Source organism: Euleptes europaea, chromosome 3 (genome assembly GCF_029931775.1).
Source record: "Euleptes europaea isolate rEulEur1 chromosome 3, rEulEur1.hap1, whole genome shotgun sequence".
Classification (NCBI taxonomy): domain Eukaryota; kingdom Metazoa; phylum Chordata; class Lepidosauria; order Squamata; family Sphaerodactylidae; genus Euleptes; species Euleptes europaea.
The window spans coordinates 4,375,195-4,518,444 of record NC_079314.1 but is presented as its reverse complement, the minus strand read 5'-3'; the positions used below and the strand labels follow the sequence as shown (position 1 = coordinate 4,518,444).

The 143,250-nt window shown below is 46.7% G+C and overlaps 5 protein-coding genes across 5 annotated transcripts in view; 4 read left to right on the top strand and 1 right to left on the bottom strand.

The window, feature by feature from the left end:
* The window catches only part of LOC130474483 (homeobox protein otx5), an 11,487-nt gene extending 2,154 nt beyond the window's left edge, over window positions 1-9,333 (top strand). The window contains exons 2-3 of the mRNA XM_056846114.1: window positions 3,896-4,047; window positions 8,642-9,333. Of these exons, the coding sequence (XP_056702092.1) occupies window positions 3,896-4,047; window positions 8,642-9,265 (776 nt within the window). The 3' untranslated portion in view covers window positions 9,266-9,333. The remainder of the gene's footprint in view (window positions 1-3,895; window positions 4,048-8,641) is intronic.
* A 14,623-nt stretch (window positions 9,334-23,956) lies between these two features.
* On the top strand, window positions 23,957-55,433 carry PRSS16 (serine protease 16). The gene is made up of 12 exons (XM_056845749.1): window positions 23,957-24,020; window positions 30,340-30,530; window positions 31,093-31,192; window positions 33,046-33,175; window positions 34,932-35,055; window positions 37,458-37,535; window positions 38,495-38,542; window positions 41,928-42,197; window positions 45,048-45,189; window positions 52,197-52,376; window positions 53,575-53,720; window positions 55,365-55,433. Exons 1-12 carry the CDS (start codon window positions 23,957-23,959, stop codon window positions 55,425-55,427), a joined length of 1,536 nt encoding a protein of 511 aa, XP_056701727.1. The 3' UTR covers window positions 55,428-55,433.
* A 5,646-nt stretch (window positions 55,434-61,079) lies between these two features.
* Window positions 61,080-89,821, top strand: DMAC2 (distal membrane arm assembly component 2). Its single transcript, XM_056845748.1, has 7 exons — window positions 61,080-61,103; window positions 70,863-71,053; window positions 71,945-72,025; window positions 85,516-85,655; window positions 86,950-87,112; window positions 88,465-88,672; window positions 89,693-89,821. The coding sequence occupies exons 1-7, from the start codon at window positions 61,086-61,088 to the stop codon at window positions 89,819-89,821; spliced, it is 930 nt and encodes a 309-aa protein (XP_056701726.1). The 5' UTR covers window positions 61,080-61,085.
* Window positions 89,822-127,172: 37,351 nt separating this feature from the next.
* B3GNT8 (UDP-GlcNAc:betaGal beta-1,3-N-acetylglucosaminyltransferase 8) lies at window positions 127,173-128,422 on the top strand. Its single transcript, XM_056847356.1, has one exon. It carries the CDS (start codon window positions 127,173-127,175, stop codon window positions 128,397-128,399), a length of 1,227 nt encoding a protein of 408 aa, XP_056703334.1. The 3' UTR covers window positions 128,400-128,422.
* A 3,724-nt stretch (window positions 128,423-132,146) lies between these two features.
* The window catches only part of BCKDHA (branched chain keto acid dehydrogenase E1 subunit alpha), a 15,569-nt gene continuing 4,465 nt past the window's right edge, over window positions 132,147-143,250 (bottom strand). The window contains exons 2-9 of the mRNA XM_056845739.1: window positions 143,161-143,250; window positions 142,927-143,013; window positions 139,905-140,013; window positions 138,172-138,333; window positions 135,433-135,639; window positions 134,610-134,751; window positions 134,285-134,456; window positions 132,147-132,334 (exon numbers count right to left, since the gene is read on the bottom strand). The exon at window positions 143,161-143,250 is cut by the window's right edge and continues 126 nt beyond it. Coding sequence (XP_056701717.1) covers window positions 132,164-132,334; window positions 134,285-134,456; window positions 134,610-134,751; window positions 135,433-135,639; window positions 138,172-138,333; window positions 139,905-140,013; window positions 142,927-143,013; window positions 143,161-143,250 — 1,140 coding nt within the window. The 3' untranslated portion in view covers window positions 132,147-132,163. The remainder of the gene's footprint in view (window positions 132,335-134,284; window positions 134,457-134,609; window positions 134,752-135,432; window positions 135,640-138,171; window positions 138,334-139,904; window positions 140,014-142,926; window positions 143,014-143,160) is intronic.

Below are 143,250 nucleotides of genomic sequence, written 5' to 3'. Positions count from 1 at the left end.
TTGGAAGTCCTGCAGCCATTAAGATGACCTCCGTAAATAACTCTTGATGCTTGGAGCGTGAGAATGAAAAGCGCCCAGAAAAGCAATGACCAAACTTTATTTTACCAATGAGGAAAATCAGTTATAATCATATTAGCTAATAATTACTATGCTTAAGGGTACAAAGGCTTTCACTGTATAGGTCTCAGACTCCTGCATGACTGGGGGGTGGGGGGAGTGAAGCTAGGAATGTTAACAGCCTATATGTGATGAGAAAGAAAAATATTTGGCTTCCAAATTGCCTTCTACAAAAGCCTTTAAAAATGCTGTTTTTCCCCAACAAGAAACACAAAGGCCTTTTATGCAGGGATGTCTCCCCATGGTCACCCTGGCCGACTGCTTCAGGGCTTCCTTTTGATTATGCATGCCTTATCCACCCGTCAGAGGTCGCCCCGCTTTCCCCACGAGTTTTGCACAAATTTTCCAGATTCTGGCTAAAACAGCATCTTAGCTTCTATAAAGAATCATCATCACGAAACTGGAATTTAGAAAAGAGTGATTGGTGGGGGGGGGGCGGATCTGGGAAATATCTTATTTCAACAGAATTAGGGGAAAGATAGAGGCTATCATCTCCACACACACCACCCCAAATAGGCTTGCCTGTCTTCCCATCAACCCTCTAAGGTAGGCTGTTACTAATGTGTGGTTTTATCCATATTTGCTTAAGACTGCCCAGTGAATTTATTGGCAGGTAGACATTGGAAACCATGGTTATGAGGGCCTACACCCAACCCCCCCAGTTGAAATGGGATTGCCGTTTGTCCCTTTCAAAAGGATATCCCTTCTTGTGGAATGTGTATGTGTAAATTGCCATCAAGTCGCAGCTGACCTATGGCGACCCTTTTTGGGGGGGTTTTCATGGCAAGAGACTAAGAGAGGTGGTTTGCCAGTGCCTTCCTCTGCACAGCAACCCTGGCATTCCTTGGTGGTCTCCCATCCAAATACTAACCGGGGCTGACCCTGCTTAGCTTCTGAGACCAGACGAGATCAGGCTAGCCTGGGCCATCCAGGTCAGGGCTCTTGTGGAATAGACTCCCTAAAAAAGTGGTCCCAGGGGACCGCCTTCCTTCCGAGCACAGAGGCAGAAAAGGGGGCTGTCTGTGGCAATAACTCCAGAGCAGTAGCCATATCTATGGTAGCAAATATATATTTATTTACAATATTTTTAAATGGCCTTTCTCCAAAAAGGAGAAACAGTCTTTCACCCTTTTCCACACAGGTATTCAGAGGGTAGCTGTGTTGGTCTGCAGTAGAAAAGCTAGGTTTGAGTTCAGTAGCGCCTTAAGAGGCCCACAAGATTTTGGCGGAAGAAGCTTTTGAGAGACAAAGTTCCCTTCATCAGATACTAGCAGGAATGGAGATCTCTCATATCTAGGGTTGCCAGCTCTGGGTTGGGACCTGGAGATTTGGGGGGTGGAGGCTGAGGAGGGTGGGGTTTGGGGAGGGGAGGGACTTAAATGGGGTACAATGCCATAGAGTCCATCTTCCAAAGCTTCCATTTTCTCCAGGTGAACTGGTCTCTGTCTCTTGGAGATCAGTTGTAATAGTGGGGAATCTCCAGCTACCACCTGGAGGTTGGCAACCCTACTCATATCCCAGTCCACTTGCTTAAAGCAGGGGAGGAATACATTTGTCCCCCCTAAGCATTTCTTCCTTCTCTAATCAAGCTGATTACATCCTGCATCCCAAATCCTTTCTTTGCAACACCCCCCCCCATGAACTGGGATATGAGAGATTTCCATTCCTACTTGTATCTGATAAAGGAAACTTCGACTCTCAAGAGTTTACACCCCAAAAATCTTGTTGGTCTCTAAGGTGCTCCTGGACTCAAATTGAACATATTCTAACTCAGAGCTTCACTGTAAAGAGCAGGCTCAAATAAACAATTTTTACCTTGATAACCTCATGTATATGCCTACTTACTCTTCTTCGCCAAACCTAACGCTGGAATAAAAACTTGCTGATACTTAACGCTCCACAAGGATGCTGTTTATTTTGGGCAGGAAACAGAGAGTCTCTCTTGTGTTTTGAAAAATGTCTGCTAATCCTAACCTTTGAAATGCCGAGTAGGTGAACAGAAAGACAGTTATCTTATCCACTGGAGTTGGGTGTTGGGTGGGATGAATAGTTATCTGGTCAAGAGATAAAACCAGTTGGTAACGACACCAGGAAATAAGTGTCCGAGGTGACAACAGATTGCAAGGTCTGTTTGCCAGTCTCCACACAAATCTCTTGCCAGAAATGGGTTTAGCAGGAGAGGTTGTTCATGTAAACTCATAAAACGCAAAGGGGAGAGATGTGTCTCTAAGCACATATTGGCCATGCGCCGGGAAGTGGTGACCCAGTGAGACACCTCCAGGATTGTTCCTGTGTACCTGCCTTTCACGCTTCTTCCCATGTTTCTCTCTCAGCACTGCTGGTGGAGCATATGTGAAATTAACTAAACAAATGTAAAATTAGCTAACAAATTAAAACATACATACTTTTTATTTATTTTTATTTACTTTATTTGTATCCTGCCTTTCTCCCCAAGTGGGGACCCAAAAGCGGCTTACAGCATTCTCCTCTCCTCCATTTTATCCTCACAACAACCCTGTGAGGTAGATCACAATGGGTACCCATGTTCATCTGTCTGTAGCAGTAGAAAAGAGCAAGAGTCCAGTAGCACCTTAAAGACTAACGAAATTTTTGGCAGGGTAGGAGCTTTTGTGCGTCACAGCTCACTTCTTCAGATTGTGACCTGTGAGGTAGGTTAGGCTGAGAGTGCGCCTGGCTCAAAGTCACCCAGTGAGATTCTATGGCAGAGTGAGGATTTGAATCTGGATCTCCCAGATCCTAGTCCAACACTTTAACCACTACGTTGTGCTGGCTCTCATTAATAATAATAAGTAATAAAATACATAATAAATATCACATTTTAAAACCAAAATCCCCCGACACATAATTAAAACAATTAAAACTAGAGCATAAAATACAGACAAAAACATAAAATCAACCATTGGACAGGAAGGAGGGATCACTGAGGGAACACCAAATGAAACAAACAAGAAAAGTCTTTACTCGCTGGTAGAAGATAGCAACAGAAGAGGGCCTGATTTCAAACTGCTTGGGGTCTTCAGAACCTTGCAGATTAATCTCAATAATGGCAGAGAAAGACCCTGAAAGATCTGACAAAGGGAGCTTTGACTCTCAAAAGCTCATACCCTGAAACTCTTGTTGGTCTCTGAGGTGCTCCTGGACTCAAATCTAGCTCTTCTAGAGAAGAAGAGTTGGCTTTTATATGCCGACTTTTTCTACCACTTAAGGAAGAATCAAACAGGCTTACAATCACCTTCCCTTCCCCTCCCCACAACAGACTCCCTGTGAGGTAGGTGGGGCTGAGAGAGCTCTAAGAGAGCTGTGACTATCCCAAGGTCACCCAGCTGGCTTCATGTGTAGGAGTGGGGAAACAAATCCAGTTCACCAGATTAGCCTCTGCCACTCATGTGGAGGAGTGGGGAATCAAACTTGTTCCTCTAGATCAGAGTCCACTGCTCCAAACCACTGCTCTTAACCACCACACCATGCTGGCTCTACTGCAGACCAACATGGCTGCCCTCTGAAAACCCTCAGAGATGGCTGGCTAATCCACTTCCAATCTTTCCAGCCTCAAGGGAATGCAGGGCTCATTTTAGGGGGCTCTGTCACATAGGGTGACAATGTGGCCTTCCCCAGAAACAGGGTTGGCAAATACCTGTTTTTCGGAGCCCACATTGCACCCAATTTGAGGTCTGGATATTTGGCTGCGGTTGCATGATGGGACGCATGCTTTCTTGTCTTCTTCCTGATTAATTCCTCTCCCCCCCCTTTTATGCAGCTACTCCCCGGAAACAAAGGCGTGAACGGACTACCTTCACCCGGGCCCAACTGGACATTTTGGAGGCTCTCTTTGCCAAGACCCGCTACCCTGATATCTTTATGCGCGAAGAGGTGGCACTGAAAATCAATCTGCCTGAATCCAGAGTGCAGGTATCTATGTGGGGAAAGAACAACCATGTGCTCGCACGCTGATCTGTGATTAATACTGTAGACTGTTCAAGTGAAACTGAGAGATATAAATGTTTTAAATTAATGACAGCAGACAGACACTCATGGCCCATTATAAAGTATTTTTAAGACCATTTATTTGTTGAATAAAGAAACTGTTGTACAATTACATATAAAGGACAGTCACTAAACTATTGTGTTCAATTTCCAATGTCTCACAATGATAACTGTAATAAATTCATGTAAAAAAGTAAAAAGCTGAGGTTTTTGTCAGGCAACCTACAAAATTGTTCCTCAAGTTTTATAATGGGCAGCATTTTATTGGCATACATTAGATTCGTTTTAAAAATTGTTTTTGTAAGTGCTGCAGCAACATTTTTACATTTCTTTGGAGCATTTTTTTCCAGGAAAAAAGGTGTCTAACTACAAAATAATGTCCAAAATTAATAGGAATTAGTTAAAGCCAAGGAGTATATAGTAAAATATAAATTTGTAAACTAGAAAGTAGTTGTCAGCTTTACTGGTTCTAAAGCAAAAATGCATAAACTCAGAACACAATCTGCACAATACCTTTTATTGGGGATGGAAAGTGCCATTAAGTTACAACCTAGGAGGTTTGCAAGGCAAGAGACAGACAGGGGTGGTTTATTTATACATGTACTGAAAATATTCATTAGCTACCTTTCTACCTTGCAGCTTTCAAGACAGCTTATGTTATAATGGCAGTGTGCCTCTGTGTAGAAACCCTGGATTTCCTCGCTGGTCTCCAATCCAAATATTAGCCAGGACTAGCTCTGCTTAGCTTCCGAGGTCAGGCTAGCCTGGGCCGTCCAAGTCGGGGCAATAGTTTTTATTGGAAGTGGAAAGTGCTGTCAATTCACAGCCGATTTATGGTGACTCCATAGGGTTTTCAAGGCAAGAGACCTTCAGAGGTGATTTGCCATTGCTTGCCTCTGCATAGCAACCTTGGACTTCCTTGGTGGTCTCCCATCCAAGTACTAATGAGAGCCAACCCTGCTTAGCTTCTCAGATCTGATGAGATTAGGCCCAATCTCAGGTCTGGGTAATACCTTTGATTAGACCTACCAAATGCCACAAAACAGTGTGGAAGCTTTCGAGTTGATAAAACATCATAGCCTGAAGTTTTTTCTTCCTTTTCCCTACTTTTTATAACATCTAGCCCGAAGAAGAGTTCTGGAGAACTTAAAAGCTCACACACTGTTATGTGTCATTTGGTTAGTCTTCCCTGATTTATCTGCTTCAGCTCCTTCTTGCCTCCAGGTTCCAGGTAACCCTGATATCTGTTCAAAGGTGAATGGAGCCTGCCTGTATCTTTTCAAAAGAAGAGAAGAGTTGGCTTTTATATGCCGACTTTCTCTACCACTTAAGGGAGACTCAAACTGACTTACAATCACCTTCCCCACAAGAGACACCCTGTGAGGTAGGTAGGGCTGAGAGAGTGTGACTTGCCCAAGGTCACCCAGCTGGCTTCATGTGTAGGAGTGGGGAAACCAACCCGGTTCACCAGATTAGCCTCCGCTGCTCATGTGGAGGAGTGGGGAATCAAACCCGGTTCTCCAGATCAGAGTCCACAGCTCCAAACCACTGCTCTTAACCACTACACCATGCTGGCTCTCAAAAATACATTGTAGGAAAAGCTTGGAACATTCCATTTGACTTTAAAAAAAGAGAGAGACGTCTAATTCTACTTCCACCAGCCTGTCACTTTGAATGGAACAAATGCATTTCATACTTAAGAATACTTTCCATAGTATTTTCTGGTAACTGGAAATGCCTGGCACCAGGCAAGCAGGCAATAACAAGCCATCTTTGAAAGTCTCTTGCTTTAAAAACCCTATGGGGTTGCCATAAGTCAGCTGTGACCTCATGGCAAACCCTCCCCCCCCCAAAAAAAATTGGGTTGCCAGGTCCCCACTGCCAGGTCCTCCCCAGCTGGGGATGGGGTGGGGGGCAGAATTGCCAGTTCCAAGCTGGGAAACTCCTGGAGATTTGGGGATGGAGCCTGGGGAGGGCATGGTTTAGGGAAGGGAGGGATCTCAGCAGGGTATAACGCCGTAGAATCCACCCTCCAAAGTATCCATCTTCTCCAGGGGAACTGATCTCTGTTGTCTAGAGATGAGCTGTAATGCTGGGGGATTCCCAGGTCCCAGTGGGCATCTCTAGCACCAGGCCAAGGGAGGTTTTCTAGGCAGCTGTTTGAACTAGGAATGCTTCAGTGTTACTACTCTGAAGATGCCTGCCACAGTTGCTGGTGAAATGTCAGGAAAGAAAATTCCAAGACCACGGTTACACAGCCCGGATAACCTACAAGAACCAATGAACTCTGACCGTGAAAGCCTTTGACAATATTAGGAATGCTTTGTTGGGGGTCAGAACTAACAAAGCACCAGGGGCCATTTCTCAGATTCTTCATTTCTAAAATGTGTTATCATTATAAGGACAGTTAGTGTCTGTCCCCCCCCCCCCGGTTTTTATACATGCATCCATTAGCTTTTGTAAAAAGAAGCCCAAAAATGTGCTTTTCCAGTTCTTTAAAGGCTGAGATCCCTTGTCAGTGAGTCACACTGAAAGATCTCGTAAACCCACTCCTCGTTCTGATGGTTTTATGTTTGTGCCCCTTCCACAGGGGTTGCCAGCCTCTGGCCGAGGGTGGGGAGGGGGCGGGGAGCCTGGAGATCTCCTGGAATTACAACTGATTTCCAGACTACAGAGATCAATTATCCTGGAGAAAATGGCCGCTTTGGAGGGTGAGCTCAATGGCATTATACCCCACTGAGGTCCCTCCCTTTCCCAAACCCCTCACCTACCCAGGCTACACCCCCAAAATCTCCAGGAATTTCCCAACAAAGAGTTGGCAACCCTACCCAGCGTTGCTGCCTAGAGAGTTAAAATTACTGGTATTGCTGGGTCCCTGGTAGGTCTCTGTTCCTCTATACACAGGTTAAGGACTGTGCTTTCACTGCACTTTGCACAGTCCACTTTCAATGCACTTTGGATTTAACTGCATGAAATGACTTAGGCCAAAAACGCATGGTCCCTTAACCCACTTTACTCCCGTTTTAGCCAGGATCGGGTGAAACTGTACGCTGTTGCAGAGAGTTGCCCCTTACACTACCTTGAAAAGCAGGGACGAAACTGTGCCAATTGATCCATGTAAACAGAAAGTGCGGGAGACATGAAGTTCCTGTTTAGTTTGGCACCCCCCCCACACACCCCCGGTGATTGGTCATTTCAAATTGACAAATGAGGGCCTTCCCTGCCCTGGGAAACGACCAATCACCGGGGGTGGGGGTGTTGCAAGCTCAATAGGAACTGTGCACGTCTCCTGCATTTTCTGTTTACATGGATGGATTTGCACACAGTTTCATCCCTGCTTTTCAAGGTAATGCGTACAGTTTCCCCCCAGCCCGGGTCAATTTGATCCTGGCTGAAACGAGGAATAAAGTCAGTTAAGGGACCATGCGTTTTTGGCCAAAGTCCACTAGCAAACGAATCACTAAAGTACATTGAAAGTGGACTGAAACTTACCGTATTCAGCATGTATGAAAGCAACGGGCCCACAGAAGGCTGATTCGCGGCCTCTACTGATTTTAGAGGTACCAACCTCCTGGTGGTGGCTGGAGATCTCCTGCTATTACAGCTGATCTCCAGGCGATAGAAATCAGTTCCCCTGGAGAAAATGACTGCTTTGGCAATTGGACTCTATGGCATTGAAGTCCCTCCCCTCTCCAAACCCTGCCCGCCTCAGGCTCCCCCCCCCCGAAAAAAAATCTCCAGGTTTTTCCCAACCCGGAACTGGCAACCCTAACTGACCTTCCCATCCATCTTGGTGCCACCTTTCCTTGTAGTGCTGCACCAGCATGTTGTAAACAAAAAGGATGACAAAAATAAACATGGTGGCTCTTGTCAGCGAGTGCCTGAAAAGCCTCCCATCCAGGCTGATTGATATCCTCTTAGCTCCATCCAGGCCGCTGTGTATTGTCTGCCTTCCACTCCGTTCCAAACTTCTTGAACACCTCAGGCAGGCCCATCCCCATTGTTCTGGTCCGTGTTTCTTCTAGTGTCGCTAGGGTTGCCAGATGCCTGATAATGGCAGGCAATTGTCTGCCAATTAACAGGCCTGCCCGCTGCCCCTTAGCTGGCAGGTGGGGGAAGCAGCCAGCTAAATCCCCATACACACACAGGAGCGCACGGCACAATAATGTCCCGGGGTAAACCTAGAAGCGATGGGGACGCTTTAGCACATCCCTCAAAAAACTATGGGGATGCTCTAGCACATTCTTCCAAAAATTCTATGGTTTCCATAGTTTTTTGAGGGATGTGCTAGAGCATCCACGTCACTACCAGGTTTACCCCGGAAGGGACATTATTGCTCGTACTAGCTGTGTGCTTGCAAATCACCCCCCCACCCGCCCCCAATGGCAAAGGAGGACCTGGCAACTCTTAAGTGTCGCATTACAATGGGTCCCCATAGAAACCCAGCCCTTCTTTTTGGTTCCGTTCCCCCCCCCCCCGAATTTTCACCTACAGCTTATTCGCTCTACCCTTCTTGCAGGTGTGGTTCAAGAACCGCCGGGCCAAATGCCGCCAGCAGCAACAGCAGAGCACAGGCCAGGCCAAAGCTCGCCCGGCAAAGAAAAAGACCTCTCCGGCCCGAGAGACCAGCTCGGAAACCAGTACCAATGGGCAATACAGCCCTCCACCAACTGGCACATCCATTACGCCCAGCTCTAGTGCCAGTGCCACTGTCTCCATCTGGAGCCCAGCCTCCATCTCCCCAATCCCAGACCCCCTGTCTGCCTCCACTACCCCCTGCATGCAAAGATCCACCGCCTACCCCATGACCTACACCCAGGCCCCCGGTTATACCCAGACCTACGCCGGATCCACCTCCTACTTCAGCGGCCTCGACTGCAGCTCCTACCTGTCTCCCATGCACCCACAGCTGTCTGCCCCTGGAGCTGCGCTGAGCCCCATCACTACCCCAACCATGGGTAGCCACCTGAGCCAGTCACCAGCCTCCCTGTCCAGCCAGGGCTATGGCACAGCCGGGCTGGGTTTCGGATCCGTGGATTGCCTAGAGTACAAAGACCAGGCAACCTCCTGGAAGCTCAACTTCAACACCACCGACTGCTTGGATTACAAAGATCAGAGCTCGTGGAAATTCCAGGTCTTGTGAAATTCCAGGTCTGCTCCACTCACTTTCCTTTGAAGAAGTTCCTCCTTCCGTTCTGTAGCACCTTGGGACAACTTCCTCCATTCACCCCTTAGGGTGAGACCCACCCAGCTTACTTCTCCTCTCCTCCCCTCTTGATTTCCCAGACTCTTCCATCTTTGTGCCCTCCACAGCAGCACCAAGGGTGTTTACTTGACCATCCAACGCAGATTTTGGCACCACTTGGTCTTTCTCTGCTGTTTTTGGAAACCCTCATATGACAATGGGTTGGGAACGGTGGATCCGTGCAGACGTCAGGAACTCACGAGCAGTATTGGCTTCAGATGTTTGGACATGTGACTCCTTCAGATCCTTGACTTGAACTCGGTGACCGGTAGCTGATCATCTCTTTTCACCAAGTGGGCTGAAGTTCAAAATCTTGGTCTGGGGGAGATTACAAAAGCAATATCAAAGCCTACCAGGTTGGAATTTTCACTTGGCACATTCTCAGGAACGGCAAATTCCACAGCAGAAGAAGCTGTTGAGACACAATTGTCTCTGAAGTCCTCTTTTCCTCTTTTGCGCTGTCTCTCCTGGGTCTGCAGCCATAGCAGTGTCCATTTGGACTTTTTCATCACATGTGTTCTTTCCGGATGTTGTCTTGCAATCACTTTGAGAGGCAACGCCGAGGAGTGAATGAGCAGAAGGAGGAGGGCCCATTTTGATTTTCCACTTTGGCCCTACAGTGTCTTGATTTGACACTGTATTATTTTCAAACCCATAGTGGTTCTCTGTGGACTAAATACTCAGATGGTCTTTTTAAAGAATACAACTACAGGCAGATGGAAAGGGGTACACAACCCTATCTTGGATAGCAGTTTGGGCTAATGAAAAAAATCAGTGCATCAGTTATTCCTCAGAACAAGTGACCCCTATTTAACAATGTGAAAATAGCAGACAGTAATCTTTTTCTCTGTGTTGTGAGAAAGCTTCACCTCTGATGTCTAAAATTCAAGTCCAGTAGCACCTGAGAAGACCAACAAGGTTTCCAGGTCATACGTTTTCAGGCTAGCCCAATCTTGTCAGATCTCGGAAGCGAAGTAGGGTCAGCCCTGGTTAGTCCTGGGATGGGAGACGACCAAGGATGACTCTGTCGATGCAGGCAATGGCAAACCACCTCTGAATGTCTCTTGCCCTGACTTGGCTGACCCAGGCTAGCCTGATCTCAGAAGCAAAGTAGGGTCAGCCCTGGTTAGTCCTTGGATGGGAGGCCACCAAGGAAGTTCAGGGTCACTTACACAGAGGCAGGCAATGGCAAACTACCTCAGTTTGTCTCTGCCCTGCCCAGGCTAGCTTAATCTCATCAGCTCCTGGAAGCTAAACAGTGTTGGCCCTGGTCAGTACTTGGATGAGAGACCACCAAGGAAGTCCAGGGGTGGCCCTGGTTAGTACTTGGATGGGAGACTTCTGAGGAAGTTCAGGGTCTCTACACAAAGGCAGGCAATGGCAAACCACCTCTGTTGGTCGCTTGCCTTGAAAGCCCCACAGGGTTGCCATAAGTCAGCTGTGAATTGACAGCAGAAAAGAAAAGAATGCTTTTGAGAGTCAGAGCCCCCTTCGTCAGATACAGAGTTCTGGGCAGATCAAATTGTTGTTAAAGGCACAGGAGTAGACCAGGTTGATAATCCCCACCCCCGGTCAGTTGGCAACTGTATTGGATTCAGCATCTCTGGCTGCCATTACACAAATTGTTTATGTATATAAAAAAAATCCACATGGTTGAGAATTTGGATTCATGCAGAGTTGGATATAGAATCTAATTTTTTTTGTTTGCTTTTTACTGGTTACATCCAGATAAATTTAGGGGAATTGGGGAGGGGAGTGAGATCTAACTTTTTCTAGTGAAAGTTTCCTTTGAATCAGGATTTTATCAGAACAGAAGAAGAGTTTGATAAATATTTGTAAAGAATACGATTATTTTCCCCCTGATGCATTACAGAACTCAGCTTTTAAATTAAAAAAAAGGTTTTCTTTTGTAAACACTATTAGAAATTTCTTAGTCCTAGTTTTGCTAGTTGTTAAAAGAATAAAACGAGAAAGAAAATATTCCTTTTGCTGTAGATGAGAAACATGTCCATGCGTGTAATTTTCTGACAGTTCTATTTATTCTTGTCTTAGTCCGTGTTGAACAATTTCTTGTACAGTTCCAAAAACTGTCGGTGGTTTAAAAAAAAAGATAAAAAATATTAAAATGTAAAAAACAAAAAAAAATAGGTGAAAAGAGACCATGGCTCTGTGTTTTGTTTTGTTTTAATTCCAGCTGCAAATTAAACCCATCAAATTGGCAAAAAGAAAGTAATGGGTAATATGACTTGTGTGACAACACTGGATTTATTGTGGATTTGTGTCTGGGACGGAAGGCATCGAACATACATGAGGATTGTTTTCCCACTTCCTGTCTCAGCTACATAAACATATATGAAGCTGCCTTATGCTGAATGAAACCATTGGTCCATCAAAGTCAGTATTTTCTATTCAGACTGGCAGCCGCTCTCCAGGGTCTCAGGCAGAGGTCTTTCACATCCTCTATTACCTGGTCCTTTTAACTGGAAATGCCGGGGATTAAACTTGGGACCTTCTGCATGGCGAGCAGATGATCTACCACTGAGCCACGGCCCCTTCAATTGCCTTGGAAGATGTGGAATAAGAATTATCCAGGCGGGTCAAATTGGTGAAAGATTGGGAGGGGGTCAAGTTGCCAACTGACCAGGAAAAAAATGTCTTGGCCTGTTCATATGATTTTGATCTGGGAAAAGCAGAACTTTTTCCCAGCCTGGAGACTGCCCTCATTACCTGCTGGTGTCTGTAGAGCAAGATGCTGTTCAGGACACAGGAACAGGGGCTGGTTGGACAGTTGGCAACCCTGAGTTGGGTGAAGACTTGTGCAAGAATCTTTCAGCGATGCCAGAAGGGCTATTCAGGTCACATCTCTGTCCTCCAGCCCTAAAGCCAATAGTTTATGGGGCATGAGAGTAACTAATTCTCTTTGTCCCATCTGGCTACATACAGGCTCCACATTTTAATGTTTTGATAGGGATGCCAGCTCCAGGTTGGAAAATTCCTGGAGATTTGTGGTTGGAGCCTGGGGAGGGGAGGGACCTCAACAGAACATAATGCCATGGAGTCCACCCTCCAAAACAGCTGTTTTCTCCAGGGCAACTGATCTCTGCAGCCTGGAGACTTGTTGTCATTCCTGGAGATTTTTCCAGGCCAAATCTGGAGGTTGGCAACCCTGGTCTTGCTGTACCTCTGCTAAATTTCGGTCTCTTCTCCTTCCTTCTGCTTTCTGGCGCTCTGCTTCTCTTCTGCTTTCTTTTGAGACAGACGTTCTGCCTCCTGGACTCAACAGCCATGCACACACACACACACCATCCGCCATTTGTTATTTTTTTACTTATCTAATTTAGCAAATGCCCCAATCCTCTTAAGACTGCAGCCCTCCCTCCTCCCTCGATGCACTGCGCAGATTGGTAACTGAATTAGAGGGAATTAGGGAGCCCACTAAGGATGACAAATTGGTTCTTCAATGCCCGGTGACAGCTGCCCCGGTGGTGCTGCCAGCCGAGTCCCCCTGGGTAACCTCCTTTTAATTAAAGAGAATGGGAGCCATGCGCAGAGAGGAGGTGGTGAATGGAGATTAAAGGTATGCGGAATGGCAAGACAACTTGGAAGCTCTTTAGCCTAAATACTCTTTGAGCATCCTAGAGTGGAAAGAGTAGTGCCTGGGTCATGTTCATGGGAGCAATTTAAACCAGAGGTGGGCTTAGGGCGGTTTTGGGGAGACATGATAGAGGTCTATAAAATTATGCATGGTATGGAGAGAGTGGTCAGGGAGAAGCTTTTCTCCCTCATAATACTAGAATGCGGGATCATCTACTAAAGCTGGAGGGTGACAGATTCAAAACTGATAAAAGGAAGTATTTCTTCACACAATCCATAGTTAAACTGTGGAACTCCCTTCCCCAGGATGTGGTGATGGCTGCCAACTTGGAAGGCTTTAAGAGGGGAGTGGACATGTTCGTGGAGGAGAGGGGTATTCATGGCTACTAGTTAAAATGGATACCTAGTCATGATGCATACCTATTCTCTCTGGGATCAGAGGAGCATGCTGAATATATGAGGTGCCGTGTAACAAAGGCAGGATGCTGCTGCTGCAGTCGTCTTGTTTGGGGGCTTCCTGGAGGCCCCTGGTTGGCCACTGTGTGAACAGACTGCTGGACTTGATGGACTTTGGTCTGATCCAGAAGGGCTTTTCTTATGTTCTTATGTTCAAATTACAGCCTGTCCTGAGAGACATGTGAGGCCCATGGGAACGGTTTGTCTGGCTCTCAAGCTGCTGAATGGTTTCTTGGGGGCATCAGCCTGCCAGTCTGCTTCGGAAAAAATGCTTTACAGCTCTGCATCTCTCTCAAGTGGAAGAAGGCCCCAGCTAAGGTTGCCATCTCTGGGTTGGGAATTCCTGAAGATTTGGGGGTGGAGACTGGGGAGGGTGGAATTTGGGCAGGGGAGGGAGCTCAGCAGGCACAGGATGGCACAGAGCAGGTGTCCCTAACCCTTGTGAGCCTGTGGACACTTGGAATTTTGAAAAGAGGTGGAGAGCACCACCCCAAAATATTTTCAAAGGGAAGTGGAGCCAAACCCCAAATAGCTGCCTCAGGAGGCGGAACTGCCTACTTCCCTCATACCTCCTGAGAGCCAGTGCGGTATAGTGGTTAAGGTGTCAGACTATAGTATCTGGGAGACCCAGATTCAAATCCCCGCTCTGCCATATAAACTTCCTGGGTGGGAGACCTCCAAGGAGGACCTCCAAGACCTCCATGCACAGGCAAGCAATGGCAAACCACCTCTGAACCTCTCTTGCCTTGAAAACCCCACCAGGGGTCATCATAAGTCAGATATGACTTGATGGCAAAAGACACACACACACACCCCTCCTGGGAAGAAGGAAATCCTGAAGGGGTAATGGAACCACACACTGATAATTCCCAGTCCTCTTCATCCTTCAGTGGAAAAATATTTCATTTGATCCAGGGAAGCCAATAACAAGCTTTCCTTCCATTATAATTGCCCCACCCACTTTCTGAAAAGCTTGGCAGGCGCCAAGGGAGGTACTGGTGGGTGTCAAGGGCATCACGTTGGTGAACATCTTCTGCCTTGCAAACCCTGCAGGGTAGCCATAAGTCTGCTGTGACTTAACAGCCCTTCCGACCACCAGAGGCAGCATCCTGTCCTGGGTGGGTGGGGCCAGTCAGGACCCTCAGAGCACCTTCGGGCTTGGATAGGAAGGCTTGAGCATTGACAGGAGTGGGACCTCAAAGCACAGAGCTGGAGGCAAGGAGCCAGAGCGGGAAGAAGAGCACAGGCTTGGGCCTCGTGGACCAGTTGATCCAGGAAGACGGCCCTTTCCAAGCCTCAGCTAGTGAGTAACCCCAGGCACAGCTGCCCTACTGGCTAGCGTGGGGCTCCTGCCTAGGGTTGCCAACTCCTGGAAATACCTGGAGAGTTTATTTATTTATTTTATTCAACTTATACCCCGCTCTCTTTCCCGGCCAAGGCTGGGCTCAGAGCAGCTAACAGTTGTTAAAACAACCCAAAATATAAAGTTCAGCAGCACTATGCACTAAAATCAATAAAAATAGGACAAAGAGTCTGGGGGAGGGAGCCAATCAGGACCCCACCATAATCAATCAATGACAAGGGGGGAGTAAGAGAGGGGGGACGGGTTTGGTGAGGGGAGGGACCTCTGCAGGGTATAATGTCACAGAGTCCACCCTCCAAAGCAACCATTTTCTCCAGGAGAACAAATCTCCATCGACTGAAATCAGTTGTCACTTCAGGAGATCTCCAAGCCCCACCTGGAGGCTGGCAACTTTAGGGTGCACTTTGCTTTGGCCAGGATCCTGCAAAGATATATTGTTCTCACTGCCTGGCTAAGGGATGGCATTGCGTGCAAGCAGTCGAGCACTTGGCCTCTTTTGGGCCACCTCAGCCTGGGGCCTTCTGCCGTTGCCATTCCTGCAGCCTGGGAGTGTCTCCTGGTGGTGGCTGGAGCCTCTAATCTCCAGGGGACAGAGATCAGTTTGCCTGAAGAAAATGGCCACTTTGGAAGGTGGACTCTCGTGGCCTTATACCCCATTGAAGTCTCTCCACTCCCCAAACCCTGCCCTCCTTAGGCTCCACCCCCAAAATCTCCAGGTATTTCCCAACCCAGAGCTGGCAACCCTAGTGTGGTGCCCAGCCCAGCACAGGCCTGGTGGCTATTTCAGAGTCCGGTGGCAAGGCTGAGGCAAGACTAAGGTTGCCAATCTTCAGATGGTGGCTGGAGATCTCCCGCTATTACAACTGATCTCCAGGTGGCAAACATCAGTTCACCTGGAGAAAATGGCTGCTTTGGAAGGTGAAGTCTTTGGCATTGAAGTCCCTCCCCAAGCCCTGCCCTACTCAGGCTCCACCCCCAAAATTCCCAGATATTTCCCAGTCCTGAGCTGGCAACCCTAGGCAAGATGGTCTCTGGCATTGCTGGACGATTGTCAGCTGGAGCCTCAGCCATGTTAGGCTCTCTCTGGTCCTGCTGCTTCTCCTCAGCTGGTGGCCCTTGGCTCCTCAGGCTCTTCCTCTGAGGGCTCCGAGACGCTGAGCAGGTCTGCAGGGGCCACGACAGGCAGACTCATCACATCCCTCCTTGAGCTCCCTCAGCTCTCCAAACTCTGCCTTCCCCAGACACTGCCCCCAGATCTCCAGGAATTTCCCAACCCGGAGCTGGCCACCCTAGAACCACGCCAAGAGGGAGAGGCACAAGCCCAAGTAAGGACAAAGAGCTTGGCTGGCACAGACAGAATGGGGGAATTCGGCAGCCCACTAGGGTTGCCAGCTCCAGGTTGGGCAATAACTGGAGATTTTAGGGGTGGGGCCTAAGGAGGGCAGGGTTTGGCGAGGGGAGGGACTTCAATGCCATAGAGTCCAATTACCAAAGCAGCCATTTTCTCCAGGGGAACTGGATCTCTCTTGCTGTAAGCCTTGGTCCACTTGAACCAGAAACCACGACATAGACAAGTTGATCCTAAGAAGATGTCTTTACTGGTCAAATAGAATTACAGAGCATAAGGGAAAGGGTGACAGCTATGAAGCTGTCTTTGCAAAAACCTGGTATATAGAAAGGGTAAGAGATTACACATGGAAAACAAGGTAGGTTCCCAGAACTTCAAACAGAAAGTAGTAGGCACAATAACCCTTGAGAGAGAGCAACTTCAAACAGAGAGTAGTAGGCAAAACAGCCTTTGTAACCTTGGCTGCGGTTCAGTAAGGATAACATTCCGAAAGCCTGGGCAGCTGGATATGAACGGAGAGAACAATACTGATATGCCTGACACTCGCATGGAGATCAGTTGTAATAGCGGAAGATCTCCAGCCACCCCCTGGAGGTTGGCAACATCCCCCAGGCTTTTCTTCCCCTGGCATAACATTGCCCCCACCCAACTCCTTGCAGTGAGTGGCATGAAAAGTGTCAACTCCTCAGCTGCAGACTTTTAAGGCAGCGGAACGAACAGGGGCAGAAAATAAAACTGGCCACTGGAGTGTTGAATTCCGCCCCCCCCCCAAAAAAAAAACAGTACAAGCTGTGCAGAGCAGAGGCGGCTGTGGCACCTGAGGCTTCAAACAATAATGTTGAAGAGGGGAAATTCCACAGGGGCAGCTGGACAGCTGGACCTCACGAGTGAAGTTGCACCACTCAAAATTCCCTCTTCTACTCACAAAAGAAAAAAAATACAGGAGTTATCTTTTGTCTACTGAAGGAGTCTGCTGCTGAATTTGCAGTTGCCTCTTATCAGTTTTCTCCAATACATTGTTTGTGCACACTAGTGAAAGATGGAGACCTGGCCCCTATCATCCACACTAGCAGAGAGTTCTAGACTAGACTACTGCAATGCTGTCTATATGGAGCTGCCCTTGAAGACAATCTGGAAGCCTCAGCTAAGTGCAAAATGTTGCTGCCGAATTACTGACAGGGTAAAGCGGGCATGTTTATATGTCTCACATTTTCAAACGTCTTTGGCTTCTAGAGTTGCCAACCTCCAGGTACTAGCTGGAGATCTCCTGCTATTACAACTGATCTCCAGCCAATAGAGAACAGTTCCCCGCTTTGCCATCGGACTCTATGGCATTGAAGTCCCTCCCCTCCCCAAACCCCGCCCTCCTCAGGCTCTGCCCCAAAAACCTCCCGCTGGTGGTGAAGAGGGACCTGGCTACCCTATTGGCTTCTGATCCATCTGCAGACTAAAATCGAGGTGGAAGAAGCTTGTCCCTGTTTCCATCGGTACAAAGGTGGAGAGTATTTAATGCCATGATATAACATTCAATTTTAGCACTGATTCTGCCCTCAGCCCTCTCCTCCCGACAATTTCTGGCCACAGGCCTGCCATTAGTTCCTTCTGGAAATTGTCTGCCTTCTATACCTCACGTTTCCAGGAAGCACAGCCAGTGAGCCACATGACGACTTACATCACAGTGAAGATTACGGCACTAATGGATTTGAAATGTTGTTCCAGGACAGATTTAATAGTTAAAGGAAATGGATACCCCCCCCAATGACCCATCAAAAGCGGCTGAAATAAAAGTGTATGGGGGGGGGGCGGAGTGTGAGCCATGGCTATTCCAAGCCACAGTGCAACACACTAGCCTGTTTGCCCCACCTCAGCCTGTGAATCCTGTTCTCTAATCTTCAATGTGTGCAAAAAAATCCCTGCCAAGCAATAGATCACGATGGGTAGCCATTTTAGTCTGTCTGTAGCAGTAGAAATGAGTAAAAGTCCAGTAGCACCTTAAAGGCTAACAAAATTTCTGGCGGGGTTTGAGCTTTCGTGAGTCACAGCTCACTTCTTCAGAAGTGAGCTCACTTTCTTCAGAAGTGAGCTGTGTTCTTTTATGCCTGGCTGTTTCTCGCCGTCATCCCTGAGGTGACTTTGGGTCTTTGTTTTGATTATGCATGTCGTTTCCAACTGTTAGAGGTCACCTAACATTCCCCCTGCCTTTCCCCGAAGTCATCGGAGGGGTGATAGCAAGGGAAACAGCCATGCATAAAAGGTCTGTGACTCACAAAAGCTCATACCCAGCCAGAAACTTTGTTAGTCTTTAAGGTGTTACTGGACTCTTGCTCTTTTCTACATGCCAAAGAATGTTACTTGAATAAACTCTTTCCTGAAATATAAAATGCTGTCCGCCCTCTGCACTATTCTTTTCCTTATGCACATGTTCCCCAGAACTCATTCCCTGACACAACACCTCCTGGAACATTTTTGGTTTCTACTAAGTGTATAAGGCTAACGAAGGTTGGGAATTGTGTTTTTACTGGTGCCTTTAAGTACCACCTGAGTTCGATCCTGACGGAAGTCGGTTTCAGATAGCCGGCTCAAGGTTGACTCAGACTTCCATCATTCCGAGGTCGGTGAAATGAGGACCCAGCTTGCTGCGGGTAAACTGTAGACAACTGGGGAAGGCACTGGCAAACTACCCCATAAAACAAAGTCTGCCTAGGAAACGTTGAGATGTGACGTCACCCCATGGGTCAGGAATGACCCGGTGCTTGCACAGGGGACCTTTACCTTTTTAAGATCGAGATGGGCAAATTATGGCTACCAGAGCTTTTACATCCAGCCCTTAGGCTCCATCAGAGTCAGACCTCAGCCCACTGGACTGCTGTGTTGGCTAGGAAGACGATGCTCCTGAAAAATTGTTAATCTTCTTGAGACCCACATGCTCTTAAGTACAGCGGAAAGAAGAAGAAGAGTAGTTGGTTTTTATACCCCGCTTTTCTCTACTTTTAAGGAGTCTCAAAGCAGCTTACAATCGCCTTCCTTTCCCCTCCTCACAGCAGACACCTTGTGAAGTAGGTGGGGCTGAGAGAGTTTTGAGAGAACTGTGACTGGCCCAAAGTCACAGAAGGCTTCATGTGGAGGAGAGGGGAATTAAAGCAGGGTTAGCACTGGTTAGTACTTGGATGGAAGACCACCAAGGAAGTCCAGGGACTCTACACAGACTCAGGCTCTGAATGTCTCTTGCTTTGGAAACCCTACCGGGTCACCAAAAGTGGGCTGCAACTCAATGGCCCTTTACACACACGCACGCTCATTGACACTTGTTCTATAATCCTTTTTTTGTGGGGGGGGGAGGGAGTTCTTTTGCACAGCAAGGGTTGCCAACTCTGGGATGGGAAACTCGTTGAGATTTTGGAGTGGAGCTTGAGGAGGGCAGGGTTTGGGGAAGGAGGACCTCAGTGGGGTATAATGCCATACAGTACACCTTCCAAAGCAGCCATTTGCTCCAGTGGAACTGATCTCTATTGTCTGGATATCAATAGCCATGCCAGGAGACCTCCAGGTCCCGCTTGGAGGTTGGCAACCCCTAACAAAGGAGAAAGACTCAGCTCAAGGAAAGAGGAACTAGCTTGTTGCTGACGGAAGGTATTGGAAGGAAGATGGATGCAGGGGGGGCAGAGAGTCAGAAAATTTAATCTGCAAACCTGTCAGCAGGTTTTAAAGCAGAAAAGTAGACAGGCAGATTGGATGTTAATCTGCCCTGATCCCCCAGAGACAGATGGGCAGAGGAGACACCCGCAGAGGAGACCTTGGGAAGGTGAAGCTTGGAGCTGGAGCAGAGCACCAAATGTCTGTCCCTCCTGGGCCCAGGGAGGAGGCTGAAGAAGCAAAAATGGATTGGAGGGGGGATAGGGGAGAAGAGATGGGGAAACAAGGTTAAGCTTGGTTTAACTTTTCTAATGAAGTGAATAAGTGAAGCAAAGACTTCGGCCACGCCTAGCAACAGGAGAGTCTGCCCTGCCCCCCCCGCCCCCCAAGCAGTTGATAGGAGGGCTGTGTCGCCTAATGAATCACTGCATACTTTGAAATGATTGATTGGTTAAATTGGAATAAGTATGCCTGCATGTACAGCAACAGCTTAGAAAAGGTGGACATGCTTCCTCATCAAATGGACAGGTCACAGTAGAAACCCTCACCTGGTTTCAAAATCCCCACTCAGCCTCAAAGCTCACAGAGCAGCCTGCACTTGCTCTCTTTCAGCTTAACCTACCTTGCAGGGTTGTTGTGGGGATAAAAAGGCAGGATCCATATGTGTCATCCTGAGCTTTTCCAAGGCAGGGCAGGATCAAAACAGAGACCCAAGAGGCATTCCTCCCAATGTGCAAAAAAAGGGGGAAATGCCTCTTCCAAATTAAATAATTATCACCTGATTGATCGGGAGAATCTTTTTAGTGGCACAAAAGGGTTATTGTGCCGTTAAACTAACTGATGAATGCACCACATGAATTGCAGCCTGGATTTATTGTTAGTCTCCGTATTCTGTAGTGCAGCATAATTCTGTGGTTTGTCACCCAATTGGAAATGTATGTCCAGCGTGCTCCTTGTGCTCTGGTCCTTCTGAAGAGCTGTCTCCATCTCACCAGGCTAGCAAGCCAGCAACACCATTTAGGGGGTAGCTTGCCTCTTCCTGGGCCTGTAATGGCTGCTCGACATGCCCATGTTGAATGGAAAGGGAGGGGAAATCCTCTACTTCATCTCCCTGCAGGGAAAAGCGTCGTCAGCACAATTTGTGCCTGCCAGGCTGCTGTGAACAGCTGAACTGCTTAAACAAAAACTATTCTATTGACAAGGGGCCTGTCACCTTCTTCCTGCCATCACCTTTGCTTTCAACAACAGCACAGCAGGCAGAGATTCAACAGGTGCAGTTTTGCCCCTTTTGGGGGGAGGGGGGGAAATTGTGCCAGAGCGACAGGTTAGGATGGTGGAGAGAGGAGACTGTGGCCCACTTCTGGAACCATTCACTTTTCTTCCATGTGAGATCAGGACCGGTTTTATAGTGCTGGTGCGTCCTGACCAGGATGGCCCAGGTTCCGAACATCCCTCTGGCCTTGAAAACATTACAGGGTTGCCATAAAAGTCAGCTTTGACTTGACGGCACTTTACATCACCACCACCACGTGTGATTTTTATTAGTTAAGGGGAAAGGGAAACTGCCAGACTGGTAGAGCTGCCCATGGTAGAGCACCTTTTTGCAGGGATGGGGTCCCAGACTTCAGGGTTTAAGCTCCCAAATGGGGCCACATTGAGGGATGCCCCTATAGAAGGAGTTGGTTACCAGGTCCCTGTTAATAGAGTTACCAGGTCCCTCTTCTCTACTGGCGGGAGTTTTTTGGGAAGGAGCCTGAGGAGGGCAGGGTTTGGGGAGGGGAGGGACTTCAATGCCATATAGTCCAATTGCCAAAGCAGCCATTTTCTCCAGGTGAATTGATCTCTGTCTCCTGGAGATCATTTGTAATAGCAGGAGATCCCCAGCTAGAACCTGGAGGTTGGCAACCCTATTAATTTTTTTTAATTGAAGTGTTTATCTTTCAGGGTTGCCAGCTCCTGGTTGGAAAATACCTGGTGATTGGGGGGGGGGGCAGAGCGTGAGGAGGGCAGGGTTTGGGGAGGGACCTCAGCAGGGTATAATGCCATAGAGCCCATCTTCCAAAGCAGCCATTTTCTCCAGGGACCTGTGTGATCTGTAACTCTGGGAGATCAACCCTACGTTGGCTTTTGCATTTGCCAGCCACCAATGGGGTTCAGCCACAGTCTCTATGGAAGAGAGGAGTCAAGAAGGGAAAGGCACAGCCCGGTGGGGCTGGGGCTTCTGGGCAGGCCGAGCACGGCCACCCATCGCCCCTCTCCGGTCATTTTCTGGCCAAGTGTTGCAATTGAGGTTTCCCACGACTGGAGACTCCAGCGGAGAGAGTATGAAACGCCTCTGGCGCCACCTCGTGGACACAACTCATGCCAGTTGGCTAACAGCGGCCAGTCCCCCCCCTCCCCTCCCCTCCCCTCCCCTCCCCTCCCCTCCCCTCCCCTCCCGCTTTATTCCCGCTGGCCCAGCAAAAAAATGTTTCGCTACATCAAAATCGGTCTTGTTCTTTTCCAAAACGTAAGAAAAATCGGCGTGCTGGGTCAGATCAAGAGCCGTACAATCGAGCCGCCGACCAGTTAGACTCTTCCAAGAAGAGGCCGTCTGCTTTCGTTTACGTCCCAACAACTGGTGTTAACAGATACACTGCCTCCGGACATGGAGGTTTCATTTAGTCATGATGGCTGACTGTGGTTCATAGGCAGAAATGTGTCCATTTAAAATCCACTTGCCGTTTTAGCCAGGATCGAACGCACATTAGGCGAAAGGCACGCGTTCGATCCTGGCTGGATCCTGCCTGAAACAGGGATTAAAGGAGGCTAAAGCGACCGGGCGTTTTCGCCCCGCGTCTGGTAGCAGCGAATTCGAATCGGTAGATTAAGTTAGCAAAAGACCAGATCGGATGATGGATCTTTTCGGGTTCCTTTAGAGGGGTCCGTTGGGAAAGGTTTCTTAATAGGGGCAAGAGAGAATCTGGGCACCAGCTGCCGACCTTTCTCTTGCTTTTAAAGGGGCGACGCCCCTCTCGCGACCCCACTGGTCCTAACGAAAGGCGCTGCGTGGATCGGGTTCTGGTTTTCGGGTGAGACCCTGGAAGCCGGCTGCCCCTCAGAGGAGACAGGCCTGTACTCGCTATTTTATTCGATTACTTCCGTCATTTGTACCCCGCCTTTCTCCCTAAGGAGGGCCTCAAAGCAACTTACCTCCTTCTCCTCCCTGCCATTATCCTCTCAACAGCCCTGCGAGGTAGGGTAGACTGAGGTTGTGTGAGTGGCCCAAGATCCCCCACCAAGCTCCCATGGCAGAGTTCAGGACTAAAGGAGCGCTGCCGGGTCTCCCAGACCCTCGGCCAACCTCAGTGGGTCCGGTGTGGTATCCTGCCGCTTCCTCCGTCGCTTCTTCAGGTAGCGATCTTGTGCCAATTACGCCGGGGAGGTTTGGCCGCTCTTTAGATGCCCATTTCCCCCATCGGAATGCGCCAAACTGCCCAGTGGGCCCCCAGGCGGAGTCCCGAGCATTCCGATGGGCGAAATGTGCCTGTAGAGAGCGGCAAATCCAAGGCGGAACCTCCCGCGCATCAATGGCCTTGGTCTGCTTAGCGCGCAGAGGCGTCTCTCCAGGTCCAGACGGGGAAAGCGCGGCCGGCCGCCCGCCCGAGATGCCACCCCGGGGAGCGAAGCGGCACCTTGCCGCCTCTGAGCCCGGCGCCCTCCTTAGAAACGGCGGCGCTTGAGGGTCGCCGAAGCGTCCGAGCTTGCAACCCTTTAGGCGGTACCCCCAACGGGGCCTCTGAGTCTCCCTCCCCCCCCCCCGCGGGTGGTTTAGGGCGTGAGTTTAAGGAGAGAAAGCGACGTGCGGGGGGAGCTTGACCCGCTAGATTTCTGCCTGCAGGGCGCTGTTCAAGGGCCAGGCGCGAGAACCCGCCCTGATTGGTGTGTTTTTGGAGTTTCACACGCGCACGCTCAAGGGAGGGCAGGAAGCGAAGGCGGACTTTGGAGCCCGGGGCCCAGCTCCTCCCTTGGGGGCAAAGGCAGGAGGGTCGGCAGGCCAGCTGCGGGGCGGGCGGAGGGTCAGGTGAGAGGAGCGCCTGGGCTCGTGCTTTGCTCCTGCGGTTTCTGTTTCCGGCCCGGCTGCCTGGCGTGAGACTGGCCCGCTCTGGCCAAGGGCTCTCTCTCTTTTGGCGCCGCGGGCCGGCGAGGGCGAGAGATGGGCGCTTGGAAGCTGTCCTTGGGGGCCTGGTTGCTTGTCTTGCTGTCTCTGACCCAGGCGGGTGAGTCTCCAAATCCTCGCTGTTGCCAACTTGGCGGTGCTTTTAACACCACACGTGGGAGTAAGTCGGCAGGGCGCTGGTTTGTTGGGTGGCTTCCCATTTGTAGCTAGGAGGTGGGTTTCCCTGCCCCAGTTTCTGCCAGCTTTAGGGCCCCCCAATCACTAGGGCTTTTTCCTTTTTTCAAAATTGGCAATTTCATCTTGCTATATCGACAGCCCATTATTTCAGTTAATTCCCAGCTTTCATGTTTTTAAAAAGTGTCTCCCCTTTCGGTTGCCTTTCCCTTTATATCTCCGCAACAGAAAGGGCCAGAGACTGACTTTAGAAAAAGTGAAAGCCAGGAATTCTGTTTGCACATTATTAAGGGGTTAAAAGGCACAAGGGATTCCTACCGGGGAAATAAAACTGGAAGCCCTGTTGAAAACTGACACCTGCCTTTTTAATTATGCGGTTGGGTGTTTGGGCAGTTGGCCCAGTCCCAGGCAGGGCTGTGTTTCCAGGGCTGTATCAGGAACCCCAGAGTCAGCAGCTGCTCCAACCCAGCAACAACTGCATCTGTCAAGACTGGGGAGCGCAATGAAATAACAATCACAAGGGCAAGATCCGTCTGCAAGAAAGAGGTTATTTCCTTGCTGTAGAGCCAGACTGAAGCTTAGAGCCAGTTTTCAATATCTAAGGTGAGTTCAGGAATACATCAAATACCAATTCAGAAATATGTGCATGACTACAGCGCCTACAGTACCCCCTGAGAACCACAGCCTGTCTCAGCTTGGAGAGTAGAAGGTGTTATTTCCAATTAGGTGATCCTCTTTTTTTAAATGAAGTTAACCTTTGATCCTTCAGCAGCAGAGAGTAAATTTCTCCTGTAAACTATGTGCAATTTGTACCCCTTTACTACTATCCAAAATTAGTGTGGTGTAGTGGTTAGAGTGCTAGCTAGGGTTGCCAACCTCGAGATAGGGCGCAAAGTTCTCTCGGTACTACAACTGATTTCCAGATTACCTTGTGCAGGGGGTTGGACTAGATGACCTCTGAGGTCCTTTCCAGCTCTATGTTTCTATGAGAAGCACAAATTCTGATTGGGTGGGGGGAGCCATGCAAAACCAGAAAGGAATATTGCAGAGCTTCAAAGGCCAATTGGATTCTAACGCCATAAGTAGGATTGCCACCTCTGGTGGGGGAAATTCAAGGCTAGATGGCCATCTGTCAGCAATGCTGATTCTACGACCTTAGGCAGATCGTGTGATGGAGGGCATCTTGGGCATCTTCTAGGCATGGAATATTGGTCACTGGGGATGTGGGGGGAGGTAGTTGTGAATTTCCTGCATTGTGCAGGGGGTTGGACTAGATGACCCTGGTGGAGGGTGAGGTTTGGGGGTGGGAGCGATCTCTGTGGGATATAATGCCACAGAGTCCACCCTCCAAAGCTGCCATTTCTTCCAGGGGAACTGGTTTCTGTTGTCTGGAGATCAGTTGTAATTCCAGGAGATCTCCAGGCCCCACCAGGTGGTTGGCAACTCTAGGCCTAAGGGAGTCCACACTGCAATAATCTGTTAGCCTTTCAGATACCACAAGACTCCTTTAGTGAAATTGTAAACAAGTTTGGAATTAAGGATGGTGGGGGAGACTTTTCACAAGGAAAAATTTCCAATGGACTTTGGTCAGCAGTGGGATCTTCCTCTGAAGGCTTCTTGAGAAGTGTGACTAAAACAGCCTTGGCCATGAGTTTGATGACTGTGTTGCAAATGAGAAAACGGACTCGAAGCAGTCAGCAATGCTGACGTCTCACATTTTGATGAACAGAGCTTCTCGGAGGCCAGACACCAAGCTGTTGTGCTTGGAGGAGAGCAGGCGAAGCGTGGCCCTTCTTTCTACTTCCTCACTCAGGTTTCAGTTCTCCCAAGGACAACTCTGCTGATCTCATTGCAACTAAGACAAAACAATTTTGCAGTCTGTTGAAAGGGCACAGAAAAGGGGCCTTGCTTCCTATAGAATCATAGAGTTGGAAGGGACCACCAGGGTCATCAAGTCCAACCCCCTGCACAATGCAGGAAATTCACAACTACCTCCCCCCACCCACACCCCCAGTGACCCATACTCCATGCCCAGAAGATGGCCAAGATGCCCTCCATCTCACAATCTGCCTACAGTCATAGAATCAGCATTGCTGACAGATGGCCATCTAGCCTCTTCTTAAAAACCTCCAGGGAAGGAGAGCTTACCATCTCCCGAGGAAGCCTGTTCCACTGAGGAACCACTCTAACTGTTAGAAAATTCTTCCTAATGTCTAGACAGAACCGCTTTTGATTTAATTTCAACCCGTTGGTTCTGGTCCAACCTTCTGTGGCAACAGAAAACAACTCAGCACCATCCTCTATACGACAGCCCTTCAAGTACTTGAAGATGGTTATCATAGCCCCTCTCAGTCTTCTCTTCAGGCTGAACATACCCAACTCCTTCAACCTTTCCTCATAGGACTGGGTCTCCAGACCCCTCACCATTTTTTGCCCTCCTCTGGACACGTTCCAGCTTGTCAACATCCTTCTTAAATTGCGGTGCCCAAAACTGAACACAATAGGTGAGATCTAACCAGTCCAGAGCAGAGTAAAGCGATACCATCACTTCATGTGATCTGGACACTATACTTCTGTTGATACAGCCCAAGATCGCATTTGCCTTTTTAGCTACCGCATCACACTGCTGACTCATGTTCAGTGTTTGATCCTTTTTGCACACACTACTGCTGAAACAAGTCTCCCCCAGCCCATAATTATGCATTTGGTTTTTCCTATCTAAATGCAGAAATGTTGAGGTGCATTTTATTAGTTTTAGCCCAATTCTCCAGCCAGTCAAGATCATCCTGTATCCTGGCTCTGTCTTCTACCATATTTGCCACCCCTCCCAATTTAGTATTAGGAGATAATATTAGTCTGACATGACTTGTTCTTGAGAAACCCATGTTGGTTCTTGGTAATCAGATCCATCCTTTCTAAAAGCTCAAGGACTGACTGTTTGATGATTGGTTCGAAAACTTTTCCCAGTATAAAAGTCAAGCTGATGGGTCGGTATTTACCTGGATTTTTTCCCTTCTTAAAGATGGGGACAACATTTGCCCACCTCTAATCTTCTGGCACCTCACCTGTTCTACAAGAATTCTCAAAAATAATGGACAAGAGGTTCAGAAATTACATCTGCGTGTTCTTTGGATGCAATTCATCTGGCCCTGAGGACTTTGTTTCATTTAAAGAAACTATGTGTTTGTGCACTACCCCAATGCTAATCCTAGGCTGCAAATCCCTTCCCTCATCATGTGTTCTGTTTATGCCATGTTGAGCACCGCTTCCCTTGCAAGAAAAGTAGGAATTGAGGAGTTCTGCCCTCTCTTAATCTCCTGTTACAATTTCACTTTCTGGTCCCCGCAATGGACTTAACTTGTCCTTGTTCTTATTCTTACTCTGTACACAGGAAAAGATCCCCTTTTTTGTTGTGTTGAGCATCTCTCGCTAGCCTAAGCTCATACTAAGCTTTAACTTTCCTAACACTCTCCCTACAAGCAATAGTTATTTGTTTTTATTCCTCTTTGGTTATAAGGCCCTCCTTCCACTTCCTAAATAAGTCTTTTTTCTTTCTCAACTCTAAAAAGCTGTTTATAGAGCCACCCTGGCTTCTTTAGGCTCCTCCCATTTCTCTCTCTCATAGGAATGGTTTGTGATTGCGCCTTCAGTATTTCATTTTTAAGAAACTCTCACCCTTCTTGAACTCCCTTCTCTTTAAGTATTTCTGACCATGGGAGTCTACCCAGCATAAGTTTAAGTTTGTTAAAATTTGCTTTCCTAAAGTCCAACTGATATGTCTGACTACGTTTTTTCCTTTCCTCAAGATTGTAAATTCCAAGATTACATGGTCACTACTACCCAGGGTGCTTTAACCTCATCAACCAGTTCTTCCCTCTTGGTGAGAATCAAATCTAAGATAGCAGATCCCCTTGTTTCCCTGTCCACTTTCTGGAATAGAAAGTTGTCAGCAAGACAAGTCAGGAATTTATTGGATCTTGCATTTTTAGCAGAGTTGGACTTCCAACAGATATCCAGGTAATTAAAATCTCCCGTGACCACCATGTCCTACCCCTTTGAGAATTTTGCAATCTGGTCTAGGAGTGTCTCATCCAAGTCCTCTGCCTGGTTTGGTGGTCAATAGCAGACCCGCACCATAATATCACGATTATTTCTTACTCATTTTATTTTTAACCATAGACTCTCGACTGGACTTCTATACTCAGATTCATGTATTTCTTCACAAGTATTCACATCGATGCTACTCCTCCCCCCTTCCTTATCTGTCTATCCCTTTTAAACAAGTTGTACCCCTCAATCTTAATATTCCAATTGTGAGTGACATCCCACCAAGTTTCAGTAATGCCTCTTAGGTCAAAAACCTCTTCCTGTATTAGGGCTTCAAATTCTTCCTGCTTGTTTCCCATACTCTGTTCATTAGTGTACAGCCATCGGAATCCGTGGTTTATGTGCCCTGAGGTTTTTGTTTCTGTACTTACCCACAAGTTTATGTTTCCTTGCATGCATGGCACTCCCTGCAAATCTTTATTGTTTTAAACTCCAGTTATTGTCATCATGCTGGGCTTTAAGTTCTTGTCTTGCTCCCCCACAGGATTTAGTTTAAAGCCCTCCTTATCAGGTTTGCATGGCTCCCACTAAACACATTTTTTCTTACCCTCGTGAGGTGCAAATCATCTCCCGATAGAAGAGCTTCATCTCAAAAGCGTAAACCAGGGTCCAAAAATCCAAACCTTTCTTGAAGACGCCATCTGTGCAGCCAGTCATTAATTTGTAGTATTCTTCTTTCCCTCCCTATGGCGAATGCACGCTTCCTTTGTCCCACCACGTCATCTGATCAAATAGGTTTGGCAGGTTTGGCACCTGCACCTGCCAACCTTGTTTACCAGAAGCAAAAATGGGATCTGCTCTATCTCCAGCCTGAGTGATATCTGCTTATTCCTCCTAGAATCAGGGCTAGGGTTTACAGAAAGGGATGGTAAAGTACAAATGGGGTTGGAGGAGGCCGTGGGCAAAGAAGTTTACAGCTGCAGAGAAGAGAAATTACTCTTGGATTCTGCAACTTGAAGTTTGTCTAGCACCTATGAACATTAATAAAAATAACAGCGTTTGTAAAGTGCTTTTGACTTTGCAAAGTGTTTCACTTCTCAAACTCTTACAACAGCCTTTTGAGGTAGGCCAGGAGCATTTGTGTCCTGTTGCACGCAGTGGGGTTGGCAAAGAGACTGCCTTGGCTCTCGCTTCTGATACTTAATAGCCGTGTTTAGATCCTTGCAAAATAATTACAACCAACACACTAGAATAAACCTTAAAACCTTGGCTATAAACCAGCATAAGCCAACGCTTGCGGGGTTCAATACATTAAAACTCTGGGTGGGCAAGAGTTTGTTTTTAAAATTGCCAAGTTGAGAATCTCTCAGTAGAACATCCCATGACTGCGGCTGCTGAAAACGTGGCTTTCCGCAATCTGCCTTTTCTCATATCCTGGTTCAAATCAATGCTGCGTTGGCTGACCTGGGGAATGTTGTAGCCCAGATGCATCCCTTCAGTGTGGTGTAACTGAGTTGGAGAGACTGGGTTTGAATCCCCACTTAGCCGTGGAACATGGTGGGTGACTATGGGCAATCTTGTGGTTTTGCTGACCTCGCAGGGTTGTTGTGAGGATAAAGGGTGTCCTTCGAAGGAAGGGAAGATGATTAACACTGCCCACCCCATTCACATATCTACTTGCGCCACCTTCTGAAGGAATAGAGTTGCCAACCACCAGGTGGGGGCTGGAGTCCCCTGTAATTACAACTAATCTCCAGACTACACAGATCAATTTCCCTGGATAAAATGGCTGCTTTGGAGGGTGGACTCTGTGGCATTATGTCCCGCTGAGGTCCCTCCCAGGATCCACCCCCAAATCTCCAGGAATTTCCCAACTTGGAGGTAGTGACCCTACACAGGAAGTTAAGCTTTCTGCATTGCATGTTACTGAAAGGGTGTTAGTGTTACCAAGGGTTGCTAGGTCCAGGTTGGGAAATACTTGGAGGTTTGGGAAAGAAACCTGGAGAGAGACATCAGTGGGTATAATGCCCTAAAGTTCACCCTCCAAAGGTGCCATCTTCTCCAGGGGAACTGATCGCTGTAGTCTGGAGATCAGTGGTAATTCTGAGAGATCTCCAGGCCCCACCTAGAGGTTGGCAATCCTACAGCATTGCATAGAATTGTGCATTTCATACCCGCCTTTGTATGTCCCCCTTCAGGCAGAAATTTCCGGCTCTTTCGCCAGTACATCCTGCAGCATCGGGAAGAGCAGGCCATAAAAGAGGCTTCTCTTCACTTGGGTTTGCTGGCTCAGAGTCCAGCGTCAGGACTGTGGAACCCACCCATCGAGAGTACGATCCGCCAGCCCCTGGATCACTTCAACAGGCAGGACCAGCTCACATTTAATCAGGTAAAATATGGCAACAGAGCTTGCCTGAAGCTCTTGGAATGTGAAGAAGTCTTCTGAAGATAACTCAGTTGAAGCTTGGTAGGGTTGCCAGCTCTAGGTTGGGCAACTCTTGGAGATTTGGGGGTGGAGCCTGGAGAGGACAGGGACCTCAATGGGGTACAATGTCATACAGCCCATCCTCCAAACCATCAATTTTCTCCAGGGAAACTAGGGCTGCCAACTTCCCGGTGGTAGCCAGAGATCTCCCGCTATTACAACTGATCTCCAGGTGACAGAGATCAGTTAACCTAGAGAAAATGGCCGCTGCGGGAGGTGGACTCTATGGCATTATACCCCATTTAAGTCCCTCCCCTCCCCAAACCCCACCCTCCTCAGGCTCCATCCCAAAATCTCCAGGTATTTCCCAACCCTGAGCTGGATGTCCTAAGGGAAACTGATCTCTGTAGTCAGGAGATGAACTGTAATTACAGGGAATCCCCAGGTCCCACCTGGAGGTTGGCATCCCTCAGTTGCCCCTGTATCCCAACATATATTTCTTCCCTGTCTCTTTGCAAACCTACAGCGTTTCTGGATTAACGAGGAATATTGGCAACATCCCAGTGGTCCTGTCTTTCTGTACATTGGGGGCGAGAGTGCACTTTCCATGTGGGACGTCCTGTCAGGTAGGGGAGGCGCCACAGTCTTGTGCTGTGTGAATATTTGAGTTATGGAGACCAAAGAAGGCTGTTCAGCCAGGACCCAAAACAGCTGTGCGTTCAAACGGTCTTTCCAGCACAAACCCAGCTGCATGAGGTGTGCTGCATGGGCTTGGCTTAGCTTCTGGGTAAAAAAGGCATTAGTTTGTGTGCTGAAACTAGAGTCCAATTGCCAAAGCAACCATTTTCTCCAGGTGAACTGATCTCTATCGGCTGGAGATCAGTTCTAATAGCAGATCTCCAGCTAGTACCTGGAGTTTGGCAACCTTATACAGTTGCCAACTCTGAACTGGAAAATTCCTGAGATTAGGGGATGGAGCCTGGAGAGAGTGGGGTGTGGGAAGGAGAGGAACCTCATTGGGGTATAATGCCATAGAATCTGTTCTTTAGAGCAGCCATTTTCTCCAGGGGAAATTATCTCTGTATTCTGGAGATAAATTCTAATTCCAGAAGACCTCCGGGCACCACCTGGAGATTGGCAACCTTAGATGGAGTCTAGGGAGGTTGGAGTTTTAGGAGGTGAGGGGACATAGCCCTCTGAAGCCACCATGTTCTTCAGGGGAACTGATCTCTGTAGTCTGTAGATCAGTTGTAATTCCAGGAGATTTCCAACCCCACCTGGAGGTTGGCAACCTTATTTGAAATACAGCTTGCATTTAGGGGAGGACTATGGCTTATACTACTATATCGCTGCCTAACACTGTAAGCATGCTCCTAGTCTCAAACATATGGCCTGTGGGCTGGATCCAGCCCCTCAAGCGCTCTTATCCGGCCAGCAAGCCAGCCGAGGTAGCCACCCAACCCCCCACTCCTGATCGGGGCTGGTGAGGCCACTGCGAGCTCACCAGCTGGGGCTGCCCCCCCCGCCCCCCAGTCCCAAGGTGTCAGGTAGACCCCTGTGCAAGAACCAGGTCATTACTGACCCATGGGGTGACATCACATCCCGACATTTACTAGGCAGACTTTTGTTAAATAAATGAAAACACTGTAACAGTGTCATTGTTCTAAGCATGTTTAGATTTGAAGTAAAACAAATAAAAGGGCTACACCAGTAACAGGAAATAAAAATAAGGCCAAGTCCAATGGTGCAAAATAGATAAAAAGATTTTTTATTACTCAAAATAAAAATTCCCTGTGCATTGTGTTCAAGGGGCTTCTTCAGGGGAATCTGTAGTTATTGCAGTAACTACAGATTCCCCTGAAGAAGCCCCTTGGCCTTATTTTTATTTACTGTATTTTAAGTAAAAAAATAAAAAGTAAACAAATAATATTATTAATTGGCTTTGCCTATGTCTTCTATAAAGTTTGTATCTCCAGTCCCTGGCATTGCATTTTATGGTACACATAGCCCAGCCCGACCAAGTGACATTTATGTCACATCCGGCCCTCGTAACAAATCAGCTCGACACCCCTGATAGAAAGTCTCATGTTTAAATGCTTATGCTTTGTTTCAGGGTAGTTTCTCCCCACCCCCTGCTTGTTTTTAGATTTCTGTTTGGTTTTCAGATTTTTGTAGTCCAAACCCTCCTGCAGTGTTAATTGGGAATCCCATCCTGTTGATTGTAATTGACTTACACTATTCAATCCACCTTGAATCTCAGTGGGAAATGCGGACTATAAACAACCTTTAAATGAATGAATAAATAATGGGGAGGAAATGACTGGAACTTGCTTGGAGGGTGGGTTTGCCCCCCACCACTTGTAATGCAATACGGCTTTGCCTCAGCAGTGCTCTGAAATCTCTGCTCTGTGTGTTTTCCCGGAACGGTTGCGGCTTGTGACTCTCACAGACCTGCTCTGGTTTCTTTGCCTGCTTTCAGGGCACCATGTGGAGCTGGCCCAGAAGTACGGAGCCCTGCTGGTGGCCTTGGAGCATCGCTTCTATGGAGCCAGCCTCAACCCCGATGGACTGCAGGATCAAAACCTCATGTTCCTCTCCAGCCAGCAAGCGTGAGTCGGCTTCCGGGGCTAAAACCATTGGGTGAGAGTTGGGCTGTATGCTCGGATTGCCAGCCAACCTCCAGGTGGGGCCTGGAGATCTCCTGGAATCACAATTGAGAAATGTATCTCTCAGCCTCTGGAGAAATGACAGAGATCCGTTCCTCTGGAGAAAACTACTGCCATATAATACACCAAAAATATGGGGTGAAATGTTTAAGTATATGGTGACAGCAGCAAGAGTGGAGTATGCAAGAAAGTGGAAAGCAGAACATTACCCAGATGTAATTGAAGGGACAGATAAAGTGGCATAAGAACATAAGAATATAAGAAAAGCCATGCCGGATCAGACTAAGGCCCATCACGTCCAGCAGTCTGTTCACACGGTGGCCAACCAGGTGCCTCTAGGAAGCCAACAAACTGCAGCAGCATCCTGTCTGTGCTCCATAGCACCAAATATAATAAGCATGCTCCTCTGATCCTGGAGAGAATGTCTGCATCATGACTAGTATTTATTTTGACTAGTAGCCATGGATAGCTCTCTCCTCCATGAACATGTCCACTCCCCTCTTAAAGCCTTCCAAGCTGGCAGTCATCACCACATCCTGAGGCAGAGAGTTCCACAATTTAACCATGCAGAATATGCAACTATGGCTAAGTTAACATCTTTAGTGAATCAACCTCTGATTCTTATGAAAAATTGAAAATATTTCTTGACTATATAGCTATTAACTAATAAAAATAATAGAATGTAAGAATTTACCAGTAAGTAAGAAAACGACTATTTTGGGGGTGGACTCCATTGAGGCCCCTCCCCAAGACCTGCCCTCCCCAGGATCCCCCCCCCCCGCATATCTCCAGGAATTGCCTAGCCTGGACTTGACAACCAGTTCTCCCAGAATTACAATTGATCTCCAGAGCAGAGGGGTCAGTTGCCCTGTAGAGAATGGCAGCTTTGGAAGGTGCACTCCACTGCATTATATCTGGTGAACTTCATTCCCTCCCCAAACTCTACTTTCCTCTGGCTCTGCCCCCAAATTTCCAGGAATTTGCCAACCTGGAGTTGGCAACCCCAGCTCCATCCCAGTATCATGAGCAGGGTTGTACATTCTGGGTTCTGCAAGTGGGGGTGGGCAGGCAGGTCTGTTTGCAATATGTGCTAAAAAAAATAATTCCCCAGTATTTCTCCCTTCAAAAATGATGGAAATATCTGCATAATCAGGCTTCTCTTTCCCCTCTTAGTCCTGTGGGTGCCAAAGATTTCCCCACACTGGAAATCTTGTTCAGCTGCTTTCCTGGCTTTCCTCAGGCATTGCCTATAATATTTTAATAGCTTAAGGACTAGAGGCTTGATTTTTTTAAAAAAGCAAAGACATTCCTGGGAAGCTGAACTCTGTGCACTGGAAGGCATTTGGACACCCCAATTGAGTACACCTGGGTGATCAAAGTGTTAAGGATGAACTCATCCCTTTATAAGAAGTGGTATGGTGTAGTGGTTAGAGTATCAGGCTAGGATCTGGAAGACCAGGGTTCGAATCCCCACTCATGCCATGGTTGCTCACTGGGTAATCTTGGGCCAGTCACACACTTTCAACACAACCTACCTCCCAGGGTTGTTTTGAGGATAAAATAGAGAAGAAGAGATCTATGTAAGCTATATTGGGTCCCCATGGGAGAGAATGGTTGGGCATAAATGAAACGAATAGTAGCTGAGTGATCCTGAGGGTGCCCATTTGGTTTTAAAACTTTGGATCTGTCTCCTTTGCAGGTTGTCTGACTTGGTCTCCTTCCACCTGTTTATCACTCAGAAGTATAACCTGATGTCAAACAACACCTGGATTTGCTTTGGTGGTTCCTATCCTGGCTCACTCTCAGCCTGGTTCAGACTCAAGGTATGGCCCTGTGGGTGTCTCAGGTGGGCGGTGTGTGGTGAGGATGGGGCAAGTTATTCTTAACCACTACACCACACTGTCTCTAATTGAAACCGCTACTAATCTTCTAACTTCAGTAACTACAGAGCATGTCCAGAACTCCAGCCTTTGCTGCATCCTACAGAGGTGATGGATAAATAATAATGCTTATCATTTCCTTGGACTGCCAAAAAAAAAATCAGTGGGTTATAGATCAAATCGAGCCTGAACTGACCCTAGAAGCTAAAATGACTAAACTGAGGCTATCGTATTTTGGTCAAGTCATAAATCGACAAGAGTCAATGGAAAAGATAGTCATGCTAGGAAAAGTTGAGGGCAGCAGGAAAAGAGATGGATTGACTCAATAAAGGAAGCCACAGCCTTCCTTTTGCAAGATCTGAGCAAGGCTGTCAAAGATAGGATATTTTGGAGGACTTTCATTCATAGGGTCGCCATGAGTCGGAAGCAACTTGACAGCACTTAACACACACACACACACACACACACACACATCATTTTCACAATGCTTTCCAGGTGTTCAAAGTGCTTCCTGTACATCATCTTGTGAACTTTACAGCCCTGTAAGGTAGACCGGTATGATTATTCCCATATTATAGAGGTGGGTTGAGATTTGAACTGAGAACTTTCTAATTTAGAGCTGTGTCTCCCGACTGTTGCAATACACCTGCTCTTGGAAGAAGAGAAGACAGCCGAGTGTATAATGGGCAGAAATCTTTTAGAGTCAGAGGCCTGGATCCCCACATTGTTGGATGTTGCTCTGTAGAGATAATTGAAATGGGGTTATTGGGGAGGGGCTGTGGGTCAGTGGCAGAGCATCTGCTTGACATGCCAAAGATCCCAGGTTCAACCCCCTGTATCTCCAATTTTAAAAGGACCAGGTAAGTAGGTGATGTGAAAGACCTCTGCCTGAGACCCTGGAGAGCCACTGCCAGTCTGAGTAGACAATACTGACCTTGATAGACCAAGGGTCCGATTTGGCATAAAGCAGCTTCATGTGTCCATGTGTTATCCTGTGGAGGCATGCCAGTCCAGTTGTGATTGATTGTATTACATCTGGGGTGTTGTGGTGGACTCAGTTCATGACTGATGGAGTACCTGGACATCCAATTGCCTAGCGGGGTTAGATCTTGTGGGTGAATATTTCTGTGTCCTTCTACAATAGAGGTGGGCAAATTATAGCCTGGGTTGAAGAAGTCACAACCAGCCTGTAACAGTTTTTTCCTCTGGTCCTTGATCCGTTTTACAATTTTGGGGGAGCCCCGGCTAGCGGTAGGGATATTCCTGGAGATTTGGAGGTGGAACCTGGGGAGGGCAGCATTTGGGGAGTGGAGTAGGGTTGCCAGGTCCCTCTTCACCACTGGTGGGAGGTTTTTGGGGTGGAACCTGAGGAGGGCAGGGTTTGGGAAGGGGAGGGCAACCCTAGAGGGGAGGGACCTCAGTGGGGCACAATGCCATCGAGTCTACTCTCCAAAGCAGCCATGGTCTCAAGGGGAACGTGTAATGTATCATTGGTGCAAGGTCAATGCGAACTATTGAACAGCTGAGCTGTTGAACTCAGCTGGGCTGAACTGTGTTGAGCTTGAGGGTTTGGATTAGGGGTCTGTAGTGGTTAAGAGCGGGCTCTGGCGTCTATAGTGGTTAAGAGCGGTGGTTTAAAGCCGAGAACCGGGTTTGATTCCCCACTCCTCCACATGAGCGGCAGAGGCTAACCAGGTGAACTAGATTTGTTTCCCCACTCCTACACAGGAAGCCAGCTGGGTGACCTTGGGCAAGTCACAGCTCTCTCAGCCCCACCTACCTCACAGGGTCTGATATGGGGAGGGGAAGGGAAGGCGATTGTAAGCTGGTTTGATTCTGCCTTAAGTGGTAGAGAAAGTCGGCATATAAAAACCAACTCTTCTTCTTCTTCTTTTTCCTATTGGACTGTGGTCTTTGGGCCATCCAACCCAGCTCTGGGTGGCTGGGAATTGTATATAAGTTGGGTTGTTGTGCAGTTAGCCAGTTTTCTCTCCCTCTCCCCTGTTAGTTGAATAAAGCAGTTGATGTTGGAACTCTGTCTCCGGTCATGTGGATGAATATGCATAAATAATAGAACTGATCTCTGTAGGCTGGAGATGAGCTGGGATTCAGGGAGATCTCCAGGCCCCACCTGGAGATTGGCAGTGGGGGAGAGAGAGCCATATCAGCGTCTTGGCCTACCTTGAGGCGCTACAAGTTGGATGCCAGTTCTTCTTGTTTCTGCCATTGCTGGTGCTGGTAACAGGAACAGCCACCTTGGGCAGTACTGAGACATTGATGTGACCACTATGCTGAAAAACATGCTCAAACCTGGCTCACAACTTGCTTTCTTTTTCTCCCCCCAGTTTCCTCATCTGGTCTTTGCTGCTGTTTCCTCTTCGGCCCCTGTCAGAGCTCAGCTAGATTTCAGAGGCTACAACAAGGTGAGGCCTTGCCAAGAATGCAAGCCATCTGCTTGGGCTGGGCAGGCCAGTTGCTGACCTGGAAACCTGATCAGGCTTCCCAAGCAGCTTCATTTGACCCTTGGTGGGTGACCTGACCCTTCTAGATTCAGACCAGTGTTGGCGATAAGTTGGCCTAACACCTCAGGCAAAAATATTTTCGAGGTGTAAAAAGAGATGTCCGGCTTTCATGTAATGTCTTTCTTTATGGTGTCTTGAGGGTTATCTTTGGGCTGAATGGGGCCCACTTATCCTAGAGCAGTGTTTCCCAACATGGTGCCTGTGGGTGCCATGCCACCCCTGGCACCGACCAGCTGGACAGCACCAGGGAGAGGGAGCCCAAATTGGGGTATCCCCCGGTGGGAGTCTGGCAACCCTGTTTGTGAGGCAAAATAAGCTTGAATATTCCCCCTGCCTGTCCCTGCACTGAGCAGAGAGGCCCCAAGGGGGTGGAAATTGCCACCTCCTCTCAAAGTGAGGGTGTTAAAGAGCTGCCCATCAGTTAAATCACTGTGTATGAATCTCTTGTAAGATCTGGGTAGTATATGACTGCAGAGACCAAGGAAACATGTCCTGAAGACGTGTGAGCAAATGGGTTTATCAGATCATTGAGAGTGGGGTTCATGCTACTTGCAATTTGTTGCAGTCCCAAATTGCCAATCTTGAAGGCAGAACGGCTATTTTATGGATATAACCTGGGGGCCTTCTGCACGTATTAATTTAAAATATTAATATGGTCCACAACACTATACTCACCATTAAAACAACCCCTATACCAGTGTAATCTAAAACAAAAAATAGAGAGACCAATCAGATTACTGGGAAATAAAGTAAATTTAAAATATCTAAGTATGAGCTGGTGGTCAGATTCAGCATAATGCAGTTTTGTGAGCTTCTGAAGATTTCCTTACCCCCTTTTCCTTTTGTTCCTTGTTCTCTAGGTTGTCGCTGACAGCCTGTTGAATCCAGTGGTTGGTGGTTCCAAAGAGGTCTGCTTTTAATAACAAATGACTTTGGGGTTGGGCTGTTTGGCTGGCTATTAGGGTTGACAACTCCAAGATGGGAAATTCCTGGAGATTTGGGGGTGGGGCCTGGCAAGAGCAGGGTTTTGGGCAGGGAGGGGCTTCCGCAAGGTTCTCACATGTGTCCCCTGCCTCAGGATATTTAAATCCTCAAATGGGGGTACACTTCCCCCCATTCCTGAAAGGGGGCTCCAAGAGAGAGAGAAGCGGCTCCCAGAGTGTGTTCCCCCATGGGTGTGGTCCTGGCCAGCCGCAGAGAGAGTCTCAGCATGCCGTTGGGACGGGGGACGGACCCTCAGCTTGCCGTAGGGAGGGAGCAGTAGGAACTGCTGCCTCCTCTCCTCTCCTCTCCTGCTGAGCTGCAGAAGTAGGAGCCAATGAGTGGGTGAATGGGGGGGGGAGAAAAAGGGAAGGTAAGGAGTGAGTGTGTGAGACTGGAAGGAAATGAGAAAAATGAGTGTGTGTGTATGAGAGAGAGAGAGACCAGAGGGACGGAGAAAGAAAGAGAAGTTGAGGACAGTGTGTGTGCAGGGATGGAGAATGGAATGGAGAAGAGAGAGAAATTAAGGATAGTGTGTGCGTGTGTGTGTGTTGCTTGCACGGGACGCTGAAGTAGAAAAAGATTCCTCCTGAAGAAGCTTACACAAAACACATTAAGGTTACAGAAGTTACTAAAATATTATTTCCCTTGCACCAATTGTTTTCTTCACTTTTGTTTTGTTTTGATGTGCCCCCCTTTTTCTTCTTGTGAGACTACAGGGACATAGAAAGAATCAGGAATTAACAACGAAGTTTGTGTGTTTGTGTTGCCACCTGTAGGTTGGCAACCCTACTTCATGTGAGTTTCTAGACACATGGCAATCCTGCAAAGCTTACATCCCTTTTTCTTAGAGCCCTTCTGTCCACCGTTTAGGGTTTCTATCTTGAGGTTGAGAAATTACTGGGGAGGGTGGAGTTTGGGGAGAGGAAGTGACACCATAGAGTCCACACTCTGTTGCTGCCAATTCCTCCTGGGGAACTGATCATAGAATCATAGAGTTGGAAGGGACCACCAGGGCCATCAAGTCCAACCCCCTGCACAATGCAGGAAATTCACAACTACCTCCCCACCCACACCCCTAGTGACCAGAAGATGGCCAAGATGCCCTCCCTCTCATCATCTGCCTAAGGTCACAGAATCAGCATTGCTGACAGATGGCCATCTAACCTCTTCTTTAAAACCTCCAGGGAAGGAGAGCTTACCATCTCCTGAGGAAGCCTGTTCCACTGAGGAACCGCTCTAACTGTTAGAAAATTCTTCCTAATGTCTAGGCGGAAACTCTTTTGATTTAATTTCAACCCGTTGGTTCTGGTCCGACCTTCTGGGGCAACAGAAAACAACTCGGCACCATCCTCAATATGACAGCCCCTCAAGTACTTGAACATGGTTATCATATCCCCTCTCAGTCTTCTCCTCTTCAGGCTAAACATACCCAGCTCCTTCAACCTTTCCTCATAGGACTTGGTCTCCAGACCCCTCACCATCTTTGTTGCCCTCCTCTGGACACGTTCCAGCTTGTCTACATCTTTCTTAAATTGTGGTGCCCAAAACTGAACTCTAGTTGAGGTCTAACCAGAGCGGAGTAAAGCGATATCATTACTTCGCGTGATCTGGACACTATACTTCTGTTGATGCAGCCCAAGACCGCATTTGCCTTTTTAGTTACCACATCACACTGCTGACTCATGTTCAGTGTTTGGTCTGCTAAGACCCCAAGATCCTTTTCGCACACACTACTGCTCAAACAAGTCTCCCCCATCCTATAATTATGCATTTGATTTTTCCTACCTAAATGCAGAACTTTACATTTGTCTTTGTTGAAGTGCATTTTATTAGTTCTAGCCCACTTCTCCAGCCTGTCAAGATCATCCTGCATCTTGGCTCTGTCTTCTACCATATTTGCTACCCCTCCCAAATTAGTATCTGCAAATTTAATAAGCATCCCCTCTATTCCTTCATCCAAATCATTTATAAAGATGTTGAACAACATAGGGCCCAGCACAGATCCCTGAGAAACTCTACTAGTCACTTCTCTCCAAGTGGATGAGTAACCATTAACTAGCACTCTTTGGGTACGATCTGTCAACCAGTTGCAGATCCACCTAACAATAATAGGATCTAAACCACACTTTCCCAATTTGTCAACTAGAATACTTTGTGGAACCTTATCAAAAGCCTTACTGAAATCTAGATAAACTATGTCTACAGCATTCCCCTGATCTCTGTCACATGGAGATAAGTGGTAATTCTTGGAGACAGACAGACCTCACCTGGAGAGTGGCAACCCTGATACCACTGGATGGAAGCATGTGGGGCAGGAACTCGGGTGTAGTGGTTAAGAGTGGTGGTTTGGAGCAGTGGACTCTGATCTGGAGATCCGGGTTTGATTCCCCACTCCTCCACATGAGCAGTGGAGGCTAATCTGGTGAACTGGATTTGTTTCCCCACTCCTACACATGGAGCCAGCTGGGTGACCTTGGGCAAGTTACAGCTCTATTAGAGCTCTCTCAGCCCCATCTACCTCACAGGGTGTCTGTTGTGGGGAGGGGAAAGGAAGGTGATTGTAAGCCTTAAGTCTCCCTTAAGTGGTAGAGAAAGTCAGCATATAAGTCTCCCTTAAGTGGTAGAGAAAGTCGGCATATAAAAACCAACTCTTCTTACTATGTGCTCACTGGGGTCCTTGGGTGAATCTATCTCTTTTTTTCCTACCCCCTTCTGAAACTGTAATATGGAAATTTATAACAGTGGCCTATCTTCTAGCATCGTTGGAAGTAACTAAATGCTTGAAAGGTTCTTTTCAGATCTTGCTATTATAAACCACAAATTGACCAGTCACTTCTTATAAACTCTGGTTCCTTCCCACCACTTTGATCTAGTAGATCTAGGGTTGCCAACTCTGAGTTGGGAAATTCCTGGAGATTTGCAGGTCCCAAGCAGCCATATTCTCCAGGGGAACTGATCTCTGTCATCTGGAGATTATTTGTAATTTGGGAGATGTCCATGTCCCACCTGGAGATTGGCACCACTAGGCTGGAGATATGTCTTAGATTCCTTGCCTTCCCAGCCAATAAACATTAGACCTGCAGTGCTAGAGAGAACCCAGGAGTCCTGGTCAGTTCTTGTGAAAAAACCTTTCTAAGAAAACCGGGGATGTCCCAATGATTCTACTTCTTCAAATAGGATATTAGAAGTCTCTGATTCTCACCCTAGAAGCTCTTGTGAAGATTGTTAATAAGGAATCCTGGCTCCCTGCTCTGACCACCATACTGTACTTTCTTCCCTGGAAGTGACTCTTTTGCTCTCCCTGGGCAGTGCCGTGATGCGGTGGCAGAGGCCTTCTCCATTGTGGACAGCCTGATACATGCCGGACATCTGGAGAAGCTAGCTAAAGACTTCCACTCCTGTGGGGCTCTGAAGGGGACCAGCGACCTGTTTGAGATGGTCAGCAACCTCGCCGACATCTTTATGGGTGCCGTGCAATACAACGACGAAGGTGTCCAGTGGGGCAGTGTGGCCAGTCTGTGTAGGATCATGACCAACCAGACTGGCTCCCCTTATCAGAGACTGATGGTTACCAACAAAGTAAGAGCATGTCGAAGCGGGCAAACTACTTTTTCCCCAGGTCCCTGATTTTTATTCTGGGGAGGTAGAATGTCTCATTGATCCTATATGCATAATCCCTCTTTTCCTACAGGCATATGGATGTTATTAAGAGTGTAATGTTCTATGCTCTGATTGATTAAAAGCTTTGTATCAATTAAAAAGGTGCCTCCAATCAATTGGGCAGCAGGCCTTCCTGTTAAATTGATTTTTTTAATGGAAAATTTTAAAAACCAGTGGCATTCCTTGTGCTTGGAAGAGGCACATCCCCCTTCACTCACACATAGGTGGGAATGCCTCTTCTGGGATGGCACTTGCTGTGAGACATTCATCATCTAAAAACAAAATGAGAAACATTTATATTCAAAATTATTCCTCCCCCTGCTCATATGTAAAACCAGGCAGATTTAATTAACAGTCATACTGACTAAGACGATCGAGGGCTAGCCCTGGTTTATGAACAAGTTCTGAAAGCATGTTAGTCTAGGTCAGGGTTCCCCAATGTGGTGCCCGTGGGTGCCATGGTCCCTCCTGACCCCTTCCCCAGCGTCCATCGTGTGTTTTTAGACAGAGGGGCTTTTTCCCCCAGCAAGGCTTCAGTTGCTCGCTGGAGATCTGATTGGATGTGCAGAGTTTTTAAAAACATTGCTTTGGCAAAAACTGTACCACAGCACAATGATCTTAAACAGTATGTATATTTTAAAAGGTATCCTGTTAAACAGAGCTTCTGCCTAAAATGTTGAAGAGTTACTTTTAGAGGTGTACATAACCTCACTCCTTGACATTTTATGATTGACTCTTCCCGTGGCAGTATGGTTGCCAGCTCCAGGTGGAAAATACCTGGAGATTTTGGGGGTGGAGCTTGAAGAGGGTGGGGTTTGGGGAGGGGAGAGACTTCAATTGGATATGATGCCGTAGAGTCCACCCTACAAAGCAGCCATTTTCTCCAGAGGAACTGATCTCTGTCACCTGGAGATCAGATGTAATCCCAGAAGATCTCCAGCCACCACCTGGAGATTGGCAAGCCATGTGACAGCCATTTTGTGGTTGCACTCACCAATCTCTGTCAGAATTCCAAAGGTGCTCATGGACTCAAAACGTTTGGGGAACCCTGGTCTAGGTTTTCAAAAGATTGCTATAAGCAAGGGGGAGGGAATACAAAATGGGGTGAATGAGATTCTTTCATTACAGGATCCCTTTCCGTTTTGAGCTGGGCTGTTTTCCGGGGGGGGGGGATGTCTTCAAAGATTCTCAGCCTCAACCTCCTGAGCATCTGTGTGGTTGAAACAGAATTCTCTTCTGCGATGCTTACTGTCTTTCTATTTGAGATTAGAAAGAGGTGAAGCTGGGAAATAGCTCCCTGCTGATCGGCGCTTAAACTCTATTGCTTTATAATGTAAATAGCCTGTTATCGTGATTGCCGCCTTCAGAGTTTGGGCTGGGAGTTGTTTTAATTACAAATAATTGTAATTAAAAATTACTATCAATGATGAGAGAAACAGATACACTATGCAACGTCCAAATAACTTTAGGTTGTTTGGTGTTCTGTGCTATTTGGATGTGAACAGCCATTTTCACTTCTGTTTTTCTGCTTCCTCTCCTTCCCAAAGTCCTCCTCAATTCCTTCCACTTTCTTCTCCTCTATGTTCTCCTCCACCCCTTCATAATGACAGTTGTCAACAGCCTCACCCCATTTTTCTTTCTATATATCTAATAGCGACGTGTGACCCCATCTGCAGATAGCTAAATCCACAGATCGGGGTCGCTCAGATGCTAAACAGACTTTTCTGCAAACGTGGGGTACTCCCCAGGTTTGCAGAAAAACCTGAAAAGTTGAAAAATATACACTGGGGGTTTAAATCCTCCCATTTAATATATTTGGGGTTGAAATCCCCCCCCATTTGAAAACAGCATTGTCTGTTTGACCTGGCTGTGGTGGCTGCCACAGGGATCCTCTCTGGGCGCAGCCATCATGTCGGAGGATGCTGAGAGTGGCTCTTGTTTGCTGTGGCAGCAGATGCTGAGAACCTCTCTGAGCCCAGAGTACTTCTGGCTTTCTCCACCAAGGCAGCTGGGACCTGGAGCCACGATGGTGGGGGGAAAGATGGGATTCCCCCCCCCCCATGAGTGTCACAGTCCTCCTGCTTGTTTCTCCTCTTCTGCTTTGCTCTCTCCACATTCCATACCATGGAAAAACACCCACTATAATCCAGAACACTGAGTTTGTCACTGGTGAATTATTTTTAAAGACCTTCCTCTAGAGAAGAGCCTTTTTCCACAGGTGCAGGGCTCCTTTGGGTAAAGCCCTTCAGGATCGTTTCCCTCTTCTTGTCATGAGTATCCATTGGTGCCACCTGCCCTTATGTGATATTTTAGTCTTCTAAGAATTTGGGGCAAATACATCCTGGGTCATGTCTGTGTTGGATTTCTTTAGAAGCTGGAAATGGTACTGTTTGTGGCACTGGGCACTGAGGTCAGCTTCCGGAAATCTGTTTTAAAAATACAAATTTCTACCCCTTATGGGTGGGAAGACAAACTTGAGATCTCAGAATCTTCAGAATTGTTATTGCAGGTGGGAGAAGGGCTTTATTGTTTCGTCTTAGTTCGCAACCAGTGGTAGATTGAGGATTTGGGGGTGAGGATTGGTCCCAGGAGTCTGAATCAAAGAGGTCTTGACTTCTTTCATGGAGGCACTGTGGAAAAAAGAGGGAGGGAGACTTCAGAATTTTTTTTGGGGGGGGTGATAATCAAAATCCCCACCACTGTATTTTGCACTAATAGGTTCTGGGTCAGAACCCAAGCAAAAATTAAGTCCTTCTCTTGTTTTGACAGGTATTCTTGATCAGTATGATGCAGCAGTGTCTAGAAAATTCTCACGAGGAGGTCTTGAGGGAACTACGCAGTACTAACCTCTCTGTGTCGGGTGTCGGCGAGAGGCAGTGGTTCTTCCAGACATGTACCGAGTTTGGATATTGTGAGTGAGAGGGACATACATGCCCCTTCACTGAGAGTCAGTGTGGTGTAGTGAATAGAGGGGCAGACTTCGGACCCTGGGCGTGTCGCGCACAGCTTGTCTGGTCTTCAGGAGTTTACCTGGTAGCCACTTCACACCACGCAGTTCTGCTATGTACAGTTTATTTACAGTATTTACACAGAGTCCTTTGGCTGTTAACATTCACAGCTCTGAGCATCAGCATGCTCCGCCAGCACGTATATTTCAGGCAAGAAGTAACTTACATTCACTACACAGACTTATATACACATTTATGACCAATCACAGTTCACTTGAGATGAGTCATTCTGGAAATCCCCATTCCTGGCTGTACAAACTGGATCAGACCAGCATCATCACATGACTTAGCTGTCACTCTGATCAGTATGATCTGTTTAGCAAACTGCAGACTAGCCATAACTTTGACATATGTTGACACGCCTCCCTAGTCAAACGTTTGTTAAACACAGCCATTTCTTTAAGTATTGAAATCTTTCAGTATTCAAACATTTCAGTCTCCTGGCTTAGTGCACACCAACCATTCTCATTTCTGGAGACTTGCACCCCTAGGTAATTCTTAATTGGGCCTAGATGTTTCATTTTAAACATTTCCTGTATGGAAATAAACCATTTCAACTGTTCCTTGTTGTGGTACATTAAACATACATCATCCACAAAAAGTAATAAATAACAGGTTTGTTTACATATTTCCACTTGATACAGACATGGATCAGACACACTCTGCTTAAACCCTTTTTTGGTTAAAGCATTTTTTATACACATATTCCATGCATGTCCAGATTGCTTTAAGCCATATAATGCCTTGTGCAATTTTAACACTGTTTTGGCATTTTGACATTGAAACCTGGTATTTGATCAAGATATAGCTCTTAATAGGTGCGTTCAGGTATGCAGTATCAAAATCAAAATGATCAACTAGCATTCCTTCTGTTCCAGCCTTGGTTAATGCAACTCTAATTGTTTCCATGCGAATCGTGGGGGCAAATGATTCATAATAATCCTGTCCGACCACCTGCGTAAATCCCCTCGCAACTAATCTTGCTTTATATTTAACATTCCCATTTGGCAAGGTTTTGAGTCTGTACAACCAACGGCAACTCAGAGTTTTCTTATCTGCCTGCAATTCAGATAAGGAAAATACTTCATTTGACACCAATGAGTTATATTCCGCCTCCATGGCTTGCAGCCAAGCATTTTTCTCTTCTGAAGCTAGACTTAACACATCATTGTAATCAGTTGGAACTTTTACAAATACATGGTTAGCAGTTACACCATACCTTTGAGGTGGAACACCTTTTGTAGATCTAGAGGACACTCTTGGCACTACTCTCTGATCTGCACTTTGCACACTCTCAGAGTCTGCATGTATTGGTGACTGCACCTCCTGTTTCACTTCTGGCATGTTATCAGAATCATCATTCATAGGTAACAGTACTGTGGATGGTAATAGGTTTGCATGTATCTTAGGCCAATTAGCATCCTCACAGAATGTAGCTGAACGACTGAAACTTAATGCATTTTGGTCATTTACAAAACGGTAAGATTTCATTCCTGTCTGATACCCCAGGAATGTCAACTTTTTTGCTCTTTCACCACCTTTCCTACGTTGTTTCAGTGGTATATTGACCCATGCTTTACTGCCAAATATCCTGATATGATCCAAACTGGGATCTTTCCCATACAAAGCCTTGTATGGAATATTGTTTGTGGCACTTGTCCAAATTCTATTTGACATATAACAAGCATTTTTTTGCTGCTTCAGCCCAGAGCATTTTTGGCAATCCAGCATCAAGTAGCATTGATTTTATCATTGTTTGCAGTACTCCTGCCTTTCTCTCTGCAACACCATTTTCTTGACTCATGGATACATTTGCAATTCTATGTTCAATACCTTGAGTCTTAAACCAATGAGCCATTTCACCAGACATGTACTCGCCCCCAAAATCACTTTGGAACTTACAAATTTTATGCCCCAATTGCCTTTGCACATTGTTAGCCCACATCTTTGTAGTGTCACACACCTCTGACTTCTTTGCTATGGGATACACCCATGTGAACCTTGTGGCATCATCTATCAAAAGAAGAAGATATTTTCTTTTAGATATACTGTCTGGGAAAGGGCCTACCACATCACTATGAATAAGATATAGAGGGGTTTTTGTTACTGTCATTCTTTGGTGCAACTGGGTGTGCTTTAGACTTACTTTGCTTGCATACATCACAATCCAGATATGTTTTGCACCCTTCAACCTTTTCATTGCCCAGCAGGGCAAGAGTTTTATTCAATGTGCCCCAGCCCACATGACCGAGTTTTCTATGTAGCAAATGTATACATTTATGGTGAGGGTTTTTGTTTAACACTGTTTGTGCTTTACCTGTCATGTTATCTAGCACATACACATTATCTTTCAAATTTCCCACTGCCATAATTTTATCACCTTTGAGAATATTACAGCACTTATTTCTGAAAATCACACTGAATCCAGCAGAATCTAGTGCACTTATACTTAATAAGTTTCTCTCAAGAGAGGGTATACAAAGCACATCATTGAATGTATGGTTTAAACCTCCAAACATTACACTTCCTTCACAGGAAACAGTTGCAGAACGTCCATCTGCCAAACTTACATGACCTAACGCCGATTGATGTGAGTTCATTAGTAGCCTTTCCTCCCTCACGAATATTTGTGAAGCTCCTGAGTCAATTATCCAAGAGTCATTCAGGGAGTCTGGACTCACTCTCACCAGCGTAGCTTGCTGTTTGGTCACAAATTGAGTCTTTTTTCCTCCTCTGTATTTCTTTGCAGCAGGGCAAAATCTTTGAATGTGTCCCTCCTCACCACATCTGTAACATCTCACGTGTAAAGCTACAGGTATAGGCTTGCTTGCTTCACTGACTTTCGTCGCACAGCTGAGGCTTGCTTCCTTCCTTATCTCATGCTTGGCACAGCTCCCGGTCTGGCTGACTGCCAACTCCCGTTGCGTATATCGCGCCTCCTCTTCTAATAATCTGCCTGTGATGTACTGCAAAGATAATTTTGCTGCATCAACAGATTCAAGGGGTGAGATAAGTGGGTCGAAACGCTCCGTCAGGGAACTTAAAACAATAAACACCTGGTCCTGGTCAGAAATCTGCTTTCCCCTCTGAGCCAGCAGTTGAAAATATGTGGCTAAGGTATTCAAATGAGCTCTAACTTTCTCATTTGGCTCCATAGTCTTTCTATAAATCCTTCTCATCAGGGAAATAAGGGATCTAGCCGTGTCTTGCACATATACAGCCTTGAGGCTATTCCAGGCATCTTTAGCTGACCCCTGTCCCGCCACATGCACCAACTGGTCATCAGCAACACTTAATATCAACGTGGCTAATGCCTTCTGGTCTTTTAAACTTTTCTCAGGCGTGGGAGCTTGTGGGGGAGAATCCACATACGTCCACAATGACTCACGCTTAAGATAATGCTCCATTCGCAGGGACCACACGGCATAGTTATCTGCGGTCAGTTTATCAACCAGCAGGGCAGAAACAGCTTGCGCCATGATATCTTCGCTCACCGGCAGTAGCTGATTATCTTCCCCTGGTTCCTCCTCCGACTCTTGGTCAGAAACAACTGAACCGTCTTCAGACTGTACATCAAGGTCCTCAGCGGCACTGGGCTCTGTAGACATCCAAACCGCTCACAGCAGCAACTCACGGCAGTAGCTCACCAACTCCAATAGAACCTCCAGCTCTCAGCGCAGTCTATCTGGGCCCATAACCCTGTCGCGCTCAGCTTGTCTGGACTTCAGGAGTTTACCTGGTAGCCACTTCACACCACGCAGTTCTGCTATGTACAGTTTATTTACAATATTTACACAGAGTCCTTTGGTTGTTAACATTCACAGCTCTGAGCGTCAGCATGCTCCGCCAGCACGTATGTTTCAGGCAAGAAGTAACTTACATTCACTACACAGACTTATATACACATTTATGACCAATCACAGTTCACTTGAGATGAGTCATTCTGGAAATCCCCATTCCTGGCTGTACAAACTGGATCAGACTAGCATCATCACATGACTTAGCTGTCACTCTGATCAGTATGATCTGTTTAGCAAACTGCAGACTAGCCATAACTTTGACATATGTTGACAGGGCGACCCAGCTTCGAATCCACACTTCTACCATGCAAGCTTGCTCGGTGACTTAGGGCCCATTAGAGACTCTCAGCCTGTCCTACCTCACAGGGTTCATAGAATCATAGAGTTGGAAGGGACCACTATGGTCATCTAGTCCAACCCCCTGCACAATGCAGGAAATTCACAATTACCTCCCCCACGCACGCCCCTAGTGACCAGAAGATGGCCAAGATGCCCTCCCTCTCATCATCTGCCTAAGGTCACAGAATCAGCATTGCTGACAGATGGCCATCTAGCCTCTTCTTAAAAACCTCCAGGGAAGGAGAGCTTACCACCTCCCGAGGAAACCTGTTCCACTGAGGAACCGCTCTAACTGTTAGAAAATTCTTCCTAATGTCTAGACAGGACCTCTTTTGATTTGATTTCAACCCGTTGGTTCTGGTCCGACCATCTGGGGCAACAGAAAACAACTCGGCACCATCCTCTATATGACAGCCCCTCAAGTACTTGAAGATGGTTATCCCCTCTCAGTCTTCTCCTCTTCAGGCTAACCATACCCAGCTCTTTCAACCTTTCCTCATAGGACTTGGTCTCCAGACCCCTCACCATCTTTGTTGTTCTCCTCTGGACACATTCCATCTTGTCTACATCTTTCTTAAATTGCGGTGCCCAAAACTGAACACAAGTCTAACCAGAGCAGAGTAAAGTGATACCATCACTTTGCATGATATGGACACTATACTTCTGTTGATACAGCCCAAAGTCGCATTTGCCTTTTTAGCTACCGCATCACACTGCTGACTCATGTTCAGTGTTTGGTCTACTAAGACCCCAAGATCCTTTTCACACACTTCAGCTGAGACAAGTCTCCCCCATTCTATAATCATGCATTCGATTTTTCCTAACATAATGCAGAACTTAACATTTCTCTTTGTTGAAGTGCATTTTATTAGTTTTAGCCCAATTCTCCAGCCTGTCAAGATCATCCTGTATCCTGGCTCTGTCTTCTACTGTATTTGCTACCCCTCCCAATTTAGTATCATCTGCAAATTTAATAAGCATCCCCTCTGTTCCTTCATCCAAATAATTTATAAAGATGTTGAACAACACAGGGGCCAGGACAGATCCCTGAGGAACTCCACTAGTCACTCCTCTCCAAGTGGATTAGGAACCATTAACAAGCACTCTTTGGGTGCGATCTGTCAACCAGTTACAGATCCACCTAACGAAAATATGATCTCAACCACATTTTCCCAATTTGTCAACAAGAATATTATGGGGAACCTTATCAAAAGCCTTACTGAAATCTAGATAAACTATGTCTACAGCATTCCCCTGATCCAGCAAGGTAGTAACTTTCTCAAAAAAGGAGGTAATATTAGTCTGACATGACTTGTTCTTGAGAAACCCATGCTGGTAATCAAATTGAATTTTAATACCTTTATGGGCATACCATCAATCAGTAATCAAATCCATCCTTTCTAAATGCTCAAGGGCTGACTGTTTGATGATTTGTTCAAAAACCTTTCCCAATATAGAAGTCAAGCTGATGGGTCCGTAGTTACCCGGATCCTCCTTTTCCCCCTTTTTGAAGATGGGGACAACATTTGCCCACCTCCTATCTTTTGGCACCTCACCTGTTCTCCAAGACTTCTCAAAAATAATGGACAGAGGCTCAGAAATTACATCTGCAAGTTCTTTGAGTACCCTTGGATGCAATTCATTTGGCCCTGAGGACTTTGTTTCATTAAAACAACTAGGTGTTTGTGCACTACCCCAGTGCCAATCCTGAGCTGCAAATCCCTTCCCTCATCATGTGTAAGACTTGTTGAGCACCGCCTCCCTTGCAAGAAAAGACTGAGGAAAAGTAGGAATTGAGGAGTTCTGCCCTCTCTTCATCTCCTGTTACAATTTCACTTTTTGGTCCCTGCAAGTGTTGTGAGAGAATGGAGGAGGGGAAAACTATGTTCTAAAAGCCACCAAGTCCCAACTGGGGAGAAAAGTGGGATATAAATAAATAAATGCATCATCCTTCTCCAGCACCAGCCATGACCTTTATTAATTGCAATTAGTTATAGTTGTCGTTATGAGATGACCGGCTTCCATGCAATCACAGAAGCAGCACAACTGGGCCACTCATAGGAAAGGTTGGGGTCTCTGCAGCCAGCAGTGTTTTTTTGGATATGCAGAAAAATATGACTTGCTAAATTAACCAGAAGGGGACCCTTTACCCAATGGCCTGATGAGGGTTGAACATGCTTCAGAAACATGGATTGTAGAGAGTCGGCTAAAGGAAAACACAGGGGAAATCAGCCTCCCCAAGTATTTAAGTGCATCCTGGAGGAAGAAATATTGGGGATACGGTAGAATTTTCAAATTGTTTTAGCTCTGGGCAAGGTGCCTTAGTCTCCTTGACTAAGCTGAGATTTTGGGGGTGGAACCTGGGGAGGGTGGGACCTCAGCTATAATGCTATAAACTCCACACTCCAAAGCAGCCCTTTTCACCAGGGGAACTGCTCTCTGTGGTCTGGAGATCAGTTGTAATTCCAGGAGCTCTCCGGGTTCCACCTGGAGGCTGGAAGCCCTACATATGTCCTTTTATGCAAACGTATGAGCCTTTCTTCTGCGGCTGGAGGGAGAGGAACAAGACTAAAAAGAACACGACAAATTTGTGTTGCACACCTTCCAGATCTCTTTCTCTCTGCCAAAAATGGGAAACCACTCCTATTAGATTGTGGGCTTCTACAGGTTGTGGAGTGGTCCTCTGCTGACCTCGTCGAACTTTGGAGGGTGGTCATGATCCCAGCAAGTCCCAGTGGTCTTACTGCTTTGTCTCTTTCCTCCTTCTCCAGACCAGACCTGTGAGGATTCCACCTGCCTCTTCTCTCACCTTATCAGTCTCCCGTCCGAGCTCGACATCTGTGCGGAGGTCTTCAATGTCTCCCGCGACAGGGTCCAGGAGGCGGTGGCTTTCACCAACGAATACTATGGGGCTGACTGCCCCAAAGCCAGTCGCGTCCTTTTTGTTAATGGTATGGAGATGTATTTTTTTTTTAAAAAATTGCGTTATTTATAGTCCACCTTTTCTCACAGGAACTCAAGGCAGAGAGTCAATACAGTCAACGAAATGGGACGTTCAATAACTAATGCATGAGGATATTAGAAGCCTGGAACAACCAGAAAGAACTGGAGCATAGCATAAGTATTCACATGACACATTAAGCAGTACAGAAATAACATAACTAGGATCCTGCTTAAACACAGCAGTATAGACTGAGCTCCTTAATCATTTATCCAAGTAAGTTTGTAAAACCGCTTTGGGCAGTGCAACCCTATTACCTGCACAGAAAAACCCTCTTGAATAGTTCAGTTTTGCATAGTTTGTGGAAGGTCAGGAGAGGGGGAGCCTTCCTGCCCTCCTCGGGCAGGCCGTTCCAAAAGGTGGGAGCCACAACAGAGGAAGCACATGTACGGGCAGTTGTTGATTTTGCCCATTAGCAGGTTGACACTTTCAGAAGCCCCTGCTGACGTGAGAGAAGTTGTTGTCACGAAGCATAGGAAGAGAGGCGGTTACGCCAAGGCCATGAAGAGCTTTGCATGTGATAGTCAATACTTTAAACTGAGCCTAGTAACAGATGTGCAGCCAGTGGCGCATCTGCAGAATGGGAGTAATACGCATGTTCCATCTAGCTCACGTTAATAGCTGAGCCATGGCATTCTGGGTAAGGTCCCTCTTTCCCACCAGCGGGAGGTTTTGGGGGCCGAACCTGAGGAGGGCGGGGTTTGGGGAGGGGAGGGACTTCAATGCCTTAGAGTCCAATTGTCAAAGTGGCCATTTTTTCCAGGGGAACAGATCTCTTATCGGCTGGAGATCAGTTGTAATAGTAGGAGATCTCCAGCTAGTACCTGGAGGTTGGCAACCCTACCCACCAATCAGGTGAGCATTGGCGGGCAAGGACTACGATTACCTGGAGGACTCCCTCTATAATTGGGTAAATGAAAACCCTATCTGTTGCTGAAAATGCCAGCTTACGGCAAAGATCTGCATGAGAGCCAGACTTGGGCTTTGCGTGAATGGTTTCCCCTCTGCAGAGCTGCATTAGCGTTCTGGAGGCCAGCTCCCCTTCTTCTCTTGGATCTGAGCTGCTGGGATTGGCCTCACCCATTGGATCAGATCAGATCCCACTATTAACTCGACCCTCTCTCATTTTAATCTCTCTACCTGCCCAGGTGACATCGACCCTTGGCATGCCCTAAGTGTCCTCAGGAACCAGTCCCGCTCCGAACTGGCCCTGCTGATCAACGGCACAGCCCACTGTGCCAACATGATGCCCTCCAGACCCACGGATCCATTGCCCCTCATTCAGGCCAGGAAGGTGAGGGGGGTCATGAAGCCTTGTCTGAAAATCTTGGGAGAAAATTTGTCTGGAATCTTTTTGTGGGGGGAAGCTCCATTTCTCCCTAGAGATACTGCATACGCTTCTTGGCCCCTGGCATTTCATTCCTGGTGGTAGACAGCCCCAAAGACGTTCTAACATAAGAATGTATTGGGGCCCCTCCCCTCTGGCACCATCCAACTGGCCACTGGGGGTCTTACAAAGCTTAAAATGAGGCCTAGGCCTCAATGTCACTGATGTGATGATATCACTTCCAGAAGTGATGTCATCACACAGGTGATGACAGGGGAGACACTGGTATTTGGGCAAAAAAACTATGGTAGAAGTTGTTTTTACCATAGATTTTTGCCCAAATACCAGAGTGTCTCCCTCAATGTCATCAACGTGATGCCATCACGTCCGGAAGTGACACCATCATGCAGGAGCCATTGAGGGGGGACCTGGCAACCTAAGATGGGCCAGTCTAGCCTGGCTTTTGTTTCCAATAGTGGCACATCTGGAGCTTGCTAGCAGGGCATGAAAACTACATCCTTCCTTGTTTCTTTGTTTCCAGAAACTGGTACTCATGGGTATACTTCCTCTGAATATGGAGGTTCTGCCCATTGGGTTCCACTCAATAGGTCATCCATGCATTCTTCTGTTAAGAGCAGTTAAAAACAGATAGCCAGGGTGGTGTAGTGACAAATTTATTTGTATGCAGCCGACTTATGGCGACCCCTTTTTTGGGGTTTTCATGGCAAGAGACTAACAGAGGTGGTTTGCCAGTGCCTTCCTCTGCACAGCAACCCTGGTATTCCTTGATGGTCTCCCATCCAAATACTAACCAGGGCTGACCCTGCTTAGCTTCTGAGATCTGATGAGATCAGGCTAGCCTGGGCCATCCAGGTAGACCTTCACAAAACATCATCCACAAGGTGGTGTAGTGGTTGGACCAGAATCTGGAAGAACTGAGTTAAAATCTGGGTGAATTTGGACCACAATCACTCTCTCAGCCTAGTTTACCTTACATGTTTCTTGTGGGGACAAAATGGAATGCACTTCAACATAGATAAATGTAAAGTTCTGCATTTAGGTAGGAAAAATCAAATGTATAATTATAGGATGGGGGAGACTTGTCTGAGCAGTAGTGTGTGTGAAAAGGATCTTGGGGTCTTAGTAGACCAAACACTGAACATGAGTCAGCAGTGTGATGCGGTAGCTAAAAAGGCAAATGCGATCTTGGGCTGCATCATCAGAAGTATAGTGTCCAGATCACACAAAGTGATGGTATCGCTTTACTCTGCTCTGGTTAGACCTCACCTAGAGTATTGTGTTCAGTTTTGGGCACCGCAATTTAAGAAAGATGTAGATAAGCTGGAACGGGTCCAGAGGAGAGCAACAAAGATGGTGAGGGGTCTGGAGACCCAGTCCTATGAGGAAAGGTTGAAAGAGCTGGGTATGTTTAGCCTGAAGAGGAGAAGACTGAGAGGGGATATGATAACCATCTTTCCCAACCCATAGTTAGCAATCCTGTATGTGGCTGACCTGTAAATAGGGGATCTTGTAATGTGGTATCCAGGGAAGCATTTGGGTGTCAACCATACAGCTAACCCTTCCCTCTCTCCCCGCCCTCCTTCCATGCAGTGGATCAGCGCCCAAGTTGGTGAATGGCTGGAATTAGCACAAAAGATAACTGGAGACCACTGAGTGGCCAGGTGGGGAAAGTACCCATCCGTACGACCAGAGTCCCTCTTGGGAGGAAATCTGCTTGGACTTGCCCCGCCCAAGGAAGCATCTTTGCATCTTCTGATGCCTCAGAGTTTGCAGTTCTTAATTTTTTCAAAAACACCTTTCAAAATACAGACTTTTAAATACTTCATTCTTGTTGAAGTTCTGTTAACAGAGCCAGATCTACTTGTATAGGGTAGAAGTAGGGTCTCTCTATCCCCCACCTCATTCCTCATTTGGAAGAGGAAACTTTCCCACCACTTCAGTTCCGTAACAGGGATTTTAAAAAACACTTTAGCTTCTTTGTGCCCAGCTGTGCATTCAGGGCATAGGAGCAGGTAAGCAAAATCCTGGCAACCAAAATCAGGAAAACCTTCTGAGATGCCTGGACATTTGCTGAGGACTTTTGATAGAGTCAAAGCTATTAACCACTCCCAGATGCAAGAGAAAATGACCTCTGTGTGAGCCAGGCTGAATGGCTCTTGTGGCACTTGGCTCTATTTCCTCTTAACTGCCAGCAGTTCTCCAGAGCCTGCCCCCACCCCCAGGAACTTCCCTATAGGATAAATGGCCTGTCTGTCCAAAAACTAGCATGGCTGATAGGGTTGCCAACCCCAGCCTGGGAAATTCCTGGAGGTTTGGGGGTGGAGCCTGAGGAGGGAGGGATTTGGGGAGGGATTTCACCAAGAATCTATGGTATACTATAGAGTTAGCCCTCCAAAGCAGCCATTTTCTCCAGGGGAACTGATCACTGGTGCCTGGAGATCAGTTGTAATTTTGGCAGATTTCCAGGCCCCACCTGGGGGTTGTATATAGAGGCTGGCTAATCTCCTGTTAAGGAAAAATATCCCAACACGCAGCCATTTCCTATTCTTTTGTTATTTTTATATTTTTCCCATGCTTAGTATCTCTTTAAATACCACTTCACAGTTTTCATAACACGATTTACAATACTAAACCACCACAGACAAGATAGATAAATTGTCCACAATGTCCTGCAACCCAAGTCCTCAAAGAGAAATTACAGATGTCTTGCTGCACAGTGTCGTCTTGCAATATGTCTTCTAAAAGTCAGCTGACAAGCTGACCAATAGGATTCCTCTTTTGCACAGCCGTTTAACAATCCATACTCAGTATCCACTGTAGTGAATATATGCAAGCTAATGCAATGATAATATGACAAGCAACCGGTTATGCCTTGTTTCGCTGGATTTCTGATTCTTCAGATAATTACAATTTCATCTACATAATGGTATAGATAATATAATGCTCCTTACATTTATCAATTATAAAAAATATATGGTGGTTTAGTATTGTAAATCGTGTTATGAAAACTATGTGAAGTGGTATTTAAAGAGATACTAAGCATGGGAAAAATATAAAAATAACAAAAGAATTGGAAATGGCTGCGTGTTGGGATATTTTTCCTTAACAGGAGATTAGCCACCCACCTGGGGGTTGGTAAGCCTAACTGCTGCTTGGGTTACAATGATTGAGCATGCGAGTTCCTCCAGTCTCCCAAGTTCTTGGTTTATTTTTTGAAACGACGGGTAAGTTGACTCACGCATGTGCCACAAGCTAGGGAAGTCAAATGCAGGAGCAGTTCAAGCCCTATTTTCAGATGGTGAGTTCAAAAGCTGCCATGGCCACTGCAGACAGGACATACACTGGTTGGCTGGCATCTCCTCTGACTTGTCCTCCTTCCTCTGCAAACGGCTTCTCCTTAGACAAGCTTTCCATCTCTTGCTGCAGCTCCTTCAGGTCCTGGATCTCCAAGGCGAGGGTGTGCAGCCGATTGAAAAGTGCCAGATCTGCCCGGCGCACCCTCCACTGGATGACAAGGAAACAAGGGTTGAACTCTGTGTTTGTCTTCTTTTTTTAATCAGATACCTCACACGGAAGTATTGTGCGTGAAACAAAGAACGCCATGCCTGGCTGAGCAAGGAGGGTGGGGCAGGATACCACCAGCTCATACTGCATGCATTGAGGGTGTGCGTTGGCCACATAAAGCCAAAGGCTGGTTTTGAGGGGCCTGAAGGAAGAAAAGGAGGGGGTCTTGTGGCAGGGAGTTCCAGGGGCAGCAAGGGAGGGGAAGTGGAGTGATTTGTAAAGAGCAGGAGCCCTTTGGGATAGGTACAGGGGATGTATTTTTTTTAAAAAAACTACTAGGATCCCCCATTTCAAAAGAAGCCCCCTCGGGTCCCTTATTACCACCACACCACCTCTTAGGAAACGAGGTGGTGGTGGTGGAAAGTGCCATCAAGTTGCAGCCAATTTATAGTGACCTCATAGGGTATTCAAGACAAAAGACATTCAGAGGTGGCTTGCCCTTGCCTGCCTCTGCATAGCAATCCTGGACTTCCTTGGTCTCCCATCCAAGTACTAACCAGGGCCGACCCTGTTTAGCTTCAGAGATCTGGTAAGAAAATTGCGGGGGGGGGGGCTCACCATTTCACTATGCAGCCAAATTATCCTGTCTTGTAGACTGAAGCATCTCCTTTCAGGCCCCTCAGCTGCTTCCTGCCCTTTCCCAGGTGGAGGAGATGGAGAAGCTTTGGGCTCCCGGAAAACTTTGGGCAAAGGAGGCAGCCCTTTGAAGGGAATCTCCTCGTCTGCGTCCATTGGGAGATTCTCCACGGCTCATTCAACACCTGGAAGCATACAAAGAAAGCTCTGTTTGTTTTTTCCTATCGGGTCTTCTCTTGAAGCAGGGGACTTGAGGCATAACACCTGCATGGATGACACTTGGGAATTGTAGTTCTGGAAAGGAGATCTCAATTCTCAGTGCTGTCCTCAAACTACAAATGAAGCTGCTATATACTGAATCAGACCATCAATCCATCAAGGACAATATTGTCTAGTCAGTCTGGCAGCAGCTCAGAAGCAGAAGGTGTTTTAACATCACTTACTGCCCGGTCCTTTTTAACTGAAGCTGCCAGGGATTGAACCTGGGACTTTCTGCATGCCAAGCATGCCCTCTATCCCTGAGCCGATGGTCCTTTCCCAACTCCACTTCCCAGGTATCTCTGGGGATATATGTAAAGTACAATTGTGCTTGTTGTCTCAAATTGGCTGTCCTTGCTTGAGATTCTTTGTTTTCATATGAGCTTTTTTGGTAGAACCTGCTTTTTTACAGCTTACCTTCCCCAGTTTCCCAAATCTGCCCACGTCCAGGTGTCTCTTATGGTAGGTTGGCAGAAGATGAGTTCTGGGTAGATAGAGGCACATCCAGGATAGAAGATAATGGTCCCAGGTACATCAGCTGAGTCTCCTATGTCCATGTAATGTGCCAATGGACACTTGTGTCTTTTACCTGGATAGGAAAGGAATGAAGACTGACAGCAGGCGACTCACTAAGGAATGGAAGCCCCCCCCCCATTTGCTCTGGTGCTGGAGGAATAGGGAAAGGGGGGTTCACACAGCAAGCAGACCTGAGCAGGTGAAGACGGGCAGGCACCTGATACTCCAAGCTTGCAAAATGCCTCTGTGAAATAGTCTGGAGAGCGTCTGAAGAAATATGCATTCCCCAGTCACAGCAGCTGACACTAGGAATTCCTTTGAAAGACTTAGATGGGACACGCCCAGCCCTGCGGCTGCCAGCAAAGTTGTCAGTTCAAAGTGCAGTCCGGAACAAGTGACTGCGTCCTCACGTGGCACCTCTTTTTCTCCACCTGTCCCATGGTCTCTGTGTGTGAGATTTCCACCAAGGTTAGGATACTCTCTTGCAAGGACACCCTTTGAAATGGATTGGCAGGAGGGGAAGAAGCCAGGGCTCTTCACCTACTGCCTAGTTCACTGGAGTTGCTGTGACAAGATGCGATGAGGACTAGTAGCTTGAATAGTGATTTATTTTTTTAAAATGTGGCCCATCCTTGGAATATAAATCAATGAATAGCCTCTTCAGTCATATTCATGAAATACAAGCCCATCGATAACAATGTTGCAGTACATTTTCCAATTTATTTTTCCTGCTTCAACAACAACAGCTCTCCACAATGATGGTAAGGGAAGTAAAGAGAAACAATAGCAACCTGTCTGGTTGGGATGCAGAAAAAAGGGACAAGAAAACAAAACCACAGAAAGTTTAGGAGGGTCTCTGAGCTCCCGCTCCTTCCCAAACTCTGCTTTCCCCAGGCTCCACCCACACACCTCAAGGAATTGCCTAACCTGGAGTTTGCAACCCCACTTTGCATGCAGCACTGTAAAGAAGCTGCCGAGCTCCTGAAATGACTGGATGATGTGGCTGTTACAGTTGTAATGAAACATTTCGAGCTGCCTGCTGCACAAATGTTGCCCACTGGTTCTTGGTACAGCCTTTCCCTTCCCTTGCAGGGGAGAGCTGTCTTCTGAATGGAGACTGTCAGTTTTAAAACTTTCTTTTCAATTTAATGGGAATTCAGCAATGAGGCATTCCTAGGCCTTTTTACATCTAAGCAATGGCTATTAAACAAGGCGGCTCAATAGAGCCTCTATGGGCAGATGCAGTTTACCTCTGAAAGCAGCTGCAGAGGACAAACACAGTAAGTTGCTTGTGTCTGTCCCAGAACAAGCTGGCTGGAATGCTGGGATAGACAAATGCTTGGGCTGATCTAGCAGGACTCTTCTTATGAAAAAGGGATCTATGATATAGCAAACCGAGGAGGAAATGACAACAGTAGCAATATTCATAATATGCTGTGGGCCCCTGCCAGGAATTAATGACACGATTTCTCGCCTATGACCATGTGCAGAATGCTTGTCCTTTGTAAGTGATGCACCAGGGTTTTTTTTTTTTAAACACACCCAGGGCAACAGTGTCTCTGTTCAGTTGTAGAGTGTCTTTCAACAGAAAGCAGATTTTAAAAAAAATTGCAAAGAAAAAAGCTTTTGAGCACATGCAAAAAGAATCAGGAGTCTTCGCTTCTGCAAGAATAAAAACTTTAAGGTGCCACAGCCCTCCTGATTAACTTTCCTGAAACAGACAGACTCAGCTACTTCTCTGGAATCTGAACATGTGCAGAATGAAATTCTTTTATTTAAATTATGAAAACAAAATCCCATATACACGAGTCTCGTTCAGGCAGCTGCTAAAAAGAGGAAACTCTGGTCAAAGCATGGAACCTATCCAATTAGCAACCAGCTAATAGGAGAGAGTAAGGGTTGGGAAATTTCTGGGTTTGGGGGAATAGAGCCTTGGGAAGGTGGAGTTTGTGGAGAGACCTCAGTGGGGTATGCTCTAAAGCAGACATTTTCTCTAGGAGAACTGTTGTCTGCAATCTGGAAATCAGTTGCAACTCCGGGAGGTCTCCAGGTCTCATCTGGAGGTTGGCAACGTTGCGTGCCTTGCGCTGCAGCCCTTAATGGAGTTTCCTGAATAATTTTTAAGCATTCAGAACCTCCCCCTCGATACATCTGCTTTACATCTGGGAGAATCCTTTTGTTTTCCACAGCCCCTACTTCCACTTTCCCCATATAAACGATTCTCCGGCACGCCTGCATTTTTTTGAAGCAGGGTTTCAAATAAGGGCAGAGAAAACCCCTTCGGCTTCAGGCGCTGCGGCTGAGCATGCGCACGAGAACTTGCGCATGCTCTGTAATAGTGGGCGGGGAACATTGAACGGCCAGGCTTTTTCGGGGGGGGGGCGTGACGTGGGCAAGATGGCTGCGCCCATAGCTGTAAGTGACCGGCCTTGTTTTTCTTGGCAAGGGGGTGCTGACGGGGAAAAGCGGATCTTGCGGGGGTTGGTTGGGGTTGAAACCTTTCCACAGTTCTCTGGCACTGCTGCCGTTCTTATAAAGACCACTGTAAGCCGTCAGTCCCAGGAAATGTGCTCCCCGGCTCCCCTACACCATTATTATTTTTTTAAATTTATGTTATTTATAGTCCGTCTTCCCCGCTGAGACTTGAGGTGAATTACATAATGTAAGTCAGTACAATCAATAGGATGAGGAACAGGCATCAAATGCACAATGTAATAGGACTGGAGAAATCTGAAACGAGGCATAAGCATTAAACATGACATATTAAACAATGCAAGACATGGCATAATGTACGTTGAAATATAATGCAGTGAGAGCAAGCAAAAACAACGTGCAGGACCAGATAATATATATTAGTAGTGTACTCCGCAGTCTTGTTCTCTCTGTTGATACATTTGTTATGAGCAGCCCAGCATTCAGAAACTGAACATGCAAAACTGCCTTATACTGAGTCAATATATCAATGTCAGTATTGTCAGCTCTGACTGGCAGCAGCTTTCCAGGATCTCTCGCACTACTACCTGATCTTTTTATCTAGAGGTGCCGAGGATTGAACCTGGGACCTTCTATGGTTAACACAGATGCTGTCCCACTGAGCCATGGCCCCACTCTGAAATGTTGGTGAAGCCCCCCCCCCCCCCCGGTCATTTAATTTCCAGTCAGGTAAAGCTTCTTTGGTTTCAGAAACCATGAGATGCCCCCTTGTGCAGATTCAGACTCTTGGTCCACTGAATAATCTAGCCAGCAGCAGCTGTCAGGGAGTTGATCAGAGAAAGTCTTCTTCAGCATCTGCTGTCTGAAATCCTTTTATGGAGGATGTTGTCTCTATGCAAAGTATATGCTCTACCGAGAAACAGACATGCTTCCCATTAAAAAAATAACAACCCTGCTGTTCTGAATCAGAAAACAGATCCTTCTAGTGCAGTATTACTGTAGTGGCTCTTTGGGGTCTCAAACAGAAAGAACAGTGACGCCTTAGAGGCCAAGATTTTTTGAGTATAAGCTTTCAAGAGTCAATGCTCCATCATATATAGGCAGAGAAATGTCTTTTTTACCTGCTAGATGAGATTCTGTAGCCCCAGATGCCTGATATTGACTGTAGGATGTTCTACACACAAATCTGGTGCTCTGCTATTGAGCCACAGCCCCCCCATCAAGCACAGAAATATAGCACTTGAAGTTTTTCCAGGCTGAAATAGAGTTAAAGTGTAACTGTTAATTTCTGCATGTCAGGCTTCTGCATGTGAGCTAATAGAAAAGGATGGCAGCCCCACTTGTATCTCATGAGAGAAGAAGATGGATGCATCAGCGCTGATGGTGGAAATTAGGATTGTTGTGCATGTGTGAGAGAGCTGCTCTTCCTCTGACACCTGTGTCACAAAAGGAAATTCAGTGAATGAAGTTTTCCCATCACTGTAATCTCTATGCCAGGGAGAAAGCCTTCCCTGTTGATTGGTTCTTGTAGGTTATCCGGGCTGTGTGACTGTGGTCTTGGTATTTTCTTTCCTGACGTTTCGCCAGCAGCTGTGGCAGGCATCTTCAGAGGAGTAACACTGAAGGACAGTGTCAGTGTCAAGTGTGTAGGAAGAGTAATATATAGTCAGAAAGGGGTGGGTTTGAGCTGAATCATTGTCCTGCAAAAAGTATCAAAGGTAATGTGCTAATCATTGTCCTGTAAGTATCCCTGTTGAGTTTCTGCTAGGTGTGTGCAAATTTTCAAAATGCAGCACCCTATCAGGTGCCCCTACCCTCAACTCTGTAAAAAGACTACAGGTGGCTGCCATCTTAGATAATACTTCCTTTGCTGTTTGTGTGTTAAGTGCCGTCAAGTCACTTCCGACTCATGGCGACCCTATGAATGAAAGTCCTCCAAAATGTTCTATCTTTGACGGCCTTGCTCAGATCTTGCAAATTGAAGGCTGTGGCTTCCTTTATTGAGTCAATCCATCTCTTGCTGGGTCTTCCTCTTTTCCTGCTGCCCTCAACTTTTCCTAGCATGACTGTCTTTTCCAGTGACTCTTGTCATCTCATGACATGACCAAAATACGATAGCCTCAGTTTAGTCATTTTAGCTTCTAGGGTCAGTTCAGGCTTGATTTGTTCTATAACCCACTGATTTGTTTTTTTGGCAGTCCATGGAATCCGTAACACTCTCCTCCAACACCACATTTCAAAGGTATCTATTTTCTTCCTATCGGCTTTCTTCACTGTCCAGCTTTCACACCCATACATAGTAATAGGGAATACGATGGCATGAATTAATCTAGTCTTGGTGGCCAGTGACACATCCTTACACTTCAAAATCTTTTCTAGCTCCTTCATGGCTACCCTTCCCAGTCTCAATCTGATTTCTTGGCTGCAGTCTCCCTTTTGGTTGATGGTGGAGCCAAGGAATAGAAAGTCTTGAACGATTTCAATTTCCTCATTGTCAACCTTAAAGTTGTGTAATTCTCCTGTAGTCATTACTTTTGTTTTCTTGATGTTCAGCTGTAGTCCTGCTTTGGCACTTTCTCTTTTAACTTTCAGCAGTAGTCGTTTCAAATCTTCACTATTTTCTGCCAATAATGTAGTGTCATCAGCATATCTCAAATTATTAATGTTCCTCCCTCCAATTTTCACTCCACCTTCATCTAACTCTAATCCAGCTTTCCTAATTATATGTTCTGCATATAGATTGAAGAGATAGGGAGATAAAATACATCCTTGTCTGACTCCTTTGCCAACTGGAAAGCATTCTGTTTCTCCATTTTCTGTTCTAACTGTGGCCTCTTGTCCAGAGTACAGGTTGCGCATCAAAACGATCAGATGTAGTGGCACACCCATTTCCTTTAAACCAGCCATAGCTTTTCATGATCCACACAGTCAAAAGCTTTGCTGTAATCTATGAAACACAAGCTGATTTTCTTCGAAATTCTCTCGTATGCTCCAGTAACTTCCTTTGCTAGGGGTTTCATTTTGTATGAGCATTCTCTGTTGCGAGTGCTGTACAGATTTTTACAGTATATTACTGAGTGGCCAGATTCACAGACATAACTTTGGCATCCAGGGACTATGTTCCTACATGTAGGTTAGCCAGGAGTGATTGAAAATTTAATTATGTGAACAGCAGGAAAGCCTCTAGAATTCTTCACCACAATAGCAGTATATCTAATTCTCAATGTGGTCCCATCTGTGGATATTTAAATCCAAAGTCTGGAGCCATGAACAGACAAGACAGCTCTTTCTACAAACTTGAGAAAAGCCCCAGGTTTTCAGAAAATATGAAATCTAACAAAAAAAAATACATTGGAGGGTTAAAAGAAGGGTGGGAAGGCGAGAAGGAAGCGAGAAAAAGGGAGAAACTGCAGGGGCTTTTGGGGAATGGAAAAAGGAAATAGCAAGGGAGGGGCAAATGAGATGCCTTTTGCAAGTCTTTGTGGGTCTCCCACTTGTGTTTTTTAAAAGTAGCACAGGAGGGTAGATTGCGCCCCTATCCAGAATGGCAAAAAGCTGCATCCATTGTCAGAATTAATTCAAAGGATTGCATGGACACATTTTTATCCCACCTAAAGGACTCAGGACGGTATACATAGGTTTCTGTCACCTTCATTCCTCACAATGGGCCTGCAAGTTAGGTTCATCTGAGAGAGAGTAACTTGCCCGAGGCCACCCAGGAGGCTTCATGCCTGTGTGGGGATTTGTATCTGGGATTGTCTGAGCAGCATCTACACAGAGAAATGGGCTGCTCTTTCCTGTAAAATCACCGTGTCAGACACTAAGTACAAGGGATGCATTTATTTTGCCTCTGTAGAGCTAAAAGAAAGGAAAGCCTCCCTTACTGGAGAATTGGCTATCAAGACCAGACCTCAAAGTCCCACTTCCCCCTCTCAAAGTGGAACAGTATTTTTGGGATAGGCCCTTTAACAGCAAGGAAGATATCATGGTACGGGTGTTTAATCACTGTGAGAATAGCACCAGACGAAAGTAACATTGCCCTAAGCAGGAGGGCCCAGGCAAGCAGATCTTGGAAGTGAAGCAGGGTCATCCCCAATTAGTACTTGGATGGGAGACCACCAAGGAAATCCAGGGTTGCTATGCAGAGGCAGGCAATGGCAAATCGCCTCTGAATGTCTCTTGCCTTGAAACCCCCCTGGGGTCGCCATAATTTGGCTGTGACTTGATGGTACTTTCCAACTCCAAAGTAACATTCTCTTCGGGAAATACAAGGGCATGTATTTTAGGGCTCATTTTACTTCAGGCTTCATAACACTGAAGGGGAGGTCTTTTGGTTTGGCCAGTTTAGGAAGGATGTTGCAGTGGAACTCTGGCCAGCTGGTGGCACTATAGATGTACAGAAGGAAAGTCTGGTTTCTCTGCAGTAAAACTACCTACCAATTATAGAGGACTTTTAATTTGTAAAGTTGCAGCTTTCTGGCTGGGTTCCTGTGTCTTTAACAACTGCGTGACAGACAAAAAGTTCAGTACATGGAGCCAGTAGCAGTAACATTCAGGACATCTTTACCCGTCAAACTTCTGGCTTTACTGTACTCTGGTTAATCCACTCAGTCATCTAAGAAGTTCTTAATTGTCTCTGCCTGTTTGAGATACTGGAGGGAGGGTTGTCAGTCTCCAAGTGGTGGCTGGAGATCTTCTGGGATTACAACTGATCAGTTCACCTGGAGAAAATGGCCAATTTGGAAGGTGGGCTGAATGGCATTATACCCCATTGAAGGCTCCACCTCCAAAATCTCCAGGTATTTCCCAACCTGGAGCTGACAACCCTAGCTGGAGGAAACACAAGCATCTGCAGCATATATTACTCTGGCCATTGATAGCAGCCCTGCGAGGTGGACCAGTATTGGTACCCTGATCCTACAGATGAGTAACAAGGGGGTCTATGTAATGATGGTGGCCACTCTGTTCTTTAGGGTGTCAGCAAATAACCCCACTTCCTTTTCCAGGCATTTAATTCATTATTCTGGAACAGGGGTCTCCAACTGTTTTGAGCCTGCGAGCACCTTTGGAATTCTGCAGGCTTCCTGCTGTTTAAAGCAGAATACTGAACTGAGATCAACCAGGAAGTTATATTTTTTCGGCCTTTGAGTGAACAAAAATTACAAAGAGTAATTTGTTGCTCCACAGAGTAATTTTCTCTTTCCACTGTGATGCAGGTGGTAAATATCCTGTGGGCTGGGTTTGTTCATCTTGGAAGAGGATGTAATTAAGCTTTTTGTATAAAAAAGCCAGAGGGCAACTTTGAAACAGAGCTCTCTTTTCCTTGGGCCATGATTGACTGGTGAGAATGTGCCAATTGGAGAGAGCTACGGAAGAAAAGGCGTGTGGGCTGGGGCATTTGCCTTGCATACAGAAGGTCCCCGTTCAATCCCTGGCATCCCCAGCCAAAAAGTCCAGAAAGTACAAATGAAGACTAGAAAGTACACTGAATCAGACCCTTGATCCATCAAGGTTGGTATTGTTTACTCAGGCTGGCAGCAGCTCTTCAGAGTCTCAGGGTGAGGTTTTTCACATCACCTACAGCCTGGTCCTTTCAGCTGGAAATGCTGTGGATTAAACCGGGGACCTTCCACATGGCAAGCAGATGCACTGCCACTGAGCCACAGATCCTGCCCTGGGTCTAAGGGGTGCAAACAGGAGAGCTTTCTCCACTTACAGCAGACAATACTTGCTTACAGCCTACAATATGGAAGAAGGGATAGTAAGGAGATAAGGCGCCTGAACAAAGATCCAGGATGCTTCCTTGAAGAACAACCAAGTAGGGAGGCCTCTGCTTTGGGAGGAGGGCGTTGATCCCTGGGAGGTCAAGGGAGAGGGCCCTGTTATTTTCTCTTCCCCAATCTGACATCTGCCGCATGGAACGACCATGGATGCAGGCTGTATTGTTTTTATCCCTGGCGATAGTAAAGATAATGATAACATGTAGCGTAAGCTTGCCAGCTCTGGGTTGGGAAATACCTGGAGATTTTGGAGGTGAAGGGCAGGGTTTGGAGAGGGGAGGGACTTCAGTGCCAGAGTCCAAATGTCAAAGCGGCCATTTTCTCCAGGGGAACTAATTTCTATTGCCTGGAGATCAGTTGTAATAGCGAGAGATCTCCGGCCACCACCTGGAGGTTAAATCTTAATAATTTGCTACGTGTGCTGAACAAACACTGGTTAAGGAGAAATACAGCACCCGGCTCCAATAACACTATTTATATATGTAAATATAGAGGGGGTAAAAACCCAACCAAAGAAATAATCTCAGTGTAACTCTCAACAAAAATATTCCATACACATTCCAATAAATTACCACATCATGCTGACACCAGCATCATATTACACATTACAAAACAAAATCGTGTTAACGTCTGGTTACCTCACCAGTCAACATGAAACACAAATGAAAGTAAGAAAATGATATTTTCCAAAATCCAAAATCCCAAAGTCCAAGGTCCAAAATCAAAGTCCAATCCAGGATCTAAAGTCCATATAAGGTTCCAAAATTCGATCACAGTTCATTCAAATTCAATTCATTCAACATTCAAAACGACACCTCCGGATCTGTGTACGTTTCGCCAACAGAAAGCTTCTTCAGTTGATTAATTCATATGGTGACTAATTTATGTAGGAAAATTATCCTTCATGGGGGTTCAACGACCTCTGTGAAGACAAGCAAACATATCCAACAGAACCCAAAATACCAATCACAGTAATACCATTCTGTCTAGTACCCCTATAATTATATATGCATGTATACATACCAGCGACCAGCGACCACTCGGGCTCTTCCCTATCTCTGAGGGCTGATAACAGTAGCTCAAGATTCAGGATTAAATGCTGGTTAATCCAGCTGATAGTCATCAAGAAAGGAGGAGAGAGAAATTATGTACTTTAAAGTGGAAGACATGCTTTGCCAGAAATATTTCACAGGAAACTAGTGAGATCAAACTCATTGTTCAGACCTGCAGGGGAAAGTGTTTTGAATAGATATATGAATTTCATTTCGTTCCTTTGTAAAATTTTGGCAACATCCTCATGTTGAAACCTGCGCGGCTTGTATTGCCAAAGTGCAAAGAAAAGTAGGTCCGTATCTGAATGCCCCTTCTGCAGAAAATGGCCTCCATGGTCCTATAGCGAATCCTCGCTTTGTGTTTGCCGATACGTAACTTTAATTGGCGACATGTTGCCCCAATATACATCAAAAAACATGGGCAAATAATTGTGTAAATTACATTTTTAGACATGCAGTTGGTAAATTGTCGTAAGGTGTACTTAAAATTAGAACCCGAGGCGCTTACTTCCTTAATGGGCAAGCTCAGAGGATAGAGTGCGCATGTGCCGCACTTATGATGTCCAGGGATGTTAACCCCTTCTCGGCTAGGTAACTTGTCAGTTATACCAGGACATTGCGCAAAGATTTTGTTTTTCTGAGGCCAAAAATCGGAAAATCAGAACAACCTGGAATGTTATATAAAATGTGCCAATGTCAGCGAATGATTTTTTGAAGTTCATGCGTTAAATGATTGTACTCAAAAGAAGCAAAAATCCTGGGAGATTTCTGTTTAGTATCAATTTGGGGGTGGAGTAAGGAACCTCGATCTTTCAATGCCACTTTAGACATAGCAATAGAAATCGTAGAGGAATCATATCCTCTATCAAGTAAGTTGTTGTTTAAAAGCTGTGCTGCGTCTGCAAAATCTTGTTGGAAGGTGGAGTTTCTTTTTAACCTAAGAAGCTGACTGTAAGGTAAGTTACGTCATAAGTGAAGCGGATGGCTAGAAGAAAAATGGAGTCCCGCTCCCACATCAGTCGGCTTGCGGTACGGCTTCACTGCCACTAGATTATCCTTGGTCCTAAAGACCTCCACATCAAGAAATGAAACGGCCTGTTGGTTCATCTGGCCAGAAAATTGTAAGTTCGAATTTAATGAATTGAGCCATCCTAAAAAGGAAACATACACTGAAACAGAATCCACCCCCAAATTGATACTAAACAGAAATTTCCCAGGATTTTTGCTTCTTTTGAGTACAATCATTTAACGCATGAACTTCAAAAAATCATTCGCCGACATTGGCACATTTTGTATAACATTCCTGGTTGTTCTGATTTTCCGATTTTTTGGCCTCAGAAAAACAAAATCTTTGCGCAATGTCCTGGTGAAAACTGACAAGTTACCTAGCCGAGAAGGGGTTAACATCCCTGGACATCATAAGTGCGGCACATGCGCTCTCTGTCCTCTGAGCTTGCCCATTAAGGAAGTAAGCGCCTCGGGTTCTAATTTTAAGTACACCTTACGACAATTTACCAACTGCATGTCTAAAAATGTAATTTACACAATTATTTGCCCATGTTTTTTGATGTATATTGGGGCAACATGTCGCCAATTAAAGTTATGTATCGGCAAACACAAAGCGAGGATTCGCTATAGGACCATGGAGGCCATTTTCTGCAGAAGGGGCATTCAGATACGGACCTACTTTTCTTTGCACTTTGGCAATACAAGCCGCGCAGGTTTCAACATGAGGATGTTGCCAAAATTTTACAAAGGAACGAAATGAAATTCATATATCTATTCAAAACACTTTCCCCTGCAGGTCTGAACAATGAGTTTGATCTCACTAGTTTCCTGTGAAATATTTCTGGCAAAGCATGTCTTCCACTTTAAAGTACATAATTTCTCTCTCCTCCTTTCTTGATGACTATCAGCTGGATTAACCAGCATTTAATCCTGAATCTTGAGCTACTGTTATCAGCCCTCAGAGATAGGGAAGAGCCCGAGTGGTCGCTGGTCGCTGGTATGTATACATGCATATATAATTATAGGGGTACTAGACAGAATGGTATTACTGTGATTGGTATTTTGGGTTCTGTTGGATATGTTTGCTTGTCTTCACAGAGGTCGTTGTACCCCATGAAGGATAATTTTCCTACATAAATTAGTCAACATATGAATTAATCAACTGAAGAAGCTTTCTGTTGGCGAAACGTACACAGATCCGGAGGTGTCGTTTTGAATGTTGAATGAATTGAATTTGAATGAACTGTGATCGAATTTTGGAACCTTATATGGACTTTAGATCCTGGATTGGACTTTGATTTTGGACCTTGGACTTTGGGATTTTGGATTTTGGAAAATATCATTTTCTTACTTTCATTTGTGTTTCATGTTGACTGGTGAGGTAACCAGACGTTAACACGATTTTGTTTTGTAATGTGTAATACGATGCTGGTGTCAGCATGATGTGGTAATTTATTGGAATGTGTATGGAATATTTTTGTTGAGAGTTACACTGAGATTATTTCTTTGGTTGGGTTTTTACCCCCTCTATATTTACATATATAAATAGTGTTATTGGAGCCGGGTGCTGTATTTCTCCTTAACCACCTGGAGGTTGGCAACCCTAATGTAATGTGAGAAAATGAAGGGGCTCTCTTACTGCAGGCAGCAGTGAAAAGCAGCCCCAGGTCTGCAAGGACTGGAGACCACTGGCCTAAACGTTCAGCTTGCCTGTTAGCAAAAGGGGAATAATATATAAAATAAGGAGGCAATTTTGACCTCTCCCCCCCCCGCCCAGTAGTTGTGAGATGAGGAAATCTCTGATGCTTTCCCTGACCTTCCCCCCCTCCCCGCACCCGTGTCTCAATAAAACACACCCCCTGCTAAGGTAACCAAGCCCTCTCTGTTTATTGTTTCTGCAGCTCCTGCGAGGCAGACATTTATTCTCGTCGCTGTACGCTTGCCGGCAGTATAGTAGCAATTCAGCCGGCTCCAATGCCAGCCTCCTGAAAGGACGGATCCTTCCGTATCTATGCAACCGCTTCTATGACATTGAAGCCTTCACAGAGTTTGGCATGAAGCTGAAAATTTGGAATTTGGAAAGGAAAAACAAGTATGTGTGGCCTGTTTGGGGTTTTTCACCAAGTTTCTAGTCCTTGTGGAGGTAGGTAGAGCCCCCACCCCTGGCTGGGAGAGGTCCAGGTGCACGTGGAGCTCTTGAATCTCATAGATGATTTGCATTGCCTTCCTGTATAGCGACCCTGGACTTCCTTGTGGTCTCCCATCCAAGTACTAACCAGGGCCAACCTTGCTTAGCTTCCGAGTGCTGACAAGATTAGGCTCACTTGGACCATCCCGGTCAAGGCAAGAGACGAATGGAACTGTTTGCCATTGCCTGCCTCTGCATAGTGACCCTGGACTTCCTTGGTGGTCTCCCATCCAAGTACTAACCAGGGCTGACCTTGCTTAGCTTCCAAGAGACTATGAGATCAGGCTAGCCTGGGCTATCCATATCAGGGCAGAGGCTGACTATAAGTAACGTAAGTAAAAAGTAATGATTTTTGAAAGATCACCTCCTTAATGTAAGCTTTGTTCTATGCTGCTTCAGAGGCCAAGACTGGATCTAGCAAGCTTAAGTTGCAGGAGAGTACATTCTAGTAGAACATCAGGAGAAACTTCCCAGTGGTTAGAAGTGGTTCAATCAGGCAGCCGATAACTGGGAGGGGGCAACTCTTCCTCACTCCAAACTACAGCAGGAATTTCCTGCATCGGCCACTGGACTGATCTAGAAGGCCACTTCTGGTTCTAAGCCTTTGTGATTCTTCATTGTGTGCTATGCATGAGGCCCTGAATTCAAGGCAGTTAACAGGGCTGGGAAAGACCCCTGCCTGAGTAGATGCTGCTGGCTATGGATGGATCCATAGCTGGATTTGGTAAGAAGCAGGTTTGTGTCTCTTAGTCTTTCTCCTCTGAGTAGGGCCTGATTATATTTTCGAATCCCCAGGCACTATATCGAGATCCGGGAGAAGTACGGGGATGATCTGGCAGCTGCTGTCTTTGCCCTGATGCTCCGAGGAGGCATTAGGTACGTGAGAGCTGATCTGGTCACGGTATCACGTTGGCAGAGGATTGGGCCTCAGAAGGGAATCTTGGGTGTTCTTTGAATGCCCTTTCTTACAAACCTCTCACAGCCAAGGCATAAAGCTAGCAGAGGGCTTATATTGCCAGTTGTTCATTGTTTCCATGATTCTGTTCTTGATTTCAGTTTACAGGGCAGGGTCTGCAGAACTGGGTGGGAAAGCCCTCATAAGAATGTAAGGAGAGGTGTGCTGGATCAGACCAGTGGTCCATCTAGTCCAGCATCCTGTCTTGCACAGTGGTCAACCAGTTCATCTGGGCACAGAGGCCGAGGCCTGCCCCCCATGTTACCTCCTGGCACTGGGATTTTGAGGTTTACCACCTCTGAATGTGGAGGTTCCCTTTAGTCACTAGAGCTAGTAGCTACTGACAGACTTCTCCTCCATCAATCCGTCTAATACTGTTTTAAAAGCCATCTATGCCTGTGGCCATCACTACATCCTCTGGCAGCGAATTCCTCAACAGAACTTTCCTTCCTTTTCCACACTGAAGCCTCTTGTAGATCCCAGAAAATATGCTCCCAGGGCTTGGGAGGAATGGAATAAGATGCAACACAGGGATGTCATGAGGGGGGATTGTTGGAAGAGTTGAAATGTCTAGTGTGCAAAGGAACTGAGAAGAAGACCAATGGATGCACAGAAATGTATATGCAATCAGGACGTGTTAGAAACTACTGAACATGTTCTTTTTTAGTGCAAATTATACTATCATTTACTCTGATTTCACTGCTAGTGGAATACCCCAGAGCTTTCCGAAAACATTGCTTAGCACTCCTTTTGTCAGATACAATACCAAACATATCTGTTAGTATGGCCAGATTTGCCTGGCTGGCAACCAAAATAAGACAAAACGTGCTTAAGATTCTGTGATCAGAATCTATTGTTTATATACGTTCCTAATTTCCATTACATTTTATTTTTTATATTATTATTCCATATCTATTTATGTACGTATTCAGTTTTTAACTTCGTAGGATACTTGATGGTCTATGACTGTGAATAAAGACTTCCAGTTCCGGCAGTGAGTGAGTAACAGTCTGTGTTTTAGCTCCGGCAGTTTTTTAAACAATATAAACGTTTTAATGTTTAGAATAGAATTTTAACCAGCTATCAAGCTATCAAGGTGGGTGCAGCCGCGTGCATCTCGCCCTGCTCTTTTATCTTAGTCTCTATGTTACTCTGCACTTAGTCAGTCAGTCAGTTCCCGTCGTATACATTCCCTCAGTTTTATTAAGGTGAAGGGCTAATTAGTTTATTGTGATTTACGTAGGAGAATTTTATGACTAAAATTGCTCACTCACTGGACCCTTTCTCTGAGAAGGACTTTGATTTATCTCTTCATTGCATGCACAATCTACAATGCCTGTGGGAAAATGCAGAAGAGACCCTGACGAAAGAATTACCCCTCCGGTTGCCAAGCAACCAAAGATTAGTGATTTTTTTTAACCCTCTGGCATGTAAGAACAACAAACTTGTCTACACTGTAGAAACAAAAAAACGCTTCTCACCACTCGCTGCTGACTGGGAGGATGTGGGGGAAAGAGACGCTGAGTCCGAGTTGGTGGAGGGACTTACTGAGACTGAATGGCTTGCTGAGAATACAGAGCCTCAAGTGGAATGCAGCTAGGTGAAGCTGATTGCTAGAATGGTGGACTACATTTTCTCCCATCTTCAAGGAATTGACGCACAAATAAAACATCTTATATTAAAAGTGGACAGGCTGGCAGAGATCCATAAATTGCACCACCTGAGACAACAACCTGCAGAAGGGGAGATTTGTGCTCAAAGACCGGTTCCTAGAGAGAAGTGTATGCCTGACCCAGGATATGAACCAGAACAAGATTTAAGCAGGAGCCACTGCCAGCTGGTTTTGCAGCCAAAGATGATCTGCCTGTCTATATGTGGCCACCCGGACCAAGCCCCCTGCTGGAAAGGAATCTGGTGATCCAAGCAGCATTTGTCAGCTCTGCTTGGAATTTGTGTTCCGAAGGTGGATTTGGTGAAGACTGAACTTCTAACTCCCCAAATCAGATGCAAAGGATACTATTGAGCTTCTCCTCCACCAGAATTCCCTCCTTGATTCACCACAGGAAAAGGTGGCTGCAGAAAAGAGGAGTCCTTCCTACTCAGGTGTTTAGGAATGCTCTAATAGCACCCCTGTGGCGTAAGAGACTTTGTGAGGGTAGGGCCCTGAATGACATACGGAGAAGAGGCCATTTGGATTCAGAGATAAAACAAGATGAGGCAATACTCCAAGTTGACCCCCTCCCCCTTGTGTCCCCCATGCTGTACCCATCCAAACAACAGCACTCTGGAAAGGCAGCCGGTGCCCAAAGGCTCATTCAGAGCAGAGCAAATAGAAACGGAATCACATCAGACTGCACTGGAATCACATCAGACTGCACTAATGCACTGGGATGAAATCCCTCTTATTGCAGAACCCCCACAGAGTACCACCACTCAGCAGTCAGATCTGGAGAGTCCAAAACTGGACACAGGACCCACGGAAGCCAAGACTCCTGTGATTCAGTCACCACAAGCTCATCTGGCTAATGATGTGGAAGATTTCCTGAGTTCTTTTGGGGCTCTGCCATCTGAGGACCAGCAGTTAATTGTTGATAAGCTAGTAACCCAGAGAGTGAGGGAGATCCAAGAGAAGAAAGCGTCACCTTTGGATGGTGCTAAGACACTGGGGTCTGAGCCCCCCTTGTTAGATCCGGTTTCAGAGCCTCCTAAAGATAAAGAAATGCTCGCCTTGAAACGGGCATGATTAGAGTGAGAGCAAGTATTTGGCTGATGTCCTGCTATCAATGGCTTAAAGTAAAACAATCCCAGCAAGGTCTTCTACTGCTGCTTGAACAAGACCAATATAAATCTAAATGGGAAAACAGCGGTCAGATATTACCTAGAGAGATTGGGCCTATCCCCACAGGACCTACTGAAATCAGATAAAAACCAACCTGAACAAATAGTAATACAAAAGGTAGAGGACATCGAACAACAGCAAGTCATAGCAAGGACCCCCAGCTTCTTATCATCTACTGTATTGTCCGGCGTATAAGACGACTTTTTAACCCAGGAAAATCTTCTCAAAAGTCGGGTGTCGTCTTATACGCCGGGTGTCGTCTTATAGGGCGGGTGCTGAAACTTCCGACCCGGACTGGAGAATCTGCCTGGGGAGCCGCCTCCGCTCTGTCCATGTCCGCCGGAGGAGGGAGGGGAGGCGAGCCCGGCGAGGGCGCTCGCTGCCCGGCTGGGAATCAGAGCCAGGCGCGCCAGGGCGCACGGAGGGAAGCGCTCGGCCACGCTCCGATGGCGGCGCAAGGCAGGCAGGCGGCTGGCTGGCCGGCTGGCCAGGGCTGGGGCAGCCGCTCTCCCCGCGTCCTTCTCCGCCTCCTGGCTCCTGCCCACCCGCTCCTGCGTCGCGACTGCAGCCGTGCCACGCTCCAGCCCAGACTGAGGGTGGTTCGGGGCTGAGCGAATGCAGGCGGGCGGGCTGTGTGCTCCTCCTCCTCCTCCTCGCCCCCCCTGCCTCCCTCCCTCCCCGCCTGTGCGTTGGTGCGTCTGGCTCCGCTCTTGCAGCGCGGCCAAGAATGTGACCAACTCCCCAGGCGGGGCTCTTCCAGGAACAGGCGCCGCCTCCCCCCAGCCTGGCTCGGCTTGGCTCCCAGCCCTTGTGCAAAAGGCAAGCGAAAGGGGGCGGCAGGGGAGCACGCGAGGGGCTGGCCTCGGTTGCAGAGGAGTATATCCCAAACTCTATATTTTAACTGGAAAAGTTGGGGGTCGTCTTATACGCCCAGTCGTCTTATACGCCGGACAATACGGTATATAAAACAGATATAGACTCGAGCCACTTTCATATCTTACGGAGCTAAGTGTAATCAAACTACATAGAATCTTTACACTAGCTAGATGCGATGTACTACCATCTGCTGTATTGGAAAGTAGATACAACAAGATTCTGCTTGCGAGGAGGATCTGTCCATGTGAACTTGGAGAAGTTGAGACTACGGAGCATATTTTTTTAATATGCCCCATTTATAACCAGGTCCAACTCGCCATATTATCCCCACTATTGGAAAAACCTATCTGGCTATTCGAACAAATATAAACTTGAAAAATGACTGGCAGACAAAAATCCTTTGACCACAAAACAGGTCGCCAAATTTTGTGTTGTGGAGATTAAAGTATATAGTAAATTAAAAAGCAAAGACGTAGACAAAGTTTGAGCTTTAACTACTGGATTCTAAAAGTGGAGAAATCTGATGGCTGTTTTGTTCATAGGAAAGGGAAATTGTTAAATTACTGTGCAGCAATCTGATTTTAATTCTGATAAGTTTTTATATTGTATTTTATTTGAAATGCTGTATGATTGCTACATATAGTGTGTATTTATTGGTCTTTGACCTCAAATAAATTCAATTAAATGAAGATAAAGAAAGGCAGAGTGTGCCTAATTCTATTGCCCAGGTTTGCAGTGATTCTCATATGCTCAAAGATCCTCTAAATATTTTGCCTCAGTGCTCTAACTTGTGTGACATTGATAGCGACCCCTCCCAAAAAGTTTCCCCAATTTCCCTTATCAAATATTTAATGGGATCACCTTGTACTAGGACTGTACAAAAAAGGAGTCCCTCCCCATATCAGGCAATGCAACCAACGTTCCATTAAATGGTTGTATTTGTCCAGAACATAGTGAGACCTTAAACCTAATAGTGTATCTGGACTGACTGGTTTCTGGACTGACTCATGTCCTGGAATATTGCTGGTTGGGGCAGTAAAGAGGATGACCCTGATTTAATAGAGTTTGCGAAAGACTTTGATATTATTTTGATCCAAGAAACCTGGCGGGTCAGGGATATTTTATTTAATGGATTCACCTCTTATGTATTACCAGTCTTGAAACCTAAGACATGCTGTTTGATCAACAATTCAGCCAGTCTTAATGTAACAACAATTCAACAATTCAGCCAGTCTTAATGTAAGACAGAGGATTGTCCTTCGATTGCCCAAGCTTTCCTTCTAGGCGTTAGAAACTCTCAGATCTTATTAGTTAATGAATATATGCCACCAATTGTTGCCGATAACAATCATAAATCTCTTTGGGAAACATTAGAGTCATATATGATGGATTAGAGTCATATATGGATATTTTAGAGTCATATATGGATATTTATCAATCCATCAGGGCAGCACTACTTATGGGGGGGGGGGTTAATGCAAGACTGGGTAGCAACAACAATAAGCTGGGTAAGGTCTTGAGGATTTTACGCCGCTTTCTTTTCTACATTCAAGAAAATCAAAAGATCAGGTTATTAATCAGGCTGGGCAGTATTTGGTGGATTTATGCTCTAGTCTTAATCTTGATATCTTAAATGGTTCTAGCCAGTATGACCCTCTAGGAGAATTTACCTATATTTCCCCCCGTGGCTGCAGTGTTGTGTATTATATCATCATTTCAGAGGAGCTGAAGGATTGCATTACTAATTTTACAACTGGGGGTCAAACAGAGTGCGACCACTTACCAATTCTACCGACCCTTGAGCTTAGTTATGATTCAGAAAGCTCTACTTCATATTGTTTAGATAGCCCGAACCGTTGTAACCTTAAAAGGATTAAATGGACATCTGACTTCCAGACCCAAGTGAATCAATGGCTGCATAGTAATAGCGCCCTCCAGTTAAATTTTAACCTATCCATCACAAAGTGTATGACAGATGCTCTTTCAATTTATACCTCTGTCATCTCAAATTTAGAGGCCTTCTCACAACCCCCCAGAACTAACTCTAAGAAAGATAAAGTGTGTCCCTGGTTCGATAAAGAATGTTTTAATGAAAAAAAGGAACTTCGCTTCTTGTTCCGCCAAATCCACTCTGGAGCGTGTACCTGGCCCATCTCCAGATACTATGAACTGAGGAAGAAATGTCCTCTTAATGCAAAAGAGACACACCTACTCTAGAGAAATGGTCCCAACTTCACATTGCATTCAAAAGCAAAAACAATAAAGAGTTCTGGTCCATGATACATAGGGCAGGACACACACTTAGCGGGGATTCTAATTTCTCTTCTCTGAGACTCAGAGGACATCTTATGAGCGGGTGTTTCTCTTCCTATGCTCAGGGATAGGCAGGATCTTAAAACCTTCACTTCCTGTCCTGTGGTAGAAACGCCCCCCTGACTTCCAGTTCTAATCCTGCCTCAGAGGGATAAGCATCATCAAAGCGAGCTACTGCTAAGCTTTGAGCTGAGCTACCATTTCAACCTACCTTTTTTCCGTACTAAAACCTAAGGTCTGCCCTTTTTGTGTCCTCCCTGTCAAGTCTGTGCCTTGTTGTCCCGCTTGTGCCCCCGTTGCCTTCCCGACCCGAGCCTGCTCATTTTTTCCCCTCACGGAGGAAAATGGTGGCAATGGAAGAGCGATCCGGAGACAAACTCCTCTCCGAGGACGAGGCTGTGGACGCGGGACTCCTACCCCCCCCCCCCCCGCCGGAAAAAGACGACGGAGGAGGGTGGGGGAAAGAGTAAGCGGCGCAATGAGCCTGAGGCGGCCGCCGGGAGATCAAAACTCAGGCAGCCGGCCGAAGACGTGAAGGTGGCCAGGGAAGCCAAAAATGGTGCGAAAAAGGCGCGAGTTGAGGAAACGGCCACCGAACCTCCCCGTTTGTCCCTGCAAGGTGATGAGGGTGAGTGCTCTCAACCAGCCCGTAATGCCGGGAGACTCTGCTACGGGCGACGGACCCAGCACAGTAAGAACCTCTCTTTCCCAACTTATGGCGGGGGGGCGAGTGAACAAAGCACATCTGCCCCAAGGGTCTTCACCAAAGTCCTAGTCAACATTGTGGCGGTCTTAAGAGAGCAGGGGATCCACATCTTCCCCTATCTTGACGACATTCTGGTGAGCGCCCCCTCGGAACGAACATCAATACTCCACACAGAGACTGTCATTCGAACCCTACAACAAGATGGGTTCCTGGTCAACATGTCCAAGAGCCTCCTGTCGCCAACACAATCAATACATCACCTGGGGGCCATCATAGACACAATTCAGAACAAAATGTTCCTACCTTAAGACAAAGTATCCACGTTACAGGCTCTAGCCAGAACCACCATGACTTTGACATCAACCGGACTATCGTCCCTAGTGAGGCTCCAAGGGCTCATGGTAGCGTGCATCGGCGCGGTACCATGGGCATGATTGCACATGAAGACTCTTCAGTGGTTCCTGAAACCATATCATATCCAGATATCCCAGAAGCGGACGGTTCACAGGTTCCCCACCTGGAGATTGAACGTTGTACTCAATGCACTGACAAAACCACCGTTCAAACCCCTAAGAGAGGTGTCGCTTTCATTCCTGCGTATGAAGGTCATTGCCCTAGTTGCAATTACATCAGCAAGAAGGGTGTCAGAGTTAGGTGCCCTTTCATCTAGAGACAGTCTCTGCATATTCCATGCAGACAAAGTCGTCCTTCGCCCGGATCCAACCTTTATCCCTAAGGTAAACTCAACTTTCCACAGACAGCAAGAGTTGACCCTACCATCATTCTGTCCACACCCGGGACATCCTAGAGAGAAAAAACTTGGCACTTGGACGTAAGGAGAGCTCTCAAAATCTATCTAAAACAAACCAAGCCATTCAGGAGGGCGGAGGCCCTTTTCATATCGATCAATCCACCAAAAAGGGACTATGAATGACACCTTCAACGATCAGCAAATGCATTAAACAATGCATACAACTATGTTACCATCACTCCAATATCCCCTGCCCACAGGGGATCACTGCGCACTCAGTCCGCAGTTCGGCGACCTCGCCGGCCTTCGATAAACACGCCTCGGTGGAAGAGATCTGCAGAGCGGCAATTTGGGCAAGCCCATCCACCTTTGTTAGGCACTACAAAGTCAACGCCTATGCCTCCGCCGATGCGTCCTTCGGGAGAAGAGTTTTACAGCAGGTGGTGGAGGATAACTAATCCCACCCAGAAGTTACAGCTCTTGAAAATCCCACTCATAAGATGTCCTCTGAGTCTCAGAGAAGAGAACGGAGCCTTGGCTTGCCTGTGAGGGCTCCTTCTTCTCTGAGTGAAGAGGACATCTTGCCCGCCCAGGGAGAAGATCAACACATACTAAGCACACCACTGCTGAACACCAGGATGCAAGCACGTTATTTGCCGCCATTCATTCTATCCCAAGTGTGCTTTCCCAAGTTCTAACACCTTGATTGTTGTCAAGTTGGTTATGGCTCCACAGTTGTTTACATTTGTTGCTGCATGTTTTTTCATGTTTAAAATTACTACTGTTATATGTTATATGTGCTTTCTGTCCTAATTTCTGCTTTGGAAGTCCTCGAACTGGAAGTGTTTCTACCACAGGTGTCAGGCCTGCTTTCCACAGCTCTAAGCAGCCTGTCTGACTCTGACTGCTTTAGTTTCGATACCACCAGGTGCCTCTCAAGGCCAAACTGGCTAACCGCTGCAAAGTTTTTAGAAATCCAAAGTGTCCCATGGTTTTGGCTCCATGGACCAGCTGTAGGATTTCTTTTCGGAGCTCTTTAGGCACATACAGCTTAGAATCTGTACCATAAGCCTCTACGTTCAGTTAGAGCGGAGGGGAGGGTCTGCTTAGAGAGTTCAGCTTGGCACGTGGAACTAAGTGAGGCCAAAAAAGAGTCCAAAATGAGCTGATTTAATGGAAAACATACAGGTATGCAGAGCTTACAGGTACATTGGCATGAATGGCAATTGGGAGTACAGGGTAGGCATATAAGGGAAAGTATCAGTTACAACAAGTCAAGGCGCCCCCCCCCCCTCTACTGAGGAGTCGTTCCCACGGGAGATAGCACTGGAATAGGAATGCAGCGGTTAGCCAGTTTGGCCTTGAGAGGCACCTAGTGGAATCGAAACTAAAGCAGTCAGAGTCAGACAGGCTGCTTAGAACTGTGGAAAGCAGGCCTGACAACAGGACAGGAAGTGAAAGTTTTAAGATCCTGCCTATCCCTGAGCATAGGAAGAGAATCACCCGCTCATAAGATGTCCTCTTAACTCAGAGAAGAAGGAGTCCTCACAGGTAAGCCAAGGCTCCGTTCTCAATATCTGCCCAGAAATGGGTCTCTCATTTTACTACTCTTTTCAATGACCCATTTTCTTTTAGTCTTGATAGAGAATAACTAGATTGCCTAGGCAGGCCTGAATGGCCGCCTGTCTCCCCAAAGGAGATATGCGATCTCATAACTAGTCTCAAACCAAATAAAGCTCCGGCCCCTGACTGTATACCTGCAGAACTTATCAAGCACAATATTGATTGGTGGGCTCAACTATTTACGTTGCTCAACTATTTACGTTGATTGATAAATACGGGATCCTTCCAGACTCCTGGTTAAATTCTATTATAATTCCAATCTTTAAAAAAGGAAATCCAACTGTGCCTGAGAATTACTGTCCAATAAGTTTACTCTCCATATTAGGGAAACTGTATTCTAAACATCTGCAATTAAAATTATCTGAGTGGATGAGCACTCAAAATCTTCCAGGAAAGAACAAATAGGATTTGGGGTGAATCACTCAACCTTAGACCACTGTATAACTCTGGCTTTTCTAGCTGAAAAATACCTTCACTCCCCCCAAAGGAAGCTATATGCTGCCTTTATAGACCTACGGGGTGCTTTTGACTCTATCAGTAGGCTTATCCTTTGGGAGAAATTGCAAAAATTGCTCATAGATCGACACCTCTTATGGCTATTGCGTAAACTCCACTTTTCAAACCCCTGTCAGGTCAGAGTGGATAATAAAGGTTCCCTGACGAAAAAGATTCTGGTGACTAAAGGAGTGAAGCAAGGCTGTATCCTAGCTCCAGCCTTGTTTAATCTATTTCTGACCTCCCGTCCTATATGTCTAGACGGGAAAATCATGCCCCTAAACTGAACTCTCATCATGTTCCCATCCTATTGTATGCAGATGACGCAGTGGTGCTTTCCTACACTAGAGTAGGTATGAAGTGAGCTTTAGCAGCCTTTGCATCCTACTGTGACAAAAAAATTCTAAATATCAATTATAACAAAACTAAAATTTTAGTTTTTTCAAGATTCTGGAAACGAACAGTCTGAAGAACTGACAACAGGGAAATCGAACATTTAGGTATTTGTGGATGCTGTTTTCTTATAACCTGAATTGGGCTATTCATAGGGAATGCTCTCTTATATCATCCAAAAGCAATGCTCTCTTATATCATCCAAAAGCAAGATGTCCAGTTCTATCAAAAGGGAAACCATTTTGTACCATAATTCACAGTGGGTAGCCATGTTAGTCTGTCTGCAGTAGTAGAAAAGGGCAAGAGTCCAGTAGCACCTTAAAGACTAACAAAAATATTTTCTGGTAGGGTATGAGCTTTCGTGAGCCACAGCTCACTTCTTCAGATACAGCTAGAATGTGAATCCATCTGTCTTTAAGTAGAGGAGAGTGAATTCAGACAAGCATTAGTATGTAAATGTTAACAGTATGTAAATGTGAATAGCAGGCGTGATGGGATTAGGTGTGGTATGCAGAAGAGTCTGTGATGTCCAGGGGAGAGATGGGTGTGGAGAAATCAGCATTGGTAATGAGCCATGAATGCCACCACCCCAACCATATTAGACAATCCATTGTCTATAGCCAAGCCCTACGCTATAGTCGCATCTGCTCCAATCCTTCAGACAGAGATACACACTTGAGAGACCTACAGCAAACATTTTTGCAACTACAATATCCTTCTGATATGGTGAGAAAGATGATTGAGAAGGCCAGAATGATACCCAGGCGCAACTTACTACAAGATAAGCCCAGAGAGAATGACAACAGAACACCTCTGGTTGTCACTTATAGCTCCCAACTAAAACCAGTCCAACGTATTATTAAGGACCTACAACCAATGCTGTATTGTGACACTTCCCTCGCTGAAGCACTGGGGGGGCGTCCCTTTCTTGCTTACAGTCAGCCGGCTAACCTAAAACAACTTCTCACCCATGATGATAAACTACTTAACAGGAACATGGACTCTGGCACCAAGGCCTGCAACAAACCAAGGTGCCAACTTTGCCCTCATATAGATTCTAGGAACATCATCTCTGGACCCACCAATGTCAGCCATATTATCTCAGGTTCATACTCCTGCTCATCTTCTAATGTGATTTATGCATTACATGCCAGCAATGCCCTTCCACAATCTACATTGGACAAACAGGTCAGTCTCCTAGACAAAGATTAAATGGATATAAGTCTGACATCAGAAACCACAATATTCAAAAACCAGTGGGAGAACATTTCAACCTTCCAGGACATTCTGTTGCAGATTTAAGAGTAGCAGTTCTCTTACAAAGGAATTTCAAAGGGAGATTGGAAAGAGAAACTGCTGAATTACAGTTGATATTCAAACTAAAGTCAATGCATTTACCTGGGCTGAATAAAGACCTTGCATTCATGGCCCATTACCAATGATGATTTCTCCACACCCATCTCTCCCCTGGACATCACAGACTCTTCTGCATACCACACCTAATCCCATCACGCCTGCTATTCACATTTACATACTGTTAACATTTACATACTAATGCTTGTCTGAATTCACTCTCCTCTACTTAAAGACAGATGGATTCACATTCTAGCTGTATCTGAAGAAGTGAGCTGTGACTCATGAAAGCTCATACCCTACCAGAAAATATTTTTGTTAGTCTTTAAGGTGCTACTGGACTCTTGCCCTTTTCTACTACATTTTGTACTAGCAGCTATAAGAATATTTCAGGCCATAATAATCCCACACTTACTGTATGGTATCCCTGTGTGGATCCATGTTTGTAACAATGACGTGGAATGGATAAACTTGACTTTTTTGCTACGCGTACTTGGTATTCCTAACTCAGTTGGATGCCTTACACTATGCACGGAGTTGGGCGTTCATCTTATTGAATCCAGAGCCTGGATTGCCACTATTAAGTTCTGGTTGCCCCTACACTTTCGTGCTCCTCCAAACAGCCTTGTAGCCAGCCTAGTTGCTGGCCCTTATGTATCCAAATGGTCCCAATTCATAGAAAGGAAAATCAGCTCTCTTGGTATTTATATAGGGATGTTGCTAACTTCCAGGGAAGCCTATATCCTTTGGACAATTACAGGGAGAATCTGGGACATGGAATTACAGGGAATAATTGCCGGAGCAAATAGGATCTGTTCACTTACTTTTTTTGGCCTTTCCTTTCCAAAAAGAACAATGGCCGAATATTTTTCCAATTTAGTCCAGCCCTCCCAGCCTTTATACTGGCCAGACTAAATACATTCCCATCAGCTATGGTTTCTGGCAGATATAGAGGTATTCCCCGGAATAAAATACTATGCAGCTGTCATTTGAAAGAACCAGAATCAGTAGAGCATATTCTCTTATACTGTCCCTTGTATCACAAACAACGATTAGAACTAATTAACCCTCACCTTATATCATTAAAAGACTCATCATGTGATGGCATCAAATTTTTACTAGCTAATAGGATACCTTCTGTGTCCTAACGTGGCAGAATTCCTGGCGATTGTTATCAAAAACAAAATAAAGGGTAAAGAAACATAAATAATAAAATCAATCGAGGCAATCTATAGATACTGGGAAAGAACACATAAATGGGTGCTGGTGACGGCTGTGCTGGACATTAAGTCTTAGTTTTTTCCACTTGTCGCTCGGGAGAACGTATTATTACAGCATCTAACGCCGATGAGTTTTAAATTGATAGTTAAGTTTTAGTTATACTGTTGAATTGTGAGTATGGAGTATGGAGATTCATGTATTTTTGTGACTACTATTTTATTACCATGCCATTAAAGGTGACTGAAACTGACAGTGAATAAAGAGAAGAAGACCCAGCAGGGGGCAGGCAAGGGGTCGGCTAGTTAGAGCTGTAAAGGTTAAAGACCTTTCCACCCTTTTCACACTTCTTGTCTGTCCTTAGACTGATATGCTTAGGAACAATTTCCTGCTTCTTCTCAGACATCATTCTACCCTCCTTGGCTAGTTAGACAGCTAGAGGCTTCTGTCTCTCAGCTTTCCTATTCTAAAATGTAGTTCCCTCAATATAGAGCAACTTTATCTTTAATCAGTGAGTCTGATGCTTCTCTGCCTACAGGGATTGGTAGAAATTATAGGGACTCTCTCCTTTGTTTAAATGGAACTGCATTCCCTTGTCCGATTCAGGTTCCTTTGTTTTCGAACACTCTCATTAGTTCTTTGGAAAGGGGGAAGTAAAAACAAATATATTTTTTAAATCTTTCATACCAGGAAAAGCTGCATTCTGCAACCTGGATAAATTCTGCTTATAATGCCGAGCAGTACGTATACATTTGCCTTCTCCTTTTTGCTTAAGCTGCCCAGTAAAGTACCCTCAGCGATGATGGAGTTTGAACAAAAGACTTTTATTTATTTTTTGCTGCAGGTTCCAGGGCCAAACGGAATGGTACCGAGAGCACAACCGAAAGCGGTATTGTGTGGTAGTCGTACATTACCAAGGCATCCCCGTAGAAGCAATTGACTTCAGCGGCTCAGTCATCAACTACGATGGTCTAGGCAGCCTGGGTGAGAACCTGGCCTTGAATCGGGGCCAGTGGGAATGATTCTTGGCATGTGTGTTGCACTTTTTGAACATTCAAGGTGTGTTTTCCTCCTCAAGCTTTTCAAAAAGGGTAAGCAACCGGAATCCCTGGGTTCAAATCTGACCCCACACTGGTTTCCCAGTAGGCCTCCCAGTTTTTTTCTTTTCTTATGGACTTCAGTAGTACTTTCCTACATGAGCCTAGGAGAGGATTCTTCAAAACTCCCCCTGATTGAACCGTTCATGGTTGGTTTTCCGGCCAAGGGACCCAAGCTGTTGGATGAAGAGAGTGCTGATGTGCCGTGGGGAGGGGACTTGGCTTCTTCCCAGCCATTGTTGACTCAGGAGGTGATTGGTATCTCCTCTTGGGTGTATGCCTCTATTGGTGAGTCCAAGCCAAGCGATGCAGGCCCAGGGGGGTGATGGGTATGCCATGCTGGGGGGTAAACACCCAGAACAGGCTCTGGAAGAGCAATGGAAGTTCTGTCAGAATTAAGTTCTGCCCATGACCTAAGGACCTCTTCACCTTCTGAGACCTCTGCATACAAAGGCCATGCTCTCTCATGCACCTCTCTGTGGTCATGAGGGCTAGAAACTTTTGCAAAATTTGCAAATTTGTATTCTCTGCCAAGCCCAGGAATACAATGAGTTTGCACCCATGTACTCACTGTGGCCTAATGCTACCTAGCGAGTTAGCGCAGAACTGAGAATCAAAGCAAGGCAATCCCTGCCTTGTGTCTTCCTCTTACCCCTTACGTTATGCTAGGCTTCTAGTTTCCTTCAGCATCTCGCTCACTTAACCTTGCTGCTGCAACCCAGCTTTATGGTTTTTTCCCCTGAACCTCTTGCTGCTGAGTTTGGCTTTTGGCCCCTGCTCGTTTCCAGAAGACGTCAGCCACCACTTCAGGCTGAGCCAGATCTCTGAGTCCTAGGACTTCTTTTCACTGCTCCGACCCTTGGGGCATTGTTTGAAAGAGGGTGCCTCTGAGCATGAGCAGAGTGCTCTCTAGAGAGCAAAACCAGTCAATTGGGTTGGCAGTAATGCGTGCATTGTTTCGGTGGCAGTCCTGTTCTCAGACCAAAAGGATCGAAATTGGGGAATTAAGTTATGTTTATATATCCATGTGTCGATCATACTAGGATCGGGCAGAGCTCCAGGGCTTCGTTTTGGAATCAGTAGGGCCCCTGTTAAGGTGACGCAATGCGCCACCATGCCCTTGTGAGCAAGATGCAGCTGTCAATTATCACCTTTCTCTTTCTCTCCTCTCCTCCCCGCAGTTAACCTGAAAGCACTGAAACATCTAGATCTCAGCCGGTGCCCCAACGTGGATGACTGGAGCCTTAGTCGGCTGCACATCTTCAGGGACACACTGCAGGAGCTATCCCTCGCTGGCTGCCCCCGGGTCACTGAGAGGGGGCTGGCTTGCCTCCACCATCTGGAGTAAGTACCTGCCACTGATTTGCGCATGGGGGGATCCCAAGCTTCTGGCTCCATTTCAACAGGACACAGGCTGGTTGCTTCACATGAGCAGCATTCCGCTTTCAACGAGACACATGGAGCTGCCTTATACTGAATCAGACCCTCGGTCCATCAAGGTCAGTATTGTCTGCTCAGACTGCCAGCAGCTCTCCAAGGTCTTTCTCATCACCTGCTCTCTCATCCTTTTAAATGGAGATGCTGGGGATTGAACCTGGGACCTTCTGCATGCCAAGCAGAGGCTCTACCACTGAGCCACGGCCCCTCTGCCCGAAGTCCCTCGGATGACTGTTGTTGCTTCTGCCAGCATCCTGTTGAAATCAAGCCTCCATGGCAAAAGAGCAGGGCAAATTTACCAGGGACCGCAGAATCCCTAAGATCACAGGCTTCTTAACCCACCAGCCCCTTCTGTTGGGCTTGAAGCCAATGGAATGGGGATGTTTTCTGAAGCCAGAACACAGGAGACGCTTGCTGGGTATCAGGCCAAGATGGCTGGAAAACCAGATGAACCAGAAGACACTTGGGCAACAAGGCATCTCCTTCATTTGGAAGCTTGAGTCACCGCTGTGATCCAAGTGTGGCGTTTGCAAGATTCGCTTGTAGTCCTGCCCCGTTGAGATAGTGACACTAATTTGCACTGGAGGATTTACCCCTTCCCATTGTTTGTGTGACCGCCCCCCCCCCCCCAAACAGCTGCCCTTTTCAAACTGGGATGGAAGAGAACTTGCCCTAACAGGCGTAAGCCTTTTTAAAATGTTCAGCTGAAGGGAGGAGATTTGAAGGATGGGAGCAGGCAGTTTCTTCCTCACTCATAATCCCAGAATTCTGGGTCACCCAGTGTAACCCAACAGCAAGAGATTCCAGGCCCAAGGAAGTCCTGCTTCATGCCACACCTAATTAACTTATGGAATTCACTGCCACATCATATGGGATGGCCCTTATCCTTGGATAGCCCTTTTTAAAAAAAAAGAGCAGGTGGATTTCCAGGAAGATGTCCTTATTGAAGCTTATTAACCATGATAGCTAAATAGAGCCTCCTGCTTTAGGAGAAGCGTACCTCAAAGTTGATCTCTCATTTCCTGTTTCAGCTAACATCCTAAGATCAAAATAGCTTCCAGAACAATAAGTAAGGATACCTTCATCTTGCAGGCCCTGATTAATCAGTTGAAGATCTCTGTTTGAAGACTGCTGCTTATGGGGGGTGGGTGGGAATAGAACAGGTATGGTAACAATGGAATGAATTGATCTTTATTTCAGGATTATTTGAGCAGGAAGGCAAGAATGTGATTTTTATTAACCTTTTCCCTCCCTTGCAGAAGCCTCAGACGGCTGGATGTCTCCGACCTCTCCGTCCCCAACAAAGGTTTAGTTCAGATCTTGCTAGAGGAGATGTTACCCCTGTGTGAGATTGTCGGGATCAGCTACAATGACAAACTCACTCTGTGCGTCGAACCTGATGCTCACCAAGGTCAAATAGAGCCACCGCAGGGAGATTCCTGCCTCCGGAAAACCAGCGAGATCCCTGTATGAGTGGGACAGGTTGAAGGATTTCAGAGGGTTTTTTTCTCTCTCCCCTCCCTCCCCGGATCCCTCTGATCCCTCTTGACACTCAAGTTGACACAAGGAAAGCAAAAAAAAAAAAAAATAAGGTACTTCTAAACTACACCTGGACTTCTATAGGTTATTATTTCTGGTGGTCACTGTTATAATAAATGGAGCCTCCATGTTAAGAGGAAATATACTTCTTTGTTCTTTGGTTGTAGAGTGTTAATTTTTTTTAAAGTCATAGTAGCTAAAAATAAGCAAATGAGCAGCTGTGTCCTTAACCTGCAGGCTTGCCAGCGAATTGGCTGGACTCAAACTTCAGTTTGACTGATCTGCTGATTGTGTTATGAGCGCCTTTATTGGCTCACACCTTGAATTGTGTTTAACTTCATGGAAAGTTTCTTTGTGTTCTATGTGCTGGGGAAAGTGCCCTATCTTTATCTGATTCAAACCTAAGTGCCAGCCCATTCTGCCAGAGCAAAAATACTCCTAGTCCAGCATTCTATTACAACAAGGTAATAGACCACACACCACACACACCTTGGATAACCCCATAAGCATGCCAAAAAAGGCAGCAGTCCTCTTGGGTCGCCTTAGCAATATCTGGGAGTTAAGGTAGACTGCTTCTGAATGTGGAGGCTCCATTGTAGTTCGTCTTTATTTTCTTCTGAGCAGAGCCTACACTGCTTATCATAAGGCAACTTGGCCGACTGAGTTGGCTGGAGTTGTTGTGTCTCCTGGTGCCTTTCCAATGTTTACCCACTTTGGCCCCACCTGCCAAATGCACACCAGGAATTTATGCAAGGGCAGGCCGATCCTGGGTGTGGCCTTTCACAGCTCGTATGACAAGCAGGCGTGACAGGACGTTTTAAAAAAATCTTGCCCTTTTGTGTTTAGTAATCCCCTTCAGGGTTTCTCTCTTTTTGTGCCAAAGGTGCTATTGTTCGCCAGTCTCAGCCTGTTGGTCCCCCGACCCTTGTTGACATCTCTTGGTTTCAGAGCCCCAGATGTGAGGCAGATGAGTCCTTCCTGCCGGGAGATTTGCATCTTTACCTGTTGACGAAAATGCAGCAAGCAATTTTACAAGTCCGGACTGGTCCAGAGGTGCCCGAAAGCCTCCGGGATTAGCCCACTTGCCTGAGCCACAAAAAAGAATTTGAAACATTTTTTTTAAATTTCATATGTAACTTTCAACAACCCCTTTATCTGCTTTGGCACTGAAATGGATCTGAATAAAAGAAAAATCACATGATGCTAATTCCCAACACCAGAATCGGAGAAGAAAAACCATTCCCTGTTGAAACATTTGTCAGTTTGTTCTGGGTTTTTCCACAGTAGTAAAACTGTGTAGTAGTAGTAAAACCCAATCTCAAGGAGCAGACAAACCATTGAGCATCGAGTGAGGAGATCTACGTTCAAATTCCTGCTTAGCCATGAAGCATATATAATTCTCAGCCTGATTTACCTGTCAAAGTGTTGGCAAGGATAACTTACAAGACAGGGGCTTGGAAAAAGGAGGGGGGAAATCCTGTCCAAAGTTAGATTCTGAAACCTAAGGTAAAGCTAAAGTTGGCAAAACGGCTGCTTTTGGTTTATGGGTGAGGTATGTCATCCGGTTATCTGCTAGTTATAGAAACAGGGAAGGTCTGCTTTAGCAAAACAATTCTCTTGTTTGATGGTAAGCTTAAGAAAAGATATTGTTTGGCCCACTTCTAACCTTATTATCACACACACACTTGTCACACCCATGCACGGTTCTTTCTCTGTCTTTTAGCCCCCAAACCCCCGACAGTGTTTTTCCAGCCCTGGGCTGTGCCCCTCCTCTGATTTCCTACCCAGCCTCTCTTTCAACAGAGTTGATTGCTTCTGTAACAAGCACGCTTTAGAGAGGGCAGGTCTACGTTAGACCACTGCCTGATTTTACAACATTTAATTGAAAAATATTCTTCTAAGGGTCCAACAGCTTTGTATGCAGTCTTTATAGATCTTAAAGCAGCATTTGACTATTTCTAGAGACAGACTCTGGGAAAAGTTAGAATACTCTTCTATAGATCAAAGGCTTCTATACTTGATACATACTCTGTATTATAACACCACCCTTCAGGTCAGATGCAGCAGACAAGGGCATCTTTCAAGAGTAGTAAACACCTACAAAGGAGAAGCAGGGCTGCATTCTGGCTCCTAGGCTGTTTAATTACTACATCAACAACTTACCGTAGTTAGCAACTTAAAAAACCCCACTTTACACCCTCCACTTTACACCCACTTTACACGCCCATCGTAATAGCTCTGTCTTACTCTATGCTGATGACATGGTCCTGCTTTCCAGGACCCCAGTGAGCCTTAAAAGAGCCATGCAGAGGCTATTGCAATATTGTTCTGTTGAACAACTAGACATTAATTTCTCAAAGACAAAAGTTATGGCCTTTGGCAAGCGCCCTAAAATACGAACATGGAGCATTGATGGCCACAAAATAGATCAGGTACTCAAGTTTAAATACTTAGGAGTAGGCTTACAAGCCTCTGGTTCTAGAAATGCTCACAGCGATTACGCAGCAGAGAAAGGGCAAAAATCTGCCTTAAACATCATTAAATTTTAAAGAACTGGGGGGGGGGGCATTACTTTCCAGCCGCTCTTAAGCTTTACAAACAAAAACACTGGCACAACTGCCATATGGGACCTTACTTGGGCTACCTTCATCTACTTTTGTCCCACTGGAGCGGGTTTAATCGAAATTCTTGAGAGCAGCCCTCCATTTACCTCATTGCTTATCAAATGCCACTGCTAGACTGGAGGCAGGACTGGCTAGGGTGGAGGCAAGGGTTTGTACTGCTTCCATTACTCTTTGGCTTAAATTAAACCTTATCCTGCAAGGACTGCTACCCCTACTTCTACAGGATAAGTTCCAGTCAAGCTTCAAGTTTCTTGAAGCAAAGGGTGGAAGACATTGAACACCAGACAGACCTTGGAAAATCACCATTTTTCCTAGTACCTGATAAATCTAGATACTTAGTCTCACCTGCAGCTTATTTTTATCATCTTGAGTCTATTAATTATAGGAAGGCCTTTACCCTTGCCAGATGCCAGGCCCTATCATCGGCTGTTTTAGAAGGGAAATATAAGAAGATCCCTAGATCAGAGAGGTTATGTCCATGCACTGATACATTGCCCATTCTACCACGAAGTTAGATCAAAGCTTATTTCCCCCCTACTTGGTAAATTCCCTGAAGAGTCAGCTGAGCTTTTGGCAAAGAAGCTCCTATTAGGAGAAGACCCTCAGCTTACGCTCCAAACTGCCAAGTTCTGCGCTGTTGCTATTAAAATACGCAGAACTCTATTAGAGATGATTGTTAGAAGATGTTACAATTTTATCAATTTTAAGATGAGAATTTTAACCAGGGTTTGCTTTTATTGATCTTACACCTTTATATGTACGGGCAGTCTGTGTTTCTGTGGTGCAAAACTATTGAGTCTTGAAATTTTGATGTATTGGCATGTCATTGGTCAGTTGACCGTATTAATAAATTTAAATTTAAGATTGCTACTGTGAAAATTGCAGGAGGCTAACCTTGTGAAAGAGTGGGGTTACCTACCTCCAGGTTGTGCCTGGAGTTCTGGAATCACAACCACTCTCCAGACTATAGAAATCAGTTCCCGTGGAGAAAATGACAGGTTTGGAGGGGTGGACTCTGTAGTATACCATCAAGTCTGGAAGAAACTGAAGTCCTTCCTCAAGTTCCACACCCAAAATTTCCAAGAATTTCCCAAGCCAGGGTTGGCAACCCTAAAAAGCCATTTGTTTTTTTTACTGTGTTCTCTGGGCCGGGATTTTGTATCCTCTAAGCTGCAGAAACGAGCTTTGGTGCTAACCGTATCTGTTGATATGTGTAGGTGTAGGTAGGGTTCAGCTCTGTTTTACATTATGCCAAGCAACCCATAATGGCCTCCTTCCCACAAAAAACCATTAGAGCATTTAACATTTCAGCCTCTTTCTCTGCCCCCGTCCCCTGCAGCATTTGATGTCTGTCTTTCCTACTCTCCAGGGCCCACTAATGCTCCAGTGGAGCCATCATAAGTGGACTGTGAGCCTCCATGGTTTTGGGATGGCAATGCGGGGGCGGGGGGGAGTAACGGCTGCAGGAGAGAAAAATGTATGTATATTTATTTGATGCCTAATGTGCCCCCAGCATGCCTTGGATTAAGCCTCATCTTCTCCTGCCCTGAACTTGACCAAATTTCACATAAAAGGTCTAGTCACAGTTCTTGGGCTAGTCACAGTTCTCTCAGAACTCTCTCAGCCCCACCTACCTCACAAGGTATCTGTTGTAGTGAGGAGAAGGGAAGGCAATTGTAAGCCACTTTGAGACTCCTTAACGGTAGAGAAAAAAGGGGTATCGAAACCAGCTCTTCTGTCATATGTGTTGGCTCGCATCTGCCTTCTATGGAAGCAGGCCACTGGACCATCAAACTCAGTATTGTCTACTCAGATTGGCAGCTGCTCTCCAGGTCTCATGGTCTCCAGGTCTTTCACATCACCTATTACCTGATCATTACTGAAGATCCTGGGGATTGAACCTGGGACCTTCTACATGCCAAGCAGATGCTCTACCACAGCCCATCCCTTCAGGCTCAGCCTTTGGCAGATCTCCAAAGGAAAATAAATCCAGAATTGTGGAAACAGGTAGCCCCCAAATGTTACTTCAGTACTCTTTGGCACTGTGATGCTAAATCCAGAAGGTATTCTCAACACTGAAAGCACATGAAGTCAGAGGCAAAGTCAGAGGCAAATATGCTATTGCCATTTATTTGGTGGGGTGGGTGGTTGGGTTGGAGCCCCTTCGGTTGAGCAGAATCAGGCAAAATGCTCAAGGCCCGGATGGAAAGGTTTGCCCACGTGGCTGCATAAGCCCCTGGAGGTGGTAGATCTCTGTTCTTCAAGCACTGTTTGAATCTTTAACGGGTAAACCCCTTGAGGCATTTCACAAGAAGTGATTGACTGCTCAAAGGAAGGATTAGCTAATTGCACAGGCGAGAAGATGGTCAAAAAGATTAGCCTTGAACTCTTGATGGAAGCTTTGTGTACAGAGGCAGTCTACCTTTGAATAACTGACGCAGGGGACAAACATCTGGGAAGGTGGCTGCTGCCACACTCTTTCTCTGAGGCAACCGGCTGGCCAGTATCGAAAATAGAACACTGGGTTAGAGGTCAATTTTGGGGAGAACCAACTGGATGGATCTTGCATTCCAAGGTTAATGTTAGAGTGTAATGTTAGGGTGACTTCCCCCCCCCCCCCTGCCGCCTTTGGCGGTATGTGGCTTGAACTATCCAGGGAGAGCCTGCAGCTCAGTGATAAACAGAGTGATAAACTTTGCATTCAGAAGGTTGTGAGTTCAATCCCAGCATCTCCTGTTTAAACGGTCCCAGGCAGTAAGTGGTAGGAGACAGGCCTTTAGCCTCCAGATACCCTGTAGAGCTGCCACCAATCAAAGGAGACAATACTGACTTAGATGGACCAATGATGTGACTCGGTATAAGGCAGACTTTAACGACCCTCATATTGGCTGGATAAATGCATGCTCCAGTCAAGCCAAAGAGATAAAAATTTTAAACATCCTAAATGACTGTGCCTTCGAACAGTTGGTCACAGACCCAACCAGAGGGGTGGCGATCCTGGACTTAATACTCTGTAGTGCTGCCAGCAATTTAGTGCGGGATATGGCTGTAGTTGAGCCACAATAGTTGAGTTGGCAATGGTGACCACAATAGCATCAAATTTAATTTATATGTATGTGGGAAAGTGCCTGGGAAATCTCACACAATTACAGTTAACACCTATGCTCACCATCAGGAGCCTGGGTGTGATCTTGGATGCCTCCCTGTCAATGGAGGCCCAGGTCACAGCTGCAGTCTGGTTGGCTTTTTTCCACCTCCGCCGGGCCCAGCAGTTGGTCCCTTACCTCTCCTGCCCTGACTTAGCTACAGTGATCCACACAACGGTCACCTCCAGGCTAGACTACTGTAATTCGCTCTATGTAGGGCTGCCCTTGAGGCTGACATGAAGACTCCAGCTGGTACAAAATGCTGCAGCGAGTCTTCTTACAGGGACCTCGCTGTACGGTCATATCACGCTAGTGCTTCACCAGCTGCACTGGCTCCAGCTGGAGTATCAGGTCAGATTCAAGGTGCTGGTCGTTAACTTTAAAGCCTTACACAGACTGGAACCCTCGTATCTGCGGAACCGCCTCTCCTGGTAGGTTCCCTGGAGGACTCTTCAGTCAACAAATACCAACCTTTTAGTGGTTCCTGGCCCGAGGAATGTCTGGCTGGCCTTTACCAAGGCTTTCCCGGCCCTGGCCGCTGTCTGGTAGAATAGCCTCCCAAGTGAGATCACGGCCCTGCCGGACCTTAAAGAGTTCCGCAGGGCCTGTAAAACGGAGCTATTCCGCCAGGCCTATGGCTGAGGCCGGCTACGGTCCCCTTATGTATAAATGCTGGCCTCCCCAACCTCCACTGCTACTACTCTCTCCCTATTCAATCGGGTTGTCATCCATCTGCTCGCCTAGATGCAGGTTTGTGATAACACCTTAGAGGCGCCTTTAGATAAATGAAGACATTATTTGATGATAGTTTTATAGGGCTTTTAAATCATTGTTTTAAGTTTTAATTATGTAATAAGATGTTTCCTCTGTAAGCTGCTCTGAGCCTGACCTTCGGCCGGGGAAAACAGGATAGTAAATTGGAATAATAAATAAATAAAAGAGGGAACTTCTCTAAAATGAGAAACCTGGTAAAAAGGAAGTTGAAAAGAACAGTTAGGAGGGTTAAATCTCTGGAAAAGGCATGGGGGTTACTCAAGTCTACATTACTAGAGACTCCACTAGACTGTATGCCGCAGGTCAGGAAAGGTCCAAGAGTTCCCCACTATGGTTAACGGGTAAGGTGAAGGAAGCTATTAGAGAAAAAAAGGCTTCCTTCAGAAACTGGAAGGATTGCCCAAATGAGGCAAACAAAAGTAAACACAAACTTGTACAAAGGAAATGCAAGCAAACAATTAGAGATGCAAAAAAAGCATTTTGAGGGACATATAGCTAAACACATAAAGACCTACAATAAGAAATTCTTTAAGTACTTTAGGAGTAGGAAACCAGCTAGGGAAGCGGTTGGACCATTTGATGACAATGGGAGTAAAGGAACACTACAGGAGGATAAAGCGATTGCTGAAAAACTAAATGAATTCTTCTCATCTGTCTTCACTGTTGAAGATATAGGACCTTCTCCTGAACAGAGGTTTTGGGGAGAGGAGAAGGAGGAACCAGGGCAAATAGTAGTAACAAGGCAGGAAGTCCTAGAACGTCTAGACAAACTGCAAACTAACAAGTCACAGAGACCAGACAGTATTCATCCTAGAGTTCTTCAATAACTCAAATGGGAAATTGCTGAACTCCTAACAATGATATGTAACATGTCCCTTAGATCAGCCTCTGTACCAGAGGACTGGAGAGTGGCCAATGTAACACCCATTTATAAAAAAGGTTCCAGGGGGAATCCAGGAAATTACAGGCCAGTTACCTTAATGTCTGTCCCAGGTAAATTAATGGAAAGCATTATTAAAGATAGAATTGTCAAGCATATAGAAGGGCAAGCCCTGCTGAGCAAAACTCGACGTGGCTTTTGTAAAGGTAGGTCCTAGCTCACTAACCTTTTAGGGTTTTTTTAAAGTGTCAATAAGCATGTGGACACGAATGAGCCTGTGGACATTGCGTATTTGGATTTCCAAAAGACTTTTGACAAAGTGCCCCACCAAAGCAAACAACATAGTCATGGGATAAGAGGACAAGTCCTCTTATGGATTGAGAGCTGGCTGAAAAATAAGAAGCAGAGAGTAGGAATCAATGGTCAGTTCTCCCAATAGAGGGATGTGAGCAGTGGGGTCCCTCAGGGATCTGTGTTGGGAGCGGTGCTTTTCAACCTGTTCATCAATGACTTGGAGCTGGGGGTGAACAGTGAGGTGGCCAGGTTTGCAGATGACACCAAATTAGTTAGGATGGTTAAAACAAAATCGGACTGTGAAGAGCTCCAAAAGGATCTCTACAAACTGGAAGAATGGGCATTAAAATGGCAACTGAGATTCAATGTGAGTAAGTGTAAAGTGATGTACATTGGGGCAAAAATTCCCAACTTCACATATACACTGAAAGGATCTGTGCTGGCAGCAACAGACCACAAAAGGGATCTTGGGGTGGTAGTGGATCGCTCGATGAAGATGTCAATCCAGTGTGTGGCTGCTGTGAAAATGGCAAATTCCATGCTGGCCATAATTAGACAAGGAATAGAGAATAAAACGGCTGCTATCATACTGCCCTTGTACAAATCTATGGTGAGACCACACTTGGAATACTGTGTACAGTTCTGGTCACCACACCTAAAAAAGGATATTGCAGAGCTCAAGAAGGTGCAGAAAAGAGCAATCAAAATGATCAGGGGACGAGAGCAACTGCCCTATGAGGAGCGGTTAAAATGCTTAGGGCTGTTTAGCTTGGAAAGAAGGTGGTTAAGGGGAGATATGATAGAGGTCTATAAAATTATGCATGGTACAGATAGAGTGGACAGGGAGAAGCTTTTCTCCCTCTCTTGCAATACTAGAATGCGGGGTCATCTACTGAAGCTGGAGGGTGAGAGATTAAAAACAGATAAAAGGAAATATTTCTTCACACAACGCATAGTTAAATTGTGGAACTCCCTGCCCCAGGATGTGGTGATGGCTGCCAAATTGGAAGGCTTTAAGAGGGGGCATGTTCGTGGAGGATAGGGTTATTCATGGTAAAAATGGATACTAGTCATGATGCATACCTTGTCATGATCAGAGGAGCATGCCCATTATATTAGGTGCCGTGGAACACAGGCAGGATGCTGCTGCCGTCGTCTTTTTTGTGGGCATCCTAGAGGCACCTGGTTGGCCACTGTGTGAACAGACTGCTGGACTTGATGGGCCTTGATCTGATCCAGTATGGCTTTTCTTGTGTTCTTATAAGGCAGTTTAATCATTCCATGCTTAATGCCTGCTATGATAGCTAAATGAAACGTCCATGTTTTGGGGCAGTTTACCTCTAAGTACAACCGAGGAGTGTGGATGCCTTGCTCATGGGCTACTAGGCTCTTCCCTGAGGCTGGGCATTTCTGGAATCACGTCCGATCCATCAGGATTTGCACCCAGGACCTCTGGTTCCTTTGCAGCCTCTGCCAAATGAACCTCAGGTGGCGCTTACCACTGGGACAGAGAGAATCCGAGTCTCCTGGATCCTGGCCTGTGTCTTTTTTTTCTTTTTCTTTTCCTGCTCCGTCTTTCCTTCCAGGGCTGCCGACTCCCATTGCCCGCCATAGCACACACACAAGGCACCACTGTTGTCACACTGTTTTATTTTTAACGGCTGTTTTTCCCCACTTGAGTCACCCTTTTATCACCTCCCTGAGTTCCTTGTGGTTCTCATAATAGATGTGACTCAGGCATGAAACACAACTCATCCCTCCCACACAATCTCTCTCTCTCTCTCTCTCTCTCTCTCTCTCTCTCTCTCTCTCTCTCTCTCTCTCTCTCTCTTTCTGTTTGCCCTGCCCTGGTTTCCCCTCCCCTCCCTACCGGCATTTGCAGGCCTGGAGCTGTTTGGCTTGACTTGGTTCCAGGTTTGCATAGTTTCCATCCAGCCCGAGATAGCTTTGGCAGAAGGTAGATTTGGGATGTCTTTGCATTTTATGCTGGGGGAGGAGGTGGGGAAGTTGTTGGGGGGGGGGGGTGTCACTAAAAATGGGAACTCTTGGCCACGCCTTTGGTGCTCTGGTGCCCTGGCATTGGTGCTCTGGTCTTTGGGCCATGCCTGGTGCTCTGGTGGTGGAAAGTGTTATCAAGTTGCAGCCGACTGATGGTGACCCAGTAGGGTTTTCAAGGTAAGAGGTTTGCCACTGCCTGCCTCTACATAGCCACCCAGGACTTTCTTGGTGGTCTCCCCTCCAAGTCCTAACCAGGGTCTAGCTTCTGACATCTGATGAGATCGAGCTGATCTGGACCATCCCGGTCCACAGTGCCTGTGGCTCATGGGCTGCCAACAGGTGGGTGGCCAGAGACTGGGGCCCTGTTGTTGGAGCAGACTGTGGTTCATTGGATCGCCAGCATCTCTTCTCATTTCAGGGAATTAGTTTAGGGGAGGTTGACCCTTGCCTGTATATCCTTAAATTGGAAATTTGGGCTTTGCTGCTTTTTCTCCATCCCTAAGAGATCTACTCGACACAGCAGCTGAGGTTCTGCAAAGCTTCTGGATAATCAGGCTAGCGGAACATGATGTACTTGGCCATGTGTTTTCCAAAATGCATCGTGCCTAGCATTACCAATTTTGGGTTGGGAATCTCCTGGCAATTTGGGAGTTGAGCATGGGGAGGGTGGGGTGTGGGGAGGGAAGGGAAGGGACCTCAGTGGGATATAATGCCACAGACTCCACCCTCCCAAGCAGCCATTTTCTGCAGGGGAACTGATTCTGGGGGATCTCCAAGCCCCCTCTGGAGGTTGGCAAACCTATCCATCCCCCACATGTCTGGTTCTTTACAAGCTACTTGTGGCTTTATAATCTAACACAGGTCCTTCACAGGCAAGAGAAAAACAGGGCTGAGTCACATGTCTGTGCTCATTCCTTGTTGTTTCAATAGATGACTAAGTGGAATGTGTGCTCAAAGCTAATTTGGACCTGGGTCTACACCATGGGATCCAGTCCACAAACATGGAAGCCGCAATAAATCTGTTTGTCTCTTAAGGTGCATGGGTACTTTCCTTTGCAAAGAGAGATTTTCAAGATTACTTTGTAACTGTACACTTTTACACTTCTATTGGCATTGAAATATGGGTATTGTTTTTATCTCTGCCGTTCCATCTTATAAAGATTCTAGTGAGGGGCTGTTTTGATTGTGTCTGCTGAGGCTGCCGTGTGGACATACAAGACAGTTGGGGGTTTTATGTATCCTGCAATAAACTTAGCCGGTCATTCCAAGAGCAGATTTGGGGAATGAACTGGCCTCGCCCTGAGATGGTAGACTAATGTTACTGGTCTGGGGGTAGGGTTGCCAGCTCTGGATTGGGAAATCCCTGGAGATTTTGGGGGTGGAGCATGAGGAGGGCAGGGTTGAATAGGGAGGGACTTAAATGGGTATAATACCATAGAGTCCACCTTCCAAAGTGGCCATTTTCTCCAGGGGAACTGACCTCTGTCACCTGGAGATCAGTTGTAGTTCCACAAGATCTCCAGCCACCACCTGGAGTTTGGTAACTCTCTCTGAGGAGTCACATTTTCAAATGCTTCTATGTAAACAAACAAATCTCTCTGCAAGTAGAGAACTAGGCTTGGACCTTTGTCCTTGAAGGGCTAGATATTTTTAGTTGCAAGGAGGCTGTTTTTTTTTTTAAATCAAAGGTCAAGGATTGAAAGTGACTCTTCTCCCCTGCTGACCATATCATGAATCAATGGTTCCAACACCTCATTTTGCTGCCTGTGAAGACCAGATCTTAGAGAGTTTCCTTAAGGGAATCAGGCCCTTGGTAAGGGTAGGGCAGAAGAGGGAATTGGAAACCTCTTTCATAGGATACACCTACAATTGTGTGAGCATTCTGAGAATGAGTTCCCACATTACTCTCTTACATCATGGGTGCAATAATTGCTGATAAGTCTTGATAAATTGCCACATCTGAGCATGAAGAATCACCTGCTCATCTCCCTCAGGCACATAGTGCTGGCAGCCAATGTGATATTCAGAATGACAACATCTCCTTCACCTAGAATCTTTTACCCGAAATCTTTGCCTTAGTCTATGCGCTTTCTCCCAAACAACTTCCCCTTTTACCATTTCTCCCCCCTCACCCAATTTGTCCCATCTGTCATTGTGTGTGTGTAAAGTGCCGTCAAGTCGCAGCCGACTTATGGCGACCCCTTTTGGGGTTTTCGTGGCAAGAGATGTACAGAGGTGGTTTGCCAGTGCCTTCCTCTGCATAGCAACCCTGGTATTCCTTGGTGGTCTCCCTTCCAAATACTAACCAGGGCCGACCCTGCTTAGCTTCTGAGATCTGACGAGATCAGGCTAGCCTGGGCCATCCAGGTCAGGGCATCTGTCATTAGGGAACAGTAAAAAAAATATATTTCCCACTGGACTGGTCTGGAAGGGTTAATAAAAACAAAACACTGCCCCCAAATCCCTGTTGGGAGAACAGAAGTATTTATTTTGGAGATCACCAGGACCAGATGGGTTAAGGATGGATTCCTCCTCTTCTTCTCAGCCCAAGGTTCAGAATGGTCCAGAAAATTCCACATGCCCAAAAGTGATACCAACTCAGCTTGACACAAGTTTGAAGTTGAGAAACCCAAATTAAAAATAAAAAGGCTTGTGCCTTTGAGCAAACAGGAAACTAAAAATCCTAAAAATAAAAGTGGTGTTTTTGCAGGATGGTTTTTAAAAAGTCATGGGAGAATTCGGGTCCTGTTTTTAGTCTTGTTTTCTAATACTTAAGTCATTTGGGCAATAAACTTTTGGTCTTAACCTAAACCTGAAGATGTCAAGGAGTGACTGAGCTCAGTTAATCAGGGATCCTGGCTATGTTATTTTAAAATAATGGCATCCCCCCCTCGATTTTTTGCAAATCTAGTTCTCTAGAAAATTTGAGAAGTTATGACAGATTCCCGAGAATGCCCCAAAGCGGCCTTTGAACTCTTGAGAGATGCACCCCCCAACAAGCTAAACTAGTTTTGCACCAGTGTTTCCCATACTCACCCTCCAGCTATAACCGTTAGGACATATTTTTCCCTCTCTGGAAAGTTTTACAGAGGAGGACAATAGATCATGCAAAAAACCCAGGCCAGTTTCTCAAGTGAAGTTCTCCCCTCGATTTGGAGAGTCCACCATGGATACTGGACTAAAGGGGCACATGGGTTGATCCAGCTGAATAATTTAAAACAATTCTTTCCTTAGGTTAGCACATGCTTGCAAATAGCTACTCTCCTGGTCTCTTTTGGTGAGTCGTGAATTCTTCCAGGCAACCAGTTACACAAATGTTGGTTTTCCACTGGTTTATGCCATTTGGCTGATGTAGGAGTGTATAGACATTGGAGTGGAGGGAGTGGGACACAACAAAATTAGTTGGCTATTCTGAGCATATTCACAAGGTGCCTCCCCTTGGGTAACTTGTAAGGGGTAAGTCACACAGAAGAGATTCACAAGAAGTTGAACAGTTTTAGCTGCCTGCTGGAAACGTGGACAAGGGGTGATCAAACCCTTGAAAGGCCCTGGTCCCTGATTTATGGTCTAAGGCTTGTTTTCAAGCAAGTTGTGCAGCTCACCTCTAGCCATTCTTCCACACTGCTCTTAATCACAGCCTGGTGACAAATCAGACTGTTCTTTAAATGTTTGGCACACCTCGCTTTTCCATGGAGGATTGTTAGTAAGCATTTGCTTTCCTAACACCTGGCCCGAATTGACCTTCTGGTGTACTGGTCCATTGACGGCATGTGGAGGATATTATGAATGCATAGGTTACCCACGAGGCCAGAGATAGAGTTCCAACAGCAACCGGGAACAGTTAACAGGGAAGAGAGAACTAACTTAACTGCAAAACACCCCAACTTATATACAGTTCCCAGCCACCCAGAGCCACGCCCCCAGTCATGGTTGGACGGCCAAAGTCCACCGTCCAATAGGAGAAACAGACGACGGAGCCTGGAGCAGAGCCTAAAGCTCAACACAGTTCAGCACAGCTGAGTCCAACAGTTCAGCAGTTCAATAGTTCAATGAAGAGGCCCAGGAGCGACTTGTGGTCCATGATGATGGAAATATCGAGACCCTAGAGCATATCTTTTTTCCTTGTAAGATCTATAGTCATATTAGGGAAACTCTGATTACCCCCATAATTTCCCACCATCCCGGTAAAAACAGAAGGATTCTCCTCTCACTAATGTTAGCAGATAAGAATCGAGAGATCACTTTTAGAGTCACCAAATTTGGTTGGATAGCCTATAAGATTAGGAAACCTTGGGTAAGCTTTTTAGCTTTACTTTTTATATTGCATAATTCTGTGATTCTACAATTGTAAATGGTTTTTTCCCCCCATGAGTTAATTGATATGCTGGAAGTTTGAATTATTGTATTGATTTTATTTTTATTGGTCTTGGATGTATTAAATAAATTTGATTTAGTAGGCGATTGGGGCCTCCAGGCCATCTGGCAACCTGTGACTCAAGATGGGGCCAATACTGTATGGTGAGGTGTCACAGGTCTCTGAACGGCCTCTGTTTGTCGAAGTGGACCAGAAGACTGGACAATGACAGTAATTGCTTCACAGTGTTGGTGGACAGTTGCAGACGCCCCCAGGATGTCATCTTATCAAGGAGACGGTGCAAGGGCTCTGCATTGGACGCTGTGAGGGTCTCTGTCTTTGTGTCTCTGCTTTCCATCACCTGCGGTATTATCAGTGAACTCGTAAAAGCAGTTCACACCTTCTGGTCTCAGGCGCCAGGCCTGATGGCCCATGTATCTTCCCCCCCGCTGTTTTCCTGCCAGTACTCCCTCAGGCCGGTGCGGCCTTGGAAGTGTGATAGCCGCACCAGACTTCCTGGGATCCGTCTGATGTTTTGTATTATGCCAAGCTTGTAACTTCCCATAACAATAAGTGTGAACCCCAGTGCCCCAGTGCCCTGGAGTCAATATATTCTGTAAACCCGTATAGCCCCTCACTTGCAACTTTCTACCTGTGCCTGTCTCATCTCCTGAAGGCTTCAATAAATCTATTGTTTCTGTATCAACGTCTGAGCAACTGATTTGGAGAAGCAAACTCAGAGAGGGGGATCTCTCACATTAAGGACTTGCAACTTAATGTGAGAGATCCCCCTCTCTGAGTTTGCTTCTCCAAATCAGTTGCTCAGACGTTGATACAGAAACAATAGATTTATTGAAGCCTTCAGGAGATGAGACAGGCACAGGTAGAAAGTTGCAAGTGAGGGGCTATACGGGTTTACAGAATATATTGACTCCAGGGCACTGGGGCACTGGGGTTCACACTTATTGTTATGGGAAGTTACAAGCTTGGCATAATACAAAACATCAGACGGATCCCAGGAAGTCTGGTGCGGCTATCACACTTCCAAGGCCGCACCGGCCTGAGGGAGTACTGGCAGGAAAACAGCGGGGGGGAAGATACATGGGCCATCAGGCCTGGCGCCTGAGACCAGAAGGTGTGAACTGCTTTTACGAGTTCACTGATAATACCGCAGGTGATGGAAAGCAGAGACACAAAGACAGAGACCCTCACAGACGCCTTGTTGGGCAAAAAGGAATGAAGTCCAAGGAACGCCTGGAGCTCTTGCTTGGTCTTGGGTGGTGGTGTGTTGTGGATGGCCTTGACCTTTGCAGGAGTTGGGTGGATTCCAGAAGCATCAATGAAGAATCCTAAAAATTCTACTTGCAGTAGACCCAACTGGCATTTCTTTCTCTTGATGGTAGGGCCAGTGGCCTTGAAACGACTGAGGACTTGACGAACACGATTCATGAGTTCCTCCTCGGACTCACCAGCGACAAGAACATCATCGAAGTAGGGAATGACCCCTGGAATATCTTTTAGGACATCTTCCATTAGGCCTTGAAAGATCCCTGGTGCCGTGCTGACCCCGAACTGGAGGCATTTGACACGGAACGCCCCCCTATGGGTGATAATTGTCTTGAGCTTCGGCAGAGGCCATAGCGACTGGAAGCTGTTGGTATGCTTGGGCGAGGTTGAGCTTTGCAAAGACTTTGCCCCCAGCCAGGGATGCGAGGAGGTGACTGACGATGGGCACCAGATATGATTGCTACTGAAGGGCTTTGTTGATAGTGCACTTGTAGTCAGCACATATTCTTACTTCGCTGTTGGACTTCAGTGGTGTGACAATAGGTTTTTCCCACTTGGTGTTGGGACACCTTGTTCAATGACACCTTGCTCCAGTTTGGCATCGATCTTTTCCTTGAGCGCGAAAGGCACTCGACGGGGCTTGCATTGGATTGGCATGACGGTCGGATTGATTTCAAGTTTGACTGGCAGGCCCTTGTAACGGTCCAATGGTGCATTTCAGACGCTTTCTAATTCCTTCCATACGGCCTTGAACTTCAAGTGGTCGATGTGCTTCACCCCGAGCATGTGGATCCCCAGGGCCTGGAACCATTTGAGCCCTAAGAGGCTGGTGTGCTGTCCCTCAATGACTATAAGGTGAAGAGTACTGGAGAACTGCTTGAAGCATACATCAGTTTGGGCGATGCCCTTGACGGGGACCCTTCTCTTTTGGAAATTGGTGAGGACGAGGTTGCTTGGTTGCAGGTGAGGTGCTCCCCTGTTCACACAAAGAGGCTTGAATGTTTTGGTGGAGACGATGGAGAGGGCAGATCCCGAGTCAACCTCCATTTCACATGGGATGCCTTGTATTTTGACAGTTACACAAATCTTTTCCATTGAGTGTATCTTGTTGAGTTCCACACTCTGGACATGTCGTTGACAAGTACCCCGGCATTTGCTTGTTACTCCCCAACTGCCATGGTACCCTGCAATGATGGGGTGAGCTGACTGGTGCTCGCTGCCTTCCCTGGTGGAAAAATTTGTTTTGCCTCTGGGTTTCCTTGAGCGGCAGACTCTTGCGATGTGGCTGACCTTGCCACATGCCCGACATTTTGTGTCACGAAACCTACATGATTGACGATCATGCTGGTCTCTGCAGCTTGCACACGATTTTCCCACCGTTTTCTGTGGGCTGAAACGCTTGGAACCCCCAGAACTCAGCTTTTGTACTTCCTTCTCCTCGCTGTCATCCTCGAAGTGGACAGGAACTGGCCTTTGGGATGATAGTGGTGAAGATCAGTCTGCGAGGCACACCTCGCGAGTCATTTTGTCAGCTGCCTCTACTGCTAGGGCTTCCTCTAGGGCGGAGTTGAAGGTGACGTCCTTTTTTGTGAAAAGGTGCCTCTGAACCTTCTCATTGTAGAGGCCGCAAACTAGCCGGTCCCTGAGTGTGGTGTCGAGGTCGGCAAAATTACAATAGTGGACGGCCTTACGCAGGGCTGCGATGTATGCAGCGACAGACTTGTCCAGGGCTTGATTCTGCTTGTAGAATGCATGCCGCCTGGCAATCTCGGATGGTTGAGGTGCAAAGTGCTTTTGCAGAGTCTCTAAGATGTCTGTAGGTGGTGTCTCTTCGAGTTTGGCGGGAGACAGTAACACCTGTGCAAGTTCAAGTGTGTTGGCTCCACACACACTGAGGAATGTTGCCTTTTTAAGATCAACGTCGGTGATCTTGGTCGCCTTCAAGTAGAATGCGAGTCGCATTGCGTAGCTGTCCCACCTCTCAGGGGTGGATGTATCGAACTCCTCGATGCGGCCCTGAATAGCCATTGTGGGTTGTGTTGCATCTCCCCTGTTGGTATTGCCTGTGATTTCAGCTCATCCAAGGCTTGGCCTTGGAAGTGATCTCAGCTGGAACTAGCCAGGCTGCCTACCAGCTCAGTAATCCCATCGTCGTCGCCAGTATTATGTATGCGTAGGTTGCACACAAGACAGAGTTCCAACAGCAACCACTTTATTCTGTTAATAGGGAAGAGAGAACTAACTTAACTGCAAAACACCCCAACTTATATACAGTTCCCAACCACCTGGAGCCACCACCACCCCCAGTCCGTGGTTGGACAGCCAAAGTCCACCATCCAATAGGAGAAACAGACGGAGCCTGGAGCAGAGCCTCAAGCGCAACACAGTTCAGCACGGCTGAGTTTAACAGTTCAGCATAGTCCTTGCACCAACTAAATACATTACAGAGGACAAACCCAATGCCACTTCAAATTTGGTACAGATTTAGGGGCTGGTGGGAAGGAATGGGTTGTGGCTGAGGGAGTGTGAACTAGCCAGAAAGAGCAGAGTGTTTGTAAGTATGCATAGAATGCTTTTTGTATTGCAGACTGATAATTCCATAAAGGCTTTGGTTGGAACCACGGATTTCCCCATTGAGCATGTGGGGATAGATGCCAGTAGGCTAGGCCGGCACAACCTAGCAGCCACATGCTGCAGCCTGGCATGGTCTGGCAATGCCCCAGTTTTTGCAGTTTCAAAGGAGTTAGAAAGATACAAGCCTGGCTAATCCCTGCCCTGGTGGGCTGCTAGACAGGGATAGTGTTTGGTCTGGCAGGCCTCCGATTGTGTAGGCCTTCCCGGTTGCCTGGTACCCAGCAGTGAGGGGAAAGGATGGGAAGAGTTTCCTTATCCTTCCTTATCCTGTCCTTCAGTGTTACTCCTCTGAAGATGCCTGCCACAGCTGCTGGCGAAACGTCAGGAAAGAAAATACCAAGACCACGGTTACACAGCCCAGATAACCTACAAGAACCAATTCCTTATCCTTGTTTCTGTGTGTCAAGTTTTTGTTAAAGGACCAGGGACCCATGGAAAAATATGGCAACTCAAGATAAACTTAACTCTGCCATCAAAGCCTGCTGACTTGGACCAGTCACACTGTCTCAGCCTAGCCTACCTCACAGGATTGTTGTTGTGAAGACAGAATGAAGGAGAGGAGAATTATGTAAGTAGAGTTGCCAACTTCCAGGTGGTGGCTGGTGATCTCCCACTATTACAACTGACTTCCAGGTAGGGCTCCCAACCTCCAGGTACTAGCTGGAGATCTCCTGCTATTACACCTGATCTCCAGGTGACAGAGATCAGTTCACCTGGAGAAAATGGCCACTTTGGAAGTTGTATTCTATGGCATTATACCCCATTGAAGTCCCTCCCCTCCCCAAATCCCGCCCTCCTCAGGTTCCACCCCTAAAATCTCCAGATATTTCCCAACCCGGAGCTGGCAACCCTATATATAAACCATGTTGCGTCCCCATTGGGGAGAATGGTGGGGTATAAATGAAGTAAATAAATAACTCAGAAATTAGATCAGTCCAGAGTTGTATAGTGGTTAAGAGTGGGGGTTTGGAGCAGTGGACGCTAATCTGGTGAACCAGGTTGGTTTCCTCACACATGAAGCCAGCTGGGTGACCTTGGGCTAGTCACACTCTTTCAGCCTCACCTACCTCACAGGGTGTCTGTTGTGCGGAGGGGAAGGGAAGGTGATTGTAAGCCGGTTTGATTCTTCCTTAAGTGGTAGAGAAAGTCGGCATATAAAAACCAACCTTCTTCTTCCAATATACCATTCTTGCCTCCTGAAATGCAGAGGTCACATTTGTGGTTCAAGTAAGGTTGCCAACCTCCAGGCGTAGCTGGAGATCTCCCAGGATTAAAAGATATCTTCAGAGGACAGAGATCAGCTGGAGAAAATGGCTGCCTTGGATGTGGACTCTGTGGCATTATTCCATGCTAAGGTCCCTCCCTTCTCCAAACTCTACCCCCCCCCCCAATCTCCAGGTATTTCCCAAGTGGGAGCTGGCAACCTTATTTAGTGAGACATTTGGCTGGTATGGGGGAGCGGGGTACCTAGCTGGTAAATTTGTAATTTGACCTTCTTCCAAAAAACCTTGGGGTGGCCAAGGTGGTTCCATTCTATCTTCAGAACAACAACCTTGTGAGGTAGGCAAGGCAGAAAGAGAGTGACTGGCCCAAGGCCACCCAGCAAGCTTCATGGGAGAGTAGGGATTTCAACCTGGGTCTCCCAGATCTTAATCCAACACTCTAACCACCATACCCCGCTAGTATACTGCCATCATCATCTTTCTCTCTGTTATCCCCCCCCCCCCGGGTCCTATGTCTTTAACAGGTGCAGGACCAGCACACACTGAAATTTGTGCCAGGTAGCAATTGTTCAAGGCACATCCGCCATGCCAGGGGAAACAATGGGTACTACTGCCAGTCACACCTGCCTCAGCAGCACATAGATATGGGTGAGGTGTAGATTCTCAGGCACCTGAGAACTTCAGCCTACCCCTATTTAAGGTGCCCATTCATTACATAGAGACCTGTCTAGGCACTTACATTTGAACTCACTTTCCCAGCCACCTGCCAAGGCCTCTCCCGGGCTACGGTGGAGCGAGCAATTCACACGCAGCCTTAACAGCATGCATATTTGATAGGAGATGAAATATTAAGACACTTTTATGATGAGCCACTCCCTTTGCCTTTTCCACTCCGGCAATGTACAGCGAAGGGAATTAGGCCTGGCTTTCCTTTTACCCCTCTGCCTCCCCCCTTTTTTGCCCAAGGGGAGGCAGGGAGCTTAAAGTTTAATTTTAGGTTCTGCCAGAAGAGGTGGGCGGCTTTTGTTTCTACTTTGGATGGCGGGATTGGTGTCTCTGGTGTGCGCTTCAGTGCGCACATCGCCTGGAGCCACAGGAGGGAGAGAGAAGGCGAGGCCAGGGAAGAGAAGCTTCAGAGGAAGAGAGGGAAGAAGGAAAGAGACTCTCTCCAAGGTAGGTGAGACCTCTGTTTGGAAGCACGGTCTCTCTGTAAAAATGTGTCGGCTCACACTGTGAGTCAGGGTTCGTCGTGTATGAATCAGGAAGAGGCTGACCTTACAGACCTTGGTGGGGGTGAGGGTGTTGCTGGGAAGGTACTTTGTTCCAGGGAGGCAGAAGAGAAAAAACAGGGAAGGTCTGGCTGTGTGTTTAATTCCCCACTCCTTCACATGAGTGGCGGACTGTAATCTGGAGAACCGGGTTCAATTGCCACTCCTCCACATGAAGCCTGCTGGGTGACCTTGGGCCAGTTACAGTTCTCTCCGAACTCTCTCAGCAAGGTGTCTGTTGTGGGAAGAGGAAGGGAAGGTAATTGTTTAAAAAGGTAGAGAAAATCAGAGTATAAAAATCAACTCTTCTTCCTTGATGGTTTCTGGTTGTTTCGACTGACTGAACAAGTAATGAAATGAGATCAGAGCACAAGACACAAAGGAACACATGAAAAGTCTGACGTTGCTCTAGGGCAGGCAGGTGACCGCTGGATGCTTCCTGTCTTCATAGCCTCAATACTGGAATTCTGATTGGGGGGGAGGCAAAAAGTGGAAAGTGGGTTCCTTTGTGTGTGAAACATGTGAAATATATCCACCACCAGGAAAGCATGAACATGTATTGGACATTCTTATGGTTTCCCACACCGTGAATTTTAAAATCCTCCACAGCAGTGGACTGGAAGTTCTCACTGCTTCCTTCATGGTATGGGTGGGTCAAAGCGTTTGTGTGGGAGGATTGGGGGGATGTCAGAAGGGAGGGAACCTATGGAAAATTGTGAAATTTCTATTTGTCGTGGAAAGTAACTTGACCCTCATGGTTCAGATTGCACTGGATGTTGTTTGCGCAGAGGATTGGAACAACCCTGTGGCTTTTATTTTACACCCCTTCCAAAAAAAGTGTATCACTATGAATCTTTCCATGCAATTAGAAGAACAATGGGTAGCACACACTGCCTTGGGGCCATTCACATCTGGGCTGGTGATGTGTGGATTCATAATTGTCTTTGTGTCAAAATTAATGGAGGGATACTCATGCTTTTCAGTGTTCCCCCCACCCTGATGTTGGTGCTCCTTGCAGGCAATGTATGGAAGCCTGGAATTTCCATATGAGCCTCAGTATGTGTGTTATCACGCTCTGTGTTGGATGGGCTGGCCTCAAAGCCGTGAAGAACACAGCTGGGATTTATATCTAGAAATCCCCTGGAAGAAACAGCTAGGAGAACCACTGAAAAGCAGCAGCTACTGGCGTTAGGGGCAAAGAGAAGAAACTCGCTGATTCATGTGAAATGGTTGGGAATTGGGGAGGTTGGCCATGGCTTAGTGGGACAGCCTCTGCTTTGCATGCGGAAGGGCGCAGGTTCAATCCCCAGCCTCTCCGGTTATAAGGATCAGATTGTAGGTGATGGGAAATATCTTTTTTCCTGGGGAGCTGCTCCCAGTCAGAGACCAGCCTTGATAGATCAGTGGTCTGATGCACTGCAAGGGAGTTTATTATGAGGGGATACTGTGGCTTATTGGTACAGCATGAGCCATGGTGTATCCAGTTAAACAGATGAAGAGAGACCCTGGGGAGCCTCTGCCAGGCAGAGAAGACAAGACTGACCTTGACAGACCAGAATAGGACAAGTAGTGTAGTATGTGTGAGGTATTTTAGGGGGCTCACATGACCCAGTACCCACCAAAACAGCCCTTCTAATCTTAGCTTTACATCAGACAAGGAGGATCTCAGTTTAAATTATCCCCATTTTTGTTGCTGCTTTTTGTCCAGCCGTTGCTGTCTTGGTCGGGCCATTAATTGTGTGTTTACTTTATTTATACCCCCACCTTTCTCCCCAGTGGGAACCCAAAGAACATAAGAAAAGCCATACTGGATCAGATCAAGGCCCATCCAGCAGTCTGTTCACACAGTGGCCAACTAGATGCTTCTAGGAAGCCCATAAACAAGACGACTACAGCAGCATTATCTGCCTGTGTTCCACAGCACCTAATATAATGGGCATGCCCCTCTAATACTGGAGAGAATAGATATGCATCATGACTAATATTCATTTTGACTAGTAGCCATGGATAGCCCTCTCCTCCATGAACATGTCCACTCCCCTCTTAAAGCCTTCCAAGCTGGCAGCCATCACCACATCCTGGGGCAGGGAGTTCCACAATTTAACTAAGCATTGTGTGAAGAAATACTTCCTTCTATCTGGTTCTTGTGGGTTATCCGGGCTGTGTAACCGTGGTCTTGGTATTTTCTTTCCTGACGTTTCGCCAGCAGCTGTGGCAGGCATCTTCAGAGGAGTAACACTGAAGGACAGGATAAGGAAGGATAAGGAAACTCTTCCCATCCTTTCCCCTCACTGCTGGGTACCAGGCAACCGGGAAGGTGTGGTAGGTTTTCAGGACAGGAAACCTCCAGACTAACAAAGACTACAGTCAACAATAGCCATGCAGATTAGCTTTGGATTTCACACATTAACAGATCACTTCAGGATACAATGGTTCCATATTAACATACCACACCCTCGTTAGCACATTATCTTGATACTTACAGGACAATGATTAGCACATTACTTTTGATACTTTTTGCAGGACAATGATTCAGCTCAACCCAACCCCTTTCTGACTATATATTACTCTTCCTACACACTTGACACTGAGAGACCCTGTCCTTCAGTGTTACTCCTCTGAAGATGCCTGCCACAGCTGCTGGCGAAACGTCAGGAAAGAAAATACCAAGACCACGGTTACACAGCCCGGATAACCCACAAGAACCAATGAACTCTGACCGTGAAAGCCTTCGACAATATTCCTTCTATCTGTTTTGAATCTCTCACCCTCCAGCTTCAGCAGATGATCCTGTGTTCTGGTGTTATTGAGAGAGGGAGAAAAGCTTCTCCCTGTCCACTCTCTCCATACCGTGCATACTTTTATAGACCTCTATCACCTTCTTTTTAAGCTAAACAGCCCTAATTGTTTTAACCGCTCCTCATAGGGCAGTTGCTCTCCTGGTAAAACAACAACATCATTCTCTTCTCCTCTGCATTATCCTCACTACAACCCTGTGAGGTAGGTTAGGCTTAGAGTACATGACTGGCCCAGAGTAACCCAGTGAACTTCCACAGCGAAGTGGGGATTTGAACCTGCGTCTCCCAGATCCTTGTCTGACACTGTTCGGCAGTGCTGGCTGCTCAAATGAGGCAGGAAAAGGGAGCATCTTATTACAAGAGGGGGAAATGAGTCACTTTTGCAAACTCAATTCTTAAATATTTTCAATGGTTTCTAGGTGCTAAAGGTGTACATGGAGAAGACATCAGCTGAGGTCCCACTGTCCCTTCCCTTTCCAAACCCTGCCCTCCCCAGGTTCCACCCCCAAAATCTCTGGGAGTTTCCCAACCCAGAGTTGGCAACCCTAAGTATAACTGTCTCAAACTAGAACAGTGTGTGTCTGTTAATTGACAGAGAGGAGAGAGAGATTGCCCGGTGGGGATTCTGTTTCCTGTTGTTTTGGTTGTTGATGGATTCTCTACCAGCAGTGCCAGGAAGCAGAAAAAAGCCAGTTCCCACTTCATAAAATGGTCCTTCAGTGGGCATTTTTCAACTGATGGGGGAGTGTTTTGCGTGTGTTTAATTCGGTTGTCCAATCTTCTCAGAGAGACTTCTCCGCCCACATTCACACACTACAAATTAAAATGGGAAGCATACATTGTTCTGCCGCTAATAGGTTTACTTCTAGAGTTTAAAAATATCCAGTACTTGTGAAGACCCTTTTTAAGCTACACTTGGAAGCCATACCAGTTTATTGTGAAAAACTTCTATTGTGTGTGTACTGTGGATCTGTCCTAGTTCAGAATATGTCTGTGAGTAGCGGATTCTGAAGGGCTACCGGGGGGGGGGGGGGTCTGTGTGTATCTGACCTGAGTGGCCCAGCTTGGCCTAATCTCATCATTTATCAGAAGCTATGTAGGGTCAGCCCTGGTTATTACTTGGATGGGAGATCACCAGGGAAATCCAGAGGCAGGAAAAGGCAAATCACCTCAGTTTCTCTCTTGCCTTGACCTGGATGGCCCAGGCTAGCCTGATCTTGTCAGTTCCAAGAAGCTAAGCAGGATCAGCCCTGGTTAATACTTGGATGGGAGACCACCAAGGAAGTCCAGGGCCGCTATGCAGAGGAAAGCAATGGCAAACTACCTTTGTTTGTCTCTTGCCTTGAAAACCTTAGTGTGAGAGATCCCCCTCTCTGAGTTTGCTTCTCCAAATCAGTTGCTCAGACGTTGATACAGAAACAATAGATTTATTGAAGCCTTCAGGAGATGAGACAGGCACAGGTAGAAAGTTGCAAGTGAGGGGCTATACGGGTTTACAGAATATATTGACTCCAGGGCACTGGGGCACTGGGGTTCACACTTATTGTTATGGGAAGTTACAAGCTTGGCATAATACAAAACATCAGACGGATCCCAGGAAGTCTGGTGCGGCTATCACACTTCCAAGGCCGCACCGGCCTGAGGGAGTACTGGCAGGAAGAACAGCGGGGGGGAAGATACATGGGCCATCAGGCCTGGCGCCTGAGACCAGAAGGTGTGAACTGCTTTTACGAGTTCACTGATAACACCGCAGGTGATGGAAAGCAGAGACACAAAGACAGAGACCCTCACATTCTGCCCCCCTTAAGGCCCCCCTCCGAGAGGACGAGGCTTATCGGGATAAGCGAGGTGGAATTCTCGGACCAAGCGAGGAGCTGCCATGTGGGGTGCGGCCACCCATTCGTCATGAGCGGAGCCAAGGTTTTTCCAGCGAACAAAGTAAAACAGTTTCCCTTTCTTCCATTTGGAATCTAAAACCTTGGATATTTCCAAATGGGTATCCCCTCCTACTACGGTAGGAATCTCATGAGCGGGAGGGAGGTGGAACTGGGGAGCTGCTACATAAGGTTTGAGGAGGCTTATATGGAAGACTGGATGAACTCCCTTGAGAGTCTTAGGGAGACTCAGTTCCACGGTAACCTCGTTGATTACTCTGGTAATGGGGAAAGGTCCTACATAACGGTCGCTCAGTTTTTTGCAGGGGCGAAGAGAGCGGAGGTTTTTGGTGGATAGATAGACTTGCTCCCCCACCTTGAGTTCCCATCCCGGAGACCGGTGTTTGTCTGCTTGTTCCTTGTACTTGCTTTTTGCCCTTTCCAGATTTTTGAGCAACCATGGCCAGGTGGATTTAACCACCTGAATCCACTCCTGAAGATCAGGGGTAGACTGGAGCTCTGGCGAGACGGGGGCAGAACCGAAAGGGCCAAAATCCGTCCCGTATATAACTTGGAAGGGACTAAAGCCGGTAGAGGAATGAGGCGCATTGTTGTACGCATATTCGGCAAATGGCAGCAGGTCGACCCAGTCGTCCTGGTGGAAATTTACATAGCAACGCAAATAACATTCTACTACCGCATTTACTCGTTCCGTTTGACCATCCGTTTGGGGGTGATAGGCGGAAGAAAGGCCCTGTTCCTCCACTCCCATTAACTTTAGGAAAGCCCGCCAGAATTTGGCAACAAACTGGACCCCCCGGTCGGAGAGGACCTTCCTCGGGATCGAGTGTAGCCTGAGGACGTGCGTGATGAACAGTTTAGCTAAGCCCTGGGCTGAAGGAAGACCTGCACATGGAACGAAATGAACCTGTTTGGAAAAGAGGTCTGTGATAACCCAGAGAACCGTTTTCCCCCGACTTGGAGGTAGGTCGGTGATAAAATCCATGGCGATGACTTCCCAGGGACGGGAGGGGTTCTCAAGCGGTTTGAGAAGCCCTGGGGGTTTTCCCATCCGTTTCTTGGCTGTGGCGCAGGTGGGGCAGCTGCGCACATACAACTCTACATCAGATCTCATACCGGGCCACCAGAATTGCCTTCGAACCAGGTGAAGCGTTTTTATGAAACCAAAATGACCCGCTAGCCTGGCCCCATGTACAAGTCCCAATACTTCTTTGCGAAGGGAAGATGGGACATATAGTTTCCCCCCTTGCACCCACCAAGTGTTGGTTCGTTCCAAGCCAGTGGGGAGGAGATGGTGCTCCTCCTCCTGTAAGGAGGCGTCCCGGAGTCGCTGTTGGAATGCTTCCGGGATACCTTTGAGCGTAGGGGGGGTCTCCGGTTGGCGGGCTTGGGATCGGGTGGTGACGGCCAAGCCAGGGACTTCCCCTCGCTGTTCGGGAGTGAACAGGGAGTCGACGGGGCGATCGAAATCGTTGCGATACTGGGGAAGTCGTGACAAAGCATCAGCTAGGGCATTTTCTTTGCCAGGGACATGTTTGAGGGTGAACCGGAATTTTGCAAAAAATTGGGCCCACCGAATTTGTTTGGCATTGAGTTTTCTAGCTCCCTTGAGAGCCTCAAGATTCTTGTGATCTGTGCACACTTCGAACGGCAGCTCGGCCCCCTCCAAGAAGTGTCTCCATATGGTAAGGGCATGTTTGACCGCTGCTGCCTCCTTCTCCCAAATGGCCCAGTTGATTTCGGACTGGGAAAACTTCTTGGAGAAGTAGGCGCATGGCCTCAACCGTCCCCCCTCATCCCTCTGCAATAGGGCCCCGCCCATGGCTACATCCGAGGCATCCACCTGCACCACGAAGGGCTTGGTGCAATCCGGGTGAGCCAAAACGGGTTCGGATGAAAAAAGTAGCTTTAAACGTTCAAAAGCTTGCTGGCACTGGGGAGACCATTGCAGACGGGCTGAGGGGAGTGCGGCGCTAGCCCCCCTGTCCTTGGTACGCAACAGGGCAGTGAGGGGAAGCGCAACTTGGGCAAAGTTGGGAATGAAATTCCGGTAAAAGTTGGCAAACCCCAAAAACTGTTGAAGTTGGCGGCGGGTAGTGGGGGTTTCCCAGTCCCGCACCGCCTGGACCTTGGCGGGGTCCATTTCCAACCCTTGGTGGGAAATCACATACCCCAGAAATGTAATAGAAGGTTGGTGGAATTCACACTTGGACACCTTAGCATACAGTTTGTGCTCCCGCAGCCGCTGGAGCACTTCTCGCACCAGGCGCACATGTTCTTCCATGGTCTCAGAGTAAATAAGAATGTCATCGAGAAATACCACCACCCCCCGAAACAGTAAATCATGCAAAACTTCATTAATTAATTGCATAAAGACACTCGGAGCCCCCGAAAGTCCGAACGGCATGACCAGGTACTCAAACATCCCAAAACAACTGGAAAAGGCCGTTTTGGGTTCGTCTCCTTCTTTGATGCGAATGCGGTGGTAGGCTTCTACCAAGTCCAGTTTGGTGAAGATTCGGCCCTCCTTTAATTGTGCTAGAAGGTCAGGAATAAGAGGGAGGGGGTAAGCATTAGACTGGGTGACTGCGTTCAGTCTGCGAAAGTCAATACACAGTCTTAAATCTCCCGTCTTTTTCTTTACAAAGAAAGCTGGGGCTGAATAAGGAGCCTTGGAGGGGCGTATGAAACCCCTCGCCAGATTGACATCCAGATAGTCTCGCAATACAGTCTTTTCACTAGGGCTCATGGGGTAAACCTTTCCCTTAGACAGTTTGCCTTCCCCTACAATCTCGATGGCACAGTCCGTTTCTCTGTGGGGAGGTAGTTCGTCGCACTCTCTAACATCGAAAACATCAGTAAACTGCGAGTACTCAGAGGGTAATTGAGGAGAGACTGGGGCGGGGGACCCTACCAGTGCGGCGGCTGGAGTTCTGAGTACCCGTTCCTTGTCATGCAACCCACAGGGGTTTTCGGGGAAGGAAAGCACCCGTTTAACCCAATCAATGGAGGGATTGTGTCCCCTTAACCAGTTCATCCCTAACACCACAGGGGTTACAATAGGGGCGATGGTGAAATACAACCGTTCCCAATGTTCCCCCACGGACATAATCACGGCTGCAGTTCTGTGGGTCACAGGGCCCCGTTTAAAGTCACTCCCGTCCATTTGGGAAAAACGGAGGGGTCCCGGAAGCCGCTTGCGCCGGACACCCAACTTCTTGGCAGTTTCCTCATTTATCATGGTGCGGGCACACCCCGAGTCGACCAACGCGGGGACCTCTAACGGGGGACCCCCTTTGGGTAGGGACAGATGAACACGCACAAATACATTGTCCTCTTGGGCGCTTACCATCGGTGGAGCTCCTTGCACAACGATAGGGACGGTCTGCTGCGGAGCCCCCTCTACAGCAGACCGACGGCGTTTTTTGCCGGCTGTTCCCACTCTTCCTCCTCGCTGGAAGAGGGGGACGGGGTGGTGGCTTCCGGGGAGCCGTCCGAATCAAAGACGGTATTTGTAATCCGGGACCCCGATGGGACCGTAGAGTCGGATGCCCCATCCTGGGGGCGCGCGTGGAGAGCGGAGGGTGCGCCGGAGCGCCGGCTCAGTGGTCCACTTCTGCGGCGAGGCTGGCTGTCGGCGGCCGGTTTCGTCGGCTCGGCCTGGGTTTGGCGGGGGGGGGTCGGACGGCCTGAGCGAGAGGGGCATTGCGATGCAAAGTGACCCTTTCCCCCGCAGATCAGGCAGACGCCGGCCTCGAACCGCTTGCGGCGTTCCGCGGCCGAGAGACCCCCGCCACCCCCTTGCCGGAGTTCCCGGCCACGGTCACCTCGGGGCCTGGGGTCTCGCCCAAGCCGTTGCTTGGACAAGTTCAGGAGTTGTTTGCGATTCTCGATGTCAGCAGCATGGCGAACCCAACCTTCCACATCCGGGGGGTTCCCTTGCATGAAGGCCCAATGTTGGAGGTCTGGGTTGAGACCCTCCCTGAAACATTGTACCAAGGTAGCTTCACTCCAGTCCAGAATACGGCTAGCCAGTGACTGGAACTCACTTGCATACTGCGCCACCGACTTAGTCCCTTGGCGCAGTTGCATCAGGGAGGCTTTAGCCCGCTCACCCAGAGTCGGGTCCTCAAAACGGTTTCGGAGTGCTACCATGAACTCGTCCAGGGTTCGCAGCACCGGCGAGCGGAGTTCATACTGCAATACCATCCAGGCAGCCGCCTCCCCTTGCAGTAAGGAAGCCACGTACTGCACCCGGGACTCCTCAGAAACGAAGGTTCGGCCTTGTTCCCGCATAAAAATGTCTACTTGGACCATAAAAAAGGTCAACTGGTCTCCCGACCCGTCATACGTGACTTTCAGGTCCCGACGGGCCGGGGGGGCAGGGGTTGCGGGCGGAACTACCGGCGCCCCGTCTGGGGGAGCACCGGCTGGAGGTTGCAACTTCAGCGCATCTAGGGTCGTGGCCATCTCACCCATTACGCGTTGCATGATCTCCATCTGCTCCTGCATAGCCCGGCGGTCTTCCTGCCACTGCTTTCGTTCTTCCTCCATGAGGGCCTCCTTGCGGGCCGGGTCCCCTTCGAGTCCCGTGCTGGGGAAGGCCAACCGGCGATCCTTCGCCGCAGTCCGCGAGAGCGACCAGCCCTTGGGAGAGTCCAGCCAATAAGTAAGCCCCCGGGGACGTTCGTCCCGATCTTGGTCGGGTGCGCGACCCTTCGGTTTCTTTGGCTTGGCTCCCTCCTCCTTCGGGTCCGGCTTCTCCGGCTCGTCCGGTTCCTTGGGGGCATCGGGGTTAGGGGTGGTGTCCTCGTCGGCTGACATTCTGTCCAAAGCGGTACAGCTGCAGTCCGAGAGGCAAGGACTTGCAACTTAATGTGAGAGATCCCCCTCTCTGAGTTTGCTTCTCCAAATCAGTTGCTCAGACGTTGATACAGAAACAATAGATTTATTGAAGCCTTCAGGAGATGAGACAGGCACAGGTAGAAAGTTGCAAGTGAGGGGCTATACGGGTTTACAGAATATATTGACTCCAGGGCACTGGGGCACTGGGGTTCACACTTATTGTTATGGGAAGTTACAAGCTTGGCATAATACAAAACATCAGACGGATCCCAGGAAGTCTGGTGCGGCTATCACACTTCCAAGGCCGCACCGGCCTGAGGGAGTACTGGCAGGAAGAACAGCGGGGGGGAAGATACATGGGCCATCAGGCCTGGCGCCTGAGACCAGAAGGTGTGAACTGCTTTTACGAGTTCACTGATAACACCGCAGGTGATGGAAAGCAGAGACACAAAGACAGAGACCCTCACACTTAGGAGGTCACCATGAGTCAACTGACTTGACAGCACTTTCCACCACCACAGAGGAAGATGTATCTTCTTTCTCCATTTTAGATGGGGGGAGGGTAGACTGCAAAAATTCCAAGTTTCCGTACCCTAACCCTTTCCCTGCCTTGTCCTCCAAAGCATTATTGAATGGGCAGATGCATACAGGCTCCTACCCCCAACATTGGGTGACTGGGGGAAGGAGTTTGGCCCCTCAAGACCCTGATGTGGGGTAGGAGCTGTGGTAGGAGAATTGATGGCTGGAGAGCGGTTGGGACTTGAGCGATAGGGTTGCCAGCTCCAGGTTGGGAAATATCGGGAGATATCTGGGGCGGAGCCTGAGGAGGGCGGGGTTTGGGGAGGGGAGAGACCTCAATGCCATAGGGTCAATTGCTAAAGCAGCCATTTTCTCCAGGTGAACAGGTGTCTCCTGGAGATAAGTTGTAATAGCTGGAGATCTCCAGCCACCACCTGGAGACTGGCAACCATATGAGGGAATCACCTCACCTTTGCCAGAGACTTCATTATGTGTTGCCTTGTATGCGTCAGCCTCAGAATTCTTCCTGTACAAATGGGGATGAACTGCTGTTGTGAAGGGAAGCAAAAAATCAAAATTGTGGTTTCCAGGCAACCCTCCCCAAATCATTTTATATTCAGAAGTGCTGAGAGTAGGGTTGCCAACCTCCAGGTTTTGCTGGAGATATCCTGATCAGTTCACCTGGAGAAAATGGCCACTGACGATTGGACTCTATGGCATGGAATGTCCTCCCCTCCCCAAACCCCGCCCTCCCCAGGCTCCACACCAAAAATCTCCTGCCGGTGGCAAAGAGGGATCTGGCAACCCTAGCTGAGAGAGAGAGCTAAACTGCTAGTAATCATGACTGCAGAAGAATTTGATGGCAGTCACACCCCCCCCGCTAATTTCTTGCCCAGGATACAGGATTGCCAACTCTGGACTTGGAAGTTCCTGGATATTTGAAGAGTGGAGCTTGGGGAGGGGAGAGACCTAAGCAGGGTCTAATGCCACAGATTCCACTCTCCAAAGCAGCCATTTTCTCCAGGGGAACTGATCTCTGTAGCATGGAAATATGTTGCAATTCCTGGAGATTTCCAGGCCCCGTCTGGAGGTTGGCAAGTAGGGTTGTCAGCTCTGGGTTGGGAAATACATGGAGATTTTTGGGGTGGAGTCTGAGGAGGGCGGGGTTTGGAGAGGGGAGAGACTTCAGTGCCATAGAGTCCAATTGCCAAAGCATCCTTTTTCTCCAGGGGAACTGAGTTCTATTGCCTGGAGATCAGTTGTAATAGCAGGAGATCTCCAGCCATCACCTGGAGGTTGGGAACACTATTGGCAACACTTCCCCATACCCAGGAATTGGGAAAGAGGTGTGGCTGTAGACTGTGCAGTCGAGGGAGGGGAAAGAACTTGATTAATAGCTTGTTCTACTTCTTCCTGCCCTCTCACAATGGCCAGTGGGGATGTGGTTATTTGCATATGCTAATATGACTGACACGCCCTTCCTCTGCTTATCTGTGGGGAGGAGGGTGAAAGGACATTCTGCTGCCTACTGATCCTTCTGCTACCGTGCTCGCTGCTGTCACCCAGGCAGAATTCAATGTTTATCCTCTCCACCCATTGCTGTCCTCAAAGATCTGCACGTCTGACCCTGCCCCAGCTCATGTGCAGAGCATGTGATGTGTGCTCATCTATCCCATCCTTGTGCACCTTTGCTTTGCCAAGGGAATGGTTGTTTTTGTACTGTAGAAAACGCTGGAAACAAAGAACATCTTTCCTGTACGGTGCCACAGAGGATCCAGTTTATTAAAAGGGTAACCGTACTGCCGTTAAAAGAAAGCTAGCCCGCTGGGTGTCGGCTAGCTCTGCCCAGAACATTTCATAGAAGGTCACACGCATGACCATCTGCTTCCATAACACTAAGATAGCCAGCCACCCGGCAGGAGCTGGGAAGCGCACAGAGGTATGTAGAGGAGACCTTCAGGGAAGTTGGGAAGAGGGTCCCCCTCCTGGGATGACAGATCCTCACCCATTAGAACCTTTTTAAGCCACATGAGGCACAACCCACAACATGGCTGCCACAGGATATGAAGACAAATGCAATATATTAGGGGGTCATGCATAACTAATAGTCACTCTTTAACATTTACAGCAGAAACTCTGTTTAACAGGATACCTTTTAGAAGTGTGCTGTGTTGGCAGCTGCTGCACAGCCAATCAGAAGCCCTGTTGGGGCTTGGCGGGCACCACGAAAGGTGTCAGTGGGCACTGTGTCACCCATGAGCACCACGTTGGGGACCCCTGCATTAGAGAATGAGAATCTTGGAACAGGAGGGCATCATCCTAGGGGAACATATCTCTGTTTTTAATTGACATAATTTAAATTTTAATTGTATTAATGTATTGATATTTTTTATTGTATTATATCTTTGTTGTGAGCTGCTCAGAACTACCTTGTCAGGAATGAGTGGCATACAAATCTCATAAACAAACAAACAAACAAACAAATAACCCCTCCTCTTGGGCAGGAGGGAAAATAAGGGTGTACGTGGCAGTAGTGTACTGGTAATAAAATTACTCCCCCTCCCCCCACCTGCATGAGGAAGGAAAAGCAGTTAGAAGCAAGTTAGACGTTGCAAGGTTCTGGAAACCAAATTTCGGTGGCTAAGTAAGATATTCAGGCCCTGAGAGGGAAAAGCTGCCTTCTCTACCTCCAGGGCCAGCTAGACCTTCACTGCACGCTGCTTTGCAAGCTTTGAAACTGATTGGGAGGGGCAAGGTGGAAAGGGGATGGGGTGGAACAAGGAGATGAGAAGAACAGCCCACCCTCCTTTGGCAGTATACCCTGGTCTCTGCTCTCCCATTGAGGACAGATCTGCCATGATTCCTTTGTGTGGTTTTATAGTAGAAGATTCAATAGATACATGTAAGAAAACATCTTAAATAATATTTCAGAGGGTAGCTGTGTTGGTCTGCAATGGAACAACTAGATTTGAGTCCAGGAGCACCTTAGAGACTACAGGTACCTGTGTAGGGCCTGCAGATCTCCCATAATTATAACTGATCTCCAGACTACAGAAATGAGTCTTCTGGAGAAAATGGAGTCTTTGGCGGGTGGACTCTATGGCATTAAACCCCACTGAGGTCCCTTCCTTCCTCGGTAGGGTTCCCAATTAACTGGGCTGCCCGCCAACCCTCAACTGGTCACAGGGCGGATGCAGGCCCAGTGGACGGGGAGTGTTGCTAGCACGATGACGTCACTTCCACGTTGATGCAGAAGTGCCAAATTGCACTGGGGATGTTCTAGCATTCTTCCATAGAGTTTTGGGGGGAGAGTGCTAGAACATCCCCAGAGTGATCTGGTGCTTCCGCGTCAATGTGGCAGTGACATCATCATGCCAGCGATGCTCATCATTGCCCCCAGCTCCGCCCCTGCAGAGCTCCAGCCTGGACAGACAACCCTATTTCTCAGGCTCCAACCCCAAAGTTTCCACTAATTTCCCAACTTGGGGTTGGCAACCCGAGGTACCTCTCGAAAGATCATACACCAAAAATCTTGTTGGTTTCTAAGGTGCTACTGGACTCAGTTCTAGCTGTCATAAAGTAGGTGCTACTGGGCTCAATTCTAAGGTGCTACTGTACTCAATTCTAGCTGTCATCCAGTGTTCAAGTTGGCACATGAAATGCTAAATTTCTTTAGGAGGAATTGAGAGGAAATAGTAATTTTACAATAGAAAAGTCAGAAGATGGCTTTGAATTACAGGACAGACTGAAACTAATAGATTGAAATGAAGGAATATTTATCCTCTTTTAGAGGTAGGACTTTTCCGCATTCTCATTTTCCTCGCTTGTAAGTTCCTTTTTCTTGGTGGGTGGGGGTTTCTGTTCCACATGCGTTTTGCTCCCTCTAGTGATCGATTCCATGCCACACAGGTTTATTTCCAGCATATCTCCTTGCAGATTTACACTGCAGGTTTTTGTGCCAGACATAAACCTGTGCGATATCAACTTGACCACTAGAGGACCACACATGCAGAATAGGGAGAGAAAGCCCTGAAGAAACAAGAACTTACAAGCAAGGAAAATGTGAATATGGAAAACCCCATACACACAATTAAATCCTAGTCCAAATAAAATTAAAATAGCTGACATTTTTTAAATAAAGTGGCCTGTGTGTATTTTTACCTTCTTGGATTGTAATGATATTTGGCTAAGGTTCCTGTGATTGCATTTTAGAACCGATGGGAAAAGTTGCACTCTGTTAAAATCTGCTAAGTGGGTTTTGAGCAAACATAAGACCCGTGGGCTGGATCCGGCCCCTTGAAAGCTCTTATCCAGTCCATGAGCCAGCTGAAGCGTCTCTCTCCCCCCCCCCCCCAACTCTCGATCTGGGCTGTCAAGGCATGGCCCAGTCTGACTAAGTGACATTTATGTCATATCTGGTCCTCGTAACAATTGAGTTCGACACCATGTTCTAAAGGATCATTTTAGGGTCTTCTGGTATTTAGGTAAAAGGTAAAGGTCCCCTGTGCAAGCACCGGGTCATTCCTGACCCATGGGGTGATGTCACATCCTGACATTTCCAAGGCAGACTTTGTTTGCGGGGTGGTTTTGCCAGTGCCTTCCCCAGTTGTCTTCCCAGTCGTCTGGTATTTGGTCATGGGTAATTCCTTCTATGCACTGGCAAACCACCTCTGTTAGTCTCTTGCCATGAAAACCCCAAAAGGAGTTGCCATAAGTCGGCTGCGACTTGACGGCACTTTACACACACACAAATACACACACACACACAATTCCTTCTATATGTTGGAGAACTCTGCTGTAGGATCTCTTAACCTTGGGTCAGGACCACCAAATGTGGAAAGAATTTTCTTCTACACAACCATTTCTCCAACATAGACCTGAGTTGGTAGCTGAATGCAATTTGGATTTCTCTGGTGCTAGATGCTATCTGCTGGAGCACATTTCCTTTAACATTAGAGCATATGATTGCTGTATTCCTCTTGTAATGGTTCTCCCAAGTCCTGTTTTCAAGGTTTTCCATATCTTGTGTGCCTATTCCAACGATCCCATTAAATGATGTACAAAGGAAATGGATCCTGTTAAGACTGAGTATCTCTTTGATGTTAGATTTTCAAATGTGGTCAGCTATTTCTGGAGAGGGAAAGGCTGAGATAAATTTGCAAAGACAGGAACCTGGTGAACATCTTTGCCTGTCATTCTTGTTAATATTTCTGCTCCAGATAATATTTTTCTCTTGTGTATGATGTCACAAAACCATTCCAAGCTGTAAATTTGCTGGGGTTTGGCTCTAACCTTAAAATTAGGGTGTTTTAAAAGAGGGGGATTACTCCCCCAGATTACCCCAATCACCCCCCCCCCCAGAAAAAGAGTATAACTGAGTCCTGAAAGTCCATACGATCCCTACCTTAGGACTGGCCATTCCATACAGCCTGCCACTCTGCTGGAGCTAGCAGCCATGCTAGAATACGCAGGGGGCAACCCCTGCCCCCTTTTTATTCCCCTTAGCCTACTGGAACTCTGTACAGACAACTCCTCTACAAGAATGGTGTAGTATTACCCCCTCATCAAAACCTGCTAAGTTACATGAACTCCTTTTGTCAACTAATCCGATTCTGAAAGACTGGAGTTTTTCAAAATCGGCTAAAGACTCTGCACCCCTTCACCCCTTCACCCAGGATTCCAAGTGATCTTCCGACTAAAAAGACTATTTAATTAAACTAAAAACTGAATAAGCAGGCAAACAAAACAATCGGAAAGAATTGAGTGGCATAAATAGCTACCAATCTGCGGCTGCGGCGTAGAAGGGGAGAGGAGAAACCTTTCACTTTCAATTCTCCATTCCTTTACCTTAGGAGAGTCCTCCAGCCACATTTTCATTCAGGAAGCGGCTTCTCTAGGAAGACAGGAAACCATAGTGGGCTGTTGGGCCGGATGTGCCCCACTCAGTGTAGCAGCAAAATAAATCCTACCCTCTTTAATCATAGAGTGGGAGCGACGGAAAGCCCACTGCCTCACAATTCCCTGTATACTTCCTGGAACAAGCTCCAAAGCCAAGCCAGAGCCTTCTAATAACTTAGTAGCTTTTTTGCACTGAGTTGCCTGCTTATATTTAACTTACTAGTCTGGAAAATACAAAAGCCACAGACAATCATGGAAAGTAATCTTCAAAAGATACAGGAAATGTTGGCCATACAAACTGAATTATTAAAGAAGAAGTTTGAACAAGTTTCCATGCAACAAGAACAATCAGCTATACAAATGACTTTAATTATTACTCAAAAATTTGTTGGCATAATAAATGAGATCAAGGAAATAAAAGATCAAATTACAGTAATGAAAAATGGCATGAATAAGATGGAACTTTCAGTTAAAAACAACACTGAAGAATTGAAAGGAGTTAAAATGGACATGAAATCTCAAGCACAACAAATTGAAGCAATACGACTCCAGGAAGAGCGAGTGAAGGACCAACTAGCTGTTTTGGACCTGCAACAGAGAGAATCTAACCTGCGCATATTCAATTTGCCTGAAAGACTAGGGGCACCAGAGAGACTATCATAAGATCGCTTGCTGATATATTTCATTTAAATGAACAAGAATTAAATGATGCAATAAACAAGATATACAGAATCCCCTTGTCAACTCGAATACAGAAAACAAAAGCTAGAGAGATCTTGGTCTCCTTCTTTGACATCAGGATGAAAAATATCATTTGAAACTTCATTTGGAGAATCATCTAAGTGTAGATGATACACCGTTAATAATTCTCAAAGACATTCCTCGTCACCTGATTGAAAAGAGAGCCATCTATAAAGATTTTGCTGAGACACTGAGAAACAAGGGAATAAAATACAGCTGGCTGCTACCACAAGGACTTACCTTCTCCTATAAACAAGTTAAACATGCCGTCAATTCGTTGGAAGATATCAAAAACTTTTTGACAAGAAATAATGAGCTGTCCATACTACAGGAATACAAGAAGAAGAATTAACAGCCCAAGGAGCAATGGGTAAAGTTTGTCACAGACAGGAGACCACTTCAAGAAAGCATGCAGATGGCAACAGAAACTCCAGACAGAAGAAAAAGTCTAAAAAGAAGGGTTAAGAAAGCCGGAAGAATACCAATTTGACTCTTAATATGGGAAATGGGGGGCGGGTAGAGGAAAAATTATATCAATTTAATTTTTTACTTGGGAAGTTTTTTTTAAGGTCTAATCCATTTTTTATGACAGAGATGAGTGACTGGAGAAAATTATGTTAATGAGTTTTGTTATGTCTCTGTTTTCATTTTTTAAATGATTTTCTTTTTTTCTTTTCTCTTTATTATTAATATTATATTATTATTGCTTATTGAAAAGTACTAAATAAGGGGAAAGTATAACATTAAAATAATGACTTTAAGGATTAGAAAATATTAATACAAAGGAGACACCAGATATTTGTAGGGAGGGAGGAAGTCGGTGGGGAAGTCAATTATAATTAATTATATTTAATATTGAAAACATACACCTAATAATTCTTTAATTTTTTATCGATTCAAAGATTGGTATATAGGATGTATTGTCAAATGAGATGTATAGCAATTATTGAAATATATATATATATATATATATATATATATATATATATATATATATATATATATATATATATATATATATATATATATATATATAAAGAAGTTTGAAGGAGTGGGGAAACCAACCCAGTGCACCAGATGAGAGTCCACCGCTCTTAACCACTACACCACTCTAGGATATAAATTGCTTAACATTACTGAGATGATATACATTTGTATGAACATTAAGGGTTAAGATGACAAAACTTGCCCTTTTATTTTCAATCGCTCTCAGTCCTAATTTTTTGCCTCTGCTGTGTTCCAGGAAGAAGATGAAAGGCTCACGGTGCCTAACGGTAGCCACCGCTTTCCTTACGCTGGTTGCCCTCAAGGCCTATATCGAGTGGTCCGCTGAACAGGACGAGCAATTCCCGACCCCTCATGAGGCCAACTGGCAAACCAGTGCTTTCACGCCTGCCCAGACCACAGTTGAAGATGCTGTGGCAGTAGCCCCACTTCGCTTCAATGCATCCCTACAGCAGCTGCGCCAGAGTATCCCGAAATCCAAAGCCTACTGGAATGAGAAGCAGCACCAGATCTTCCAAGCGCTGGATGCGGGGTGGAGAAATGCTTCTAAGCATGAATGTGAAGGGCCCAGAGATGGAGAAAGGGTAAGCAGGATCAACGACTTTGGAACCTACTCACAGCTTTATAGGAACTTTATCCTGTACGATGAATGCCGGAACTTTCGACTCTTGATTAACCAGCCGGGTAAGTGCACCCACAGCAAGAACCGCACTTTTCTGCTTCTGGCTATCAAATCTCTGCCAGGGAACTTTGCTGCCCGCCAGGCTGTGCGGGACACCTGGGGACAGGAGGGTGAGCATCACGGGTTACCGGTGCGCACTGTCTTCTTGCTGGGATCAGCTGGGGGCCAGTATGGGCCCAACCTGCAAGGCATGGTGGAGTACGAGAGCCAAACCTTTGGGGACATCTTAATGTGGGACTTTGAAGACACCTTCTTCAACTTAACACTGAAGGACTTCCTCTTCCTCAACTGGACGCTGGAGCATTGCCGGGATGTCCATTTTATTCTCAAAGGGGATGATGACGTTTTCATCAACACGCCCAAGGTCGTGGACTATCTGAGCTCTTTAGATGACCGCAAGCCGATTTACATGGGCCAAGTAATGGCCAATGCTTCGCCATTCCGGGTCCGCAACAGCAAGTACTACGTGCCCGAGTCATACTACATGGGGCCCTACCCGGCTTACGCGGGCGGTGGGGGCTACATCTTCTCTGGCATGCTGACCCAGTGGCTCCACGTCATCTCTCAATACATACCCTTCTACCCAATAGATGATGTTTACACAGGACTGTGTTTCCAAGCTCTGGGCATCCGCCCTGAAACACATACTGGCTTCCGGACATTTGATATTGCAGAGAAGGATCGCGATAACCCCTGCGTACACAGAGAATTACTCTTGGTACACCAGCGTAGCCCACATCAGTCCCTCCATCTCTGGAAACAAATCAGGGACCCCAGCCTCACATGTTGAGAGACCCAGAAACAATCCAGCCTCTTTCCATTGAGGTTAAAGGTCCTTGTTGGGACAGCCTGCAGATGCAGCCTGCAGATGCAGGAGTGGAACATCCTTTAAGGTTGGATGCTGGCGCCTCCTGCAAGGGAGAGCATTGCCTCCTTGCAAATTCCATGCATGGAGGCAGGGTCCTTCTGAACCCCAGCTCCTGAGGAAAGGCAAGGGCTGCCAACTCTCTTGCTTCCAGATGCATCTGCCAGCAGCTCTTGGAAACAGACCCTTGGAGAAGACGAACCAGGGTCTGAGCCTTTTATGTTCACGGCAACACCAACCTGTCAAGTGGTACAGGGGAGATAGCAAGGTGGAGAGGGGGAAAGGTTCCCTATAGTGGGCAAGCGATGGGCGACCCTCCAGAATGCCAGGTACAACCCCCATTGGGGGTTGATGGAAAGGGGCCCATTTCTCACTTCAGTCCAGTCCCTGACAACTGCAGTTGAAGCGGACCTTGGGTCACAAGACTGGGAAAGATGCTCTGCCTGAGGGCTCAAAGGGATACCAGCACTGAAATTAGATTGGAGACATTTTGCCTCAGTCTAAGACAGTTCCTTCTCTTTCCTTCACCTGTGTAACTTAATTTATTGCAAGGGAGAAAACAAACTAGCCATGCTTTTGGGGAAAGAGAAACTCTAAACGCACGTTGAAGTAGATGGGATTAGTCAGGAATATGGTGATTTTACCTGTTGCCTCAAATTTAAACAGTGGTTACTTACTTGGCTTGCCCAGGCTAGAGAGAAGGGTTACCTGCGTTGACTCTTAATCAAACTCAGACTCCAATTTGATGCTTGCTTTCGGTCCCATCAGATACATTTCAGGTGCCTCTTAAACATTTTTTGTGAAAATCATGGTTACAGAAGGTTACACTTGAGACCTGGCCTGGCCAGTCAGGAATGCTTTCAAAAATTCCAGAACACCGAGACATGTGGACCTTTCTGCCTCCCTTATAAGGATAGGCTTATAGACTCTGATCCTAGCCCCAGGTGCTAGGATGGCCACTGTAATTCCTGGCCTTTATTAAGTATCAACACACAGTTGGTGCTTTCATTTCCTTTAAAAGAAAGGTAAAAGGGAGGTGGGGGGAGTTTCACCTAAGCAGACAAAGGGCAAGAAAAAATTAGACCCACCCACTCTTTCTTCACCTGGTGAATAGCTGCATTCTTCCTGACGAAGAGATCAGTGTTACTTGAAACCGACTCCCTCTGTTTGTGGCTTTCCCTTGTAGGGCTGACACGCCCTCAGCCAGGTAAACACAAGGTTGTTGAATCGTTAACAACCTTGCATTTGTTTCCTCCATAAATCTCCTAGGGTTTAGCTAAGGCTTAAGGAGACATTGTAAAATAAAAGAAAAACATTGTGCCATTTCCATGACTGTTAAGTCCTTTCCCAGCACAAAAACTCGAAGAAGGTTCCAATGTTTTCATGTGACCTATTTAAAGGGCAGGGAAAACTGTTTCCTGCCATGCCCATGAAGTGATGTTACATGTTAAAACACATTTTAGATGCTGTACTGATTGATTTGTTATTGTAGTTATTTATGGTTATGTTGGGGTGGTCTTTGAAACAGCTCAGTGCTGCTTTAGGGAGCTACATATTACTGAAATCAAGCTGGTTCTGAACACTGATCACACAGATCACAGGGCATGCCTGATGCACTTTCAGGCAAACCTCACAATGAAAATTAATGAAGGAAAATGCTGATGTGTCCCAAATCATAGTGGTGTTTCCAATATGTGCAAAGAGAAGTGCCACTTTTCAGTGTTAGGTTTAAATGGGAAAGCAGCTCACCTTTGCGTCAAAAACTAAAAATGGAAGGACAGCTGATGAACAGAATGGAGTGGACAGACTTGGGTTGCGGGGCAGAATGCAAAAATGGGGCAAAGGGATTTTCCAAGTGTTGTCAGGTGACACATCTCTGCTTGCAATGCATGAGCAAAGCATAAAGGCAGCCCTTGTTAGAGAAACTCCACCAAGCACTGCTTACAATTTCAACCCAATTTGGTAGCATGTAGGACTGTGAAAATGGTCGAAACAAAACCAGACCAAGACACCCCACCCGCCCAGGATAGTGGTTTTTGCCCCAGAAGTGCTGCGTTTGCAGTGTGTGATTATGGGATATGCCTGCCCTATCCACCCCCAGGCTCACAATGAGATGAAACAGGCGACTTGGCCCCTCAATAAATCATCAGCTGTTTCAACCAGAAGTCTGCAGGGCTGTGTTTCAGGATTAGTTTCTTAAACCCCGAATTGTGCAAAAGGAAAGAGTTTGCAAGTCACTTTTCCCTTACAACCTCCGTCCTTTCTCGGAACAGCAATGATCTCAAGAGACAGAAGACATGAAGGCCGGAAGCGATCTCCCCATAAACATTTTATTTGTTTCCCAACCTCCCTTGCTGTTGTCCTAGACTACCTGCATTCACCTGTGACTCCCCACAGTCCCAAATGTAACTATTTCATTCAGCAGTAATGTCCCCAATTGAGCTATAACAGACCAACAAAACTCTGCCACCCCACCCCAATCACTCAAAAAGAGATGCCGAAAACATACACATTTGGGTTTTCAATGAAAGCCCAATCAAGACACCCGTCTCTTTAGTAATTCATCACTAAAGCCCTCCCAACTTCTAAAAGGTCCCAAATCCTATGGAAAATACTTTAAAAAAAAAAAAACTTGTCCCCTTATAGTGTGTTGATCAACTGACCAAGACAAATTTCAGGGTGATATCCACTTTTCCAAATGAGATCATATCCTCTAGATGATACTGTTAAGGGATATGTATGGGGTTCTCCTGGAAAGGCACAGGTTGTAGTTTGCCCCTGATCCACAGCAGTATCTTCACAGTGCCAGCCAGGCGGGAAATCTCATGAATGCCCAAATCACCCCAAGCGGTACTTGATTCCAGGGACACCAAAGATGAGATTGGAGATCTTTCTAGTAGAAGTGTTTCCTTTCCAGACACGAGCTCATCCATAGAAAGAAGCTGAGACGCCACCCACCATTTTGTGCATTTCAGAATGACAGCCTCAAGGAAGGCAGCCGGGTTGTGTCAGGTTTGGGGGGGGCTGCATTAAGAAAACCAGCAGAGATAAGGCACTGCGGTTCCACAGAAAGAGAGAGCTGGGAGCCTTATTGTGCTTTATGTAAGTTGCATGCAAGCACAGCCCAGTAGTGCAAGGGTGGATTGGGGGGTGGGTGGCAGCCACCCCAGCCTACCCCCTCTCCCCAAAAGCTATGCATGCACAACAGGACTTCTTGAATTCTTAAAAAGACACAAGAGTTTGGGAAGTCCCATTGAGCACACGTGGCTTGCTGTGCTGTATTTAACCACCACCAAGAAAACGAGAATAGCATTAGGCGGTCCAGATCCTGGTGGGAAAGTGTATTATACCTCAGGGTGGGTTGTGACGGTGGCTTTGTGGCACCCCTTGATGAGTTACCACTGTTTGCAGCTTATGCTGTAAAACTGAAGGTAAAATAGCCATTAGAGGTCACTAGCAGAGGCAGGCTTGGAGCCCCCAGAGTCACCCCCAATCCCAGGTCTGTATCCCCCTGCACAGATCCCAGGCAGGGCTGAACAGCTCCCCCCCGCACTCTCACCACAAGGACAAGGCTGCCCAAATGTGATGGGGTCGCTGTTTTCGGCTCAAGAATCAGTTTTTGACCCAGACTCCTCTCCTGGGCCCCAGTTGCTGGTGAGGGCAAGTGGGGGTGGGGGATAAGGGGGGATTCACTTCTCAAACTGTCCCAGGGGATAATGTTCGCCGTATTGCTTGAGGTGATGCTCCAGGGATTCCTGCTGCTTCTGGATATGCCAAGGCGTTTCGCAGTAAACGTCTGAGAACAGGAGCTGGGGCTGGGGCTTCAATTTGCGCTCAGCCTCCTCAAAGGCTTCCATCACCTAGAGAAAAGTGACAGAATGAAAAGGGGAGCCAGAGATGGTGTCCCCGCTCACCCAAATGGAGGCTCCAGTCTGGCAAGCCTGCGTTGGACTTTAAACAGAGGATTGTCAGATTGTGTGAAGGACAACAGAGTACAAACCCATCTTGCCTGCAACACTTCTGTCCCCCACATAGAACAAAAGTAGGCAAACTATGATGTGTATCTCCCGTCTGGTCTGCAGGTGCTTTTCATCTGACCCTAAAGCTGCTTCACCATTTGGTTGGAGCACCAACATGTCAGACTGTAAGGGGCAGATACTCCTGAGAAACTGTTAAACGGTTTCGAGGACAGCTGGAGTTGCAGGCGTTGCCCTAAGGCAGAAAAATTTGCCCTTCCCTGCACAGAACATTGCTCTCTCATCTGAAAAGGAAGTGGAGGGTAACTCTGGAATATCCTCCCAGGATATTCCCCCATGGGGAAAGGAGGTGGGGGAATGAACTGCTGTTGGTAAAGCATGTGCAAACAGAACAGGTGAGCCTTCCTGAGTCCTTAAAAGATCTTTACAGCATTCACCTTTATTCACAGAATTCTTAATCTTGCAAGATTTGAATCCAGTAGCACCTTGTTTCTGACAAAGGGAGTTTTGACTGTTGAAAGCTTACACCCTGGAAATCTTGTTGGTCTCTAAGGTGCTCCTGGACTTGAATCTTGCTCTTCTACTTCAGACCAACATGGCTACCCACCTGAATTAACCTTGCAAGGATACTTGAACATTTCCTATCAGGAGGTCCCCAGCAAGCCTTTGCAAAAATATATCTGAGCAAAAAGGGGAACATAACTCCTCAATCCCTGACTCTTTGTGAGAACAAGGCCTCCCCATCCTCCCCCCTCCCCAATTTTTTGACTTTGTGGGGGATTACACTGCCCGACCGGGTCTTCAATGGCTCCTATTATGAGAATTATAATTATATATATATTATTATATATTATCCTCCTATTCTAAGAATGCCATCTTGTTATTTTATCTCTGTTTATATTGTATTAGGATATTGTGGTTTTAGCTGATGTTACCTGCTCTGAGCCCAGCCTGGCTGGGAATGAGGGTGAGCTATAAATGTAATAAATAAATAACATAAACAATGCAGGAGTCTTTCGCTAAAACAGATAAAAGGAAGTATTTTTTCACACAACGCATAGTAAAACTGTTGAACTCCCTGCCCCAGGAAGTGGTGATGGCTGCCAGCTTGGAGGGCGTTAAGAGGGGAGTGGACATATTCATGGAGGAAAGGGGTATTCATGGCTATTAGTTAGAATGGATACTAGTCATGCTGCATACCTATTCTCTCTAGTATCAGAGGAGCCTGCCTATTATTTTGGGTGCGGTGGAACACAGGCAGGATGGTGCTGCTGCAGTCGTCTTGTTTGTGGCTTCCTGGAGGCACCTAGTTGGCCACTGTGTGAACAGACTGCTGGACTTGATGGGCCTTGGTCTGATCCAGCAGGGCCTTTCTTATGTTCTTATGTTAACCAAAGTGAGGCCTGGTTTGCACATGCTGCCAAAAGAGGGGGTAGAATGGACTATTGTTTCAGACTGATGGTGCGGGATTCCTTGCAAAGAGAAATCTAGCAAACAACTTCCTTGCAGAGAGAAATCTAGCAAAGCAGGGCAAAAGGTTGCTCTTTAACATAGGAAAGCCCTCCAAAATGTCATTCTCCACGATCCCATCATTGGTACAGTCCACCTAATTTTACCACCTTACAACACCGCCTGTGTGAACCAGTCTTTTCACTGGATGAGAAAACTGTACAGGCTCTTTTCCTGAAACTGAACTCCCTGTGGAGAAAGCCAGGACAATTAACTCAATTTGGACCGACGCTGTGAGAATACAGATCTTTCTCTCCTGCTGTGTCTATGTGAGCCAAGTAGATTCAGAGCGAGGGAGGGATGTGCACCCTCCAAGTCACTCACCCTCTTGCGGGATTTCTTGCGCCAGTTTTTCTCCTGATCCTCGTCCCACCAGCCTTGGCCCACCATATAGTGACGGAGCCGAGAGATTGGGTGATCCTGTTTGTCCCAGTAGTTGACCTCGTCCACCGAACGGTAGGCAGAGCTGTCATCACTCGTGCTGTGGTGTCCAATCCTGAGAGGAGGAGCAGCCAATCCATCAGGAAAACTTCTTAGCCCCGCCCCTTCCACCCTAGGCCATCACCTAAACTCCTCAGCCCCGTCCACTCCACTCTAGGCCGCTGCCTACCAGAAATTGCTACAGCCAGGTGTCTGCCTCCAAACCTACCTGTAGGTCATGGCCTCAATGAGAAATGGCTGGTTCTCGGCAACTGCACGACGCCGGGCTTCCTTGGTAGCATTGTACACTGCAAAAACATCATTGCCATCCACCCGGATCGAGTGGATGCCGTAACCCGGACCCCGTGCAGCTGGGGAGGGAAAGGATTGTTGGGCTAACTTGCGATATGCATTCTGCAGTGCCTTCTCTGCCTCAAATACACAGCACCCTTCCGCCTCCCACTGTCTTCCTAGCTGCTTGAAATAGATGAGCTGCTAGAAGAGGGATAGACAGTACAGGAGTTTCACCTGCTAGTGTCGTAACAAAAGGTAAGGTGCACAGTCACATTTGACTATAGCAAATTCCCCCGATTGATCGTTTCAGCAGAGAGCTGTGTTGCTCTGTTGTAGAAGAGCTACATTCGAGTCCAGAAGCACCTTAGAGACTAACAAGATTTTCGGGGTGTGAGCTTCCAAGAGTGAAAGCTTCGTCAGAGATCCAATGAAAAGAGCTTTGACTCTTGAAAACCTATACTTGAAAATCTTGGTGGTCTCTAAGGTGCTTCTGGACTTGAATCTAGCTCTCCCCAGGTTGAGGAATGCACCCCAGTTCACTTGAGACCTCCAGGTCCGTAAACTTGAATGAAACACAATGCATTCCCATGTCTGTCCCAACATCTTTCAATTTCTTGCCCAATTAGTAAAGCAACTGTGTGTTCAAGCGGGCATTCCTGCCACATCCAAGCTGGCCCCCCACAGCCCAGTTTAAGCTCCTTAGAAACTTGCACCCCCTTTGCTTAGTCATCCCATAGCCCACCCGTTCCCCCTCTTACCAATCCCGTCGCCCCGGTACTGCTCAGATGTCGGGGTGGAGATGGCGTAGCCGTTGTTGCGGCAGAAGAAGATGATGGGGCACTCGAGGGTGGCGGCGAAGTTGAAGCCGGCGTGGGCATCGCCCTCGCTGGCAGCACCTTCCCCGAAGTAGCAGATCACAATCCGGTTGGTGTTCTCCCTCTTGATGGCATAAGCGGAACCAACAGCTACCGAGGCAGGGGGGAGGGAAGGCAGAGGGAATGAAAGCAGGGATGGGAATGGGGCTGTGCAGCTCGGCAAATCACTGAGGCTCCATTCACACTCACAGGTGTGTCATTTCAGCAAATTCTTTATTGAAAAAAGGGTCGGTCAAAGAAGACCAGCGTTTCAGATCCAGTGAGCCAGGAGTCCATATCAGCTCACCCAAAGGGCTGCCCTCGGGGTCTCCATGGCAGAAGCTGATGGGCACATTCTGTGGCTGTTCTGCAGCTCTGTCAACACGTGTCTCTATGCTACAGTGGTGCCCCTTTAAATTCTGTTGATTTCCTTGAGGGGCTTCAGAGGGTAATCTTGTTGATCTGAGGTAGAATAGCTAGATTTTCTGACAAGATTTTCAGGGTGTAAGCTTTTGAGAGTCAAAGGTTCCTTGAGAGGTGGGGCTCTGGTAGCCATCTTGGGATACGTGAGTTTAGTTTGGGCCCAAACCTTGTGAGAGCAGTATCTGCCTTTTTTGGGAGGGGGTGGTCCTGGGCTACCTAGAACCAGTACTTTATCACCAGAATCAGCTTTTCCTTACTGGAGTGCGCCTCTCCCTCATCGCCTGACCTGTTGCTAGGTGTCTCTGTTGCAAAGTGTGCCCCTTGAAATGTTTGGGGGCTATTAACATGACTTCACTGCATGTGACCTTCTTGTGAGAAATGTAGCCCTGTACATGTGAAGGTGACCTAGAAGGCACACCTGCCTGAGTAATCCTCCCCTGGGGATATTTGCTGCTGTGCATGTGATTGTAGCTCAGGGAGGGGTGGGATCTTGGCTGGAGAATGAGAGGGAGAGACAGCAGATGGGGTGCTCTTCTGCTCTTCTGTACAGGAGACACATATTTGACTAGATTTGGGACTGTAGGCTTGCATAGGAGAGACATGGGTGACTAGATTTGGGAATGTGGGTGAAATTAGGATAAGACTAATAGATGGGGGAACAACGTCGGGGGGGGGAAATAAAAGAGTTTTGGGTTGAGATCAAGAGCTTACCTAAAAATTGCATTTCAGTCTGCGGGCAGACAACTTAACTTGGGATATATGCCAAGTGACATTATCCCGTTCCCCTCAACATTAGGAACACAGTGGGTTTTTTTCTGCTGAGTTTTTTTACAGACACTAATAGCCTGAGAACAATCTTACACCAAAAACAAAAGAAAAGTCCAGCAACACCTTCAGCACTAACCAATTAATTTTTTCGTTTCAGAGGATAGCTGTGCTGGTCTGCAGTAGAGTACCTTAGATCCAAGGCCAGTAGTACGGACAAGATTTTTGGGGTATGAGCTTTCGAGAGTCAAAGCTCCCTTGACTCTCAAAAGCTCATACCTTGAAAATCCTGTTGGTCTCTAAGGTGCTACTGGACTTGAATCTAGCAATTTATTTGTCCGTTTTTAAGACTTCACAGGATGCTTCTTTGAGGGGGTTTTCTGCAGCACAGAAACACAGCTGCATCACTGGCAGTGCCACCACAAACCTCCATAAATTTATCATTTGAATGCTAGAATGCTAGAAAAGATATTTTGAGGCTTCTCTGTCCAGTCACGGGTACGCTTGTGATATATTCAGTAGCCCAGTAGACGGAGTTGGGTCCCAAAGTACACCAGATAACGAAGCAGATAACCTAAGTGGCCACTGTAGCAATGTAAGCTGCACTGGGTATGTGCAAATGTTCTGATGTCAGAGAACACCTCACCTCTTCATTTCTGCCTGGTGACGTATCCTGTGCCATACAAAAGGCTACACAATGTAATATGATTTAAAGCAGGGGTCCCTAATATGGTGTCTGTGGCACCATGGTACTTGCGAACACCTTTCATAGTGACGGGCAAGTGCTTTTTGAAAGTGGGCAGGGCCAGGTGGACTTTTCACAGCAAGGCTTCTGATGGGCCACTGGAGATTTGACTGTGTGCAGATTGTTAAAAACGCTGCTTTGGCAGCAGCTGCCACCACAAGGATCTTCATGGTGTGACTGAAGGAAAGCTGTGGCAGCCATTTTGACGCTGGCTCCACCTCCTGCAGCAGCCATTTTAGAGCAGTCATTTTGTGGCCACAGGCTTAAAAAGGTTGGGGACCCCTGATTTAATATGCTTTGTACTTCCTACAGGGTTGTAAACAGTCACTCAATTGTGGCAAGTAACTGTCTCCAGGTGAGGAGGTAGAGAAGTTTTTGTAAACGGAATGAAAAAAGGGGTTTGTTTGTGGCTTCCCAGGCTAGGTTATAAAAGACTTGCATTGGTATGGAGATTTGAGCGTCTAAAAATGTTTAAGGGCTAGTAACTTTTGTAGACTTATTTGTATGTCCAGCTAGCTCTTTAGTGAACAAGAGAAACAAAGCTTTGCTGAGCGCAGACAGGCTCCCAAGCCTGCGGGAAGACAGACTAGCAGCCAATCTCTCTTGTCCGAAACCCGAGCAGACATTGTGCATCCCCAACCTAAAACGGTACCTGGCGTGCAGGCCAGGGCCAGCTGCATCCCTCCCCAGAAGGAGACGCTGGATCTCACCTTGTGGGATCTGTGTAGCCAGCGGGGATGAGATGGTAACAAAGTGCAGATCTTTGCAGCCGTAATGCACAGGCATCTGTCGGCCTTTCCCAGGGTCACTGGCGTTCCCGTAGCACTGTGCCATGAACAGGTCTAGAGGGTACCCCCTGTGCATCAGGACGCCTGGAGAAGAGGGAAAGGAGGTGCAGGATTTGTTAGGAGAGAGCTGTGATGGGTATTTCACGCTGAGAATGTTCTAGAGCAGGAGTGTCAAACATACAGCCCCGGATCCAGCCTTTGTAATAAATGAGTTTGACACCCCTTTTCTAGAGTTCAGGAATAAGGTTATTTCCGAAAATAGTTCTTGCATAGGCAAGCCCGGGATAAGACAGACATGACATTTGGATCAAATGCAAAGCTTACATTGCAAAATAACCAAGGATCTTAAGATTGTAAGGGTTTTGCTGTGCTTGTTTTTCTTAAATATCCTAGAATAACAATGGCAATGTTGGCAACTCACAAGCCCCACCCCTGCTTTTTATTAAAGGGATTTGGGTTTCTGGTATGCCTCCTGGCTAGTACCATGGCCTGTATCATTGTCTATAATAAGTCATTTGGGGTGTAGTAATTGGCAGAGATCCGGGTCCTCCAGTGGGTAGACGGGAGAAGTAAATTTAAGGCCATCTGGTCACACAGCCCAGCATAGTGGGAAAAGGTGAACATTCATGCCAGAGCACGGCTATCATGTGCTGCCCCCTAGTGGTGGAGTGGTTTGCTTTGCCAGAGCTAGGCCTAGGAGGATAAGATTTTTTACTGAGGTCTCAACCAGACAAATCAGTGGGGACATATGTAACTTTAACTCTACTTTTTAAAAACTGCAGGAGATTCAAACAGGAGTTATGTTGGAATGTGTGTTTTCCCCTCATTTCCAGATGTAAACCACACACCCCATGTGTTTATATGTGTGTGTTAAGTGCTTCTGACTTATGGCAACCCTATGAATGAATGGCCTCCGAAACGTCCTAGCATTAACCGCCTTGCTCAGGTCTTGCAAACTGAAGACCATGGCTTCCTTTACGGAGTCCATCCATCTCATGTTGGGTCTTCCTCTTTTCCTGCTGCCTCCTAGCATATCATCACATTAACCAGTGACTCTTGTCTTCTCGTAATGTGACTAATGTACAACAGCCACTGTTTGGTCATTTTAGCCTCTAGAGCACTGGTTCCCAACCGGGGGTCCATGGACCCCCAGGGGTCCGCGAGAACTAAATTAAGGTCCGCAAAACAAAGTTATAAACCCATAATAAATTAATATTTTCAATTAAAAGTTCTCTATTATAAAAATAGATATTCAAATATTATTCTAAGTTTAATGTTTAACTAAGAGTTATGATTAAAGTTTATTTTCAAATTCTCGGAATTTTTATTTTGAACCTTGGGGTCCCTGCACTGAACAAAAAAGTCCTAGTGGTCCCTGGTCAAAAAAAGGTTGGGAACCACTGCTCTAGAGAGACACACCCCATAGCTATGGTTTTCTCCATAAGGGAAAACATACAGATGTTTGTATGCTCCCCCCCCCCAAGGGAAGAGAGTAGCTGGAGGAACTGAAACCAAAGAAAATGGTGTGGGGAGCACTGAAGGATTTTAAACCCTTCCTCCCAGTTCCATGGCCTAGGTTCTAGGCTTTTTCAGCTTGTGAAAAACAACTGCAGAGCTGATTGGAAACACTACATTCATCTGGACCTGTCCGTTACCTGCTTCCCGATACTGGCCGAACACCAGGTCAGTGTCATCGAGGGCAGCTGCACTGCCAATGTGCGTGCCTTCTTCCCCATAGTTGGTCATGTAGAAGGAGATCCGGCCCTATCGACAGAAGATGGAACTGACTGTCACAGATGGCTGAGGGCTCCAGCACTGCGTTACACCCACCAGAACATAGAATCATAGAATTGGAAGGGACCTCCAGGGTCATCTAGTCCAACCTCCTGCACAATGCAGGAAATTCACAACTGCCTCCCCCCCCACACACCACACACACAACTCCAGTGACACCTACTCCATGCCCAGAGGAAGGCAAAAAACCTCCAGGATCTGGCCTGGAGGAAAATTTGCTTCCAGACTCCAAAGTGGCGATCAGAATTACCCTGGGCATGTAAGAAAGGACCATGAGAGCCGAACACTGACTCATCCCTTCCTGCCCTCCCTCTCATGATCTTCCTGAATTCACTGAATCAGCATTGCTGTCAGATGGCCATCTAACGCCTGCTTAAAAAACTCCAAAAAAGGAGAGCCCACCACCTCCCAAGGAAGCCTTTTCCACTGAGGAACCGCTCTGTCAGAAAGTTCTTCCTAATGTTTAGCTGAAAACTCTTTTGATTCAATTTCAACCTGTTGGTTCTGGTCCGACCTTCTGGGGCAACAGAAAACCACACCATATTACAGCCCTTCAAGTACTTGAAAATGATTATCATATGACTCTCAGCCTGCTCCTCTCCAGGCTAAACATACCAAGCTCCTCCAACCTTTCCTCATAGGACTTGGTCTAGTAATATAATTTATTGCAGTTGATAGCATACGGGCCTGCCTAAATCTCCAGGACTGGACCTGGCAACCCGGTATGCAAACGCACTGACTGCTTTCCAGCCGCGCCCCTGCCTCAAACGCTACTGGGCAGTCGCGGCGTGGCTCATTTGAAACTGACACAGCCGCTCTCGCCAGCCCAGGCAACCAGCCATTAGGAACCAGATGCAAAGGGCCGTCTCTTGTGAGCCTGAGAGGAGCCATGTTCCTGTAAAACCTCTGTTCTAGCAGCAGCCATTTCGCAGAGAGCTGACAGCCACGTACTCAATGCGAGCTGCTCCCCCTCCCAACTTCCTCCGTTGCTCAATGGGTCGTTAGCAGTAATCCTGATATCCAGATGAGTCATCTCTCCTGTCCAGCTGCAGAGACCCCAGGACATTTGCACAGATCGCACCTATTGTTCCTGAATGTAAATCAGATCAGCGGAGAGATTCCTGACCATCTCGGGTTGCGAAAGCCATTGGCATTAGAAAAGATTTCCAAATTCTCACTACCCTGCCCCGGTAGACACAGCTTAATCCTTCTGCCACCTTTTGTCACCTGGGAACCTGGGAGGGGTCAAACCCCTCTTCCCGCCCCCAGAAAATAGTATAACTGGGATACCCCTGGCCCATTCTAGTCACCTTAGGTCTTTACTGGCATCTTTGCCGTTACTCTGTTGGTGTCGCGAGCCTTACCACGCTCCCTCCCGCCTTGCTGGTCAAGTCTACGGGAACCCCCCCCCCATCTTGGTCTTCCTTTTCAATCTGTTATTAGTCTACGTGAGTTGGACAACACCTCATCTAGATAAGGTAAATATTGGGTCAACGCTCTCCTGCCACGTTGGCAAACGTCTCTGTGCTACTGTCTGATATTTCTTAGCCTCTTGTATGTCTGTACTGCACCATTTGAATGCTTGAATACATAAACACTGTTTAATTTGGAACTCCTAGTCTCTGTCTTTATTCAAACGTCTCATTAAACGGATTCTGGTATAGTTGAGTGCGAGATCGCTATAAAAATACATAGTTACCGATTGCTCAGCTAATTTCCCCATATAAAGGAGCATTTCGGCTAACACAGTCATAGATCAGTAAATATAATATTGCATTGCTATGCTACAAATCTCCAGACCCCTCACTATCTTTGTTGCCCTCCTCTGGACACGTTTCAGCTTGTCTATATCCTTCTAGAATTGTGGTGCCCAAAACTGAAGACAATACTCTAGGTGAGGTCTAAAGAGAGCAGAGTAAAGCAATGCCATCACTTCATCAGACCTGGACACTGTACTTCTTTTGATACAGCCCAAAATCGCATTTGCCTTTTTAGCTACCGCATCACACTGCTGACTCATGTTCAGTGTATGGTCTACTAAGATCCCTTTTCGCACATACTACTGCCAAGACAAGTCTCCCCCATCCTATAATTCTGCATTTGATTTTTCCTACCTAGATGCAAAACTTTACATTTATCTCCATGGAAATTCATTTTGTTTTAGACCAGTTTTCCAGCCAGTGAAGATCATCCTGTATCCTGACTCTGTCTTCTACCATATTTGCTACCACTCCCAATTTAGTATGATCTGCAAATTTAATAAGCAGCCCCTCTCTTCCTTCATCCAAATCATTTATAAAAATGTTCAACAACACAGTTACCAGGACAGATCACTGAGGCACTCCACTTGTCACTCCTCTCCATTGTGATACATTGCAGAAGTGGTTCAGTTTTTCTTGCACTTCTCTGATAACTCCCCTGACAAACTGCTTCACAAGACTTCCTGTTTGCAGAAGCAAAAAGCTTAACACATATAGGATGTACAAACTTCTCAGCTTCTTACCGGGCTCCCTTAAACCCTTGAGCTCTTGCCCTTCGGCTCATGTCAAAGGCTCGCACCTCTAGCAAGGAGGAGCCTTACACAGTTTAAGGCTCGCCCAGCAGAGGGTGGGGCCAGCAGTCAGCCACAGGAAAAACAGACCCTCCCCAAACAGCAACAATCATAAATCCAGCATCTCTCTTTCCTCATCCTTCTCAGAGCCCAGCTGACTGTGGTCTGCTTCTTCTCAAACTCTGTTATACATTTAAACTCTCCAGAATGGAGCAGAGAAACTTCATTTGGCTGTCCTAAGGAACCGTTCGCACCTTACTTTTTGAAGTATGGTAGAAGAGGCCTGACCCACAACAGGCCTGCTCGAAACAGGGGTTGCCTGGTGGCCTTACCTGCCTCTGGGACTCGTACAGGATCCGGTCCATTGTATTGAGAAGCGTCATACTCCTGTAGAACTTCAGCACTTGCTCTTTAGGCAGCTGCAACAAGGGATGGGATGGAGCAGAACGGGAAAGAGGGTTGCATGAAAAATACTCAAATGGAGCAGGAAATAGCTATTCCCAGGCTCTGATTGCCAGGAGTATTCCCAGATGTTCTACAGAACTGCGAGTCCCGAACTGTCTCACCTGGGGGTCCTCACTGGGATTGATGATCTGCCCCTGTCGGTCCATAACCCGGTAGATGGGGATCCCTGAGATGACGTTGGGTTGGATGAA

Coding starts and splice junctions, on each gene's coding strand:
- PRSS16 (XM_056845749.1), top strand. CDS start 23,957: ATGGGCGCTTGGAAGCTGTCCTTGGGGGCCTGGTTGCTTGTCTTGCTG. Junction 24,021..30,339: donor GCTGTCTCTGACCCAGGCGG/GTGAGTCTCCAA, acceptor GTCCCCCTTCAG/GCAGAAATTTCCGGCTCTTT. Junction 42,198..45,047: donor GACTGATGGTTACCAACAAA/GTAAGAGCATGT, acceptor TTGTTTTGACAG/GTATTCTTGATCAGTATGAT.
- DMAC2 (XM_056845748.1), top strand. Junction 85,656..86,949: donor CGATGGTCTAGGCAGCCTGG/GTGAGAACCTGG, acceptor TCCTCCCCGCAG/TTAACCTGAAAGCACTGAAA. Junction 88,673..89,692: donor GGAAAACCAGCGAGATCCCT/GTATGAGTGGGA, acceptor TCTTGGTTTCAG/AGCCCCAGATGTGAGGCAGA.
- B3GNT8 (XM_056847356.1), top strand. CDS start 127,173: ATGAAAGGCTCACGGTGCCTAACGGTAGCCACCGCTTTCCTTACGCTG.